General features: G+C 36.3%; 2 protein-coding genes and 1 pseudogene across 7 annotated transcripts; all 3 read right to left on the bottom strand.

Annotated features, from left to right (window-relative positions):
* Nucleotides 1-20,163: 20,163 nt before the first annotated feature.
* Nucleotides 20,164-21,643, bottom strand: LOC142544938 (non-specific lipid transfer protein-like 1). The gene is made up of 3 exons (XM_075651947.1): nt 21,219-21,643; nt 21,083-21,121; nt 20,164-20,534 (listed from the first exon to the last, which is right to left on the bottom strand). Exons 1-3 carry the CDS (start codon nt 21,565-21,567, stop codon nt 20,359-20,361), a joined length of 564 nt encoding a protein of 187 aa, XP_075508062.1. The 5' UTR covers nt 21,568-21,643; the 3' UTR covers nt 20,164-20,358.
* Nucleotides 21,644-22,902: 1,259 nt separating this feature from the next.
* LOC142547320 (putative helicase MAGATAMA 3) lies at nt 22,903-31,680 on the bottom strand. 6 transcript variants are annotated; one of them, XM_075655566.1, is made up of 9 exons: nt 31,528-31,680; nt 30,495-31,441; nt 28,643-30,145; nt 27,794-27,976; nt 27,254-27,355; nt 27,011-27,167; nt 26,175-26,304; nt 24,321-26,087; nt 22,903-24,229 (listed from the first exon to the last, which is right to left on the bottom strand). In XM_075655566.1, the coding sequence occupies exons 3-9, from the start codon at nt 29,979-29,981 to the stop codon at nt 23,804-23,806; spliced, it is 4,104 nt and encodes a 1,367-aa protein (XP_075511681.1). In that variant the 5' UTR covers nt 29,982-30,145; nt 30,495-31,441; nt 31,528-31,680; the 3' UTR covers nt 22,903-23,803. The 6 variants fall into 6 exon arrangements, with proteins under 6 accessions (XP_075511681.1, XP_075511682.1, XP_075511679.1 ...); XM_075655567.1 differs by having other exon boundaries at nt 30,495-31,425; XM_075655564.1 differs by lacking the exon at nt 30,495-31,441.
* Nucleotides 31,681-42,803: 11,123 nt separating this feature from the next.
* Nucleotides 42,804-89,255, bottom strand: LOC142544272 (putative beta-D-xylosidase 7; annotated as a pseudogene).
* Nucleotides 89,256-120,674: the final 31,419 nt, after the last annotated feature.

The raw sequence follows: 120,674 nt of genomic DNA, 5'->3' as shown, positions 1-120,674 counted from the left end.
AAATTGAAAGAGTTTGGTTGGTCATTTTATGTTTATCAAATATTTGCACATGTTCTTTCATCATATTATGATTATTAATTTTATCATTATATTTATTAAAATAATTAGTAAAATTTATAATATTTATTTATTTTTTTATAAATATCAATATTTTTTTAATACTAATTTATGATTAGTATTATTTGTTATATTTGTCATAGAATGGTGGAGGTCCAAAGATCCCAATTTTCTACATTTGCAAAATGTTGATGATATTATAAGATTTATGCGTTCAGATAATCGATCGAGTGAGATACTACATTTATATGAGTGTTTATAATTATAAGAGATTATTTTGATCGTATGAATAATGATGACACTTCTAAACTTATTAATTGAAATTTCTATTATTTTTAATTTTTAAAACTTTATATTTTTTTTACTTTTATGCAGTTTAATCGAATCGTTTATAACACAAATGATATTGATATAAAAACAACTATTAATTCATACGACAATAATATTCGACGATGTGTTTGCCCCCTGATTTTCTTTGAGATTCTGGTGATGTGACAGTTCAGAATGAGATAATATATTTCAACTTCTCTCGATAACGATAACCTACACAATATCACAATAAAAGGTCATCGCAATACAAATTGGGACTCATATCATAAAAATTCAATTCTTATATGAAATCGGAAGTCCAGGTATGTTGTGCAAGATGAACGACAAAGGAGATCAAGGCAAGTTGATAATGATTATATGCAGTGGTATAAACTAATAAGTGTATGCATTATATCGTCTACAGTGCATGGGTTTGGTTCCGTCCATGTTCACGTGATATGTTTGTTTCCGGACAACATCATCTTCAACAAATGTTAAGTACACATTGTCCTGATTCGCATCAGTCATCCGGTGGATTTGATATTGTAGGGTTAAGATATTGCAGGGTCATCTGATGGGTCCGATACTATAGGGCCATCTAGTAGATTCGATATTGTAAGGTCATCGGGTGGGTTTCGATATTGTAGGGTCATCCGATGGGTTTTATATAGTCGGAGCATCAACTGTACGACACATGTTTCTCATGATTCGTTTGTTGACCAGGATTACCAAACTCTATTTTTCTCGAATTTTCCAAGTTTTACGGAGCTTCTGAATTATGACCGCCAACAAGTGGTGCATGAAATGAACTCCAAGAGAAATGTTGTATCGCATGTCTCTTTTCTAGGATATTCAGATAACAATAATGATGATGATGATGATGATGTTTCCATAAGACAATGAAATAAACTTCGTAATATTGAATTGTGTATAGCGACAATCTTGACCACCTGATTGTGGAACTGAAGGCCATATATTTTAATAAATATTTTTTATGTAGTATCTATTTTATGAATAAGGATTTTTAATATATATTTTTATGTACTTTTGTGAAATTTTTAATTATTTTATTATACTCCATTTTACTATTACTTGCTATTATTAATATAATTACAATTATATAATAATAATAATAATAATAATAATAATAGTTATTGTTTATAGTTATTTTGTTAGGATCAGATATTGATCTAAATGGAGGTAAATAAACAATCTCAGCAAATTCACAAAATATTTCGATTAAGTTAGCAACACTGAAATTTAATTTTTATCGGTTGGGTAGCAATAAGCTAGCAGTTGAGGACTGTCGGAAGGAGGTTTACTGATAGGGGTTGAACACAAAATGGCTCGTGTATTAACAATTGGGCTATCAAGTATGAAGCTAATATTCATGTACCGTTTTCTTGCACCAAAGACGCAACGAAAGTTTAAAATTTTTGTTGACATTCAAAACGTTCTTGGGCGTCGTATGATTTAAAATCATTCATATGGCATTTCAGAAACTTTGTTCTTCTCCTAAATTGCACTAGGAAACTAGGAGAAATTTGCGTCAATATGATCGTCGGAATTTTTTTAAAAAAATGATGGCGGCGGTAATGTGGCTTCGCGATGGCTCAACAGTGGTGTAGGGGATGATCTCAGCCGAGCCTTGTCAAAAAAAGAGGCCCGATTTTTTCCTTCAAAGCGGAGAGAAAAAAATCTAGACTCGATTTTTTATTATGTTTATTGTGTGTGATCAATTATTTGATAACATATATTTAATAACTTAATATTTATTTCCTACAAAGATTCTAAGCTTATCAGAATTCTATATTTTCATTATTTAAATTCTCATATGGTATTTTCTATTCTTAAAAATATCATACATAGCCAACTCTTGATAATGCATGATACATATTTATATATACACACACACACATATATAGACATATATAAATTTAAATAAATATTATTTAATTTAATTTTAAACTCCTCTAAAATATTTTATGAGAATCTGATACTCAATACTCACTACTATTAATTTATTTTTCAATTAATATATTCTAAATTTACTAAATAAATAATCGTGAAATCAGTATAACATCGATCAACGAATAGACAGTGTCAATATATCAATGAAAAATGAAAAGTTCGAAAATTTTCACTTATCCATTTTTTGCAGCTGCCAGTTTTGTTAACTCTTTCACTAAAACAGACAGTTCCACTCTCTTCACTTAGTTAGCAGTTAAGCTAAATTTGAAATATACTCATAAACTCTGAAGGATTGTGTGCTGGTGTCTTTGAAGGCATTTCAAACAAGATATAATAGCACAATCAAGAATAAATCAAAATTTGAGAAATAAATTAACTAAAAACGGTTTCGAGGTAGGATCCCCTTAAATCTCAACAAATATGAAAGTTAGCTATTAGAATTCATGATAAAAATAAGTAAAACAATGTTTAAACAAGAAGTTTTAAGCTAAAAAGACTAGGCGTGACGAAAATGAGAAGAATGGTGCTCGGAAATCTTGAATTCTTCAACTCCAAGCCTTTTTCTCCTCTCCCCAAACTTTGTGGTTGCTGAAAAGTGTGTGTTTTTCGTGTCCCCTTCCTTCCCATATGCCAACATCCAGCCGACTTAGGTAAACCTCCAGCATAAGGAAAGAAATCACGCGCACAAATTTTTCCAAATTTGAGTCCCGCTCGGTGGTAAGATTCTACCGCCTGAGAGCCGACTCCTCTGTCTCGACTCTTCCTTTCTCGGGGCACTCGAACTCTTTGTCTTCCATTCTTCAAAGGACACAACTCGTGTCCGAGCTGTAAGATTCTACCGCTCGAGCGCCAGCCTTTCTGCCAAATTCTCTCCATTTTCTTGTGGCTTGTAACCTTCTCCCCCGATTTCAGTTTTCCAGCCATTACACTTGCAAATTCATCAAGTACGAGTGAGCTATGATCATATGCATATGCTAATTCTAAAACAAACAAAATGTGGACGAAATGCACAGACACACAATGCAAACACACACAAAATTAATGCAATAAAACACGTAAAAACGACACCTATCAGTATAACATCCCTACTAGAATGTATATTGAGAATGGGCTTATGATCATTGGATTTTCACATTATATCCTTAGTCATAAACTCCATTCCATACTCTAGACGTTTCCAAGGTTTATGTTCCTTGAGAAACTCTAGCCCAAGAACTAATTAATCTTGTTCTGTTCCTGGAATTCATTTGATATGAACTTCCAATTCTCCTATATGAATCCAGGACATTGTTCGTGCTACTTCTATCTTGAGTTTTCGTAATTCTTCCTTAATTTATTCGGAAGAAATTAACTGCGTATACATTCTACTTCCTGTAAGTTCCGTTGGAATTGTCATTTCCCTCCTAGAAACTTAATAGATTAGATGATGATTTTTATTTCTTATTCCAAGACTTTCTAAGAATTTCTCTACATGTCCTGCAGATAATCCTTGATCCCTCTGAAGACTAGGATTTCCCTTCAAGATCTTTTGGACCATGTTATGTGATATTGTTGTCTGACTAAAGAAACCAGACAAATCTTCATGTGTTTCGTGTCGAAACACCTCGTCTTCAGTCATATTCTGATTCTATTCCATCACATTCTTCCTGAATTAAAACTTCTTCTTCTTCTTCATATATACTTTCTTCTGACGCAATATCCTCAAACCGGTATAGTAATGTCCGGTTACTCGTACAAATGATTAATAAGGTGTTTATGTCATTTGTTATGTTGTTATTTGGTTCATTATGTTTCATGTGTTGATTGAGGTATCGATAGTAAGATTGAATATGATTTATATATTGTTCATGGTGTATTGAGAATGAATATATGTCAAAATAGTGATAGTAAGATGTGTAAGTAAAATAGTGTAATGAAAGTTGGTATGGAAATGTAGGAAATGAGATCAAAATATGACAGTTCTTACGGGTTTTAGTATAATGATTTAGATATTGATCCAAATTATGTGACGCCACAACCATTAGAAAGCTAAGATATAAAGTCACAACTTTCATGTTTTGGGTTTTGTCCAAATCATTGTGGAAGACAAGCCAAAAATTCCCTGAAGTGTGTCATGTGTATCGTTATTCCTACAATGACACATTTTGGTAGATTGAGCATAAAGTTTACTCAGACCTTTAAATGACATGAAACCAATTGGAATGCAAGCCAAGACATAGGGCTACAACTTTAATGTTTACCACTTTTTTCAGATTATGAAGGGAAGAGCCGTTTCTAGAGCGATCTTTGATAAAACTGTGCGCAGAGGCAGAATGGGTGGCGCCTGAGCGGTAAGATCTTACCGCCCAAGCGCCGATGCACCAAAAGTTCAGTATTTGGGCATAAATTTCCGCGCTCGAGCGGTAATATGTTACCACCCGAGCCCCCCCTTATAAGCGAAAAGATAAGTTTCGAAATCTTTAAGCTTCTTTACCACTCCTTCAACCTCAACTCAGCAAAACACTCGAAAGAAACCAAGAATCTTTCCTGCAAAATCTCTCTTCTTCTTTTCCTTCATCATTTTGAAGTTAGAATTTAGTTCTCCCTCACAAGAACTTCCTAAGGGTGTAAGTTTTCATCTCTCTTGGTTGTTATACATGTAGTTGAGTAAATTTCACCTAGTATTGATATATTTGACAGCATAAGAACGAGAAACATCGCCTCAAACATTATTCGTACACTTGGACAGTAAGTTGACATTTTCTTGAAATAATAAATGAGTGATATTATGTATTTCAAATGCTTCCCATTAATTATTGTTATATGTACATTGTTAGTATGTTTATTGATGAAAACATAGCACCATATTTCATTGTTATGTATTAAATATGAAAAACATTTATGAATATTGAAGATGGGTGCAATGTCATGAAAATGAACATGAAAAAAAAGGAAAATGACTGATTTTTAAATGATATATGAGCTTGTTGACATCATGGGTGGTTTTAAGTCCACCAAACCTATCGGCCAATATATGTTCATGGGACGTGGGGTTGTCAAAGGTGCTCCCTGACGTCCAACACAGTAGTAGCTATATAATAAAGCAAGTACAGTAGTACAGGTCAACTAATGAGGCTCAAGTACAAAAATGAACATGAATATATGTTATGGTATGACATGATTTAAAGATTCATTGTAACGTCTACTATTTTAAACAGTGAAGAATTTTTTTTTAAAGCTCGTATTTACAAAATAACAGTTAAACTAAACGTATTTATTTGACAATAAAAATAGCGCAGTTTGAAATAACCATCATCATCTAAGATCCTAAGATCAAACTAAACATAAACGAGTGAAAATAGTAATATCACCAACGTATAAAAATGTTTAACTCCTCTCAAAAACTCATGAATCAATATGCGGAAAATCGTGTGGTTCTCAGGTCGTGTCACTGCACCAGGGCTGCCTGCTCAGAGATCACCACCTCCAGTCTTCTCAGTAACCAGCTCACCTGCATCACACACGCCTAGTGAGTCTAAAGACTCAATACACATGTACCAAGAATAACAAGTACATATACATAGCACACAGCAGTGAAAAATAACATAATCAACATACATTTCATGTCTGCAGTAAAATCTCATTCATAAACGTGACCTGTCAAAACATGATAATAATCATAGCATGTATCATCGTATCAACATATACGTGCTAATTTTCTTAATTTGAATTTCGTTCATTACCTATGACTTTCGTATCATCATGTCAGTCGATGGATCCATCTACGTGTAACCGTGGTACCCGGCGGCAAGGACATCAGCGACAGCATTACCCGCCCACTGAGTCCGGGTCTTACATGTCATCGTGTCATCGTGTTAGTCACAATTAATTCACTTCCTTCAAAACGTATCATCATTTTCACCACGTAAATAAAAGCATGCATATACATAATTTTTCCTTTAAATCAAGCATGCAACGTATTTATCATAATTACGTACAAATCATGAACATGATGCATAAACATTTAAAATATCATAAATTTGTGCTCAGGGCACTGCCAGTACCAAAATCTCACTCCGGGTGCAAAATGACCATTTTGCCCCTTGGAAACCCAAAAATTACCGTTTTCTCCCTGGACCTCTAAAATTGACCCTGAAGCTTACCAAACTCCTTAAAATGTCCCAAAACATATTTACAAGCACTTCCTAGACATAAACTCGAGCCAATTTCAAAACTAAACCGATACGTTTTAAAACTTGGACCGGTCTCGGTTTTAATCCGAATCGACTCGAAACTCAACCGAATTTCTCCCAACTTTTTACCACACCTAATAAACATCTAAAAGACCCTGAAACCATCAAGACCAAACCAACACGCCCCTCGAATTAGCCATGCAAATTTCTGGAAAATAAACGACTACCACCCCTCGAAAACCCTAATTCGCCAAACCCCAAAGATTCGACCCTAGCTCCACACCGAAGGGACCAGCTTCTAACCCATCCCTATCTGACCACCATAGGACCCCTCGAGACTCCCTGGACTCACGGCCCTAGCCCCATGCAGCCTATACCACAAGCACGATCGCTAGAACCCCAAACACATAATACGCACCCAACCCTTTCCTCACGCTTGATCGACGTTGATGCTCGTTCCAGCAGCGGTCGAGCCTTTCCAGGCTGTGGCTCAGATCCACCAGGGTCTGGTCCATGGCTGGGATCGGCCCTTACACCGCTGGTTCATGCCTCTCCTTCGATCTACTCAATTACGAATCACACCGCAAGGAAACTCGCTCGGCTCTCTCCCCCAATGACACGGCTTCGACTTCCACTCTTCCCCCTTAATTACTCACGTGATAGAGACACCTAATGACAGCAGCCTGCAACACCTATACAGATAAACAAAACAACATAGAGTAGGAAGAAAAAGGGCGTACGAATTTGAACCAAAACTGAAGTTCTTCCATGATAAAGTCTGGATCGAGAATTCTATGCAAACAAACACACAAATCAGCAAATAACTAGCATGTATAATGCAGAAATAAAAATACATGTGTGCCTTAGATGTTTGATGAACAAAAACGAGACGAGGGAGACACTGAGAGGATTTTTCTCTTGAAGAAATGGGGTGGCCGAGGCTTAGCAGCTATGGGAGGTGCTGAAACCCACGAAAAGCTGAAGGAGGATGAGAGTGGGCAGCTGATGAAGATTATGAGTAGGTTAGGGGGTGTTTAGGGTTATATAAAATAGTTAATTAAAATGTTAATGGGCCCTAACCTTGTTTATTAGGGTTTAAAAAGATATTTAAGCCCAATAAGCTTAAAAGTAGGCCCATTAAATTCAAATACACTCCCGAAAATATTTCGTATTGGAAAGTTTTTGAAAATATTAGGCGAACCCTAAAAAAGTCATCCGATTCAATAAAATTTACGTACCGTTAAAATTATGCTCTGGATGGTAAAAATACTCAACAAAGCCCATTTCTTGAAAAAAAAAATACCTTTAAAATATCTTATAATAATTGATAAAATTAATCTTGTAGTAAAAATAATTTTCCTGAAAATTCTCCGGTCTCCGTTCCTCGTTCGAGCATGAGATGCACCTAGAAACCCTAATGCATGAACTTATAAAATTTCATGAATTAAATTCTATCATGCGTGAATTATGCATAAAATACATAAAGATAATTAAGCACATAATTTAAAATAAAACCCTAAATTGCATGCATTCAGGTTACGTGAATTAAATTCTTCGACCTTACATTCATTGTTGATCATGGTTTGATATGTATGTTCCTTCTACGCATATTGATACATATAAGTGCCAACTTATTGAGTTTTATAAACTCACGTAGCTCATGTATTACAGGATCAGGTAATGAAGATACATAGGATGCCGGTTCGTCAATGGATTCTTGTGACGTCCCATACCTCGACAAGAACCTGGACGTCTTATTGTATAGCTTCCGCATATGTATTATAGTGAACTTTACGTCAGGGTTTGAAACAAGTTTTACAATGTTTATGTCTATGTGTATACAAAGTATGTTTGTATATGAAAATATGTATATAATGATATTGTGGAGACCCGGACGCTAACTCATTTTCTTCAATCATTATTGGGATTAAATGGATCAATTAAATAAGCTAGGTCGAAATTTTTTAAAAAAATCGAGCACCTCATAAACAAGTGTCTAAAATACTACAACAAGTTATGCTCCATCTTATTCCATTTACAAGATCAAGTTCAATATCTACAACATGATCAAAGATACAAAACTTGTTCAAAATAAAGTCATAACAATACTAGTGTTTATCTACCACATGTCAAGTGTTGAACAACCAGTTTTACATCTAAGCCCGGATCACCACTATAATCTCGATCTTTCATGTTCTTCTCAACTCTGATCCTGTCACACCTGTTGTCATGCACACATACAAACACAACAACAGCCGGATAACTCCGGTGAGAAACATATTTCCCAGTATAAACAACGTATACATGCATTCCATATAAGCATATAGAAAAACATAAAACATTTGTCAAACAACATGTATCATAGTCTAAGAAAACATAAATCGATATAAAGCTTTAAATCTAACTCTTTAACTCTTAATCTTTGACTCAACTCTTATCTAGGGATCCGGGTTTGAATAAGAACGTAACAAGTCTCCCATCTACTCTCCCGTTCAAGATGGTGGTACGTCCTTATTTTCGGACTTCGGCACACTATATCGAGTGTCTACAATAGGAGTCGATCTTTCTCCTAAGCGCATCGATATAAACCAAACGTCCAGTGACTTGGCACCTCTACCAAAGACTCATAATACATACTTTTCTATAACTCAATAGACTAAGCATATTAATCTCAAGAATTTCAAAGACGTCAAAGCAATAACAATTTAGTATGTGATTTTGGGGAACTCAAGCCATATCTTAACCGAGTTATTTATCTCGGTTTAACATTGATTTATACCTTTCTTTTCTCGGTTTTTGGTTTGACGCAACCAATCTCAATCTTGTTTTGTTCGTTCTTCTACCGGTTTCAAAGTTGAATTCTCGAGTTCGAAGGCTTCAATACCAAATCTGGAATGACATTTTCGAGAGGCACAATATCAACATATACCTCAAAGCAAAACATGGTATGATCAATCTCAATCTAATTACTTTTCGACGGCATAACGGCGCAATTTTGAGATACCCGGCAACTCAAACAACAATAGATGAATATCAACCACTCATAACCATCAACAAATACAAATTACAATTCCAAAATCTGTACAACCCCATTCAAACATAAGCTGGAAAAATGATAACGATTGCATATACTGTCCGTTCTTCGATCCGGTTTCGATTACATGCTTACCATAATCTCAAGAACACATAATATCAATCAAATTATGATTTATCCAACATCAAATTTTCGAACCATGCAGGAAAATAAGAAAACTTACATCCCTTCGAAGATCTTGACGATAGAAGCACGGAACTATGCTCGGATTTGAAAATCGGATGGCCGGATCTTGCAGAATCAAATTTCTAAGATATGAAGAAGCTTGAGGATTTCTAAGCATGGAGTCTCGGTTCTTGCTGCTCAACTCTGAAGTGGATGGAGGGTGTTTACATGTTAATATGCATGACAAGACATGTGTCACATTTTTCATACAGCACTTCTCGCGCATATGCGCGAGAGTTACTGTCTCGGCGCTTAAGATTTCACCTGCTCGCGCATATGCGCGCCTCGTCTCGCGCATATGCGCGAGACTTTCTGTCTCGGCATTTGGCTGCTCGCGCATATGCGCGCCTCATCTCCGCGCATGTGCGCGAGGTCTTCTGGCCTCCACACGTATTCCTTGCTTTCCCAAGTCTTCCTCGGAGCTTGTCCTTCCATGATCACATCAATTCATCAATTAAATAATCTCGAATTAAAATGATATACTCTCGAGCCTTACAGATATTGTTGCTTGAGTTGTTGGTTTATACAAAAATGTAGGGGCATCATGCCAAAAATTTTATTAACCGTCAAATTGATGCCCCTTGTTTGAATTGCTTCATAATATAAGTATATCATTGAAACCCTATTTTGATTCAAGTATAAGTGTAACGCCCCGAAAATTTTAAGGGCCACGCAAACCACGTGCATGAGTTATTAAATTATTTTGTATTTTAATTAAATGTTTTAATTGCATGAATTAATTATGTTTTGCATACTTGCATATTTAAAATATATTTTTCTTCATGATTGCATAAAAGTTGTATTTTTTAAGGAATATTCAAGTGACGATCGAGGAACGGGGACCGAGGGCTGAAGAATAGAAAATATTTTTATTAAATAATTATTTTTAATTATTTAAAATATGGTTGATGGTTTTTAATATTTTTGAAAATAAGGGGTTTTGAGGTGATTTTATACGCCGGGACGTAAATTTTATCGGTGTTGGTTTTTCAACTAAAATACGAGCTTTTTGGCAACCCGGCTAATAAATTCACAAACTTATTTAAGCAAAATTATTTTTAAATCTTTTAAATATTTTAATTAAGCATTAATGGGCCTAATTAATCTCTTAATGGGCCAAAGCTTAATTAGTATTTAATTAACTATATATTATGTAATTAACCTACCCCAAACCCTTTAACTACACGCCCCACTTTCCCCCAACCAATAAAACTCTTCTTTCTTTCAAATTTACACGGCACACACAAGCAAAAAGCATGGGAAGAGTTTTGTTAGTTCAAGGGAAAAGCATCAAAGTTTGCTAGAGTTTTCAAGCGTCGTCCCTCGTCGTCGTTCTTCAATCGTCAACGTTTTTATCGTGCGTTAAATACGCAAAGGCACGCCATACATCTCTTTTTCTCATCCATCATATCATATTATTGTTTGAATTATTGTATGCATGAAGAACATGAAATATTTCTAATAATTTTCGGATTATTGCATGTATACATGAGGAAACTTGATTTTTGATCCAAAAACATGTTTATATGGTTGCTAAAGGGGCTGTCATGGCTATGATATAATTAAGGATGATTTACACAAGTTTTAAGAGTCAAACGCTGCACAAACATGAAAGTTAAAGGCTGGAATCCAAGGGAAATACGTACAGAGAGGGCCGATGGTTTTGGTTGGGTTGTCAAAGTGCAAGGTTTCGGTTGTCTTGCATGGGGTTTAGGGGTTCGACCAGGGCTTGAGGAGGGCTCGGTTGGGATGTGGCTAGGTCCTAGATAGGGTCCTATGGTGGCTAGGGTTCGAATTCTAGGCTGTGGAAGGAGTCCACCCGAAGTGGGACTCCTCCCATATTCACGAGCAGAGGCTGTTCGGGGTAGAAGAGGGGATCGCAGCTCGGTCTGGGGGCTAGCTAGGTGGTTCATTAGAGTCCTATGATGATGGTCAGGGGTCGGGCTAGGGCCTGGAGTGGTGGGCTCGCTGCTGGTTGAACCAAAACGTGAGGAAGCGCAAGGGAAGCAAAGCTCGCAGGTTCTGGTGTGGCCGAGAATTTCAGGGGGGTTGCTCGGTTAGGGGCTTGGCTAGGTGCTCTGGACGGTGGCCAAGGGTGATCCAGTGAGGGTTTGGAAGGGCTGGGCTCGGTGGTGGCATGGGTAGAAGCCTCCACATGAAGTTGACAGCAGCCGCGCAAGGAAGGGAAGGAGGGACGCGCAGGTGGTTTACTGGTTACAGAAGCTTTGTGCGTGGGTTAGGGGCTCGGGGCTGGTCTGGGTCGAGTCTGGGCTGTGGTCCAGGGTTGGTGAGGGTCCTAGGTGATCGTTGGTTAGGAGGCTAGAGGAGTCCTAGTTGGCTAGGAGTCTTGGTAAGGTGGTAAGAGTCACACTCAACACATACAGATTTTGGGTCGACTTTCAGCAAGTTTTGAGCGGGTTAGGGTCATGTTCTTTGGGGTGGGCTTGCACAGTAGGGTCCCTAGATGGGTTGGCTAAGTTTTGGCTCAAGGTGGCTCGGGCGTGGCTCGAGTAAATTGAGAGATGGCTCGGTATATTCGTAGGTGTGTCAATTTCGAAATTAAAGAACTAAAAATGAATCCAAGGGTCCACGGGGGTGGCTCATGACATGGAAGGGTAGAATAAATCATAAAAAGGTTATGTTAAAAATTTGGGGTCAAAATAACGAGTTTTGGAATTATTCGAAATTTAATCGTCGCACGAAACACTAATTAACGTATTAATTGAAACACCTAGTTTTAGGCTTTATAAAATTATGAAAAATTAGGTTTAAGCTTAAATAATTATTATAAATCTAAGTTTTTAATTTGAGAATTTTATATTAAGATTTGGTTTAATTCGAGATTAAAACGTGTTAATACGTCTTATTTAAAAATTAAATCAAAAGTCCCCGATTTAAGCTAAGTAAAAATATGAGAAAATTCATGTAGGCTTAAATAATTATTTGGGACATGTTAGAGTCAAAGAAGTTAAGAAAAAGTCAAAAACGGGAAATTATACGTCCAGGGGTAAAACGGTCATTTTACACCTAGAAATTAGTAAACGTCATGGCAGTGCCCTGAATGCTGTTTTATGTGCTAATATGATTATTTTCTATAGTGATGGATGTTTGAGGAATTTTTATGTTAAAATGATATTTTAAATGTTCATGAGATTTTATATGTAAAAATGATATTTTAAATTTTTAAGAAATTTTAGATGTTTATGATTTAATATGTAAAAATGTTATTTTACATGTTTTGAGGTTAAAATGTCATTTTAAATGTTTATGAAATGCTTATGATTAAATTATGATTTTAAAATGTCTATTTGATTTTTATGATTTAAGGAAGACATTTAAAGGACATGTTGCATGCTTGGTTTCAAAAACAAAATGTTATGTTATCCATGATTTTTATAAAGTGATGTGAATGAAAAATGTTGAAGGAAGTGAAGTGATTGTGACTAATTCGTTGATAATGGCGACGTCGTGAGGGTTATGGTCCCAGTGGGAGCCCGACGATCGTGTTTCCATTATTACGAATATGAGGTTATGAGGTTTGAGGTAAGAATGAGAATATCGTGAGGGGAGAAGGCCCCAGAGGGAGCCCATTCATGGGAGAAGGCCCCAGAGGGAGCCCCGACGATCGTATTCCTATTCGATCATGTTAGGCCAGGGCCCAGTTGACCGGTGAGAGTGTTGCTGGTGTCCCCCGCCGCCCAGTACTGTGGTTTTATGTAGATGGATCCATCGTCATGTCATGTCATGTCAGGAAAGTCACAATTAACGATCTGAATTCAATAAAGGAAAAAAAAAGGAAATGTTCATGATTATGTTTAAGGTTTTATGTCATGTCATGTTGAGGAAAAGTAAATTCATGTTTGCATGTCATGAAAATGTTTATGTTTAAAGTTTTATGCATCATGAAAATGTTTACGAAAATGTTTATGTTTATGCATCTTCATGAAAACGATATTTTAAGTACTAATATTTTTCACCGTTATATGTTGACTGTATTACGTATTACTCGTTATAAAGATTATGGTGTGTTGAGTCTTTAGACTCACTAGATGTGATGGATGTAGGTGGTATTGAGGGAGGACTTGATGAGTGATTTGACTGGACTGAAGGCGCACACAACCCGAGGACCAGCGCTTCTACTTTTTTCGCATTATGACTTTTGACTCATGCTTTATGATTAAAGATTTTTAAGATTATTTATTTATGCATTTGAGAAATTTTTGAGAGGTTTAGTATGGGCTATTCTTTTCAAATTATTGCTTTTTTAGGTTTGGTAAAAGAGTTGATGATTTTATGCTTTAAAATATTTTCCTTTGGATTTTTAAATAGCAGTTGGATGCTTATTTTTAAAATGATGTCAAAAATATTTTATGGTTCGGCCGATGCTAAGTGAGGTTTAAAAAAAAAAAATTCTAGTACTTTTAAAGCAATAAAAAGGACATGACGTTTCAATAAGTATCATTAATCATGTCAAGTATAAAAGAAGGGTGTTACAGGTATACTTGAATAAGATCCTAATAATAAATTTCTTCTTCAATATACGAGATTGGATCGAAGCATTTAATTCCTCTTTTTTTTATTTTCTGGACAATTTGTTGAGATATGACATCTTGCTCCATATGTCCATCAACTACCTCTTGCTCCATATGTCCAGTTATTACAATCCTTAAAACTTTCATTAGCTCGGGTGTGAGCTCTTCTGAAAATTTTCTTCGTAGGTGTTCTACCCGTACTTCGAAATGTACTCGATGCTTGAGATGATGTCCTACTTCTTGATGGTCCGCTCATTTGTCCAGATTTGTAAGATCTAACCTTTTTTCTGGACCATATTGTTCTTGGTTTCCAAAAACCTTTTCCAATTCTGGCATAAGGATGAGTTCTAAGACATTTCTTCTTATGCATTTGTGGTTTACTTCCAATAATTGTAGGAAGATCGTTTTCTTTACAACACAAATGAGTGTGTTTGTTAATACCCCTTAATCGTTTGTAATTCTTTTGTAATACTGTCATATGACATTATTTGGCCAATTTTCCTTTGAGAAAAGAGGCTTTTCATGCCAACTTATTTGGATTTCCAGGGACAAATTTCCTTATTAGCATTTTTCTCCAGGGACTTAGCATTTTGGCGAAGAAAAATTGCATTGCTATATTTTATTCGACCCCTGAATTCCATCTATATTTAGTTAATAACATAATATATTCATCCACTAAACATATATCATGTAATTCAAAACTATACAGAGCATGAGTGTATTTCATTTTTTCTATGTATCTTGACTATTAAAATAGTCTACCCCAATAAATTGTACTTTAAAAAAGATAGTCATTCTTCCGGCTATCTGGCTAAGAGATTCTCCTGCTAAGACAGACTCTTTGGTTTCTAACGAATTAATGTCCCAAGCAATTTTAACTGATCTCATAAGACTCATTTCTAAAATTTTAATGAATCATTCTTTGTTGAGATCAAGTGTGATTGCTGCGATTCTCATAGCGGATGTCCAATCATCTATGAGATCTTCTCTGTTTTTGAAGTCTAACACATATAAGTTAAGCATAACCCCATAAGGATGTATAGGTTCTGTAAAGTCCGAAAAACCAACTTACGTAAACCACATGCATGCAAAATTACTTGAATTTCTTAATTGTTTTATTTAATTGATTTTAAATGCTTGCATGATACATATTATATGATTAAAAGTATGATTGCATGATCAAATAATTGTAGGGCATGATTTCATGAAATTGAAGGATTTTACTCGAATATTCGATAATAGGCTGGGGAAAGGAGACCGGGGACGACCAAGACAAGAATAATTATTTTTTACTAAATATTTTCAAGATTCTTATTATAATTAAAAATGATTAAATTTTCTAAAAATTTTAGAGTTCAAATTATTTTACGAGACGAGCTCGATTTTACCCGTGAATCTGGTTTTGGGCAAACGAGGGGTTTTTAAAAGACAAAAAATATTATTTTTGGAAACTAAATTTTATAAACTTTTTTTTCAATTAAATAAGAGTTATTGGACCCAATTTAACTAAATTCAGTAGGCTCAATTGCTCTCATACTTGGAGGCCCAAAACCAAAGCTCATTAACATGCAAATTAAAATCTATAAATTTGTTACCTAGGCTTCTATGCAACATAAACCAGCCGAAATTCACACACAATAAATATTAGAATTTTCAAAAATAAGGAGAAGAGAAAACAAGGATTCTTCGTCATCCGTTCATCCTTCCTCGCCGACGATCACGTATTCGAGTGTTTTAAACGCAAAGGCACGTTTCCTAAACCCTTTGACGCAACATTCAAATCATATTATGCATGTTTTAATTGTTTGATCATGAAAAACATACGTGTTCGATTAATTGTACTGTCGAACGTTTACTTTCAAATATGTGATGATTTTACGATTTGTTTGAAAAACGTTATGAAACCTAAGGACATGATGCCATTAGGGATGTTTAAGGGACATAAAATATTCAGTAAAAGTGATAAAACGAGGTCTGGAAATCGAAGGGAAAGCAAGGAGAGGAGCCTCGGGTTTTCTAGATTCAAGCCTACATGCATGACTTGTGAGGGGTGTGGCTCGTGCATGGAGGCTAAGGGGCACGGTCAAGGCCTATGGGGGCTTGTCCAGGGTCTTAATCTAGGGCTAGGTTGGGTCCTAAGGTGGCTAGGGTTTGAAGGAGTGGCTAGGGAAGAGTCCTATTGAACTAGGACTCTCCCCCATGCACGCATAGGATTGGTATGGGAGAGCGGAAGGCTTGCGGCTGGCCTGGGGGTGAGCCAGGTTTGTCTAGTAGGGCCTAGGGAGGATGGTCAGGGTTCGGGTCAAGGGTTGGTGCAGGGTGGTTCGCTGATGGCTCGACCACATCATGAGGGATACGTGCGCGCTGCTGCTTTTCTCGGGCAAGTGTCTCGATGCGTGGTTCAGGGGCTTGGGCTGGGTTTGGTTGGGTCTGAGGCTGGTCTAGGGTCGGTGAGGGTCAGGTATGATCGATGGTTAAGTATCTAGAGGAGTCCTAGTCTGAATAAGAATCCTAGTAATGGAAACAAACTGCATGCAGCTCTTGTATCCTTGTGCAGAGTTCGTGCATGAGCTAGGGGCTGGTTCAAAGGGGTCGGGGCTGGTTAGTAGGGTCCCTAGGTGGGTTGGTCAGGGTTTGGCTTGAGGTGGCTCAGGCGTGGTTCGATAAAATTAGGAGTTGGCTTGATAGGTTAATGCAAGGGTCTAATTTCAAATTTAAGGGGATAAATTTAGAACCATGGGTCCATGGGGGTGGTTCATGTCTCACAAGGGTATTTAGATAATAAAAATTCTATGATTATAATCTGGGAAGAAAATAATAAAGTTTGAATTAATTCGGGAGATAAACGCCTCACAGATAATTAAATAGGAAATTAAATCGAAACCCATGAATTTAAGCTAAATAAAATTATGAAAAATTAAATTTAAGCTTAAATAATTATTTGGGATAAGCCATGTCAATAAAATTAAGAAAAAGTCAAAATTGAGAAATTATACATCTAGGGGCAAAACGGTCATTTTACACGTGGGTATTACGAAATAAGATGGCAGCGTCCCGAAGGGTCATAACGCATATTAAATGATATAAAATGATTATTTTTATGAAAATATGATATTTTATGATTTATGATAAACATGTGCAATTTTACTGTTAAAATGTTATTTTTGAAAGTCGTGATATTTTATGTTTTAAAAAGAAAATAAAAATTATTTTGAGGGATGTGAATTGACTGTGACAAAGGATAGATGATATGTGGGGGATCCGTTTTAAGAAAGAACGGTGAACTTATAATTTTATGGGAATGTCGTGAGGGAAAAAGGCCCCAGAAGGAGCCTGTTTACAAGACAAGGCCCCATAGGGAGCCAGATGATCGTATTTCAATGGCGGTGACTAGTGCCCGCCCCCATGGGCCATATGGAGCTGAAGACTTATCAGCCGACTAGAGGATAAAAGCTAGTCACTTTCAAGGATCAAACTTCACCCAAAATGATTAAGGATTGAGAGCTTTACGATTAAATGATTTTACGATTTACCATTTATTTATGCATAAAAGCTATTTTAAATAAAAGTATGATTTTTAATGCTTGTGATTGTATATGTATTATTTGCTACCATGCTTAGAACGTGCTGAGTCATTAGGCTCACTAGGTTTGAATGTTGCAGGATTTGATTATATGAGGAGGCGCTGACGCTTGAGTGGATCAAGTGCGACGGTACACATATGAGGGACATTTATTTTCCGTATTAGCTTGATGTATAAAAGATTATTGTTAATGATTTTATTAGAGACATTTTATACTTTATTTTATTATTATTTGATCTTTTTAAAGATCGACGTAGGATTTTTGGTTAGTTGACGATTTATGGATTTTATGCACTTGAGATTTCAAATGTTAAATTATTATGATTTATGGAAATGTTAAGTTATTTTAAATTAGTAAGTTTCAAATATTCCAAAGTTTTGAAATAAATCCTGCAAATAATCAATCTCGCCTAGGTTCAAATTCGTGTTATTTTAGAAAAATCTCCTCCTCAAATATTTGATTACATAATAATAATAAATTTGTATGTTTGAAATAATTTTAACTAGGCTCTGATACCATTTTCGGTCCAGTAAAATTAATCATTTTAGTTAACATATATAAGGGTATTTTTGTCTTTTTAATACTTTAGGGAGCGAAAATAAAGGTTTTTAGGTGCAAGGAGTTAGAATAAAGTTAGATTTGGATTTGTAGATTTATTTCCAATTTACCCTTAGAAAAATCACTCGATTATTTTAGCGAGTTGACTTTAATACCTTCCATTTTAATTTTAAACTCACTGCTGAAAACTAGTCACATAAGACGCGTCTGATGTTGTACTTGAATTGATAGATTTCAAATCCTTATGATTTAAGAAACAATTTCACTGATAATTATTTTGGATTTAAGATATACCCAAGCTATGTTCATTTGAAATTCATTCATAAAAAATTCATCCTCAAAACAAATCGATTTCTGTAAATCAAATTCATCAATCTAACCACAATATGAGATTCATATTAAATTAAATGGGGATGTCCAGAGCTAAGCATTATAAGTTGGCAGGTAATAGCTAACTTTAGGGTTAAACTAGCAAATCGGACATGTGCATGGTTCCACGTATCTTACCCTTGACTCGAGACATAGAGCTTGAATTATGTCTTTATTTTCATTAAATAATAATCATTAATACATATATGTCTCTTTCTTTGTTTGTTTGTTTTTCATTTATTAATTAATGGAATCTAATTAGTCTTCATGTTTTGGAATGAAATTTACACTCCTTTTTTTTATAAAAAAAAACTATATCTTTAATAACATTTAAAATAATAATAATATTAAATAGATATTTTTTATTTGTTTTTTCTCAGTATTATTAAATACATATTTTTTGTTTGTTTTTTCTCAGCTATTAATGGATTCGAATATATCTATTATCTATCTATCTATTATTATTATTATTATAAAAATATGACTTTGAATTGTGAATTTACAAGTATGTTCTTATTTTCATTAAATAATAAGTATTTATATATGTCTCTTTGTTTGTTTGTCTTTCATCTATTAATTAATGAAATATAATCTAAAATAAATTGAAGAAAAATGAAATTTAGCTTTCATTTTATATCTTTAATGAAATTTAAAGTAATAATAATATTAAATATATGTTTTTATTTGTTTTTTCTCGGCTATTATTGGATTTTAAAATAAATTGAAGGAAAATGAAATTTAACCACCTTTTTTGAAACGAAATTTACATTTTATTTTTTTTAAAAAAAACTATTTTTTAATGAAATTTAAAATAAATATAATGAAATTTACATTCTATTTTTTTAAAATGAACTATATCCTTATCCTTATTAATAAAAAGATGTCATCTTTATTGATCCAACTCAAGTGTACGTATTAGTGATGAAAGGGTGACTTAAAACTTGTACGGTGTGGAATTGAGTGGATTGGGAGGGTGTGGACCTAACTTTAGTCTAGGCCACATCTACTCACTTGTGTGATGAAAGGGTGACTAAAAACAATTGTAGTATATGAGTAAGTTTCTCGTAGGATTATATTCGTGAGACACGTCAATCGTGACCATATATACAATAAAAAGTAATATTATTAACAAAAAAAGCAATTTTACATGGGTAAGAATTTTTGTGGTAATCTATGTAGCATTAAGATTTCATTTGAGACGAGATTTTGATTTCAAGATTGAATTTTGACCAGGGTCTCTTCCCAATTCAAATAAATAAAAAAAATATTATATTTGAGAGGCTTGTAACTGATTGAAAATGCTGAAAAAAATAAATAAAAAGTAAACTTGAATAAAACTTGAAATCTCTAGGTCCAACCAAAGACAAAAATGGATTAAATTAAATATTGAATAAATAAACTAGAGCTCCATGGTAAGGCAAAAATAACAACCTTAGTAAGGGCCAAAAACTAAGAAAATCAAGAAACCTAGGACTAAATATTGGTGGACAAAAATATTAGATTTGACATCACTATTATTTTTGGGACCATGCATCAACTTCGATTCCTCAAGCCAACGCAATAAATATTGAGAAATAAATTAGTTGAGTAAAAGTGACTGAAAAGGTGGCAGAAACCGAGTGGGCGCCAGATTTCGGCTCGGAAGGTGTCGGAGAAGGGCCTGGACTGGCGGAGGGGACTTCTGCCGGTGGCTGAGCCGTGGGGGGGAGGTTCGGAGGATTAGCTGTGTTACATCAACGATAAGTAAAATGTTTGAAGAAGATCAAAGAGAGAATGGATCAAATAAATAAAAAAAAAATCTTCAATTTTTTTATTTTAAAATAATTAAATTTGTATTTTATATGTATATTTCTAGATCGTAGATTTCATAGATGGCCAAGAAATTAATCGCTCTTCATTTATGTTCAAGAAATCGTCTATTAGTATTTCTTGAAATATCAACAGAATAAAAATTGTGGTTTGAAAAATATCACAATTTTATGAGATGTAGCAGCTGGTTCCAGTCGTGGGTTGCCATTCTTTTGTATAACCTTTTTTAATATAATCATTTTAGAATAAATAAAAAAATTCTCCACAAATAACGACGTACATAAATGTATGGATGATTTTTCTTTTTACATGGAGCATATGCCACTGACATTTATTTATGGGAATTTTTTTAGAAAACAATAAATTTTATCAAATTTGTCAAATCGATTAATTTCTTATCATCACGAGGCACAATGAAAGAGATCAAGTTACATAAATCAGAGATTATAAATAAAGAAATACCTGGTGATAGCCCTGGAGTGGGAGTGGGAGTGGGAGTGGCTGTATGAAAATGAACCAATTAGACAAAATTATACACTTTTTATGAAAAAAAGATAATAATTCATACACTAAAAAGGTATCCATCCAAATAACACACCAGTGCAGTTGCTAACGGGAGGAGCATTGTCGATGCCACAATCAGAAGGCATCGCGGCCGCCCTGGTCATGTTAAGATCGAGTCCGAAACTGGGAGCATTGTTTATGGCATAACATAGACAGTCGGGATTTGCGCTCAGTACAGTCTTCAAACCCGAGCAACAGCTATCATCCGGCTTCGTTTCAGTCCCGGTTTTGCTGAGAAACTGCATGCAGCTTATCATGTTGTCCATGACCAAGTTGGAGCAATCTGTCGGCGGGGAGGGAGCCACCGCCATACTGGCGCTACTCGCATCGATCGCGGTCCATGTAGCCCACATGCATGAGAGGATCAAGAAAGTCAGTTTCATTTTCTTGAAATATGTGTGATTTAGAAGGGAATGGTTTTTGTTATTTTAGGAGTACTGGAGCTTTGTTTGCGATGATGTATGAAGATTTAACTAAAGGCTTATATTGTTAGGAATTTGTTAGGCGTATCCCTGTAATATCGATGAATCTGTTCTTGGGGTTTGATTATATGGATTTGGTCGTGCTTAATTATGGAACATTTTTTATTGTATTGATTCAAATCATGTTTGATGGGAAATTTTGAGCAATTATAACTAGAAAATAGGATCTTGGCACGTGAAGCAAGTACAGAATAATTCAATAGAAACTAGATAATTTTGTTTCATATTAAAGTGCAAGGATAATGGAATTGTTTTTCCTCTTAAAATTTAGACACCGTTTTTTATTCTATTTATAATACAATGAACGAGAGATGTTTGACACAATTGAGTCTGAAATCTAGATCTCGTCTCAAACTTGAACATTATTGTCACAATACAAACCATCGACAAGAGAGAGAGGTACTAGCTTAGCACGAAAGAGAGGTACTTTAGGAAAGTGTCTTACGTGATCTTATTGTGTTCAAGAGTAGATGTAAAACAATTTTCATTGTGCTATAAATCCAAAGAAATTCATCTACTCTAATTCGCAGTAGAGGTTGATCTATGGTTTTGTTTAAATGAATGGATTTTAAAATACTAGTTACTATTGTTTAACTTGATAATATAGACAAGTGAATTATAAATCTGCACAACGTAGATCTTTTATCTCTCTTCTAAAATGTCAATTTTCATCCCTTGCTGGACTAGTATCTCGATATTCCCCATGTAATTTGGTTGCAGTCCTCCATTTTGCTAAATACTATTCCATATATTCCACAGTTATATATCATACAGAGTTTAAAATCTTTATCGTGTCAGAAAATTAATTTCTTCATGATATATGTTTATTTCCTAAAATTATTTATTTTTTATGATAAAGTTATTTATAAGTTAAAACATAAGAACTTTATTAGCAAATTGGTTTAATAGTATTACCCATAGGAAAAACTAATACCCTTCACCAGATTCTGACCATCATTTTTTCCGCCTGGAAAGATTTAATACCTAATTTGTATGATTTTTGGGTAGGAGTCGTGATGTTCTATTGGAACTCCGGGTTTGAACTTTGAACACAGAGGGATGGGATTTACCAAGAGGTCTTTTCTCCGACTGGAAATTTGAGGATTACATATGTTGCATAGTGCAAGAACATAAGAAACACTACCCGAGACTTGTTTGCAATATTGTTTAAAATCGTAAGTTTCGTAAGTGATTCCGGGTGCCGAGTTGATCCGTAATCCGCCCTAGAAGAGAGAGTAGCAGAAAAAGCTTTGCCTTTGTTGATGTCTAAAATCAAAGTAAATTGCACTTCCTAGAATGATAGGAACAATCAGAACTAAACTACAGAGGTGTCTGTGCAAATTGTAAGAGCACAAAACTAAAATACATATCCACCAAGAATTCCTGTAGCACTAAGTTCTGTACATCTATCTAGACCAGAGTACTTTCATATATATGATATTAATTAAACATTCAAAATATGTAAATATAAACTATCAATCAACCACCAAGATGTCGGTCTTCTTTCCTGATTAAATGAATAATAGATAGCTATTCTTCCTCCTGCTTCGGGTATCATTTCACACAAAAAGGATCACAAATTTCCACATTTCAATTACCGTTTCCACCAGTTGATTACCATGGTAATGCATCGCCCCAGGAGAGAATGTTGTACCCTTATCTTCAGATCACCACAGCAAGCGATACAGAGTGCCAAAAATCATTGGACAAGGAAATTTTGACTTTCCAAACTGCAATCCACCTCAAGAAACTGATTCAGTTGAGAATCATTATGGTGTAGTTGAGATTCCAACTCATGAACCTACAGAGATACTTGCAAAGTTGACTAGATACCTAGCACTTGCAGAGTGAAAAATAAACCTTACCACCATCTCCCATGACAATATGGCACAACCGGCCCAAAAATGGCAACATCATGAGGCATTTAAAGTCTATCACCGCCTTACCACGATGCAATTGCTGGGGCCGAATTTGAGGCCATTGTTCAAAAAGGGGATTCCTTTCCTGGTGCTGTTGAACTCACCAGGACACCTTATGTGCTGTTTGAGTATCCTTGAAAACAAGGTGAATATTGAAGAGCTTCCATGATAATATCAGAGCCCTACAAAGCAAACAGCGCATTGCATCGTGCCAGTAACTACAAGTCTCGCCTTCCCAAGACACCAGCAGCATTTTGCTTCTTTAGTAATCCTTGTGCCCAAGCATCTTGAGTTTTATCGCTGGATTGATCGAAATCATCGAAGGAATTATCAGTTCCTGGCTTTAAGAGCCGATGATAACTCCCATTCCTGGTAATTGAAGAGGTATTTGACTTCTCATCATCTTCTGATGGCATGCCAGAAGTTGACTCCAGGTGTGAATCATGTGACCTATACCTCTGTCCAGACCTCAAGCCTCTAGCACTAGGTAATTTTGAAGGGAATGAGCCATAAGTACATGAGTCGGTTGGGAAGAAATTTTTTGGCAGAGAATCCATGTCTAAGTAACAATTTCTTTTTCTGGCATCAGCGATTAATGCAGCCCAATCTTCAGACTGCAACAGTGCATTAGCATTTCCCATGACCTGCCATAATTACAAGATAAACAATAAACCATTTTGCTTCAAAACAGTTAATTTGTGTAGTAGGTCAATAAAAATGGAGTTAAAATCATACCCAAAGAGCTCTTCTTGCCCGAGTAAGAGCAACATTCATTCTACGAATATCTGCAACAAACCCAACACCATGACTGGATGCACGAACACAAGAAATTATAATGACGTCGCGCTCTTGGCCTTGGAAAGCATCCACTGTATTTATATAAATGTCTTTTCCTTCCTCTGAATTCAATATATCCTTGAACTCCCGTTGAAGACATTTTAACTGCAGCTTGTACGGAGTAATTATGCCAACAGATACTTTACCAACCCCTGAGGTTTTTAGAGTTTTCTGAAGGTGCTCATATAGACGAACGCAGAACTGTGCTTCTTGTGAATTTTGATATGACACAGAACCCCCACGATGAGATTCACGGCCATGAGAGATATCATAAAAGACAAAAGGCCTCAATAACATATCCTTGTAATACAACTCCTCTGGAAGATTTACAACACTATCACTGTCTGTAAGACGCCCTTGATAGAAATACCTAGAAGGAAAATCCCTAATTTGTGGATGCATCCTATACTGCACAGATAACAACATTGTTGGGCAGCCAGCCAGCTGGAACCTCTCAAACAGGCTCCTACTGTATAACAAGGTTCCAGCAGCCTTACTGATGACAGTAGCAGGAAGCTGTTGGGGATCCCCCACAAGCACACAACGAGCTGCACCAAGAGATAGTGGAGGTAGAACTGCTACTTCACTAGCCTGTGCTGCTTCATCAATCACAACCATGTCAAAGCCATGAGTTAGACGAGAGAATAACTTGCGCCCACTGCTTGAAACAGTAGTAAAAACTATCTCTGCCTCATTTGCAAAACTTGCCTCCAGACTAGCACGAGCTTCCTCCAAGTTAAAGTTGTTACCAGGACGAAACCTTCCTTCCAAAATATGCAGCCGGGACATCTCGACCAATATTTTGTCTCTGTTCTCTACTACTGCAGCAAGGTTTTGAAGCAAAGAATCTCGATTCTGGTCTCGGGCCACAAGAACATCAGGGTCAACACCAACAGACCCTTGTGAGCGACCAGTGGCTGCAGCAGTATTAAGTTCTCTTTGGAGGCAGGTTATCTGCAGAGCTAATTGAGTTTCACGGACTTTCAAACTGTGCATCCATCCATAAACTTCATCACGGCTCTTCAGCAATAGTTGTTCAGTTCTGCGCTCCACAGAAACTGCCTGGGCAGCCCTAGTCTGGGAATCTACCCCAACTCGAGCCACATCAGGATGATAAATTTTCATTTCACCATCAATAAAACCACGATCAAGAACACGTGAGAGCAGTTCATCAGTTGCAGCATTTGAAGGTGCACACACAAGCATCCTAGGTTTCGGACATAGTTTTGGAAGAATTCGAAACAGATTCTGATCCATGCTTTGCAGAACTTCATCAATGGATCCAACAGCAACACTATCCGAGCTGTTCTCATTAACCTGCTTATAGCTTTCAGGTGACAGTTTCTTTAGCAATGCAGCATAGTAATGCTGATACTGAACAAGATGGATCACATTAAGCATGCCCCAGACTGTATGAGTCTTACCAGTCCCAGGAGGTCCCTGGACTAAAGTAAAAGGCCATGGATCCTGCCTCTTTGCCATACCATTGGATGTACCAGCAGCTGTATGCATCGCAGCCCACTGAATTGCTGCTAACTGGGGTCCATTAAAATTTTTGCGTAGGTAATCCACAAAATTCGGAGTAAAGCATTCAGGCATGGCAGGTGGTTGCTCTTCATACTTCGGAAACTGGTCAGGATTAGGCTGAAGAATTGCATTTTGCATCTGAAAGAACACATTAGTTGAGCTATCAATCTTGAAAACACCACCGCTAACGCGTATGATTAGCGTATAAAGGGAAAGGATAAAAACCTGCAGATTAAGACGGCGAAATGCATGAAGTGCAACATACTCTCTCTGTGTGGTTGCAAGAGAACCAAGCACAGTCAGGTACCAGACACCCCCTGGTTGGAGCTTCCCCAGAATATGATCGTCGTTTTTGCTATATTAATGTTAAATTAATAATCAGTCCATGAAAAAAACTGCAAAGTAGCCAATAGACGCATGAACACCATCCCCTATAAGGTCCTATCAGATCAAAGTTACTCAACGCATGAATACCATCCCCTATAAGGTCCTATCAGATCAAAGTTACTCAAGAGGCCAGTGATTAACAATTGCCCTTGACAAGTAACCAACCATAACACAGGTGAAATTTTAATCATAGTTATTAAGAGCGACAGATCATGCTGAGGAGCACAAGCTGGAAGACTAGGCTCAAGGCTTGCGGAGGTGTGCTCCTCATTGAAGTGAAGCACACAAAGTAATGTTATTTTAAAATTTAGATGTATAAAGAAAATTATTTCATATGAAATGATCATTGCATGTATTGACTTAAAAGTACATAATCCTTTCATTTGAGATGCTTTTAAAACGAGGCACCAAGAGGTGTACTTTATGCTCATGGCGTGCACCACATTAAAGGGCTGAGTCTTGACACGTCTCTTGGAGTCCACCTGGAGCCTAGACAAACACCTTGTGCACTTTTCATAACTATGAATGCACTTTTGATATGCTTAGTTGAATTCAATAAATGATGCATCACATTCATCATTTTCAAATCTAGTAGATCATCACAAACCAAGAAACAAACGGCAACAAAATGAATTGCGCCAAACTGTAAAGGGATGATTAAAAAACTGACTAACCCAGTGGCATCAAATGAGTCCCCAATATAAAAATGAAGGATTGCTCCAGTATGCTCACGGGGATCAATTGGCATATGTCGTCTAACAGTACCACAGACACGCCCGGTAACTGACTCCTCATCTTTGAGTATTGATGAGTTATTCTTCTTGTAATTGACTGCATTTCAGAAAACAAAGATAAAAAATGAATCTTTCCAATTAATAAAAAGAGTAAGATCTAAAAGAGACAACATAACATCATACACAAACCAGATGCAGGTTTAGGGGTGGAAAGAACTGCAACATCCCCTTCCTTGAATACCCATTTGTGTTCATGTGGTGGATGCAGTATTACATCAAACCATCCTGCAAAAAGTATAAAGATTGAAAATATTATTATGATAATGGTGTTATAAAGGATAAAGTTCTGTAAGGATATTTAAAGGAAAATTGACCATGAAACTAGCAAAAATGAATAAAAAATCACTTTTGTTAGAACATGTATGGACCGATGAAAAGGGGAACAACTGAAGAAGAATGTGAAGAGCAAAGCCCACTTTTCAGGACAGGAAACTCGAGAAGACAACAAGAAGAGGAAAATCAGCAACCTAGTATCACCATTTTCGGGATGCCAAAAGAGTAGCAGCTAACAGCAGACTGCTGACTGCTGTAACTTAAATAGCGTATCCATTAGTGTCAAGAACCAACACCTCGGACCAACTGGAATGCAAAACTTCTGCATTCTTATTGATTACTGAAATACTAAGTTAGTTAGGCAGAAAGTAAAGGGAAATAGGTCAATACCCCTTTCTTTCCTTTCTATGCGTTTCACGAGAACCCTAACATGACTTCCTGCTACTTCTGATGACTCCTCCCATGTACTGTAAAGTTGTGCCCGGCATTCTTCAAAGAGCAATGGTTCAAAAACTCTGATATATTCCTCAACAGATTCAAAACAACCAGGAACACACTGAAGCTCCTCGTCTTCTGTTTCAAAGAAACAATAGCCATGAGCAAACTAAAACACCAAAAATTCGGTTTTTAACACTATAAACTGAGTATCACTTAAGCACAATCATTCACGTAATAAGATAAGAGACTATCACCTTATCTCGATTGGTGGGTCTTCATTACATTTTAATTATTATATCTGGTTGCAAAATTGTGGAAAGAATATTTTATTTCCAGTCAGTATATGTCAAAGACATCATGACGAGTGACGACAAGTACAAGAAAAGAATTCACACTCATTGATTCTTGTTCCTGAAAATTCTGGATTCACAAAGCATTTTGGGAAGCTTTCATGATCCATAATGCTTTATGTTCTATGAAGCACTATGTCCCAAAAAGAAACATATGCCGGATTATCATTATAAAAATTAACATTGAATTTCGACCACATTATCCCCAACAAATTAAGCGCTCAATTATCTTAGTTATCCATACTAGTGCCTGTCCATTTGGGTTCAATACTGATAGTCCAGGAATCCACATGAACCACGCGACCGCAAATACCTGAACTATTATAATTGTAAAGACGTGTGTCATCAAGTTGAATAAGCATGTGTCATTAAGTTGAATAAACTAACAAGTAAATTAACACCTGAAATTTTTTATAGAATCTCTCTATTCGAGTGCAAAATGCTTTAGTACCTGGATGATTCCAAAACTTCTCATTTGTCACCTCGCGTAAAAGGCGTTCCACTGAAGTATCTTGATATGGGGCGTTCAATACAGGTACCTTCTTGGAAGGTACTTTTTTTGCTGCTAATTTAGAGCCAGTAAAACTCTGTCCGCTTATAGCTGGCTTCCTACCAGGGATTAATGAACTTTTAACAATCCTTGTATCAGTGGACAACTTCCATGCACCATGTCTAGAAACTGAAGCTACTTGTCCCTCGGAGATAAGATCTGTTGAACTATTCGAGCTCCTAGAACGTCCTAAAGGCATAGAATTATTTTCTCCATTAGCTTCATTTTTCAAGTCATTTGACTCGATCAGACTGTTTCCTCCATCGCTTGATACATCAGACTGTTTTGCGTCCCTGTTTATAGACTGAAATTGTTTATCCCCCTGTTCAGAAGATGGCATTGTGGCACGACCTTCTTTTAATGTCCGAATTATTATTGGTGCAGGAATATGCCTTCTAGGAGTTGAAGTTTTTAAAGCACCAGCTTGCTTAACATCTTCAAGATTGAGAAACATGGTTTGTCTGCTGCGCTTCTTTCCTAGCATTGCTTCCTTTTGTTGATCAAGCTTAGGACGCTTTCCAAGATTATTTGCATACCTCAAGGCTTGCTTTGCCTCAACTCCTCTAATTTCTTTTTGTTTTGTCTCTAGAGCAGATCCTTCCTGAGCATCCACAGTTACGTCGCTTCTTTTGTTATTTGTTTCATGATCCAATCCAACTGAAGAACTGATATTTTCATTCTTAGCATCATGAGAATTAAGAGAAATGTCTCCCTCACCCACCAGGTCATTACTTCCAGTTATCTCAGGCATACCCTTCTCCTGCAAATGCTTACAACTACCAATACTTGATTCCTCAGGGGTTAAAAAAAATTTGTCAGTACCAACAGCACCCTCCGCATCGGACCATTCCCCCTCTTCCTTTTCAGCTTGTGCTTCAGCAGAACTTGATTGCAGGTTTAGAATAGCATTTACATCCTGTCCATTATTTGGTTCGGGCAACGGCGCAAAATTGTGGGGTACATTCCCAGAACTCCTTTCTTCAACAGCGTGATTGCTGCCTTTCACAATCTGATGCCGGACAAAAGGTTGAAAACCAGATACAGAAGATGCATGGGAGAAGGCATGGTTATTTACTATTCCCTGGGGAGCAGTTGAGACAGAAAACAAGTCAGATGTAGCAGTACTTGAAGAAGGAATAGCCCTTTGTGGCTGGAAGCAGAAAATAGCATCATTATTCCCATCCTCATCATCGGTAGGGGGTTCATTGAGATCAAATAAAAGCCTTCCTTTGGAGCCCATTTCACATCAGGAGCACACAAGCAAGCAGATATTCCAACCAATTCTGGCGTTAATTATTGTGTGATAAGTTTTAGAAGAAAATGGATATGACATGCCAATCACAGAGACAATCGGCATAAATCTTCAGATCCCAGTAAAGTTGAAACTAGAAATACAGGAAAATTCTGCATTGAAATTGGAAAACACGTATAAGAACCAAAAATATAATCATAGAACATAAATGTCCCTCAAAGGGGTAACAACAACATCAGAAGATATAAAGGGCGTTGCTTGTTCAAAACACAAACAATCATAAAATGAAGGTTCTGCCCATAAAATAGAACAAGTGTATAGCACTGTGCATAAGAAGCAAAAATATATAAACTTTAAAGCATCGGTAATTAATTAAGAGAATGGCCAATTTACTTAAATAAATATTAAAATAAAATATGAAGCCCCAGTATTCGTCTTCTCAAATATTACAATCAATCAGACCAATGGTGGAAAGAACACAGATAAAAGGCTGCTCATCACCATGAAAAACGAGTAGCTGTCCTTGGTCATATGCTCACGCTCCAAAAAAGGAAAAAAGGACTCTATTAGAAACCACTCAATAACTCTGTAACAGTTTCATATATCAAAAAATTTAGTAATTTGAGGAAAATAAAATTTTAATTGCTACTTATGCCTTTGGATGTTTAAATTAAAATTTAAATTTAAGCTCCAGATATTAACAATGATATTGCCATAAGCACGCAGTGCCGGTGTAACTTGACAAGTGAATGTTATTCTGTCAATAAGGATAAAATCAGAATCCACAAAATTCCATGGAGGCATCTATTGGAAAGTGAAACATCAAACTGACTCACATGAGACAGCAACACAAGCGAATCCAAATACCTAAGTTGACACCTGCTCAAGATTGTACTTCTACACATCCAATTCAACAGTCATAGTCAACAACGCAGCCACAGACAATTAGCTCACTCAGGGTCGCAAAACCCATCTTTTTCATTCTCATTCATGGGACAAGCCAATAGCAACAAAAATAGAAAACTTATTATTCCTAGATTCTATTTCAACCCTACTCTAAAATAAATACTTTTAACCCCTAGTACAAAGGCCATGCTGGCAAACCCTAGTCCCCCGCCCCATAAACCAAACCCCTCCACGACCCATAATCAAATTAAATCACAAAATAACACAAACCATAAACAACCACCGACTTCCAAAATACACATCACCCACAAACACACAACTCACAGGAAAACACCCTCGGGTTTCAATAATTGAATTCACGTCTTAATCAACAACAGCATTAATAAACAATTAACTCCAAATCAGTCAACAACAGAACAACATTAGACGAAGACTCCAGAAATCTGAGTCGGGTCGAGAACAAGTCCCAGCAAAAGATCAGCCAATCTCAATAGTTAAATGCATCAGCCCGCGGATTATTTTCGATCTAATTCCACATGAAACTGTTTCCAATCAAAGCCCCCTAATCCAAACTGATTAATTATATAAAAATCTTTCGCCATGAGAGAAAAAGGAGAGAGTGTTTTACCTCAAAAGTGATACCAAATCTGGAGAGAGAAACAGTTTTTTAGCCAAAATAAATTGGAAATTAATATTAAAAAAATTACGATTTGGTATTTTTTTTGTATCTATATGCTGATCGATAGAGACAGCGTGGAGAGCAAATGAGGAGAGAGAGAGAGAGAGGGAGAACTCGCGCACACATCAGAAAGGGTTCGAGGGGTATTTATAGGCCATGGGGGGAGGAACTTGGGCATAGTCACCGGCTAACGGGATGTCTGGTTAACCCTGCTTAAATAGTTACCTAATGTTAACCGGAAGGGTGCTTTGGTAAATTCGAGTTTTGTGACCCCAAAATGCCCTTGGAGAGCAAGCAGGTCTGAGGGTGAATATGAAATTTCGCCTAGCGGGAATGGTGCCGATCTAGTTGGAGATCATTGGACATTGACTTTGATTAATCTTCCGATTTCGGATGGCATATTTAAGTATTCTTTTAATAATTATTTTTTATTAATTCTACATGTTTTTCATGTATAATTATATTATTATACGATATAGATAAATAATATATATTTGTTTGAGCTAAAATTGTGTAAGCTCAATTAATTAAGTCAAGCCCAAAAAGAAAGAGGTATATAAGTAACCCATCAAGAATTTAAATCATTTTAAATTAATTCAAGAAGCGTGAGGAGATCGCGGAGAATAAAGCAAAAGATCGTAGTTCATGGAGAGAGTGGAAAAACCATAAAGTGTAGAGAAGAAACTGATAGCATCGGTCAGAGAGGACACGCAGACATCTCTCGCACAAATGCTAAAAAACTCTTTGCATAAATTTCTTAGCTTTAGTCAAGTATTTTCATAGTTTTCATTCTAGATTTCGGTAGGTTCAAGTTATTTTCTTTCAGATTTTAGTAATATTATTTCATTATGTGTTAATATTTTTTAAATTCTTACATTTTATTGAAAATATAAATCATGTTATGAGTTTATATCTCAATTTTCAGTAGTTTTTCTATATATTTCTTTGTTTGTGGCGTTGAATTTGTTTAGGAGATCATAACGAAATGTCTACAATCATTGTAATTTTAGAAGTTAGATTTTTATCATTTTTACACAAATGACACGCTCACATCATAGAAATATTCTGCAAACAATATTACTTCAATATTATTCATCAATTATTTGAAAAATTACTTATAACTTAAGTTTGTTTGATGATATAATTATTGATAAGTTGATTTTATTCTAAAAAGTTGAGTTAAAGATTTTTTATTGATAGGTATACTTGGTCTTGTTTATCTTACTGACATTTAAACCAAATGTATAAAAAATTTAAACAATTTATTTTCTTAATTATATTTTTACAAGTAATAATCCATATATAACAGTTGGTTTGAAATGATAACAAGGAAATAACAGTTAATTTTTTTAAAAGAAAAAATTAATGTTTGTGTATATGCATATCCATATGTTTATTTTTAATACAGAATAACATATAAATGTACTCAAAAGATCATCAACTTGATGAAAAAATATTTTTTGATCTCGTAAATTGTATATTTTTATTTTTAATCATATTACGATCAAGTCATAGTTTTAGTATCATAACTTATATACTTTTTAAAAGTTTAGTTCTTTTCACCGGAAAGCTGTCATAGCGCCCAAAAATGCTGATAAGACACTAGACATTGATGACGTTCCAGGTGATACGTTAGCACACGAGTGAAAAAATACTGAAACTGAAAGTAAAAAGTGTACGTTACAGGACTAAAATCATGAACTGATTGATAATATGACTAAAAAATTATAAATTACAAAACTAAAAATATAATTTTCTCATCAATTTAAATGATAATAAACTCATAATATTTGTACTTTTGTTGTAATATTTCTCATTGTTGCGACGTTCTTAATTGATACAATTTTATGTTATTTTATTGTAGGAAGAAATTTTATGGTATTAAAGCAATTTTGAGCTAAAGAAATGATTTTTATCACATTTGAAGTTATCAGATAAAGACGTGAAAAAAGACAAAAACAAAAGAAGTCATATAGAAGAAGAGAAGGAGGCACACACAATTGAAAGAAGATATAATTATATCTTCTCTCTCTACCTCTTCAATGTGAAGAACAAGAAGAAGGCGCAAGAATTTTTCATCTTCTCTGCACAACTCTAAGCTAAGTTTATTTCTAATTCGAATGATATTTTTACTATTTCAATTTATCACTGTGAGGTTTTTTTGTACTTCAATTTAATATTCTTGTTTGTTCAAGTATTTGTTGATTTATTATTTATTTATATGAAATTTATATGTTGATTAATCTGATAATTTAATTCGATATATAATTTTCTATTGATATCCATTAATTCATTGATACGTAATTGTCATGAATAATTAGGTACCTAAGCACTAGATTACGTGTGTTGTGCTATTATAAAATATTTCGTCTAAATAAATCGACGAAACTAGATCTATAAATTAATACTATCTCGGTTGTTAGATTTTAGGATTAATTTTTTTTTTCACAAGACAAAAATGCTATTTTTAATTAATATAGAATGCTATCGTGTCCAGTTAGTTATTAATAAGTCTTGACTAGATGTTGTGTTTAGTCAATTAAATCATGAAAACACAAGGATTTGAGTGACTATCCATGTAATTCTAAGGTTAATTAATTGTAACTGCATGAATAAATAATATGTTAGCCGATTAACAGTTATACATTTGAATTGTGAAAACACCCTTGAATCAGAGCTTGGTAATATTAAATTTTATATTTCATTAGTTATTTCTTCTTGCATGTTGTTGGAATCGGGAAAGAGTTTAGAGGGGGGATGGTGAATGAACTCTTTCAAATTTTCTTATTTAAAATTAGTTTTTCAAACGTTTTTAGGCGGTTGAAAATTCTTTCTCAAACGGTTGGAAAGTTGAACCACTGATGAGTGCGGAAAACGGTTCACAATTTCCAGTGACGGTTCAAACACTTTGAGCAGACTTAACAAATTGCGGTTAAGAATGTAAGAGCTTGCGATAAGTAAATACACAAGATTTTTATGGATGTTTGGAGATTGAATACTCCTACGTCACCCCTTCTTCCTTTTCCAGGAAGGATTCCACTAAAAGACTTTGGCTTTACAATGTATTTGCAACAGCCCACTCCAATCAGGACTTATCACACTGTCTGTATTGGAACTCTTAGTGATCACTTTACACTTCTGGATATTAAGAACACTCAGTTCACCAGATAACAAGACTTGATCTAATAACCAACAGGTTACTGATGAGAATAAACGGTTTGGTGTGAGTAGCACGAAAATGATCCTAAGATGATCAAATGATTTTCTGTTGAAAGCGTGCTGATTTGAGCGAATAAGTATGTGAACTTCTAGGAGCGCTCGGAGATCTTTTCAAGTATGCAAGCAAGCTGTTATGATTCAATTGTGAGCTGAAAAGAACTGCTACTGCTTGGCACACTCTTCCGTTAATATATACGATGTTCTTAACGGTCGGGAAGGACATAGCAACGTTAACCTAAATCTCTGAACAGATGAGTCGTTGTCGTCTTTATGAGCATTAAATGTTCTTTAATGAACGCATTTAATCTTACTTTTGCTCAGCACCGTTCTGAAGTGCTTTTCCTGAGGAGTTCCTTTTATAGTAACTGTATTTAGCAACAGAACATGCAGTCTATACTTGGTCTCTCTTCTTTGGGTTAGGATCATAAATGCGGATCAATCTTGGAGCAGATGTATATACGTTGACTTCAAGATGGTGTAATACTTCGAATGTATTAAACCGGTCAGAGAATATCTTTGAGTAGTAAATGGTCCTTTAAGTGATCCGGTTCTGTTAAGCTGGTTGAGACTCCTTTTAGCTTTGGCCGGTTATAAAGATACATCATTATTTGATCTGGACGGTTGAACTGATATATTTCACATATATGAACCGCAGTGTTGTCTTGTTTTTGTCATACGCCAAAATTCTTGGGAATAATATTTTCTTCAACAATTTCTCCCTTTTTGGTGATGACAAAACCCAGCTGGAAGATTATTCAGCATAAGATTTAAATGAGCAAAAGAATTGTATTTCATTAAGTGAAAGAAATTACAATGTTCAAAGTATTTCACAATTGTTCGAGATGACTATTTTCCCTTCTTTGATCCTGAGCTTTGTTCCCCAGTTTAGTTTTGTCTTCCTTTTCTCTTGACTCACGTAATTCCTTCAGTACAGATAGTTCTGCTTCTTGAATTGCCTTTTGCCGATCTCCTTCCCTCTTTTTGACATCACCGTGTACGAGGAAAGTCATAATTTCCGCAAGCTGAGCAACTTGGGCATCGAGGCGTTGTTCTAGATTTTCTTGCAGGCGAGTCATTTGCTCCGAAAGACCAAGGCACATGTTGAGATGTTTAGAGTTGTGTTTGGCTTGCTTGATAGAGAAACTTGTTTCTATGGAGGAAATATCAGCGCGAACAACCGAATTTACTGATTGAAAGGCCTCTTGTAGATCAGATTATCTGTGATTGAGCGCCTCGAATTGATTGATCCATAGTGATCAATCTTGCCAGGATTCGCTGTTGATAGCTTTCTTCTAGAGCTTCTTCTTGATATACATGTTCTTCAAGTTTGTCTTCTCCAGATAGTAAGCTGTGCTCGAGAGAGACCAATTGAGAGGAGGGCAGCTTTTCAGCAATTTGCAACGGTTCTGGCTCATGTAGTTCAGCTGTAATATTCTCAATGATCTGATCAATATCCTCAATGGAGGCAGAGCTTTTAAAGCCGGTTTCAGTTGGTGCCTCAGGCTGAGCTGGCGTTGTAAACAATTCCTTGGGGGATGTCAACAGCTGTTCTGAAGGAGCTGTTGAATCATCCTTGGTGGGATGGACTGGTGAGAAGACTGTTTGATCTTGAAAAGTAACAGCCTGATCAAAGTCAGATAAAAATTTCTCTGCCTCATCAACATAAACAATTTTAGCAGCCGAAGGATCAAGTATAAGCAGTTGGGTAGACTGATCCATTTCAGATATTGTTTGAGAGTCAGATGGAATATCGGTGGTAAGCTGATGACTCTGTGTTTCAGCACTGGAAGGTCTTCAGCCGTGATTTTGGTAGAAAGAGGTATAGTGGTTTCTTCATCATCCGGTAGAGCTATCATGGTAAGTGCTGGTGAAGAAGTTTTAGTGATTGTACCAGGAGAGATGGATGAGGAAACCTTTGCAGTAGAGATGACTTGACACTGTTCGGAACTCAGATCTTCATGAATGTCCATCAGAGAGTCTAACTTTGTTTGATCTGTAACAGCTGGGAGATTAAGATCTTGTCGCATTTGAGCGACTCTCATAGCCAGTGACAATGCGTCCATCTCAAGCTGAGAGATGACTGCCAAATCATCCTTGGCAGTAGGACAAAAAGGGTCAAAATTATCTCTTTTCAACCGGATGATGATTCGGAGAGTGCTTTCCTTCATTTCAAATTCCAGAAAGTCTCATCGTTGAAGAGCGGTTTGAATATCAGCCGTTTCTGCCCATTCCAAAATGGACCGCTCCAGCTTAGCTGCTGCTTTAATTTTACCGGTTTCAAGTAGCGAATCAAACGTTACAGCAGTTCGATATTTAACCAATCTGTCAAACATTTTTATCTTTTTCTGGACAACCTCATTTACACGCTCGCTTGCAAGCACTATGGCCATATGAAATGCATTTTTTAGAGGTGGATTTTCGATCATCACCTGTTTGCCCTTATCTGAAGAGAGAATGATGGGGACTCCAGAGTAAGATGATTCAATCTCTTTTTCAGCAATACGAATCCCCTTTTGTTTTGTGATTGAGATCGCATGGATAGGGGCAGGAACAAGTGGAGCCGAAAGATGTTTGACCAATCTTATCTTGGTTGGCTGTGCAGTTCTCTTTTTCTTAAAAACTTGAGCAACTGGAATGTCATCTTTGGACTCATTATCGGAGCTTGTCTTTAGAACCAGCTTTCTCTTGGTTTCCTTGGCGGTTGAAACGGTTGTGGATGATTTCTTTTGTTTGACAAACTCTTCCCCGGTTTCAGTCTTTATGGAGATTATCTCCTCAGCCGATCGATTCTTTTGGATAAATTTTTCAACCGATATCCAGTTGAAGAGCTTAGTTTTGCCAATATCTATCATATCAACCGGTTGAACCCCGGCGTCGATCAGCATGTGGCAGATTGGAACCGCAAACCCTTGTGATTGCTTTTCTTTGTTGATCATGGCCACCAATATTCTGAAGAGAACGTCATACCAATTAGTTTGTAGTTTGGATGAGATAGTGGCCATAACCAGAAATTTCTCCAAAGTGATTTTATCATAAGCACCGGCTTTGGCAAGCAGTCCTTTGGCGACGATATCTGCTAGCAGTCTGTATTCAATCTATAAGTCACGTTTCTGACAAGTGGGATGTGAAATTGGAGATTTTGTGTCTGAGAAATCACTATGCCAGATATCAATATTTCCATGAGATAGTGTAGAGAAATCAGTTACTCCTTCAGTTGGTAAGCTGAACAATTCAGCAAACATCTTCTGTGTGAACAGAAGTTTTTTGTTTTGGACGACACAAATGATTTCACCGTTCTTCATGTGTGCAGACTCGAAGAATTCCTTCAGTAGTGTGTCTGAGTATTTGTAGCTGCAGCTTAGAAAGGAGCGAAGCCCGGAATTTTCTAGTGTACGAAACATGGCTTTCATTGATTTGGTGGGCATGGCGAATATCGACGCGAAGTTAACAGCTATTGTGTTCTGAGCAATGGAAGCCGCCATTTTCTTGATATATCGAGAGGGTTTGAATTCAGCACCTGCAAGTTCGATGAGAATGCGATGGGGTTGTAATAGCAAGGTAAGCTCAGCGAGTGCAAATGTAGAGTAAGTATGTGCGGTTCAGATATTCACCAGTCACTCCACGTGAAGGCCTGGTAGTGGAGAGAATTTTGTAATATTTGAAAAATTTTGGGCGGCGGTAAAATAATTAATTTTGAAATTTCAAAAATAAATACTGTCATGTCATTCAGAAGCAGTTGAAAAGTTGAGTAATTTTTACGCAATGACGTGGAAGTATCTCGCCCAAATAAACTGAACCGTATGCGTAATGTAGTTAAGAGGAAACAGTTGAGAAGTCTATTTAATTAATGACTTAACCATTTTTCCCCCTAAACACGTGGATTGAAGACTAATCCTGGATAATGAACTGTCGATGGCTTAGATAGAAAGCCTCTTTAAATTCTAGTGTCTGTCAACAAGAGAGAGAGAGAGAGACCCTTCAATCACTTTATCTATACAAACAGGTGGAGAGGTTAGTTTTACACACAACAAATATCAAAATGGCGAAAGCAGGCAGTTCAAGTGAGTCCAGATCTAGTGAAAGAATTTATGGAGTCAATGATAGCTTCCCGCAAGGCTGCTTATGAAGATAGCGTTTTTGAGAAGACGCTGGCAGTCTGGTCAAAGGTCGAAGAGCTTCGGTCCTCCATTGATGGAGGATGAGGCGTTACTGCTCAGGAGATGTCTCTCCCAAAGAAATATCAGCGACTCTTTTATGTCGTTGATGCATCATACGCCTTCTCTGATGATGGCGTTTACCTCCTCATGCTCTTAAAAGAGCAGAGGACTCTGAGGAAGATTGCTTCCTCAATGACTTTTTACGTACCTCCACCGGTAAGCTGACCTCTTGGTTGCGCAACTGGTTGAGGGCAGTAGAAAATGAAGTTAGGGATGTACGATGCCGTCTATTTGTTCAATAAAATTTTTATTTTGTATTACCGACTAGTCTCTTTATATTTCCATTTATTTCCTGCAATACAAACTAAACACATACAAGAACTAAATATATCAAGATAAATCAATTAATCCAAGCATATTGCGAAAATGAGAGAACTTAGCATCTGATAATGGTTTTGTGAAAATATCGGCAGTTTGTTGATCCGTATGAACATATTCAAGCCGTATTTCTTTCTTCATGACGTGTTCTCGAATGAAATGATGTCTGATATCAATATGTTTTGTCTGAGAGTGCATAACTGGGTTGTATGTGATTGCTATTGCGCTGGTGTTATCATAGAAAATGGGTGATTCAGTAGCTTGAATGACATAATCTTTCAATTGTTGTTGTATCCAAAGCATCTGAGCACAACAACTTCCAGCTGCAAGGTATTCCGCTTCAGCAATTGATGTAGCAATTGACGTTTGTTTCTTACTGAGCCATGATAACAACCGTTCGCCTAGAAATTGACGTGAACCGCTCGTACTTTTTCTGTCGACCTTGAACCCAGCGTAATCTGCGTCTGTCTGAGTACCCTACAAGATTAAGACTTGAATCTTTGGGATACCAAAGACCCACATTAGCAGTTCCTTTAAGGTATTTAAGGATATGTTTAGAGGCAATAAAATGAGATTGCATAGGTTTAGCTTGAAACTGTGCGCATAAACAAACCGCAAACTTAATGTCAGGTCGACTAGCAGTCAAGTATAGCAAAGAAGCTATTAACCCTCTGTACATTTTTGTGTCCACAGAGACTCTCCCTTCATCTTTATCCAGTTTAATTGATGAGCTCATTGGGGTGGAAGCTTGAGAGAAATTTTCCATGCCGAATTTCTTTAGCATATCTCGAGTGTATTTGGCTTGATTGATAAAAATTTCATTTTCGGAAATGCAGATTTAACATCCATTTGATATACTTTGAAATACTTAAATACTGCAAATGCCAGAAATATTCTTATAGCTTCTAACCTGGCGACATGGGCAAAGGATTCATCAAAGTCTATACCATCTTCTTGTCTATAGCCTTGAGCTACAAGTATAGCCTTGTTTTTTATAATCAAACCGTTTTCATCCATTTTGTTTCTGAATATCCATCTAGTTCCAATCACATGAGTGTTATTAGGCCGAGGGACTAGATGCCAAACTTTACTTCTTTCAAACTGATTAAGTTCTTCGTGCATGGCCTCTATCCAAATTGAGTCAAGTAATGCATCATCAATTTTCTTAGGTTCTATCTGAGAAACAAATGCAGCATGCATAACTTCATTTATCGTTTGATTTCTAGTTCTAATAGGAGCAGTAGGGTTACCGATGACCAGCTCAAGTGGATGATCCTTTTTCCACTGGAGACATGGTCCATATGGATTTAGCTCGGTAGGTTGAATAATTTCTTTTTCTTGCTCCAGTGCTACTTCCATCTGCGTTTGTTGGATGTCCTCCGATTCGTTCACCTGTTGAGTTTGTTCTTGAGCGGTTGATTTTTCTTTTGATGTGATTCACCCTATTTTTCTCTGATCTACCTCATCATCACTGCTTGCTTCAAGGTTAGTTGCATCAAGATTATTTATTAAATCATGTATATTGTTACTATTGTTGTCATGACATATAGATGATTCATCAAATAAGATGTGTATAGATTCTTCAACAGTGAGAGTTTTTTGGTTATAAACTCTGTATGCTTTGCTCACTGCTGAATATCCTAAAAAAGTGCCATTATCAGCTTTAACATCAAAAGCGGTGAGATGTGTTTTGCCATTAATGTGAATGAAACACTTACAACCAAAGATGCGAAAGTATCCAACTTCTGGCTGTTTGCCGGTCCAAATTTCATATGGAGTTTTCTCATGATTCTTATTGATCATAGACCGGTTTTGAGTATAACAGGCTGTGTTGATGGCTTCAGCCCAAAACCTTTGTGAGATACCAGATTCGGCTAACATGGTTCTAGCTGCTTCCTTCAATGTGCGGTTTCTTCTTTCAGCTACTCCGTTTTGTTGAGGTGATCTCGCTGCTGATAATTCATGTTTTATGCCATGATCTTCAAGATAGGACAACATGAATCGGTTTAGAAATTCAATTCCTCTATCACTCCTGATTATGTCAACTGCTTCACTTTTCTCGTTTTGAAGTCTTTTGAGCAGCTTGATTAGTTGATCAGCGGTTTGGTCTTTGGAGTTTAGAAATGTTATCCATGTAAATCTGGAGATATCATCAATTACTACGAGAGTGTATTTCTTTCCGCCTAAGCTTGTTATGGGTATTGGTCCGAACACGTCCATATGAAGAAGTTCTAGGCATCTTGCTGATGAGTTTCTTACTTTGCTCTTGAATGTTGACCGGACTTGTTCACCTAACTGACAAGCATTGCAAATTCTATCTTTGGCAAAATCAATGTTAGGCAATCCAGATACTAATTTAAGTTTGCTGATAGTGGCAATAGATTTGAAATTAAGATGATTGAGCCGTTTATGCCAAAGCCAATTTTTATTTCCATTTAAGGCGACAAAACAGGTAGGTGCGCTAAGATGGTCATCATTCCATTTAACTTTGTATGTATTTTTCTCTATGACCAGTTAACATGATATTACATGCCGCTGTGTTGACAGTACAAATGAGTTTTTGAAATTCTACGGTGTAACCACTGTCACATAGTTGGCTTATGCTTATCAGATTATAACATAGATTCTCTACAAGAAGTACATCTTTAATAATAATTTTGCCGTGGATAATCTTACCCTTACCAACAGCTTTACCTTTAGAATTGTCACCGAAGGTGATTGTTGGACCTTTGTAGTTGATTACTTCTGATAGGAGATCTTTGCTTCCAGTCATGTGTCTAGAACAGTCACTATCCAATAACCAGATTGATTCCTCCAAGTTCCTTTTCTTTGACACCTATCATTATTGAAAAGAGATATTGGTATCCTTTCCTATTTGGGTCCTGAGCTTATTAGACCCTTAGGAATCCACACTTGAATTATCCTGAAGGATTTTTCATGATGTGTCATAAGGAAAGAGCTGTTATGTGCATAATCAGGTGGTGTATGCAGTGTCTTTTTCTTTCCAGTATGTTGTTTAGACCATCTGTCATTTTCACTCAACCGGAATCTCTTTTGAACAGGTCGGCTATTGTAGTAATGGTTCAGTCTAGTTTTTGAATGATTTCCGGTTGATCCTGACTTTGTGCTGGCCCAACCTGAACCGTTGTGAACGGTTGTATTAGTCCTGCGTCTGAGCCATGATCGGTTGGTTTTAGCATTCTCAATTTCGACGTATCCTAAACCACATCGCCTTCTGTTATTTTCAAGATTTACATTCTGAGTGCCTTGATCTTCAGGTTTATCATGTTCATATACCATACTAGATCTGACAAATTTAATTGGTTTTAAATTACCTTTTCTAGTAGCGGTTGAGTTTGTGCTCCTAAGGTGCTGCATTCATTAATGCTATAACCTAGCCCGGTTCTATCTCCGGCTGGCTTCTGCATTTCCCGCATCCTATTCAGAGAAATAGAGGACTTGTTCCAAGTGTTAACAGTATTTATCAACCGTTTGTTTTCTTTCAAAGTAGCATGAAACAATCTTCGCAGATCTCTCAGCCGTTAGCAAACTTAACTTTACTTTCAAACTGTTAACCTCTTTTTGCTGCGAACAGCTAGAGAGAGTTAACTTTTTTTCCAAGTTTTGTTTTTCTGTTTTGGCTTCATTGAACTGCTGTGATAGCCTCTTAAACTCATCTACCATGTCGTTAAGTGCTGTGACAAGATCTACTCGTGTGAATTCATCAGAGTTAAGGTCAAATACCATTTCATCAGTAGATTCTTGATCTTCTTTGGTCATGAGACACTCTACTTTCTCATCTTCGTTTCACTTGAAGATTCTTCAGAAATAGATTTTTCAGATTCTGATTCAGCCCATTTGCCTTTGTCTTCTTCTGCAACTAGGACTCGCTGACTCTTATTCTGGATGAATCTTTTGTTGTCTTTAACTCATCTTCTGTCACCTGATTTATTTTCATCTTTTCTTGGCCTGTTGCATTCTGCAATAAAGTGTCCTCTCTTTCCACAGTTAAAACAAGCTTGACCATCATCAGTATGGTCCTTGTTGAAGTGAGGTTTATTCATCTGTGATTGATTCTTATGCATAAATTTACTGAATTTTTTAACGAATAAAGACATGGCTTCATTGCTTAGTTGTTCGGCCGATTTCTTACTTGAGGACTCTTCGACCGGAAGAGTCACTATGGCAGCTGGCAGTGCCTTTGTTTGTTGCGATGTTGATGGATCCTCTTCAGTTCATATTCCTAGCACGAACTCATACGCTTTAAGGTCGGCAAAGAGATCATGAAGTTCCAGTTTGTTCAGATCTTTTGATTCTCGCATTGCTATAGTCTTTACATCCCATTCTCTGGGAAGAGCTCGCATAACCTTTAAAGCAATTTCTCTGTTGGAATATTCTTTCCCGAGTGAGGTGAGTTCAATGATGATACTGCTGAACCGTTCGTCAAATTTTGCAAGAGTTTCTCCTGGCTTCATCTTTGCGTTGTCAAACTTTTTGGATAGCCACAGTCAGCTTGTTTTCTTTAGTCTGATCATTGCCTTCGCATAGTTGAGTAAGTTTTTCCCATATTTCCTTCGAAGTAGTGCAGGTCTTGATCTTGGCGAACATATTCTTGTCCAGAGTTTTATAGAGCTGCCAAGCATTTTCGTATTTTCTTAAGTGTAAAAAGACTGTTTTGCCCCTAGACGTAAAAATTCTCGAATTTATCTTTTTCTCACTTTTAATGACATGAGATTATTCTAAATAATTATTTAAGCTTAAATATATTTTTTCATAATTTTATGAAGCATAAAACTAGGCTTTTCAATTAATTCTTTAATTAGCATTTTGTGACGCGAATTAAATCCTGGATAAAAGCAAGACTGATTATATTGATCCCAAATTTTAAACATAATATTTTTAGTATTTATTCTACCCTTCCAAGTCATGAGCCACACCCGTGGACCCATGGATTCAATTTTTATCTTTTAATTTTTGAAATTGACACATAATCGAACCACTCGAGCCATCTCCCAATTTACTCGAGCCACGCCCAAGCCACCTCAAGCCATACCCTAGCCAACCCACCTAAGCACCCTCCTGATCAAGCCCAGCCCAAAGAACCAGCCCTGGCCCGCTCAAAAACCTACTGAACCTTGCCTCCAAAACCTGCGCACAAGCTGCTAATTCTGTCGAGACTCCCAGCTAGCATGGGCTCTTCCAGCTGAGCCATCACCGAGCCCAGCACACCCTAACCCTCCCTCGCCCACGCCCAGATCCTACCCAGACCAGCCCAGGCCCTAGACCCCGCGCACGAAGCACCTGCATCAGAAAACAGCATGCGCACTCCCCCTGCGCCCCCAAGTTTTGCTCGGCCCTCGCTGGTCCAAGCCACACCCCTGGACCCAAACTTTCCTATCCCTCACTGTACCATCCTAAGCCATCATCTAGACCACCTAGCCCAGCCCCAAACCAAGCCGTAGCCCCTGTACAGCAGCCTAACGTGAGAAGAGCTTGGGGGAGAGTCCTAGCCTTCGTGGACTCTTCCCCAGCATGAACCACGAGTCCCATCCATGCTAGGACTCTTCCTAGGACCTAGAAACATTCCAAAAAAACCCTCCTCAAGACCTGGTCGAGCCCCTAAGCCCTTGCATAGTGATCGAGCCATTTTAACCACAACAAGCACAACCTCAAAAAAAAAAAATCTCGGCCATTTTTTTGTTGGCTAAAAATCCTACGGTTCCAGCATGGTTTTTCTTTAAAAATTTTCACATTTTTACTATAATTCATTTATATAACAACCTATGTTGGAAGCGTACTCGTTGGATTCAAAATCGTTTTCAAAACAAGCGCGAATTCGACGTATTTTTTGAAAATAAACATTTTACCGTAAAAATTATCGAATCTCTTTTATTCAAGTATAAACAATTAAAACACACATATTATGATTTGTATGATGTTTGAAAGGGTTTAGAAAATGTACCTTTGCGTTTACAACGCTCGAATTTTCAATCGTCGACGAGGAAGGACCGACGTGCGACAAAGAACATCAAAAAGATGAGGCATCTAGTCTTGATATAATCATAAGTCGACTGAATGATACTGAAAAAAAGCATGTGGCATTGAATGAGCCATCTATTGAGCCTCAGTTTGAAAAAGATTTGAAATAAATACGAAAATGAGCCACCAATAAATTTGTGATATGAACAAGCTCCTGAGACCATCGATTTGAGCTCATCGATAGGATTATCATATACACATCTATGAGATCCTTGTCTTTTTCTATCAGCGATATTAATAGATTTTGTTCTTCAAGAGCCAATGCTGATACTCTCATCTCATGCCTATTATTCAAAGTCACATTTTGTTGAGGAGACGAGCTTACATTGTATACATCAAGCCAAACTTGAGGGCACATGGAATCAAGACCCATATGTGGTGTCATATGACACCTACTTTGGGCGTCAGCCACTCTTTGATAAATGCTTCCAAGGGTCAAGCTGATGACTAAAAAAAAGGCGCTGCTCGAGAGGCAACCCAAGGGAGTTAGTTTCCTTTCTTTTATTTTTATCTCTTTTACATTTTGGCTTACATTGAGGACAATGTATGATTTTTAGGTGTGAGATGGGGTATATAGCTTTATTTCTATAAGATAATAAAAAAATTGGCTCTGAACGCAGTAGATGTCTTTTAAAAAGGCGTGATCAAAAAACATCTTCTGATATTGTAACAAGGAGATACAAAAAAAAAAGAGTAAGGCAAAATAAAGTTGTTTGATCCATAAACATCTAATGTTTATTCGTCGTCTCTCTAATTTGAATCACGAATGCTTCTACTACGAGTCTATAAAAAAACTGATTTTTCTTTGCTTGCAACTGACTTTACATTCTTACTACTACATTTATGGGTAATTGCTCTTGGTGATGGGTCGAAATGACATGTGTATGAGGTACAACCCACATACCATTTTTCCTTGGTGAGCTTTGAGCCTATGAGCAATCGTTATATATCGCTCTGTTTATTTGATTATGTGTTGGTCATGCATTGTTGATTTTTCTAGAACTTGCATTGTTACATATGTCTTTGTTAACATCTTGTGGTGGATTAAAGGCATAAACAAATAATAAGGGCATTAGGTTCAAACCATTTTTTTCGCATCATCGGTACCGTTTATTGAGCCTACTTGGATTCATAGAACCATAGTGAGCCAAGTTCGAGCATGAGCCTTTTCCTTGGAAAATAGCCACATTACAAGCCATTATAAATCTTTTTTGTTGGTTATTCCTCTTTTTGAATTGGAGAATCATATAAAATTTTCGCAGTTAGCATTACTTTGAGCCAAGCATGTGCAAATTGTTGAGATTGATTGATTAAAGCTCAAAGTCATTACCTCAAAAACATCATATGCATCGAAAAAAAGAGAAAAAGAAGAAAGAAAAAAATGGTATTACTGCATTCTATGATGTTATAATAAGCTTGAAGAGGCCGTTGTTACCTGGATGCAATTGTTTTTGTGAAAAGTGTGTATGATTTCTTCAATTCCATAAACTCGTTGTTACCATTTTCCTACCTCACCTCTAGTCACGCTACAACCCATTTGCAGCCCTTGTTTGTGTATTTTAATATATTCATTTAATGGAATGATGTGATATATTTGTAAGCTTGTGGTAAAAATCTTCAGTGTTTTGACATGAGAGTTTCTTTGATACATATCAAGACGCTTATGAGTGAAACGAGCGAAGCTTGTGAAGAGTGTTGGACCGCATGCATTTTAATTTTTATACATTCTGATGGAAGCAATTGTTCATGATGTTGGTATGTTAGATGATAAAAAAATTAAATTGTTTTGATGCATGAAAAATTTTATGGATAAGTAGAGGAAGCGGAAGGAGGATAAAGAGTTGAGATAATGAATTGAACTCTTTTATGCTAGAGGACAAGCAAGGTTTAGTTATGAAATTTTTTGATAAGATCGTAATAGTTTGTATTTTTGTTGTCATATTTCTCATTGTTTTCACTTCCGACGTTTTTAATTGATACAATTTTTTGTTTTTTTGTTGTAGGAAGAAATTTTATGGTATTGGAGCAAATTTGAGATAAAGAAATGATTTTTATCATATTTGAAGTTGTCGAGATAAAGCTGTGGAAAAAGACAAAAACAGAAGAAGTCTTGGAACAAGGCGTGATCATTCCTTGTGACTGTTCTTCTGCTGTATGCGAAACTGAAGGTGGCAGAATTTCAAGGAGTGGATTTCGAAATTTTTGTAGATTATATCAAAATTTAGAGTCATAATTATGGTATTTGACTTAAAAATAATTATTGGAGAGTGAAATAGTTTTTGGGAGAGAGAATATTAGATAGAGTTTTATTTCATAAAAACTCTATATTTCCTTTTTGAGATATTTTATGCATTAGGTTTTCCTTAATTTTAGTGGGCTTTTCTCCTTGACCTAATAAACACTACACGTATAGAAGAAGAGAAGGAGGCGCACACAATTGAAAGAGGATATAATTCTCTTTTTTTTCTCTACCTCTTCAACGTGAAGAACAAGAAGAAGGCTCGAGGATTTTTAATATTCTCCGCACAACTCTATGCTAAGTTTTATTTCTGATTCAAGAGATATTTTTACTATTTCAATTTATCACAGTGAGGTTTTTTGCACTTCAATTTAATATTCTTGTTCGCTCAAGTATTTGTTGATTTATGATTTATTTATATGAAAGTTGTATGTTGAGTAATATGATAATTTAATTCGATATATAATTTTCTACAGGTCTCCATGAATTCAGTGATCCGTAATTATTATAAATAATTGGTACCTAAGTAGCACTAGATTAGCCGTGTTGTGCTATTATAACATATTTAGTCTAAATAAATTGGCGAAATTAAATCTATCAATTGCAACTATCTCGGTTGTTAAATTTTAGGATTAACTGTTTTCACAAAACGAAAATGCTATTTTTAATTAATATGAAACACTATCGTGTCTAGATATTTATTAATAAGTCTTGACTTGATGCTGGGTTTAGTCATTTAAATCAGAAAAACACAAGGATTTCTGCGGCTATCCCTATAATTCTAAGGTTAATTTCTTATAACTGCATCAATAAATAATATGTTAGATGAACAGTTATACAATTAAATAGTTAAAACCCCCTTGAATCAGAGCTTGATAATCTTAAATTTTACATTTCATTAGTTATTCCTTTTGAGTATTTATTTATTCTTGCATGTTAAATTAATTCTAGTATTTTATTTAGTTTTATCAAACAAATCCCTCTTTTAATTCTCTTTCCTTGAAAAAAATAAATATCTCGTTCTATGTGGATTTGACCCTACTCACCGCTACACTCATTTTGCTTAGTTCAACGACAACACAACAAATGATCACAAGGAAAGATATCCACATATGTTTTTATTTTTTCTTATTTCATGTTTTTCAAGCATTAATCATCTTTAGATCAATTTCTTATGGAGTAATAAATGATTAATTTGAAAGTAAGATTTTTCAAAGGCTTTGTTGTCTCTCTATAATTACTTGGTCTTAAATCTTGATTATTTCTCTTAACTAATTTTAATTCGAATAATTTAGACTGTGTTTTTTTTACGAATAACACTCATTGTCATGGTTATGCAACCTTGGACTTATATCGAGTTCTCCAATATTTTCGAAAGTATTAATAGTTCCAAGGTTTATCAGTAAGCATCGAAAAGTAGCGGCTACGAGTTCTCACGTTATAGAAATTTTTATAAATTGTTATTGCAACAAATCATTGTAATGCTCCAATTAATGCAGCTACCTCAATCTGGTTTGATATATTCTATGATAATTTGCAATTGGATCTCGGCTTACCATAAGATCTTTCAATGTCTATTAGATGGTACTATAAAAGAAACCATCAAAAAATATTAAGGTCTTCTTTATTTAATCTTCCAAATTCTTGTACACTTAAAAGACCTTACAATATGTTTTTATAGAAGATTCTAAATGAGCCTGTGGTAGAATTTGTCATAATTTGGAAAACTAGCTATGTAGGTCTAAGAGAGTTTTTGGAAACTTCTGCTTATTTTTTTAAGTAATTCTTCTAGAGATTATTTTGAAGTGAGTGAGAAAAAAAAGTAGATAATGTTTAGAAATAAAAGTATAAAGCTAGTAAGCTAAAATTTGAGTGTTTGGAGAGAAAGTACTCTCAAACTTAATTTTAGTTAAATGACAATAATATCATTAATGTATACACTATTTATCTTTTTAATAATCTAAATTTGGGTACTCTCATCATTGACAATGTATTTATATTATTATTGCATTTTGAATATTTTGTATCAAAATTAGTTTATCTTTTTATAATATTAATGCTTGAAAATTTATATAAAATTAATAAAAACACATTAAATTTTTTGTATAAATGCATAAAAAAATTTCTGGAAAAGCAAATTATAAAAAAAGCAAAATATTTTTTAAAATTAAATTCTTGTATTAAAATATTGTTGGAATTTTATGAATTTCACTTGAATCTCTTACAAACATACATATAAATAAAATTTATCATTTTACAAAATCTCCAAAAATATTTATAAAAATTAAGAGCAATTGTTGGATATGATAAATTTTTTAAATGTATAAATTAAAAATTTTAATTTAAACTATTAAAAAAATAGAAACAAAAAAAAGCATGCAAATCTTGCTTCTAGATTTTTGTTAAAAATCATTGAAGTTGAGGCAGAAGTTGACATTCACAAACATCTCCCTAGTTTTCAACTCCAACAAGGGCTCAGAACTTCAGTTTCTCGCATATGTTGTTAGATATGTTGGAAACCGACAGGCAGCGATTCGTGTTTGAGGTTTCATGGTTTGCTTGAGTAGTTGATATCAACCAATGATTCAAATGGATGGTGTTTGGAGTAGCATGCATGAAGTTATAGGAGCAGGCTGTGTAGCTGAGAGACTGTACCTGAACTCAAAAAATTTTGGTCTCTGATAGAAACGATACGTCCGTCCTGGATATCCTGAGGATAGATCAGACCACCCTTTCTCATGTCTATCATTGGTACGTTGATGAAATCCTTTGGTTACCATGTCATAGGTAATTTCCCTCCTGCATCACATGAATAGGGCATTATAAACAAAAAAATCAACTTCTATTTAAATTTGCTTCAGATCATTCCAACTTACCTGGATTGTGGCCACCAAATATGGTTTCTGCCACAGCAACTCCTCCAGTTTTTCCAAGATACCCAGCCCACAATATACTTCGATCTTCGGGGATTTTTCACGAAAGAAACATCGACAGGAACTCTACATAGTAGCACCAGAACCACGTGCATCAGCAAAACCACAAGTCACAGCATCAGAAGCCTTGTGGTACACGGTATTTGGGACATATTCATGAAGTACCTTGTGAATTTCCAAGGTTTTACATGGAGGGCCATCATAATTTCCATGAAGCGCATAGCCTGCATTAGCATTGGGGCCAATCACAACGAGGGACAATGCTTTGGAAGTGGGAGGAGCTTGGTGTTGTTCTTTAAGAGGACGATGTCGTTTCTTACGGCTTCAAGGACCGGTAGATGGTGCTCTTGGGTGCAAACTGTTGTGTACCGTTTTCTTGCACCCAAGGCGCAAGAGAAGTTTTAAATTTTGTTTAAACGTTCGAAACTGTCTTTGGGCATCGTATATTTATTTAACATCCATATCGTGTTTTATTTTTTATACCTGTTCATATAATATGCTGGACTCCAAACGAATCCGGGATTATCGGAGATGACCCTTCTTGTATTTCCCTTTGAACGGATCTCCGCCTTTTGATCGTCAAATTATGTCCACGATCAGAGCCTGTTTTTCTTGTTTGGATTGAACTAGTAATCACAAACAAATTTACGTTGAGACTGTTACGTCCGAATTTCCAAAATCCAGAGTCGGTGAAACAGTGCGGGGCACGGTCGTAGAAGAAAGCCGATGGCCGAATTTTTCCACCAATTTCTTGGAGATGGCCGAGAGGTATTATGGAAGTGGGGAGGGATTTGGTGAACTTTTGTGCTTGTATGTGCAAAAATTCTCATATGTTTTATGCCCCATCATGGTATATTTATAAAATGTGATTCCCAATCTCATTTGGAATCCCTCTCCCATCAGGATTCTTAATCCTTGTCTCACCATGACTGTTAATTTTCACTAAATAAAATTCTCATATTATTATTATATCATGTATTTTTATCAACTTTTAATAATGCATTATATATTAATATATAGCAATGAATACCGACTACAATTCATTTGCTCTTACGTATTTCAAAACTACACCCAACCTCACCACATGATGATCCTCAATGGAGTCGGTAAAAGGATCAAAGTGCATATTACTATGCAGAGCCTCTTCATTGTCCTGGGTCAAATGACTAATGGTGTACAACCATCTTCATAGACTATTCCACTCGATAGTTGAGAACCACTTGGACAGTCTGAGGGAGAGTTGTTTAGTGTATCATCATATAATCACTCATCTGTATAAATGGAGATCTTCATGTCTTTACCATTGAAACATGATGTTTATATCATAGATGCTAGTCTCAAACTCAAACGATCTTTATCCTTATTGATACCATATGAATCGGCCCATCAAGATCAGACCCAAACTAGACTTTGGACTACCCCATGAATGGGTCCATCAAGATTAGGCCCAAACTAGACTTTAGACCCTCAGCCCATTCTTAACCAAGGTAGGTGGCTCATGATGGATCCCATGTACTCCCATAGAAATACCAGGTTTGAGAGCCTAACTTATTCATTCATTATATTGGTTTGAGAGCCTTATTCATTCATTATATTGACTTTCAGCAGTATCCTTATCTGTTCTCTCGTTTTTGTCCTCATTACCTGACTTGAGCGTCAAAGGGGCAATGGCGGGACACCCTCCCGGCTCCTTCTAACGGTCTCCATTGTGATTTCAGGTCAAGAGTAGGTCTGATGTCTGAATTTGTTCTAGTCTCACCTACTGGAATCGAACCCTATATTTCTAGTGTGTATCACTTGGCGTCGTTCGTGGGAACATTTGAGACAAGACGTAGAGATGGTAGGCCAGATAGGGAGCAGAAGAACTAACTCAGTGTCATCACATTCTGAAACGAGACCTGAACAACCTCATCCCAATGAGAACATGAGGAACTTGACCTTGGAATAATTAGGCCAATTCATTTCCAAAACAGTAGAGGAAGACATGAAAAAAACCAAGAATCCATGTTTGCCGAGAGGATAATGCAAAGGGACATCAGAGCAAGGTTGAAGGCACGCATCCCCTCCTAAATGGGGAAAATATTGAGATGGAGAAGATGTGGAAGGAGAACCTACCAAAAGTCGAGCCCTAGTTTCCCTAAACTCCATAATTCGTGTTGCCCTCTCTAGCTTGTGTCCAGCCCTTGCAACGCCCATCTAGGACCATCCTCTAGCCCCTTTAAGTCTCCTAGACATGCTCTAACAGTAGCTAGAAACCGTAGCCAACAAGGACTCCTAACCGAAGACCCTTAGACACTAGGACTCTTATTTTCGTGCAACTCCTTACCCCTCACGTCCAGCCTTTATGAAGCCTCACTTAAGCCTTTTAAGCCCTCATAAATTCATCCCCTTTGGTTTCCCTACCATGGCAGCCCCTTCATGCATCAATAGCAAGAGTTTTAAATCATAAAAACTCGAGCTTTTGGCATAATATGGCTTAAAAACGAAAATAATAGAAGGGTTCAAAGGGTTCATATATTTTTTTTCATTCAAACATGCATAAAAAATATAATATGATGTGATGGATGAGAAAAAAGAATATTAAGACATGCCTTTGCGTATATTACGCTCGAAAACAATTTAGCGATGCGAGGAACGTTGGCGGAGAGACGACCCTTGCTGAATTTGTTCTTCAAAATTCGTGACTTTCCTTCTCAAATTCTCGTGTGTGCGTGTGTCTTGGGGGAGGGGAGAGTCCTAGTAATTATTTAGGTGAGGGGGCGTGTGGATTATGGGGTTCGGGGTAGGGTTTCAGGCTTCATTTATTAATTAAAACTCATAGTATAAGCTTAGGCCCATTAACCTAGTATAATAGGCTCATTAAGCCCATTAGTTATTATTTAAAAACATTTTGTTTCGGAAAATTTGTGAAAATATTGGCCGAGTTCTCGAAAAGTTTATATTTCCGTCCAAAATCGAATACCGCTTAAAAATACGAGTCGACGTATAAAAACACCTCAAAACTCCTAATTTTCAAAAATTCCATTTTAAACACACCACACATTAAACAATTAAAAATAATTATTAAATAAAATATTTTCTCTCATATGGTCCTTGGTCTCCGTTCCTCGATCGCGTCTCGAATAACCTTAAAAACACAACGTTATGCATTCTAACAATTAACCCTATTTTTAAACGTGCAATCATGCATATCATAATTAATCCATGCTATTAAAATCATTTAATTAGTCATTTTCAATTTTTCCTAAATTTGCATGTAGTTGGATTACGTCATCATATTTTGGACCTAACAGTATGGGCTGCAACAAGATGGACCAGAGCCTTATGTGGTGTCTAAGGGTGGAGTCTAAGGCTTGGTTTGGGTTTGGTTCGAGCTAGAATCGATAAGAAGTCGTACGGAACGCATAAGTGCCATAGCGTTACTCTTTGGGCAGCTTGTGTCTAGATTGTTTGTTGTGCATGGTATGGGGTTCGAGCATGGTTTGGGACTATTCTAGGGCCTTAGGCAGTATGTTAGGATGTGTTTTATGTATGGGTCGAGTCCCGAGTCGATTGGTACGTCCTAAGTGGTTCTATTTAAACCGGGAGTCATATGTGTCAAAATGCACCTTAGGGGATCTTTTGGGTATAAATTTTAGTATGTTAGGGCAGCAAGTCCAAGGATGATCTAACGAGGTTCATGATGTTCGTAAGTATATATGACGTGCAAAATAATTATTTTTGAGATATGCGATTTGTCTTGTGGTCAAATTATGTTACGGGTTTGGAATCTGTAGAACATGCCTGGGGATTTCTCCAACCTCTTCGGAGGAATTATGTTATGTTAGAGAGCGGACATCCAGTCCAAGGGTTATGTTGATCTCTGCCGGCCTAGTACTGTGATTTAGTTGATCGAACGATTTATGTTATGGGCCACTTACATTGAACAGAATTCTACGCAAAATGATTTACGATACGATGATGAACACAAAAATATGATTTTATGAAATGTTTTATCCAGGAAAGTCGCGTTATACAAGTTTGTGTTTATATTATGTTATGTATGAGTTGTGTTTAAATTTCATGAATTTTTATTATGCATTACTTGTTATTTATGGTTTATGAATAGTGAGTCATTAGGCTCACTAGACTTGATCAATGTAGATGATGTAGTTGAGAAAACGGGAGGCGGTGGACAGTGAGCAGGCTCGGGCCAGTGACATTTCAAACCCGAGGACCTTGTAGTTTACGAGATGTTATTAAGCACATTTTAAAACTATTTACTCTGATTTTATTGCACTGATTTTTGGTGACTATTATGCTGAACTTTTTATATTATGTCAGATTTCTCAAAGTATGGTGAATGTTTTTAACTTGGATTTTCGGTTGTGGTTTCAAATGATGGAGGTTTAATATTAGTTTTATTTTAGTACGAGTGGTGGCCGTGGTTTATTTTACGAGTTATATTTATAACAAATTATTTAATAAGAAAAATTCAATTTTTTCCGCAAATATTAAAGTAGTAGTATTTTAAGACAATTGGTCACAAGTCAACTCCCAAGTATTATGCATGATGAAATATATTTCTTTTTTATTGCTTCTTTCCAAAAAAAGGGCTTCTAGATTGGATAGAGTTTCTTGAATAGTTTTTGCTTTATTATCTAGCATATATGTTAGAAAATCAAGACCAAATGACTTATAAACTCTTGCTCTTTTACTACATCTTATTTCCTCTTTATTTTGAGTGAAATCAATTGTAGTCTCATGAGGTCTTTTGTTTAAATTTATTTCCTTCCTTTCTTTACAAGGAAAATTGTTTTCGAAGATTAAATCATTCATCGATTCAATGATTGTGACTTCATTTATTTCAAGAATTGTTGACTTGTGTACCAAAAATCGATATGCACTACTATTATATGCATATCTAATAAAAATGTAGTCAAATGTTTTAGGTCAAATTTTAATTTATTTTGGTTTAGGTACTTCTACTTTAGACAAACACCCGCACAGTTTGAGATATCTATGAGATGGTTTACGACCTTTCTATAGTTCATATGGAGTTTCATCTTTTCCTTTGTCTGGTATCTTATTAAGAATGTGATTTGCAGATAAAATAGCTTCCCCTCCCCCCACAGGTTTTGAGGTAAGCCAGAATTTATTAACAACGAGTTCATCATTTCCTTAAGAGTATGATTTTTGCCTTATGCAACTCCATTGGATTGAGGTGAGTATATGGCTGTAGTTTGATGAATTATGCCAGAATTTGAGCAAAATTTTTCAAATGGAGCGATATATTATCCACCTCGATCACTTTGAACCATTTTGACCTTTGAATTGAGCTAATTCTTGACCTCATTCTTACACTTTTTTAGAGCTTCTAAGGCTTCGTCTTTGCTTTTCAATAAATAGACATAACAGAACCTAGTGCAGTCTTCAATAAATGTTATGAAATATTTTTTCTCACCTCAAGTTTGCGCAAGTTTAAAGTCACATACATAAGTTTGGATTAATTCAAGTGGCGTAGTACTTTTTGTTACAGAATGGAATGGAGCTTTTGCCATTTTTGTTTAAACACAAATCTCACACTTATCTTGTGGATTTATTTTAAATGTAGGTATTATATTGCAAGTCTTTGCAAGGTGTTGAGGTTAACATGTCCTAATATTTCATGTCATAAATTATAAATTTCAATCAAGTAAACATAATTAATCACTTTATTCTTTGCCTCTTGGTGGACAACATTAATTACGCTCATTTTAAAGAGATCATTGTCTTGATACCCTTGTCCTATAAATACGCCACTTTTTGTTAAGACAAACTTGTTTGATTCAAACACAAGCCTAAAACTGGTCTTACTCAATAGGGATCTAGAAACTAATTCTTACGACTGTCTGGCACGTGCAATATATTCTTGAACGTTACTTCTTTGCCAAAAGTCATCTTTAGTACCACTTTTCCGAGTCCTACGGCTTAAGAAGTAGTGGAGTTTCCCATAAAGAGTTTCCTTTCACCGAGGAGTATAGGATGAAAACATTTTCTTTTCGGCACAGATGTGGCTAGTCGAGCCTGTATCTATCCACCATTCTCTTTGATTATCTACCAAGTTGGTTTCAGATACAACAACGGATAGATCAAGATCCAAAATTTCTATTGTTACATACTTTTCTTCGACGACGTTGGCTTGCTTTTGACTCTGTTTTTTATTGGCTCTTTTTGGAAGACGACAGTCCTTGGCCGTGTGGTTTGGTTTGCCACAATTGTAGCAATTTCCTTTGGATTTCTTGGCTTTTCCTTGTTTCTTATCGTTGTAGGGGCGCTTTCTCTTGTGACTAGTACTTGATTATGCTAGATTGGCTTTGAATTCGGCTTCAGTTATCCTTTTGTATGTCTTGGCTTCGGTGTTTCGGTTGTCTTCCTCAATTTAAAGTCTCAAGATCAGATCCTCGAGTTTTAATTCCTTACATTTATGTTACAGATATTTCTTGAAATCTTTTCACAGAGATGACAATTTTTCAATGATTGTTGCTACCTGGAAAGGTTCATTCACTTCTATTCCTTCAGCCAGTAAGTCGTGAAAATGTCTGAATTTCCACAGAGATGACAATTGTTTTTTTAAAAGCAGTTTCCTAGCAAAACATGAGTGTGATTCTATCCTCCACCGTATGTGCTTAATTCACCCGGTGGATCTTCACCATACATAAATACGTGGTCGCATACCAAACGAATTATGGATGCTACTCTCTATTATGAAACACATCCGGTGTAATATAGAATCCATTTTCTATATATCTACCTTATTATCATTTATTTTTTAAAATCATATATAAAGCATAATCCAGTATCAAGATCGGGCCTCATAATTTGGCGTGGGAGTATAAAAACGATGATATTTTATAATTTTACTGAATTGGATTCTAAATTCAATTATTTATTGTTTTGTTATATATCTTTAAAGTTTATGATTTCATAGAGTAATGGTATTATTTCAGTGGGTTCAATTAACGTATGCATCTCAACTTCCTCAACAATTTGAATAAATGCTACAAGAAAACATAGGACTATCTGATATGGACTTGAGGGATGGGGATTTCTTACTCAAATATATAAAATTAAATATACAGAAATCATAAAATTCCAAGATAAAATACAATAATTTTCATATTTCTGAATCGATAAAAATTTTGATCTTTAAAAAGTGAGCTCAGGTTCTCGAGCCATTAGGGTCAAAATATCGAAGCACGAGTTCTAACTGGCTCACGTGCTCAGATTGAGTCGACAATTCATCCATTAGTCGTATAGTGACATCTGGTTCATAACCTACAAACTTTTAAGTCCAGAGTGTATTTTTAAAAAGATTTTCTTAAATCATAATATCAATTCATTTTTTTTTAGACTCGTAACAATATTTTTGAATTATATCATTATATTATTATAAAAACTAAACAGTGCATATTTTTAGACTCGTAACAATATTTTTGAATTATATCATTATATTATTATAAAAACTAAACAGTGCATAATAGTCAATATATATTATAATAGAATAATAATATCAAACATGTACACAATGATCATTAAAAACACTATGTCTTAGAGTTTTAAAAGTAAAAAAAATAATCAGATTGTTCATTAATTTCTTTCTGAATTGACAGAATAACCAATTCATTCAATATTTTCTTGTAATATGATTGAATGAGAAGAAAAATTTTGAACTTAACTTTGAGAGATTTTTTTTTGCAATTACAACTGTAACCAAAAGACCAAAGATAACCAACGAATACTCATAACCAACGTGAACATTTGGAAAATATCAGTGTTTTAAATACCATTTCAGGCAACCCCGTTTAAGTGTTAGGTGCCGGTCGATCGCTCTATAAAGGAGCTAGTCGGCCGACCGCACCGAAAAGACATGGCGTCGGACGAAAATCTTGATCATTGAAGAACATGATTAATTAATTTGTGGGCAATCATTCATAAAAGCATTGAATTTTCTTGGATCGTTTCAAACTCACACATGTGACATTTGAAATCCGGTAATTCAAATTTTTTTAAAGAAAAAAGAATGAGAAAAAATTATATATCTTTTTCAATTAAAAAAAACCAAAGTAATTTACTTTTTTTTTTACCCATATTAATTATCGATTATAAAAAAATAAAATAAAAAATGTTAGCTACAATAAGCGTCTAATCCCCTTCCAGTTATCAAGATCTTAGAGTGAAGTTCTTGCAGCAGGCGGAGGGCCCGGAGGCGGTTGTTTGGGAGCTTCCTTGTAGTACCTAAAAATCAATACACGTAAATCGTATGCATAATTATATATATTAATTAATTTAATTGATTTAAAAAATTAAATGATGAATTCAACATGTTTACTTTATTTTAAATATTTATAAGTTTATTTTAATGAGATTTAAATGCATTTCTTGAGTTTGAGTTTTTCAGGCGAATATTCGATGTTTGGCCGGGGATAGGAGACGGGAGACGATTAAGGCGATAAAATTAAATTTTATATTTTTATTTTAATTTTAAGCCAAGAAAATTAGTTATTTTAAATGATATATGACTTTTAGCATTTTAAAGTTCAATTTAAATTATTAGACGATTCATAAGATTTTAAGCGCTTTAAACGTAAATTTGGAATTTAGGATTTAATCCATGAATTGGATGTAAAATATTTTTATAAAAATTTAATCTTAATTAAATAATTTAATTAGTATTTAAGTTAAATTAGGTTTTTATTACTCCATTTAGCTATTTCGAAATGTGGAGATTTTAATCTAAAAATTTGGTACTTGAATATTTTATTAAATTTTTGAGTGTGTGTAAATAATTAAATTATTATGAGTTTAGCCTATTAATTTATTTCATTAGACTTTTCTTAACCCTAATTACTTATACTAATCACACACACCTACACCTAAACACACACACCAACGCCACACAAATACACATTATTTTTGAAGGAAAAAACTAGGGTTGTGCCTCCCTTGAGCAGCAGCCTCTTGAGCACTTATCCTAGCAATATTCTGGAGATTCTTGCGAGTTTTTGTCAAGAAAAACGTCAAAGAATCGTGCTCCGTTCATCCTCCACGTACCATCACGCCGGTATTTGTTTATTCGAGCATTTAGACACAAAGGCATGTATAAAATTTTCTTTTACGCATCAATCTCGTCATATTATGTATTTTGATGTATATTGTGAATGAAAATTCGTTCTTTATGTGCAAAGTTTGATGGGTTATGATTTAAACAATTTCTGAAAATTCTGAGTCACAAAACCCGCCATTTCCTGTCATTTCGATTCTTGTGGTTTATAGGTCCGTTTTCTGAAAACGTCTTCAACATATTATTTCTAGTACTCTATAATATCTTCGATTCGATATTAAAATTCGTAATTTTCTGACAAGAAACGAGGGAAATATGATTTTTATTGTAAAACCGCACAAACTGTGAAATTTCTGTGTCACAAAACTTGTCACCCACTGTTATTTTGAATTATGCGACTTATAAGTTGGTTAATAGGAAATGTTTTCAACATATGATTTGTAGCACTCTGTGTTATCTTTAGATAGTAAATTCGTAATTTTCTGATAAGAAACAAGGGATATATGATTTTTATCGTAAAACCGCACAAGTTGTGAAATTTCTATTTCACAAAACCCGTCACCCTCTGTTATTTCGAATTCTATGACTTATAGGTTGGTTTTATGGAAATGTTTTCAACATATGATTGTATCACTTTGTGTTATCTTCGATTCTTTAGTAAATTTGTAATTTTTTTGATAAGAAACGAGGGAGATATGATTTTTATCGTAAAATCGCACAAGTTGTGAAATTTCAAAGTCACAAAACCCGTCACCCTTTGTTATTTCCAATTCTGCTACTTATAATTTGGCTTTATGGAAATGTTTTCAACATATGATTTGTAGTACTATGTGTTATCTTCGATTCGATAGCAAATTCGTAATTTTCTAAAAATAAATGAGAGAAATATGATTTTTATCGTAACACCGCTCAAGTTATGAAAATTTGTGCATGTTCTTCACGTTTTCTCAAGTTTTGGTTGTAGGATTCGTTGGGATCTGCTAGATCTTTGCAGGTGTGGTTGGGGCAGCATGTACAGAGCGTTCCAATGAAGCCGGGGATGTATGATTATGGGATTGAAAATGTTAGAGTAGGTGCCCGTCGAGCCAAGTGTTGGCCGAGTGTTCACAATGAAACTCTATGTATAAACAATCTTTATTTTAATAATATTTGAAATTATTATTGGCACATCTTTATCTGAATACCCATGCTAGTTGCATAGATAAAGCCCTTGAATATACAAATAGTAGAAAGAATATGAGATGCTCATATGATGAGTATCATGAAACTCATATTTGGAATACTGTATATTCTAAACAGTTCCTAGTTGATTCAGCCGCCGCTAAGAAGGATATAGGCCGCTCGAGCTCGAGACTAGAATCTGCGATGTGAGTACCATGTTTCATTGGTAGGGGACATTGTGATGTCCGAGCATACAGATAGATGCTCCTGGTAGAGTGCACTGAACAACCCTCCATAAAGGACTTTCCAAGTGGTTCTCACTTATCGAATGGAAACGTCCTAGTTTATGGTTGTACACCATTAGTCCTTATGACCTGGGACAACATTGAGACTCTATGTGCTAGAATTAAACTTTGACTTGTTTACCGACTCTCATGGGGTCATCAGGTGGCAAGGTTGGGTGTTCTGTCGAAACATATAGGAGTCGATGCATTGTAGTCGGGGATTCACCGCTTACCTTCGGGTATGGATATCGTATGTGTTCTCATGTGTATGTAGGTTCAAATCTCTGATCAGAATATGGTGGTAATTATGAAAGGGGTTTCATAGATTACACCATCGATGCAACTACGACATGACACATAGTATCTATTCATTGACAACTCTCGATAAACCAATGGTTGTCGAATCGGTCGGGATATATGAGTTGAAGGGACCGTACTGTATGCTAACCATAATTGAATGGTTCTTGCAGGCACTATCATTTGATACCTAGGGAATCATGTAAGCGATGCTGCTAGGCGTTTAACATGATTGGTTGGGTACTATGAGATTTGAGTTCTGACATTCTTGTTATCAAGGAGTTGATAAGTAAGAATGGAGCAATTGGGATATGCTCGTATAAGGACATGTTTAGTCCGAATCACATGGAGATGTGAACCCACGGCTAGTTGTATCAATGAACCATTGAGGGCCCCACAAGTACTAGCTTTCTAGATCCCGTTGAGAAGTAAAATAGTTCAATGTGTTGAACGGCTTATAAATGAGTTTATAAGCGTAAGGAAAAATAGAAGTATGAATTCTATGAGGGAAATGTAACTTTTAATTTATGAAATTGTTCCTAAATTAAAAGTTGGTCAAATAGATAATGTATTTGAAAATTGTGATTTTCATAAACATTATATGGACTAAATTAAATTAATTCAAGTGTTGAATTAATTAAACACTAGTGGGCCTAGTAGAGTCCAAATAATTAAATTAATTCAAGTCTTGAATTAATTAAATAACATTGGGCCTTGTAGAGCCCAATTAGAAATAATTATTAAACTAGTGGGCTTGAGTAAAATCAAGTAAACTTTAAATGGACTCAAATATGTTTGGGACATTTAAATAAAGTCCATGGGCCTTGTAATTGTTACAAGCCCAAGTCAAATTGCATGCATGGGAGATGAAGAGTTGGGAGACATCTTTTTCAACAATCAAGGCTTGGCATGCTAAAAGTGATTTTAGCTTTTTACACTACCAAGACTAGTCTCCCTCCCCTTCATTCTTGCATGATATGGCCGAAATTTAGGAGGAATTCACCTTGCAATTTTTCTCTCATTTTGTTCTTCAATTGTTGAAGAATTCATATACTTCTCAAAGAAAAATCATCATATTTTTCTAGTGCAAAATATGAGGGGATCTACCTAGTTGATGGTGGGCTTTATTTTAGAGCAAGGAGTGCTCTTTGGAAGCTTGTAGAAGTTATTGCCATACAAGAGCTAAGGTGTTTACACCTTAGTTGGAGCCATCATCAACCTCAAGAGGTTGATAGGTATGATTTCTTTACACCCTATGAATGTCATAGTTGTGTTTTTGTATATGCTAGAACACTAGTACATAGGTGGCCGAAATTTTCTTGTTAAAAATCAATATTTTGAACTTCTGTTGCATTTTCGGTCATCTAAAATCGATCCCTTTCAAGTGGTATCATGAGCTAAGGGTACTAGTTTTTGTGTAGCATATACATAATATTATATTGAGGGCAATTTCTAACCGATTGAGATGAAAATTTGCAACAAAAATCAAGGCAATGCAAGGGATTTTTTGGGCAGCAACTTGCTGCCCGAGGGGCTGCCCGAATCCCTCCTTTTAAAAATAATAAAAAAAAATTTTGTTTTGTTGGCCGGAATCCGGCGACGGAGCTCCGGCGATGGCGATGACGGCTAGGGTTTTCAAAAGGTGTTTTGAAATATCAAAGTTTCATGGGCCTTGAGTTGTTGGGCCATTAGATGGCTAACATATTTGTGAATTTAAATGGGCCAAAATGTTTTTGGTGAAAATGAATTTTTTGGGCCCTTAATTTTAAAATTACAAAAGTTGCAAATATTTTTTCATAAAATAAATAATTGAAGTTGGACTTTAATTATTTATAGTAAATTGTGATTTACAAGAAATTCGGTTATAAATAAATTAATTGGAAAGTAGACAAAGGTGTTTGTATACTTTGTTAATTTAGTTTATGATCGTGGCGGTTAGTTATTGGATTAAGATATATAATATTGGATCAATTAATTATTGTGATAATTAATTGATGATGTATGATATGTGATATTATGCATGAAGGATGATCAAAAGCCCAAGACCAATTTACTAGGTGTATGCTAGGATATTTTGTGTTGAATGATTGTAATAATTATCAATTTATAAAGTGGGCTTGGTTTATGGCCCGTTCCCACCCCCATGAGATGTATCCCTATTTGCCATGGATATTTATTTGTAAATATTAGTATAGTCGATGATCAAGATTGGAATATGGTGGCCATGATGATTATGAAGATCGAAGACATGTAAATATTGGAAGCTAATGTAATAGTTGCATTTGCATCCCATGCATTTCCCTAGGATTGGACCTAGGCCCGTGTTTAGCTCACACGGACCATTAGTATTGGGGCGATTGATCATCCTTGTTTTGTTTACTGTTTATAATATATGCATGATATGTTATAAATAATGAGTATGTGCGTTATTATTATGATAATAAAAAAGTTGCATGAATCCGGCAAACATACGATCAAACATGGCGAGCTTTTAAATAAAATTAATGATGAGACCTTTCAAAATTAAAAACCCTCATTTTGAATAAGATTCAAAATTAATATCAAGCCCGAAAAGGGGAATTATAAATTTTTTTATAATTTCCATGTCTTCCATTGACAATGGGTGCATGATGAACGCTACCCGTGCTCGGGGCTCGGCTCATATTATTGGGGGGCCCTGGGTGCCGGAAAGCTGTGACATCCATTGACATGGTGATGTGAACTACGTGGAACTCCCATGATTTCGGCTCATATTATTGGGGGAACTCATGGCTACCATCCATTAAGGTTCAACATCGATGGGTAAGGCTTGACACGTGAAGATGAACGACGTCATATTATTGGGTCCTAATCAAACGTGAGACAAAATTTTACGTAGAGGGTTGCATTGTGATGCAATTGGAAACTACCTTTTAGGGATTATGATTGGCTGATATTATTCGGGATCATAATTCGCTAATTGGACCTAGTGTACCTACTGATGAAAGGAGTTTCCCGTTTTCACTAGAGGGTAGTGAAAGATGTCAAAACAGTGGGAGTAAACATTTATAAAGTAAAAGTCCATACTTTATATCTTATTAAATATTTTAAAATAGTCATTAACATTTATCTGTTATACTTTTCAGTACAATTTTTGACAATGTCTTCGATTCGCAATCCGCTATCTACAATACTCGACAAACACGTATTAACCGGACCTAATTACCTCACTTGGCTAAGAAACCTAAAAATTGTCTTGAATTCGGAAATGATAGCATATACAGTGACTGAGTCGCCCCCTGTTGAGGCTCCGACTGACTGCACTCCTGAGGAATTGCAGACTTACAAGGAATGGTGTGACCATGACTTGAAAGCCAGGTGTTATATGCAGGCTTTTATGAATGATGAGCTGCAGAGGCGTTTTGAGGATGCAAAGAGTGCTGCTGACATTCATTTGCATCTCAAGGAGCTCTTTGGAGAGCAAACACGTCCTCTTAGGCATGCTACCGTCAAGGAGCTGATCACTTTGCGCATGCGAGATGGGGCCTCGGTCCATGAGCATGGCCTAAAGATGATTGGGCTCGTGGACAAGCTCGTTGGCATGGATTTGATATTGTCTTCGGAGCTGACCACCGACGTGTTGCTCTTATCGCTGCCTAGCTCATTTGATCTTTTTGTGGTGAATTTCAACATGAACAAGCTAGAGCCGACCCTTGAGGAGTTGGTTAACATGCTTGTTACGTTTGAATCCACCATCAAGAAAGAGAAGTTGGTTCTTTATATGGGTTCTTCATCTGGTACGAAGATTGATCCACATGGGAAGGGAAAGAAGCGTTCTTTCCAACGTCCCAAGAAGAATGTGCCCTTGATGAGGCAATCTTCGAATCCCGTTGAGGCAGCCACACCAGTTAAGGCTGACAAGATTGCTGATGAATGTCATCACTGCAAGAAGCCTGGACATTGGAGGCGTAACTGCAGGGAATATCTTGCCCAAAAGAGTTCTGGAAACGGTATGTTCTAAATTGAAGTAAACATTTCAATTAACTCTACTTCTTGGGTATTAGATACCGGTTGTGGCTCACATCTCTGTAATGAGTTACAGGTGATGGGAAGAAGTAGGAAGCTTAAGGAAGGTGTGACCTTCTTGAGGATGGGCAATGGAGCAAGAGTTGCTGCCAAGGCTATTGAAGATGTTTACTTATTTTAGAACAATAGTTTTAAGTTAATTTTATGAGATGTTTTGTTTGTACCTAATTTTGTGAAAAACATTGTTTCCATTTCTATGCTGATAAAAATGGATATTCTTGTTTATTTAGCAAAGGTGTTTGCAACATTTACATGAATGAATGTTTGATTGATACTTGTGAACTTGAAAACGATCTCTATAACTTAAAATTGAAAGATATTCCACTAAATGTCCATTCAAAGGCAGACACCATATGAGATATGGATGGGTAAGCCTCCCAAATATTCTTATCTTAGAATATGGGGGTGCCCTGCTCATGTGAAGCAGACAGTGGGAGATAAATTGGATAGTCGATCCATTTTATGCTACTTTGTGGGATATCCAAGGAATTCAGTTGGATATTATTTCTATCATCCCTAAGAAACAAAGGTGTTTGTTTCTAGGAATGCAACTTTTTTGGAAAAGGAATTTCTATTGGATAGAAAAGGCGAGATGATAGAACTCGAAGAGGTTCGAGAGACACCCACAATTATAGAACCCACACCCGAAGAGCCAAGAGAGGAGATACAAGCTCCTAGAAGATCCGAGAGAGTCTCGAGACCACCTATGAGGTATGGTCTGCTTCTTGAAGAGGGCCATGATGAGCCCATCCATATGATGTGATCCAAGGACCTTCAAGGAAGCGTTATCTGATGCCGATTCATCCAAGTGGCTTGAAGCGATGGAATCTGAGATGAATTCCATGCATTCGAACCAAGTGTTGAATCTCGTGGATCCACCTGAGGGAATTGTTCCCATAGGGTGTAAATGGATTTACAAGAGGAAACTTGGGGAGGATGAGAAGGTATTGACCTTCAAGGCGCGATTGGTGGCAAAAGGATATACTCAAAGACAAGGAGTTGACTTTGAGGAAATCTTTTCTCCAGTTGCAATGTTCAAGTCCATAAGGATATTGCTAGCCATAGCTGCATGGTATGACTATGAGATATGGCAGATGGATGTCAAGACAGTCTTTCTTAATGGGGATATTAAGGAAGAGATTTACATGTCTCAACCTGAAGGGTTTACATCTGTCGAAAGTGAGCATATGGTATGCAAACTTCATAGATCTATTTATGGTCTAAAGCAGACATCTAGGAGTTGGAACCTTAGATTCGACAGTACAATCAAAGAGTTTGGTTTTACTAAGAATCCCGAGGAACCCTGTGTGTATGAGAAGGTCAGTGGGAATGTTGTGACATTCCTGGTGTTGTATGTTGATGACATTCTACTCATTGGGAATGATGTAGGAACGTTGCAATCAACTAAGATATGGTTAGCGAGTAAGTTCTCGATGCAGGAATTGGGTGAAGAATCTTTTGTATTGGGAATACAGATCTATAGAGATAGATCAAAAAGATTGCTTGGTCTCACCCAATCCACATACATTGATACCATCGTGAAGCGGTTCTCGATGGATGAGTCCAAGAGAGGACATCTACCAATGTGTCATGGCGTGTCCCTATCCAAGTCTATGTCTCCCAAGACTGATGCAGAGATAGCGGCGATGACACGCATTCCTTATGCATCTGCGATTGGTAGCATCATGTATGGGATGATATCTACACGTCCTGACGTGGCTTTTGCACTAAGTGTAGTGAGTAGATATCAATCGAACCCTGGTCTTCCACACTGGAAAGCTGTGAAAGACATCCTCAAGTATTTGAGAAGGACCAATAAGTTGTTCTTGGTCTATGGGGGTGGAGAACTGAAATTGGAAGGCTATACCGACTCTAGCTTCCAAAGCGATATCGATGACTCGATGTCAACCTCTGGGTTCGTATTCATGCTCAATGGTGCTGCTGTCTCTTGGAAGTGTTCCAAGCAAGACAGTAGTGCGGATTCCACCACTGAGGCCGAATACATTGCTGCATCATGTGCAGCAAAGGAGGCTGTTTGGATAAGAAATTTCGTCCAAGAGTTGGACGTCATTCCTAATAGAGTTGCTCTTGTCTCGGTGTTGTGTGACAACACGGGAGCTATAGCTCAAGCAAAGGAGCCAAGGTCTCATCAGAAATCCAAACACGTATTGAGAAAGTACCACATCCTCTGAGAAATTGTGGAAAGAGGAGATGTCTCGATTGACAAAGTCGGCTCCGCAGATAATGTTTCTGATCCACTAACTAAGCCTTTACCTGGACCATTATTCGAGAAGCATCGCGAATCGATGGGTTTGAAGCATATGGGTAGTTGGCTCTAATGCAAGTGGGAGATTGTTAGAGTAGGTGCCCGTCGAGCCAAGTGTTGGTTGAGTGTTCACAATGAAACTCTATGTATAAACAATCTTTATTTAATAATATTTGAAATTATTATTGGCACATCTTTATCTGAATACCCATGCTAGTTGCATAGATAAAGCCCTTGAATATACAAATAGTAGAAAGAATATGAGATGCTCATATGATGAGTATCATGAAACTCATATTTGGAATACTGTATATTCTAAACAGTTCCTAGTCGATTCAGCCGCCGCTAAGAAGGATATAGGCCGCTCGAGTTCGAGACTAGTATCTGCGATGGGAGTACCATGTTTCATTGGTAGGGGACATTGTGATGTCCGAGCATGCAGATAGGTACTCCTGGTAGAGTGCACTGAACAACCCTCCATAAAGGACTTTCCAAGTGGTTCTCCCTAATGGAGTGGAAACGTCCTAGTTTATGGTTGTACACCATTAGTCCTTATGACCCGGGACAACATTGAGACTCTATGTGCTAGAATTATACTTTGACTTGTTAACCGACTCTCATGGGGTCATCAGGTGGCAAGGTTGGGTGTTCTGTCGAAACATATAGGAGTCGATGCATTGTAGTCGAGGATTCACCGCTTACCTTCGGGTATGGATATCCTATGTGTTCTCATGTTTATGTAGGTTGAAATCTCTGATCAGAGTATGATGGTAATTATGAAAGGGGTTTCATAGATTACACCATCGATGCAACTACGACATGACACATAGTATCGATTCATTGACAACTCTCGATAAACCAATGGTTGTCGAATCGGTCGGGATATATGAGTTGAAGGGACCGTACTGTACGCTAACCATAATTGAATGGTTCTTCCAGGCACTATCATTTGATACCTAGGGAATCATGTAAGCGATGCTGCTAGGCGTTTAACATGATTGGTTGGGTACTATGAGATTTGAGTTCTGACATTCTTGTTATCAAGGAGTTGATAAGTAAGAATGGAGCAATTGGGGTATGCTCGTATAAGGACATATTTAGTCCGAATCACATGGAGATGTGAACCCACGGCTAGTTGTATCAATGAACCATTGAGGGCCCCACAAGTACTAGCTTTCTAGATCCCGTTGAGAAGTAAAATAGTTCAATGTGTTGAATGGCTTATAAATGAGTTTATAAGATTAAGGAAAAATAGAAGTATGACTTCTATGAGAGAAATGTAACTTTTAATTTATGGAATTGTTCCTAAATTAAAAGTTGGCCAAATAGATAATGTTGAATTAATTAAACACTAATGGGCCTAGTAGAGTCCAAATAATTAAATTAATTCAAGTGTTGAATTAATTAAATAATATTGTGCCTTGTAGAGCCTAATTAGAAATAATTATTAAACTAATGGGCTTGAGTAAAATCAAGTAAACTTTAAATGGACTCAAATATGTTTGGGACATTTAAATAAAGTCCATGGGCCTTGTAATTGTTACAAGCCCAAGTCAAATTGCATGCATGGGAGATGAAGAGTTGGGAGACATCTTTTTCAACAATCAAGGCTTGGCATGCTAAAAGTGGTTTTAGCTTTTTACACTACCAAGACTAGTCTCCCTCTCCTTCATTCTTGCATGATATGGCCGAAATTTAGGAGGAATTCACCTTGCAATTTTTCTCTCCTTTTGTTCTTCAATTGTTGAGGAATTAATATACTTCTCAAAGAAAAATCCTCATATTTTTCTAGTGCAAAATATGAGGGGATCTACCTAGTTGCTGGTGGGCTTTATTTTAGAGCAAGGAGTGCTCTTTGGAAGCTTGTAGAAGTTCTTGCCATATAAGAGCTAAGGTGTTTACACCTAGTTGGAGCCATCATCAACCTCAAGAGGTTGATAGGTATGATTTCTTTACACCCTATGAATGTCATAGTTGTGTTTTTGTATATGCTACAACACTAGTACATAGGTGGCCGAAATTTTCTTGTTAAAAATCAATATTTTTAACTTCCGTTGCGCTTTCGGTCACCTAAAATCGATCCCTTTCAGAAAAGTGGTAAAGCATGACCGGAGACCTCTCCACCCGGCAAAGTATGACCGGAGATTTATGTATGTGGGAGTGGACATTCGGTTGAAAGTCTGTGGTGATACTTGCCAACCAAGTACTATGGTTTAGTCTGATCAGGCGATTTATGTTATGGGCCACTTGCTTTGAACATATTTTTACGCAAAATTAAGTTTGATTATGTATGTTATGATGGAAGCACTTTTATGAAAATGTTTATGCAGTTATGACACGTCTATGTTTATGTATGTTCAGCTATTATTTCGTACACGTTACTTTCAAATGCATGTGATGTTAAGAATTTATATTCCCAAGAATTTTGGTAAATGACAAAAAGAAGACAACACAAAAACAGCTGCGGTTTATATATGAGATATGCATCAGTTCAACCGCCCAGCTCATCAGATGGAATATCTTTCTAACTGGCTAAAGCTCAAAGAATTCTCAACCGCTTATTTCAGACCGCTAGCAGATTCAGCTTGGACTTAAATGATCCTCAGAACCGGATCATTAAAAAGAACCATTTATTGCTCAAAGACATTCTTTGACCGGCTTAATACATTTAAAGTATTACACCGCCTTGAAGTCGACGAATACATACATCAGTTCCAAGAATGATCTGCATTTATGTCTCTATCCCAGAAAAGGTAGACCAAGTATAGAATTCAAGTTCTGATGCTAAAAGACAGTTACCATAAAAGGAACTCCTCAGGAAAAGCGCTTCAGAACTATGCTGAGCAAAAGGAACATTAAATGCTTTTATTGAAGTTCAATTAATGCTCATAAAGACGACAGCAACACATCTGTTCAGTGGATCAGGTTAACGTTGCTACATCCTTCTCGACCGTTAAGAAGATCGTGTATATTAACGGAGGAGTGTGCTAGCTAAGACCACGTCTCGATTCACATCTAAAAATCTCGTTGCTAGCTTATACAAAGATCTCAGAGCGTTATCAAAAGTCTACACACTTCAACGCTCTTTCAGCACGCTTTAAACAAGAATTACATTTGATCATCTAAGGATCAATTTTGTGCTACTCAAACCGAAACTGATTATTCATATCAGTAACCCTTTGGTTATTTGATTTAGTGTCTGGTGAACTGAGAGTTCTTAAATATCCAGTAGTGTAAAGTGATCACTAAGAGTTCCAAAACAGGCAGTGTGATAAGTCCTGATTGGAGTGGGCTGTTGCAAAAAGTTTGTAAAGCCAAAGTATTTCAGTGAAAACCTTCCTAAGAAGGAAGAAGGGGTGACGTAGGAGTATTCATTCTCCGAACATCCATAAAAATCTTAAGTCATTTTACTTATCGCAAGCATTTTCTTTGTCTCTAATTGTTGATTAAGCCTGTTAACGTGTTTAAGTTTCTATTGGAGATTGTGAACCGTCTTCCGCACTTAATAGTGATTCACATTTTCAACCGTTTGAGAAGAATTTTCAACCGCCTAACAAACGGTTGAAATAAACATTTTAAAACTAAAGAAAGTTTGAAAGAGTTCATTCACCCCCCTCTAAACTCTTTTCCGATCTCATCAAGTGGTATCAGAGCGGGGTTCTCTCAAACACTGATATCTCTTAAACACGTATGGCATCTTTCAACAAGATTTCGATGTTTTCTAAAGAAGATTATAATGAATGGAAAATTCGTATGCAGGCAAACTTAGCAGCCCAAGATGACGATATGTGGTATATTATCACTGATGGGCCGATGAGAATCTTGAAGGTAAATACAGCTGCTGCCACAACCAAAGGTGCTCCTCAGATGGTAGAAAAGCACAGATCAGAATGGATAGCTGAGGACAAAAAGAAGGCAAATCTAGACAATGTTGCAAAAGAAATCCTCTACAAAACTTTGGACAAAAATATGTATTCCAAAATCAAGACCTGCACTACTGCTAAGGAAATACGGGAAAAGCTCACTCAATTATGTGAAGGCAACTATCAGACAAAAGAAAACAAGTTAACTGCCGCCGTCCAAAAGTTCGACAACACAAAAATGAAGCCAGGAGAAACTTTAGCAGAATTTGACGAACGATTCAGCGGTATTATTATCGAACTCATTTCATTAGGAAAAAAATATTCTAACCGAGAAATTGCTTTGAAGGTTATGCGAGCTCTTCCCAGAGAATGGGACGTAAAGACTATAGCAATGCGAGAATCTAAAGATCTGAACAAACATGAACTTCATGATCACTTCGCTGACCTTAAAGCGTATGAGTTCGAGCTTGGAATACGAACTGAAGAAGATCCATCCACCTCCCAAAAAACAAAGGCCTTGGCAGCTACTATAGTGACTCTTCCGGTCGAAGAGTCCACAAGTAAGAAATTGGCCGAGCAATTAAGTAATGAAGCCATGTCTTTATTTGTTAAAAAATTCAGCAAATTCATGCGCAAGAATCAATCACAGATGAATAAACCTCACTTCAACAAGGACCATACTGATGATGGTCAAGCTTGTTTTAACTGTGGAAAGAAATGACACTTTATTGCAGAATGCAACATGCCAAGAAAAGATGAAAAGAGATCAAGTGACAAAAGACGTGTTAAAGAAAACAAGAGATTTATCAAAAAGAAGAATCAGCGAGTCTTAGTTGCAGAAGAAGATCAAGGACAAATGGGCTGAATCAGAATCAGAAAAATCCATCTCCAAAGAATCTTCAAGTGAAAGCAAAGATGAGAAAGTAGAATGTCTCATGGCCAAAGAAGATCAAGAATCTACCGATGAAATGGTATTTGACTTTAACTCTGATGAATTTACACGAGAAGATCTTGTCAGCGCACTTCACGACATGATAAATGAGTTTAAGAGGCTATCACAGCAGTTCAATGAAGCCAAAACAGAAAAACAAAACTTGGAAAACAAGTTAACTCTCTCTAGCTGTTCGCAGCAAAAAAAGGTTGACAATTTGAGAGTAAAGTTAAGTCTATTAACGGCTGAGAACGATGACCTGCGAAGATTGTTCCATGCCACGTTAAAAGAAAATAAACGGTTGATAAATACAGTCAACACTTGAAACAAGTCCTCTGTTTCTCTTAACAAGATGCATGAAATGCAGAAACCAGCCGGAGACAGAACCGGACTAGGTTATAGCATTAATGAATGCAGCACTTCTGGAGCATCAACTCAACCGCTACTAGAGAAAGACAGTTTAAAACCAATTAAATTTGTCATATCTAATATGGTATATGAACATGATAAGACTGAAGTTCAAGGCACTCAGAATGTAAATCTTGAAAATAACAGAAGGCGAGGTGGTTTAGGATATGTCGAAATTGAGAATGCTAAAACCAACCGATCATGGCTCAGACGCAGGCCAAATACAACCGTTCACAACGGTTCAGGTTGGGCCAGCAGAAAGTCAGGTTCAACCGGAAATCATTCAAAAACTAGACCTAACCATTACCACAACAGCCAACCTGTTCAAAAGAGGTACCGATCGAGTGACAATGACAGATGGTCGAAACAACATACTTGAAAAGAAAAGGCACTGCATACTCCACTTGATTATGCACACAACAGCACTTACTTTAGGACACATCATGAAAAATCCTTCAGGATAATTCAAGTGTGGATTCCTAAAGGACTAATAAACTCAGGACCCAAATAGAAAAGGGTACCAATCTCTTATTTCAATAATGAAAGGCAACAAAAAAAGGAGCTGGAAGAATCCATCTGGTTCCGGGATAGTGGCTGCTCTAGACACATGACTGGAAACAAAGATCTGTTATCAGAAATAGTCAACTACAAAGGTCCAACAATCACCTTTGGTGATAATTCTAAAGGTAGAGCTGTGGGTAAAGGTAAGATTATCCACGGCAAAGTTATCATTAAAGATGAGTTCTTGTAGAAAATCTATGTTATAACTTGATAAGCATAAGCCAACTATGTGACAAGGGTTACACCGTTGTGTTTCAAAAACTCATATGCACTGTTAAAACCACAGCTGGTAATATCATGTTGACTGGTCATAGAGAGCAAAATACATATAAAGCAAAATGGAATGATGATTATCTTAATGCACCTACCTGCTTTATTGCCTTAAATGGAAATAAAAATTGGCTTTGGCATAAAGGACTCAACCATCTCAACTTTAAATCCATTGCTACTATTAGCAGACTTAAACTTGTATCTGGTTTGCCTAACATTGACTTTGCCAAAGATAGAATTTGCAATGCTTGTCAATTAGGAAAACAAGTCCGTTCAACATTCAAAAGCAGAGGAAGAAACTCATCAGCGAGATGTCTAGAACTTCTTCATATGGATTTGTTTGGACCAATACCCGTAACGAGCTTAGGGGGAAAGAAATATACTCTCGTAGTAATCGATGATTTCTCCAGATTTACATGAGTAACATTTCTAAACTCCAAAGATCAAACAACCGATCATTTAATCAAGCTGCTAAAAAAGACTTCAAAATGAGAAAAGCGAAGCAATTGACAGAATCAGGAGTGACAGAGGAACTGAATTTTTGAACAAATACTTGTCATCATATCTTGAAAATCATGGCATAAAACATGAATTGTCAGCGGCTAGATTACCTCAACAGAACGGAGTAGCTGAAAGGAGAAACCACACATTGAAGGAAGCAGCTATAACCATGCTAGCCGAATTTAGTATTTCACAAAGATTTTGGGCAGAAGCTATTAACACAGCCTGTTACACTCAAAACCGGTCCATGATCAATAAAAATCATGAAAAGACTCCATATGAAATCTGGACCGGCAAGCAACCAGAAGTTGGATACTTTCGCATTTTTGGTTGTAAGTGTTTTATTCATATTAATGGAAAAACACATCTCACTGCATTTGATGTAAAAGCTGATAACGGTATCTTTTTAGGATATTCAGTAGTGAGCAAAGCATACAGAGTTTATAATCAAAGAAGTCTCACTGTTGAAGAATCCATACACATTGTATTTGATGAATCTTCTATATGTCATGACAATAGTAGTAACAGTATACATGATTTAATAAATAATCTTGATGCTACTAACCTTGAAGCAAGCAGTGATGATGAGGCAGATCTGAGAAAAACAAGGGGAAACATATCAAAAGAAAATCCAACCGCACAAGAACAAACTCAACAGTTGCACGAACCAAAGGACAACCAACAGACACAAAATACACAAATAGAAGAAGCACTGGAGCAAGAAGAGGAAATCATTCAACCAACAGAGCTAAATCCATATGGACCATGTCTCCAGTGGAAAAAGGATCATCCACTCGAGCTGGTTATCGGTAACCCGACTGCTCCTCTTAGAACTAGAAATCAAATGATAAATGAATTTATGCGTGCTGCGTTTGTATCTCAGATAGAACCTAAGAAAATCGATGATGCTTGACACAAATTGGATAGAGGCCATGCAAGAGGAACTTAATCAGTTTGAAAGAACTAAGGTTTGGCATCTAGTCCCTCGGCCTAATAATACTCATGTGATTGGAACAAGATGGGTGTTTAGGAATAAAATGGATGAAAATGGTTTAATTATAAGAAACAAGGCTAGACTAGTAGCTCAAGGCTATAGACAAGAGAAAATTATAGACTTTGATGAATCATTTGCCTCAGTAGACAGGTTAGAAGCCATTAGAATATTTCTGGCATTTGCAGCATTTAAGGACTTCAAAGTATATCAAATGGATGCTAAATCTGCATTTTTGAATGAGTTATTAAATGAGGTAGTTCATGTAGAACAACCACCCGGCTTTGTTAATCACACTCTCCCTGATTATGTTTACAAACTTGACAAAGCTCTATATGGACTAAAACAGGCCCCGAGAGCATGGTATGACACTTTAACCAAATTCTTGCTTGAGCATGGTTTCACAATCGGAATGGTTGATAAAACGCTGTTTAGATTCTCAAAAAATGATCATTCACTGTTTGTACAAATATATGTGGACGATATTATTTTCGGATCAACTAACCCTAAGCTATGTGAGAGATTTTCTAAGATGATGCAGGAGCAATTTGAGATGAGCATGATGAGCGAATTAAATTACTTTTTAGGACTACAAGTTAAGTAGTCCGAAAATGGTATATTTATCAATCAAGCCAAATACACTCGAGACATGCTAAAGAAATTCGGCATGGAAAATTGCTCTCAAGCTACCACCCCAATGAGTTCATCAATCAAACTGGATAAAGATGAAGGGGGAATGTGAGACTCCGAAAATAAAATAGTATTGATGGTATTTTTGTAAATAAGTTGAAAAATATTCAATTTATTTTGATGGCATTTTCGTAAATAAGTTGAAAAATAATGAATTAATTTTAAGGGTAAAATGGTAATTAGTGACATATCTTGGTCATATGAAGTCCAAATGATTTGAGATTTGGATATAACGTAGAAAACTCAAAGATATAGAAGTTTCATGTTTTGACTTTTGAAAAATTTGATCTTTTGACTCGTCCAAAGAGATATACCGGCGTTAAAATTTTAAATATTATATATTATATTATATTATTAATATAATAAATAAAATTGATTTGAGTCGGTATAATTCAAAATTCCACCAAGTCAAATGCATTTGAGCAGACGATAGAAACAAACGAGATAATAGAGAAGATTCGATTTTTGATTTTCTTTTCGGTCTTGCGACTTATCGGTTTATCCAATCGTCGAACCGGCTTCAGTTCTGGGATCGTTGACATGAGGTCTTCGATTTGAGGTATAAATTTTATATTTTTGGTGATGTTTGAAATTCGTCGATTTTTGGAATAAATCCGATAAATTGTTAAATTATACAGAAATTGAAAATTGTTGAATAGTGTATGATTTTAACAAAGAAGAGATGATTATAGTGATGTTATTTTGAATTATTCCCAATTTATTATAATTAGGGAATTTTAATCGTTGGATTCATATTGAAGAATTATTTGTCAGTTCTTATTATTCTGATTATATATGTGGAAGAATAGCCGACAAGAAACTAAGTTTTGAAGTCGGAATTGAATTATGTTATGATTTCAATTTGATATGAATTTTCAAAGTTTCAAAAGATATTTGAAACTTATATTATTGATTTTGAATGATGTTATTGATTTAAAAGGATATGTTATTGATGTAGATAGATTATTATACTGATATCTTCAAGCTACATCGATTGGAACGAAGAATTGAGGTATGTTGCGACCGAGTAACATATGACAGGTATCTGTACCATATGATATATGTTTGATTGATTTGATTGAGAATATATGTACTATATGCCTTATTTGTTGAGTTGATGTGGCATACGTGACATACACGTTGAGCTATGATCCTTGGATACCTTGATATAATTGGATTTGATTCTGGGGTTTGTGAACACGATGCTATGTTTGGCATTATGCGCCCCTTAAAGCATAGTCATTTGTGGCCGGCTATCATACGAGTATCCCTGATTGAGGCCGGTGTGCCAGCTCGAGCATTGATTTGATAGCGATTCGATTGATTCTGATATATGCTCAGTGGATGGGCATTTGACCTTGATACCTCCACGACATACATGCATTGCATACCATATATTATTGTTTAGAGATATGTGGTATATATTGTGGTTACTTCAGATTGAGCTTTGCTCACCCCAGAGGGGGCTGTTGTTGTCTTTGTATGTTGACAATGACATGTACGACAGGTTATCAGGAGACCGGAGATGGTACTTCTGGAGGGAGTCATGATTGATTTGAGGTTTAGTGTTTATCCCAGTATATATGTATATGTATATATATATACCGGGGCATGTCCCGAAGATATGAGTTGTTTGTATGTTGTTGGCTTTGATTACGTGTGTGCATGTTTTATGATAGGAGATGAAATACTATTTTTAGTATTCAAATAATGTATTTTGGGCTCATTGTAAAGAAAATTTAAACTCGTTTTCCGCTGTAAGTAATTAACCCTAATCAGATTGCATTGTAATAACGATTAGGAGTTAAGGCCCCACACAGAGTGGTGATATTTGAAACTTATATTGTTGATTTTGAATTATTTTATTGATTGAAATGATATGTTATTGATGTAGATAGATTTTATACTAATATCTTCGAGCTACATCGACGGGAACGAAGAACTGATGTATGTTGCGACCGAGTAACATACGACATGTATTTGTATCATATGATATATGTTGGATTGATTTGATGGATTTGATTGAGAATATATGTCTATATGCCTTATTTGTTGAGTTGATGTGGCATACATGACATACACGTTGAGCTATGATCCTTGGATGCCTTGATATGATTAGATTTGATTCTGGTGTTTGTGAACACGATGCTATGTTTGGCATTATGTGGCCCTTAAAGCATAGTCATTAGTGGCCCCACTGATTGATTGAGATTTGAGATTTGATGGCGCTTTGTCGACGCTATCATACGAGTATCCCTGATTGAGGCCGGTGTGCCAGCTCGAGCATTGATTTGATAGCGATTCGATTGATTCTGACATGTGCTCAGTGGATGGGCATTTGACCTGATACCTCCACGACATACATGCATTGCATACCATATATCATTGTTTAGATACTTGTGATATATATTGTGGTTGTTTCAGACTGACCTTTGCTCACCCCAGAGGGGGCTGTTGTTGTCTTTGTATGTGGACAATGACAGGTACTTCAGGATATCAGGAGACCGGGGAGGGTGCTTCTGGAGGGAGTCACAGTTTGAACTGAGGTTTTATGTTTTGCTTCCCAGTATATATATATATATATATATGTATGTATGTATCTATATACCGAGGCATGTCACGACGATATGAGTTGTTTGTATGTTGTTGGTTTTAATTAGGTGTGAGCATGTTTTATGATAAGAGATAAAATACTATTTTTAGTATTCAAACAAGATATTTTGGGCTCATTGTAAAGAAAATTTAAACTCGTTTTTCACTGTAATTAATTAACCATAATCAAATTACATTGTAAGAACGATTGGTTCTCTACTTTATTTGACTGCAAGTAGACCGGATATTATGTTTGCTGTATGTTTATTTGAACGGTTTCAAGATAAACCTATGCAATCTCATTTTATTGCTTCTAAATGCATACTTAAATATCTTAAAGGTACTACTAATGTGGGTCTTTGGTATTCCAAAGATTCAAGTCTTAATCTTGTAGGGTATTCAGACGCAGATTATGCTGGATGCAAAATCGACAGAAAAATAGGAGCGGTTAATGTCAGTTCTTAGGCGAAAGACTAATATCATGGCTTAGTAAGAAACAGACGTCAATTGCAACATCAATCGCTGAAGCAGAATACCTTGCGGCTGGAAGTTGCTGTGCTCAGATGCTATGGATACAACAACAATTAAAAGATTATGGCATCCAAGCTACTGAGTCACCCATTTTTTGCGACAATACCAGCGCAATAGCCATCACATACAACCCTGTTATACACTCTCGGACAAAACATATTGACGTTAGACACCATTTCATCCGAGAACACGTCATGAAGAAAGAAATACGGCTTGAATATGTTCATACGGATCAAAAAACGGTCGATATTTTCACAAAACCATTACCAGAGGCTAAGTTTTCACATTTATGAAATATGCTTGGATTAATCGATTTATCTTGATATAATTATTTCTTGCGTATGTTCAGTTTGTAATGAAGGAAATAAACGGAAATATAAAGAGACAGTCAGTAATACAATATAGAAAATTTTATTAGAACAAGCGGGCACGTACAACCATAATTTCATTATCAACCGCCCTCGTCCAGCTATCCAACCAGGCGGTCAGCCCACGGGTAGAGGTAAGTAAAAAATTATCTGAGAAGGCAATCCTTCTCAGAGTCCTCTGCTCTTTTAGGAGCATGAGGAGGTAGATGTCATCATCAGAAAAGACGTCTGCCTTATCAGTGACGTAAAGACGTCGCCAATATTTCTTCAGAGTTGCCACCTCCTTGGGGGTAGCAACTAGTCCTCCCTCAAGGGAGGACTGAAGCTCCTGGACCTCTGTCCAGGTTGCCAGCGTCTTCTCAAAGACGCTGTCCTCAAGAGCAGTCTTGCGGGAAGCCACCACCGATTCCATAAATGCTTTAGCCAAGTCTGGCTCACTTGAACGGCCTGTCTTCGCCATCCTGATATCTGCTTTTTATCTCTAGTACTAGTATTAGTAAAACTAACCCCTCTACCTGTATTTATAGATGAGTACCATATGAAGGGTCTCTCTCTCTCTCATGATGACAAACACTAGAGTTTGAAGAGGCTTTCTGTCAAAGCTACCGCCGGTTCATCTTCCAGGATTAGCTTTAATCCACATGCTTAGGGAGAACAATGGTTAAGTCATTAATTAAATAGACTTCTCAACCGTTTCCTCCTAATTACATTACTTATACGGTTCATTTTCCTTGGGCATGATACTTCCACGTCATTTCGTAAAAACTACTCAAACTTTTCGACTGCCTCTGATTGACGTTACGATTTTTATTTTTGAAATTTGAAATTAATGATTTTACTGCCGCCCAAAATTTTTTTAAAAAACTTTTAACACCTCCACTAACAGTCCTCCACGTGGACTGACTTGTGATTATCCTAACCGTATATACATACTCTAAATTTGAAGCTTTGATAGTGTTATCTTACTATTATACTCGATCGCGTTTAAGCTTAACTTGCAGGTGATAAATTCAAACCTTCTCGGTAAATCAAGGAAATGGCTGCCTCCATTGCTCAAAACACAGTTGCTGTTAACTTTGCGTCAATATTTGCCATGCCCAACAAGTCTATGCAAGCCATGTTTCGCACGATAGAATATTCTGTGCTTCGCTCTTTTCTGGGTTGCCGCTGCAGTTACTCCGACAAACTATTGAAGGAATTCTTTGATTCCGCGTACATGAAGAACGGAGAAATTGTATGTGCTTTTCAAAACAAAAACCTCCAGTTCACCCAAAAGATGTTTGCTGATTTATTCAGCTTACCCACGGAAGGAATTATTGATTTCTCCACACTGCCGGTCAGAAATATTGACATTTGGCGCAGTGCCTTTTCAAACTCAAATTCTCCAATTTCTCATCCAACATGTCAAAAACGCGACTTAAAGATTGAATTCAGACTGTTGGCTGATATCGTGGCAAAAGGAATACTTGCCAAGGCTGGTGCCTATGATAAAATAACCTTAGAGAAATTTCTTGTTATGGCCACCATCTCATCCAAATTGCGGATAAACTGGTCTGATATTTATTCAAGATATTGGTGGCCATGATCAATAAAGAAAACCAATCGCAAGGTTTTGCGGTTCAAATCTGCCATATGCTGATTGATGTTGGGGTTCAACCGGTTGATATGGTAGAAGTTGGAAAAACCAAGTTTTTTAACTAGGTAACGGTTGAAAAATTTTTCAAGAAGAATCGACCGGCAGATGAGGAGATAGTCTCCATCAAAACCAAAACCGGGGAAGAATTTGTGAAACAGAAGAAGACATCAAAGACTGTTTCAACACCCAAAGAAACCAAAAGGAAGCTGGTTCTAAAATCCAGTTCCGATGATGAGTCCAAGGATGACATTCCCGTCTCTCAAGTTTTTAAGAAGAAAAGAACTGCAACATCAAAAACAGCAAAGATCAGACTGGTTAAACATCTTTCTGCACCACTCATTCATGCCCCAATCCCAGCAATCTCAGCCACAAAGCTAAAAGGGATTCAAATTACTGAAACATAGATTGAGTCCTCTTATTCGGGAGTTCCTATTATTCTCTCCACAGATAAGGGCAAAGTACTGATTGAAAATCTGCCAAAAAGCAATTCAGTACATATGACCATAGTCCTCACCAGCGAACGTGTCAATGAGGCCGTACAGAAGAAGATGGAGATGTTTGATCAATGGGTTAAATATCGGACCACTGTAACTTTTGACTCATTGATTCAAACCGGCAAAATAAAAGAATCCGCTAAGCTTGAACGGTCCATTTTGGAATGGACAGAAACATTTGATATTCAAACCGCTCTACGTCGTCGAGACTTTTTGGAACTTCAGATGAAAGAAAGTACTCTCCGAGTCATCATTCAATTAAAAAAGAAAAATTTTGATCCTTTTTGTCCTACGGTCAAGGATGATTCAGCTGTTATCTCTCAACTTGAGATGGATGCATTATCGCTTGCTACGCATGTTGCTCTAATGCGACATGATCTTAATCTTCCAGCAGGTACAGAACAGGGTAAGTTCGACTCTATGATGGAAATACATGACGATCCCTGCTCTAAACAGCTTCAAGTCATCTCCACACTTAAGGATCATTCATCTACGTCACTCAGTACAAGCACTAAGCCTTCATCACCAGTACTTACCGTAACCACTCAACTGGATGATGAGGACAACACTCTGCCTCCCTTTGAAAAGATCACGCCGGAGGACATTCCAAGTGCTGAAACCGAGTCTACGCAACTGCCTCCACTTCATCTTTCAGAAGCTCAAACTCTTTCTGCAGATGAGGCAGTGCAGTTTTTATCTGATTTTGATCAAGTTGCTACATTTCAAGAAAACTTGGGTTCTCCATCAGGCCCTCCCACTAACGATGATCCAACCGCTCTTCCAGAACAGCTGTTGACCTCTCCCAATAAAATTGCAGGAAACCGAGCTGATTACTTCTTCAATACCTACACACTCTCATCTAGTTAGTCCTCCATCAACAAAACCAGAGGAACCAAATGTCACCGGCTCTAAAACCTCTGCTTCTCCTGAGGATATTGATCAAATCATTGAGAGCATTACACTTGAACTCCACAAGCCAGAATCGTCAAAATTTGCTTCCTCTCAACTAGTCTTTCTCAAGAACAGCTTACTATCTGAAGAAGGCAATCCTGAAGAACAAGATTTTCAAGAAGAGAGTTGCCAACAGCAGATTCTGACTAAACTTACCACTATGGACCAATACATTTTGGCTCTAAATCAAAACCAATTTGATCTCAAGGAGGCCCTTCGATCAATGAAGTTTGCTCTCCGAAATGATCTTTCCACCATGGAAACAAGTATCTCCCTCCAGCAAGCAAAACACAATTCTGCCCATGTTAACCTCTGCCTTGGCCTATAGGAACAAATGACTCGTCTTCAAACAAATCTAGAACAACGCATAAATGCTCAAGGTGCTCAACTTGCAGAAATTATGACTTTCCTTGTTCATGGTGATGTCAAAAAGGGGGAAAGAGAGAGACAAAGGGTAATTCAAGAAGCAGAATTATCTGTTAAGAAGGAATTGCATGAGTTGAAAGAAAAGAAAGACAATGCCAAAACAGCGGAACAGAGTAAAGGTCCAAAGAAACACTAAGTTGATTATTTTTACAACAATTGACTACTTTGAATATTGTAATTTCATTTACTTAATGAAATACAATATTTTCGCTCTTATATATTTTTTTCGAAATTATTGTGTTACATAGCCTTACACCTTGGTTTTGTCATTACCAAAAAGGGGAAAATTGTTAAGAATTTATATTCCCAAGAATTTTGGTAAATGACAAAAACAAGACAGCACAAAAACAACTGCGATTTATATATGAGATATGCATCAGTTCAACCGCCCAGCTCATCAGATGTAATATCTTTCTAACCGGCTAAAGCTCAAAGAAGTCTCAACCGCTTATTTCAGACCGCTAGCAGAATCAGCTTGGACTTAAATGATCCTCAAAACCGGATCATTAAACAGAACCATTTATTGCTCAAAGACATTCTCTGACCGGCTTAATACATTCAAAGTATTACACCGCCTTGAAGTCAACGAATACATACATCAGTTCCAATAATGATCTGCATTTATTTCTCTATCCCAGAAAAGGTAGACCAAGTATAGATTTCAAGTTCTGATGCTAAAAGACAGTTACCATAAAAGGAACTCCTCGGGAAAAGCGCTTCAGAACTATGCTGAGCCAAAAGAACATTAAAATGCTTTTATTGAAGATCAATTAATGCTCATAAAGACGACAACAACACATCTGTTCAGTGGATCATATTAACGTTGCTACATCCTTCCCGATCGTTAAGAAGATCGTGTATATTAACAAAGTAGTGTGCTAGCTAAGACCACCTCTCGATTCACAGATAAAAATCTCGTTGCTAGCTTGTACAAAGATCTCTGAGCGCTATCAAAAGTCTACACACTTCAACGCTCTTTTAGCACGCTTTAAACAAGAATTACATTTGATCATCTAAGGATCAAATTTGTGCTACTCAAACCAAAACTGATTGTTCATATCAGGAACCCTTTGGTTATTTGATTTAGTTTCTGGTGAACTGAGAGTTCTTAAATATCCAGTAGTGTAAAGTGATCACTAAGAGCTCCAAAACAGGCAGTGTGATAAGTCCTGATTGGAGTGGGCTGTTGCAAAAAGTTTGTAAAGCCAGTTTTTTTATTGGAAACCTTCCTAAGAAAGAAGAGGGGGTGACGTAGGAGTATTCATTCTCCGAACATCCATAAAAAATCTTGTGTCACTTTACTTATCGCAAGCATTTTCTTTGTCTCTAATTGTTGATTAAGCATGTTAACGTGTTTAAGTTTCTATTGGAGATTGTGAACCGTCTTCCGCACTTAATAGTGGTTCACATTTTCAACCGTTTGAGAAGAATTTTCAACCGCCTAACAAACGGTTGAAATAAACATTTTAAAACTAAAGAAAGTTTGAAAGAGTTCATTCACCCCCCCCTCTAAACTCTTTCTCGATCCCAACATGTGATTTTATTAAGTACAATTTGTTATTCATGGTTTATGCGTGTTGAGTCTTTAGGCTCATTAAACTTGATCGATGCAGATATTGATGCTTTTGAGGAGACAGAAGGTGCTGACCAGTGAGCTTGCTCAGACTGTGTGCAGTGCAAACCCGAGGACCGCTATTGTTATGAAAAGATTTTATGCACGTTAAACTTTTTACTCTAATTTTCATTTATTCAAGATTTTATTGGCAAACAAGTATTTTCAAATGCTCATTTTGGATAAAGTTTTTACAGTTGTGATTAATGATATTTTTTTATGCCATGAAAATTTTTCTACTTAGATTATTTTCAAAAATTTACTCGATCATTTTATTTAAGTTCAGAAGGCGAGAGATTACTATTTAAATAAAAAAAATTATTTTTTGTAAATTTTAAAATAATATTAATTATTTTATTAAGGGATGTGACATGATCGATTAGGGGGATCATCGTTGAGCTACAATAGCTTGGTTGAAATATTGAATACCGATGAATTAAATCGAGTTTGATTTTCAAACCAAGCGGAAGATACTCGAAATAATCTTTCGTAGACACTGATTAAACATTTTTTAAAACATTTAAAATATATGCAAGTTGAATGAGTAAAAATATTTTGGTTGAATGCAAGTTGAATGAGTAAAAATATTTTGGTTGAAGCATTTTATCAAACACTTGGTATGCAATATTTTGGTATTTGAAGAACACATGAAATGCTTCAACAATGCTTCATTAAAAATAGTGGAAATGAACAGTAATGCAATAAAGAAATAGACTCGAATTTGTTTATGGATGTTCGGAGACTTTAAATGCTCCTACATCACCACTTCTTCCCCTTGGAAAGGATTCACTAGAAGACTTTGATTTATACAACTCTTTGTACAAACCCACTCCGGAAGGGCAGCACCCAACTAGAAATCCTAGCACTCAAAATTGCAGGTAGCACCTCAAAATCAGCATATTGTTTAATGTCTAATATGCAAAGACTACAAACACAATGTTTTAAGTCTTTGTGTAAAGATTCACTCAACTAATATTTGAAGTTCAAATCTCTTGTATATGTGTGATTGATTGTGTGTGAGGAATTTATCCTTTATAGTGTACATCTCAAATGTATCCTCACACAAGGGCATGTGCTCTCAACTAGCTGATTTATTCATGCTAACTTCTCATGCTTTGAATCCCCTTCAAAAGCTCTTGTTTTATCTTCAAGATGTTGTATTTATAGGCCCCAACAATGATATATACGTTAGACACAAGAATATGACCATTTGAAAAGTTTCTGTACTGTTTCTGAAATTGCAACGGTCAAATTCGTCTTGCTGGGCTTAAACTGGTCAACTCTGGTCAACTCAACTGGTCGTTCACTGGTCGTTCAGTTCAACTGGTCAGCAGCTGGTTAAGTTCAGTTTAGTTGGTCAGCTGCTGGTTCAGTTCAGTTCAGGTCTGGTTCAGTTCAACTGGTCTAGTTCAGTTCAACTGGTTTGGTTCAGTTTCAGCTGGTCTGGTTCAGTTCAACTAGTTTGGTTCAATTCAACTATTCTTCAGTTGTTCTGGTTCAGTTTCAGTTCAGTTGGTCAACTGAAATCAGCTTTTGCAGAACCAGTAGCTTCATCGTCATTTATCAGCATCTTAAGCCTCGATTCAGACTTTGACGTCTGAATATGATTTGTAGATCATCATCTTATCTTTTTAAAGCATACTGAATCACTTGATTCTAATAGCCGAGCTGAGAGATATGACCAAAATACTGCAACTGCTCATTCCTAACTGATTGCTGTTTTCGTGCAATCAGTTCGGTAATTGAGCGATCAGTTAGATCTTGATAACATTCGAATTTGTCGAACTGACGTGAAATATGACTTGTTTCAAATTGAGTTTTCTGATCATTAAGGTTGGCGGATTGTCATTGGAATCATCCAGTTGAAAGATATAATAAAAATACCAAAGCTTGCCAGAAATTCAGTTTGTGCAGAATTCAGTTTCGGTTTGCTTCTTGTTTTAATAACTTCACACTTGAGTAAATATGTTACAAACATAATAACAAGTTTTGTTAACATCAAAATAAATATTGCGAACATGAAATGTTCCAACAGGATGTTACATGTCCACCTTGGAAAGTGTCGCCATAAATCCTCCGGACATAGGAAACTGCATACTCCGCCGCCACCTATGGGTCTTCCCCAGGCGTCTCCTGTCCTCTCCCCCACCTCGGATCCCTGAATATGTTCATGTTTGGCGCCCAAAATGTCATCCCTTTTGCCTGCCCTTCGTTGTAAATTGCTCGATCCTCTTTTCCCACCACGTGACCAATGCGGTACAAAAGACGAGAATCAAACGTGGCGGCGGAGAGGATTTGACCAGCGGGAAGCTGATGGCGGAGCTGATTCTGCCATTGAACATTATACCATACCCGTAGACGGAAACGCCTCCGACCACAACCCCTTAGCCGGAATTCCGAGCCTGAGAATGGCGGGAGCCGAGTTAACCAGCTGGGCTATCTTCTCGTCCAGAGTCAGCTGCGACACCAGGTCCCGAACTCTTTGATAGGTGGGGAGTGTCGTCTGGCAATGACTCTCTTTGTGGATTTGAGCTTCCGCACGACAATGGCGGCTGAGAGGATTTTTTGAGCGTTGCCTCGAGGCAGATGATGGTGAAGATTGTTGCTGCAACTCCATGCAAGAGTTAACTGCATTTTTTGGAAGTGGGGGAAGTATAGATTAATTGGCGGGTGAGTCATAGTATATTTATATATTTATATCATAAATAATTTAAATTGAGATATTTTTAACGATAAATTGCGGTAAAATTTCTCCGCTAATGTTTAGATTAGAATTTAGTATTTATGTAATATAATTTATGGATTGATATCTGATAACACATTAAAAATAAATTTAACTTTTCATCAAGCTAACTTTACAAATTTACTTCTTTATTACTTACATATTTATTAAATATAAATCTTCCACCCATTTACTCGAGCAATTCCAACGGCCTCTTCCCCAAGCTTGTCCATCATCTCATCCATCGTATTCTTTTTTGGCATCAAAAGATACAATTCAATGTCAAACTCAGCAGTGTAAGATGGTTGACATCCTCTTTTTTTCTTGATTTCAAAAGACACGACTCAAAAATCAAATATATTTGGACGATTTTGGATGTGAAATTGTTGAAATATGAAGTTTCTATTTTAAATTTATACTTGTAGTCTGAGTGTGTTCTTCATGGATTGTGTATTTTATATGTTTGATTATTTTGAATTTATGCTTCAAGTTTAACTATGTTTTTAAAATGACATATCTTACAAATGTTTTATAATTTTCTTTAGTTGTCATAAGCAAATCTTACTATATAACTTTTATGTTTTTTATCATTTTTTTGGCTTCTCAACTGATTCAAGTTCTTCACAATTTTTTTGGTGGCTTCTGTCATTGTGGGACTTGGGATAGTAATTCATGGAGGGATTATATGGTAGCCGCAAATGATATTTTTGTTCATGTTCTCGTCTTTTGAATTTGAGAAACTTGGTTCTTCAAGTGCCTCTACTTTTCTTGCCAAAATGCAAATCTGGCTTAGAGATCATGCTCATCTTTTAGTGTGTACATACCTCCACCAGATGTGGGAGATTGAATCTTGTTTGATGGTTCAATCGTGCCTATAGTGTCTCAATTTTGAGCATTTTCAGCAAGTAAGTCAAGATACTCAATTGTCTCAGTTGGATATTTATCTTCAAATGTTCCATTATACATAAATTCAACCATTTGTATATTTTTATGTGTCAAACTTTTATAAAACTGATAAATAACTCTCCCAGTTTCAAAATCATGATATAGACAAATATTAAATAATTATTTATATCTATATAAATAATAATAAATAGTTTCCTCTTGTTTTTTTAGTGAAAGTGATGATTTGCTTTTTGAAAAAATTTATTCTATGAGATGAAAAAACTTTTTCAAAACCTGTTGTTGCAATTCATCCCAAGTTCTAATGGATTCTGATATAAGATTTTGTAGTCAAGTTTTAGCTTTATATTTTTTTTAAAAAAAGAAAGAAAAAAACTTAAGTCGAATGATGTTAATGCTACAATTTAGATCATTATACGAGTTGAACACTTCTTCAAACTCTTGCAAATGCATATATGGATTTTCAGAATCTTACTATGAAATTTGGTAAAAGTTGAATGATGTCAGACTTACAATTAAAATGAGATGAATAAGAGGGAAAAAATAGACATGAAAGTGCACTAGTTCGTGTAAGATTCATGTGATCTCTAAGTGTTCTTCATCTATCAAGATCATGTTGAGATTAAATATCATCATTATTTTCTTGATGTTCCAATTGGTCGGTTTGTTCCTTCATGTTTTGTAATAATAGATGGTTGTTTCTAATGAGTTTACCACTAGGTGAACGTGACAAAATGCCCATGTAAATACAAAAGAAAAAACACACAGAAATAATAAAAATTCAAATAAAGAAAAATAAAAATTAAAACAAAATTAAATAGGTTTGAAATTAAAATATTGTGAGCCAAATAACTCATTTGAGCCCAACCCATTTCATTTTATTATTTAACCAAATTCTTGTAATGTATTTTGTGTACAATAACTGAAAGAAAAGTTTCTCCCTGCCTTGCACCTCGTTGCTTTTCTCTCCTCTTTCTGCAGCAGTAGCACAGCACCACCAGTTGCTGGAGAAGTGGGGCAGCAGCTAATAATCTTCTTCCTCCAGTCTATTAGCCTCTTTCCTGCCATGAATCGGAAGGTTACGAGCTTGATCGGCTTGTTTTCCATCACTTGTGCGTGTGAGCTTTGATCTAGTTTCTGGTAAGGTTTTGGCTTCGATTCTTGGTTGTTCTTGGTGGATTAGTTTATATAAGTGAAGTATTAAGCTTTTCCCTATTATCCAGCTTGTTTTCTGCCGTGAACAGTATTTCCGGCGACTTTTCCGACGAGCCACCTCTACGAGATAACAGTTGTGCATTTAAGACTTTATTCTTGAGGTATTAAGCTTGAAATTCCAGTTACTGAATGGGTTTATAGGCTGCCAAGAATTTGATTTTTAACCGATCTGATTTGAATTTTTTTAGTCAATTGAAATGCAGTATATTGAAGTACATAGTGAATTTATATTGTTGGTTATATCGTTGGACGAGTTCATCAGAAAGTCCTTAAGAATTATTGTGGTATTGTAAGTTGTTGTTGAGGTACGCTCAAACCTATATTATTATGACGCTTATATTGGCGTGTAAGAATATTCAGTTGATGTTGTTTGCTATTATGTGCCTTGAATGTTTATTCTGATGCATTAATGAATTAATTGTATTGCATAACATATTGAGCATTGACTCCTTTGACGGCTATTTATGTTGATTCTGTTGAGATATATACTTACTCATCAGAGGGAAGAGTGGTTAAGATTAGCCACATTCCCAGATGACAGCTAAGGACGAGCGACTTAGCTACTCGCATTCCCGATGCTACGTGCATGGACGAGCAGTAATTTGATGCTGCATTCCTGGCACGGGTGGCTACTGTTACTATTTATGATGCTATTCGTTTAGACTCAGTTTGGCATCTGTTATTCCATTGTTACCATTCATGCTTATATTTCTGTAGGCCCAAATGAACATGTTAAACTCGTTTTCGCTGTTTACACTAACTATTCTTTGATTTTTGGTAATTAAGTGTTAATTAAGAGCACGAGCCCTCACAAATATACTTCCCGACAACAACGCAAAAAACTTGCCACAACTTTGATTGTTGCACTCCCAATAACAGGGTATCTACAAGTAGTAGAATTCAATAAGTCTGAATGTCATATACACAGATAAATTAAGGTAATTACAAATCCACTATGATATTTTTTCTTTTACTTATTTTAACCTTAGATGATAATTTTTATATGTTTAAAAATTTTAAATTAAATAGTCGAAATTAGAAGTTTCACTCTTCATATTTAAATAAAGCTAGAATAAATAAACATAATTGAGATCCACTTGATAAAATGGTTCCAACATATTAAATAATCATTATTTATATTATTATATAATATGCGCTTATTCGTATTATATACAAAAAAAATTATAAATGTTGTCAAGTATTTATGGAACTATATATTTGTAAACATCAAATGAATATAACTACTTTAAAAGGTTGGTAATATCAAACTAACAAATGGTATTAAGAATTCAATATTATGATAATATTCATATATAATAAATCAAGATAATCATTTTAAATTGTTGGTAATATCAAACTAATTTTTAAGTGGTACCAAGAATTTGGTGTAACATATAACATCAATAAAGCAAAACTCCCACTTATAAGCAGTATATAAAAATGTGTAATAAAAGAAAATATATAACATAAATAATAAATAAAGATTAAGTAAATTAACTGAATATTATTACCTTATTATTATATCAAGAGCTTCACATTTTCATCTCGACTTTGGAAGATTAGTTATTCATGATGGAAACAAAACTTTGAAATATATACTTGGCATGATAATTTTATTAAGTAAAAAAATAAAAAGGTAAAATTATGAAATCAAAGTTTATTTCATAGAATGAGGGATGATTTCCTTCATCATAATACACTCCTATTTATTGGTCAATTTAAGGAGATAAGAGAAAATAAAATATTATTGTGTACATATAATTGGTGTAATTTTTTTTCATGAATGACCCAAACATTTATTGCATTTTGCACTCTATTTTGACAATCTTTCCAATGAATTTGATTCTTCCATTTAAAACAAATATTGTCAATAATTGAATTTTCTGAACTTTGGTAAATTTTCATATTAGTTTACCAAGTATTTTGACACATACTCAAGCTTGATAAAACTCTAATTTCATTGACATCACTTTTATTTGTTGCTCAATTTGACCTTAATCGTGAGAAGAATTTTATCTTATTCTTTTCTTAAATATTGTGGACATTGATATCAACTTTATACATGTTTAAGAATCATCTCATTCTCATTTTTCTAGCCAACGTTATTCTTGTTGCCGAACCAATAAAAATAACAAAAATAATACAATTATACAATACATATTTTTTTATAAAAATTATTATAAAATTTAAATATTTAATTCAATTTAAACTATAAAATATTATACAAAACATTTAATAAATATATATTTTTTATATTAATCAAGATGCAATAGGAATTTGATGACAAAAGGCCAGGAAAGTCTGATACATCGGGCTGCGATTCTGACTCTGACGTTGACTATTCAGACCATACTGTAGAAAGTGATGATGATGACGTAAGTGAAGACTTGGAGGATGATAATGATGAAAATGCTAATGAGGATAGCAACGGTGTTGAAGATGATGATGGCATCACTCAGACAACATTGACACTGAAGAGATTGACTTGAGCAAGTCATTCTATAATAAATTTTACTTTGAATTCAATGTTTCCCTTTGGCCTCTCTATATCAATCGTGGGATGATTGACAAGAAGAATGTAGATATTGATGTCTATGGTAGGCAAAAATTGTCTAGTTTCTTCGAATTCGAGGCCTTTTTGCGATTGTTATTGTTGTCACAATTTTCTGTCCCAAACCCAATCTCGATTTTTTTTTGTTAACTTGACTACTAGTGTTGGAGATGAGAGGTCAGCAAAATACGGCAGGGTGTTTGTTTGTGATCGGATGTATACATTTTGTTAGGATCACGAAAGAGTTTAGAGGGGGGGTGAATGAACTCTTTCAAATTTTTTGCTTTTAAAATTGGTTTTCAACCGTTTTGAGGCGGTTGAAATTCTTCTCAAACTTGTTAGAAATGTGAACCACTGTAAAGTATGAAAAACGGTTCAAGATTTCCAGTGATAGCTTAAGACCATTGGCGAACTTATCAACAAAATGTAGTGTGAAAAGTAAGTGTTTGCAAGAAGTTAAGACACAGGGTTTTTTATGGATGTTCAAAGATGAAAACTCCTACGTCACCCATTCTTCCTCTTCAGGAAGGATTCACTAAAAGACTTTGGCTTTACAAAAACTCTTTGCAACATCCCACTCCAATCAGGACTTGTACACTTTCTGTTTTGTAACTCTTAATGATCACTTTACAATTCTGGATTTTAAGAAACACTCAGTTCACCAGACACCACAACTTAATCAAATAACCAAAATGTTACTGATGTAAATAAACAATTTGATTTTGGTAGCACGAAAATGATCCTTGGATGATCAGTATCTTTTAGTTCAGTGCGTTGATGAGCGATGAAGTATGTAATCTTTTGAGTGCACTCTGAATCTTTAAGGTGTGCAAGCTTGTGATGATTTCAATGCTGTGAATTTGATAATGTATAGCATTATGTATGTAGCTTGCATACTACCTTCTCTGTTAATATAGGCAATCATTCAACCTGTCGGAAGGAATGAGTAACGTTAACTTGTAACAGAGGGATGTTGTGTCACTATCAGCTGCAACTGCATTGAATGATCTACAAATATGCATTAAATGTTCTCTTTGCTGGCATGGCCTTGAGTCCCGTTCTTTGAAGAGTTGCTTCAGAGTTACCGTTTATGGACAATTGATTTTATCCTCAAACCCTTGTAAGATATAAATGATCTTTCCTTTCTGAGATAGTGATATAAATGAAGATAATTCTCGGGACTAATGTAGGAATTAGTTGACTTTGAAGCGGTACAAATCATTGAATGTCCTGAACCGGTCAGAGAATGTCTTTCATTAAGTAAGCAATAAATATCCATTTTTAATGACATCTTTGAATCAGCCAGTTTGGGAAGTTCATCAAAGTTCGAGCTTCTTTTACTTCAAACGGTTGAATTATCAGCGGTCTGTAATTCAAGCGGTCATGCTTCTTTAGTATTACCCGGTTTATCCTGTGTTTAAGCGGTTAAACTCTTTTTGCTTTAGCCGGTTGAGAAGCAGTCAGATTGCTAAGCTGGGGGGCGGTTGAGCTGATACCTGTTACACAGAAAATATGCAACTGTTTCTTGAAACAATGAAGCGCTGTCTTCATTTTGTCGATCACCAAAACTCTTGGTTAATAATAATTTTTTAACAATTTCCCCATTTTTGGTGATGACAAAACCCAGTTGCAAGGCTATACAATAATTTACATCTAATTACAGCAGGTTTAAGATAAGTGGTAAGAAATTAGTGTATTTCATTGAGTAAATGAAATTACAATCTTTAAGGTAAAACAAACAACTAAAAAACTGCACTATGTTAACATTTCTTTTGACTTGGGATCTGTTTAGATTGTTCGGATTTGGCCCTTTTTTCCATCTCTTCCATAACCGATATTTTTGCTTGTTGAATTACCATTTGTTGCTCTCTTTCCCCCTTTTTGACATCACCATGAACAAGAAATTCCATAATTTCTGCAAGCTGGGCTCCTTGGGCATCCATGCGTTGGTCAACATGTGCTTGAAGACGAGTGATTTGTCCTGAGAGCTCAAAGCACATGTTGAGAAGTGAAGAATTATGATTGTCTTGCTGGAGGGAGATAATTGTATTCATGGCAGAAAAGTCCTTGTAGAGATCTTACTACATTGATTGAGAAGCCTATTTTAGATCAACATGCTTGCAGGTCAAGAGCAAGAATTGAGTGATCAATGGTGACAAGTCTAGTCAGAATCTCTTTCTGACAATGGTGACATGTAGTTCAGCAGTTATATCCTCAATAATTTTGTCAATATTAGCAGTGGAGGCAAAGGGTACATTGCTTGTGCCTTCCTTTGCGTCCGGAGCATAAGATGTAGGAGAATCTGCAATGGTTACCTCGTCTTTCTGTAGATATTTGGGAGATGATATGAATGGTTCTTGGAGAGCGTCTTGATGAGGATCGACAACAGAAAGAGATTTTGGAGAAGAGGATTTCTCTTTGTAGGGTTGCAGTTTTATCAAAGTCAGATAAAAATTGCACAGCCTCATCAACAGAAAGAGGTTGAACTTCAGAAAGGCCGATATGATTCGATTGAGTAGGTGTATCAATTTCAGAGATCGTGTGAGAAGCATGGCAGAATGAAACGACCTCGATTTTTTTTCTAATCTTAAATCATAAATTTTAAATTACTAAATAAAATAATTTAACATAATCATGAATCATATTAATTTAACAATTTAAAATCTCAAGTGAATAAAATAAAATCCTAAATCGTCGACTAAACAAAGCTCCTAAATCGACCTTCACAAAAATCCACTAACAATAAAATAAAGCATAAAAATATCTCTAATAAAAATTATTAACATAATCTTTAAATCATTTATCTATCTAGCTAGTGCGGAAACATAAAGGTCATCGGGTGTGTACTGCTACACTCGATCCACTCAAGCGTCAGCACCTCCCATAAATCATCCAAACCGCATCATACAAACCTAGTGAGTCTAAAGACTCATCACGTTCTAAACATGGATAGCTAATAATACATATACAATCACATGCATTAAAATCATATTTTTATTTAAAATATCCTTTGAACATAAATGAATCATTTAAAATCATTTTAGCATAATTAAATCATAAATCGTAAAATCATTTTAAAATACTTTAAGCATAAATAAATCCTTCCAAAAATCATTTAAAATAAGCTTTGAACATAGATAAATCATTTTAAAAATCATTTAAAAATAACTTTAATCATCATCATGAATCATATATCATAAAAATCATTTTAAGTCATTAGCTTTCAATCATATATCATTTTTAGGTGAAGTTTGATCCTTGAAAGTGACTAGCTTTTATCCTTTGGTCGACTGCAGTCTTAGCTCCACATGGTCCATGGGGGTGTGCACTAGGCTCCACCGTGGAAATACGATCGTCGGGGTCCTCTGGGGCCATTTCCCATACATAGGGTCCCTCTGGGGCCTTGGCCCGTATATGGATTCCCTCTTACGTCATCCCCACAAAATCATGTATCATATATCATATCTTTTGTCACAGTCAATTCACATCCCTCAAAAATATTTTTCTTTTTCTTTAAAAATCATAAAATAAGACAGCTTTCCAAAAATAGTATTTTAAACAGTATAAATTGCACAATTTTACCATAAATCGTAAAAATACATATTATCATCAAAATCATCATTTTAAATCATATAATATCAATTAATTCTTTAATTAACGTTTCGTGCGTCGATAAAATCCCGGATAATTTCAAAACTGTATATTTAGATCCCAAATTTTAAAAATAGAGTTTTTATTATTTATTCTACCATTGTGAGCCATGAACCACACCCGTGGACCCATGGTTCTCATTTTCCTTCTTTAATTCTCGTTTTTGACACATAACCGAACCCCCCGAGCCAACTCCTAATTTACTCGAGCCATGCCCGAGCCACCTCGAGCCAAACCTGAGCCAACCCATCTATGAACCCTACTGACCAAGCCCAGCCCATTAACCAGCCCCTTAGAACCACTTAAATGCTGAAGCCCGTGAGCCATACACCTTCGGCCCCTATTCTAAGGTTTGTTGGAGTCCTACCTAGACTATGACTCTCCTATTTCCTTAACAAATGATCGCACACCCTCATGGACAACACTGGACCCTCGCCTACCTAGCCTAGACCAGCACCGAGCCCTTAACTTGAACCACAAGCCACGCAACAGCCCCCCAAAGCGAGCTGCAGACCTGCACGCAAGGCTTCAACAGCTGAGGCCACCCTCCTCACGAGCCACCGCTGCACCAACCCAAGCTCCACCCCTTAGCCACCTTCCTTGGACCCTGCCCAGACCCGATCAAACCCAGCCGCAACCCTGCACAGAAACAAGAGTTGCGCACGCCCCTTCCTTCAGCGTATGAACTCCTTCTTGCGTGGGGGTTCCTACTCGAGCCACCACCGAGCCCAAGCCCTCCTGACCCTCACTGGACCATCCTAAGGCATCGTCTAGACACCTAGCCCAGCCCCATACTGAGCCACCCTCTGAAATCTCTCGGCCCCTCTTCATCAAGCGTGGGAAGAGTCCTTTCACGCAAGGACTCTCCTCCAGCCACCTAGCGCGAGTCTTAGCCCTCCTAGGACCCTTCTTAGGAACTAACCATGACCCTTAGAACCCAACCTCTAGACCTGGTCGAGCCACCCGTGCCCATGCATAAGAACCAAGTTCTTTGAATTGTACAATCCAACCAAGACCCACGACCCCTTTTCTGAAATTCATCCTACGGTTCCAGCTTGTTTTCTCAATTATATTGTCATTTTTTGGCTATAAATCATTCATATTTTATCACGTTTTGGCAGCGTACTCGTTGGATTCAAAAATATTTTTCATAAAAGCGTAAAAACATCGTATTTTTGAAAATAAACGTTCTACCGTAAAAATATTCAAACACCTATTTTTTTCATGCATAAACAATTAAATCATGCCTAATATAATTTGTATGATGTTTGAAAGGGTTTAGAAAATGTGTCTTTGCGTTTATAACGCTCGAATATACGATCTTCGACGAGAGTGCGATGTTGGACGACCGGTCGACGAAGAACACAAGCTTTTCTTTCTCTCCTAAATTTCAAAAATTCTGACTTGTATGAGGTGTGTGTTTCACGGCTGATGGGTGTGATTTTTGTGAGGGTTTGAAGACTAATACCCTTATTTATAAATAATTAATATACTAATGGGCTTTGGTTTTGGGCTTGCATGCTTAAGGGTAATTGGGCCTAATTAAATTAATAAAATTGGTCCCAATAACACTTAATTAATTAAATAATAAAATTTTATAAAATAAGTTTCCCAAAATAATATTTTTGATCTTTTAAAACTCCTTGTTTGCCCAAAACCGGCTTCCCCAGAAAAATCGAGCTCGACTCGTAAAATAAATTCGAACTCCAACATTTTTAGAAAAATTAAATCATTTTTAATCATATTAGGAAGCCTTGCCATTATTTAACGAAAAATAAATATTCTTGTCTTGGTCGTCCCCGGTCTCTTTTTCCCTGCCTATTACCGAATATTCGGGTAAAATCCTTAATTTCATGTAATCATGTCATATAATCATTTAAGCATATAATAAATATCATGCAAGCATTTAAAAACAATTAACTAAAACAATTAAGCACTTAAAATAATTTTGTATGCATGTGGTTTACATAGGTTGGTTTTTCGGACGTTACATAGAAGGTCTGAAACATCCTGGTGGCAGAGTTGTTCAGTAATGGGAGCATCCTCTGGCATGAGTATTTCATTTGGTGGGAGGGTGTTGTCCTCGTGACTTATTAAGGCAGTTTCACTCGGTCCTTCTCATGATGTAGATTTAGTAAGCTCATCATATGATGAAGATAGTTGATTCTGAGCTGTGGATTGGGCTTTGAACGTCTCAGAGCTCAGTTATTCATGTAATTTCAGTTTTGAGTCAAGCTTACTATGTTCTTCAACCGTTGGAAGGTGAAGATCATGCCTCATCTGAGCAATAATCATAGAAAGCGAGAGAGCATCCATTTCAAGTTGGGAGATAACAGCTGAGTCATCTTTTGCTAGTAGGGCAAGTAGGAAGAAAATTGTTCCATCTCAATTGAATCAGTGCTCGGAGAGCATTCTCTTTCATCTGAATTTCCAAAAAGTCTCGACGACGCAGAGCAGTTGGAATATCAGATGTTTCTGTCCATTACAAGATGGATCGGTCAAGCTTGGCAGCAGCCTTGATCTTACCGGTTTGAATCAATGAGTCAAATGTTATGACAGTTCGAAATTGAACCCATTGATCAAACATCTTCATTTTCTTCTTAACGGTCGCATTGACTCGTTCGCTGGTTAGAACAATGGTGGTATGAATTGAGTTAGTTTTTGGTGGCTCTTCGATTAGGATTTGCTTTCCTTGTCTGTTGAGTGAATAATAGGAACTCTTCAGAAAGAAGACTCAATTTCTGGTTCAACAATTTGAATTCCTTTGAGCTTTGTTGCAGGGATTGCAGGGATTGACCAATGGCACAGAAAGATGTTTAATCAACTTGATCTTCGTTGTTTTGGGCTTTTCAGACTGTTTCTTATTGAGAACTTGAGAGACAGGTACATCGTCCCTTGATTCATCATCAGAGCTGGATTTTAGGACCAGCTTTCTCTTTGTTCATTTTGAGTTGAATCGGTTTTCTTTTGCTTCACAAATTCAACCCCAGTCTCTGTTTTGATAGAGACTATTTGTGACATCTACTAATTTAAAATGCTGCTATATTTTTATTTTATTTTTTATAAAGCTCACATTTTGAAAATAAACACTTAAATATTTTGCATGCATGCAACTCTACTAAAGAAAAATACCATAAAAAAATAATCGTAACATTTGACAATTAAAAGAAATACTATAGTTTAAAATGATCGATCTCAATCGAAGCATGAATAATTAAAAATACTAGTAATCATCAGTATATCGAAACCATTGTATAAAATATCCATGCCCTCTCATCTCTCCTAAAATTGTGATGTGCGAAAAAGTGTGGTCCTCAGGGTCGTGCGCACATCCAGGCCTGTCTACTCAGAGTTCGGCACCTCCAGTCCCCTCAATAACATGCTCACCTGTACTATTCACACCTAGTGAGTCTAAAGACTCAACATACATGTACCGTAATAAAAAATACATATAATAACAAGCAGCAGTGAAAAATATCGTAATCAACATACATTCATGTATGCGGTAAAATCGTATGCATAATCGTGACCTGTCAAAGCATGTTAATATTCATAGCACATATCATCATAAAAACATATACATGTTCATTTTTTTTATTTGAATTCCGTTCGTCAGCTGTGACTTTCGTATTATCATGTCATTCGATGAATTCATTTACGTGTAACCGAGATACCCGACGGCGGAGGCATCAACGACGACATTACCCATCCACCGAGCCCCAACCTTTCGTGTCATCATGTCATCGTATCACCGTGTCATCGTTTTAGTCACAACCAACTCTCATCCTTCAAAAACGTGTCATCATATTCACAACTTAAATAAAAGCATGCATATACATAATTTTTTCTTCAAACCAAGCATGCAACGTATTTATCATATTTTCGTAAAAATCATAAAAATGATGCATAAATAGTTAAAAACATGATAATATTGTGCTCAGGACGCTGCCAGGACTAAAACTGGTGCAAAATACCATTTTACCCCTGGAAACCCAAAATGACCATTTTACCCCCGAACCTCAAAATTTCAACCCGAAGCTTACCAAACTCCTTAGAACATCCCAAAACATATTTAAAAGTATTTCTTAGACATAAAATCGAGCCCGTTTCGAAACTTAATCGATTCGTTTTAAAACTTGGACCGGAGCCCCGGTTTTAACCCGAATCGAACCAAAACTTAACCAACTTTTTCCCAAGCCTTTACCACACTTTAACCACAATCTAACAGCCCCTCAAACTCACATAGAAACCCAGTAAGACACACGAACAGCCCCACGAAGTTGCTGGGAAATAATTCTGCACTTGTACCCTCAAACCCTAGTCGCCTTAATTCGTAGTTTGCCGACCCTAGACCTAATGCTCTTTTACCAGCCTAATACCAGCCTCACCTAGACCACCCTAGGACCCCTCTGGACCTGCTAAACCCACGGGCCCAGCCCCATGCTCACCGAGAAGCGCCCACACTTACTAGCCACCCAACAAAACACACCCACGGCCAACCCCCGTTTCCCCCGACCCCAAGCGGTTCCAAGGGCAAGACCAGCAGGTGGTGGACCTACCCTAGCTTTGGTTGGACCCTCTTGGATTGAGCCTCGGCGTGGTCCAGCTCCTGCCCGACCAAACTCACCCCAACCCTACACCAAAGTCACCCAAAACCCTAGCCACACGCATGACCCCATCGGCTTCACCAAGATCTGAGTGTTCCCTAGACTCCCTTCATCATATCGCCTTAAACACAGCATGTTCCCCCCTAGAAAACCAAAAATTGGCAGCCCCGTAGCAACCTTTCAGCAAAAACGTGAGTTGTACACCAAATATATGCAAGTTCATGTCAAAACTTTTGTAATATGATGCTATATACAAGACCACCAAAATTTGCATGCAAAAACAGAAAATGACAGCATATATCATGATGTAAATGATGAGAAAAGGTGTACATAGCGTGCATTGGTGATAAGATACTTGAAAACTAGAAGAACCACGCGAAGGGAAAGCACCGGAGGAGCGGAGGACGACCAATCTTGAACGAAAAGGAAAGGGAGTGTTGGCTGCTGGTTTTTGCACGAAAATGTGCTGCTGAAGGAGGAGTGGGTGGCTGGTTTGAGAGGAATTAGGTTTAGGGTTATTAGTGTGTTAATTAAGTAGTAAACAAAATGCTAATGGGCCTTAATTATATTTTAAAATTTTTAAAAAGGGTCTTCAGCCCACTAAGCTTAAAAATAAGCCCATCGAGTCCAAACACACTCCCGAAAAATATATCGTTTAGGCGAGTTTTTGAAAATGTTGCCCGAACCCTCAAAAAGTCCCCCGATTCGATAAAATTTGCGTACTGGATAAAAATGAAATCATGCGGGTAAAAATACCCAATAAAGTACATTTTTGAAAAATAGACTTAAAAACACTCCATATTGATTAATAAAAATTAATCCCTTCATAAAATAATTTTTCTGATAAATCTCTGGTCTCCGTTCGAGCGCGAGATGCATCGAGAAATCCTAATGTATGAACTTTTAAAAATATCATGAAATAGGTCCTATCATGCAATAATTATGCATTAAATGCATAAAAAATAATTAAACATATATTCAAATAAAACCCTAGATTGCATGCGTCTAGGTTACATTAATTAAATTTCCTGGACCTTACACTATTTCCTCATCAGTTGGTTGATTCTTCTTGATAAATTTTTCAACAGTTGGCCTTGTTGAACAGCTTGGTCTTTCCAACTTCAGTCATTCCTACCGGTTCAACTCCTGCATCAATTAGCATATAGCAGATTTGAACCGCAAATTCTTGAGTCTAGTTTTCTTCATTTATCATTGCCACCAGTGTTTTGAACATAATATCAAACCAGTTGACCTGCAGATTTGATGAAATGGTGGCCATGACAAGAAATTTTTCCAAGGTTATCTTGACATACGCACCAGCTTTAGCAAGAACTCCCTTTGCCACAATATCAGCCAGTAGTTTGAATTCGATATTCGGATTGCGTTTTTGACAGGTTGGAAAAGAAATCGGAGATTCAGTGATGGAAAAAGTACTTCTCCAAAGCTCACTATTGCCCTTTGGAAGTGTAGAAAAGTCGGTGATTCCAGCTGCCGGTAGTTTAAACAAATCAACAAACCTCTTCCGGGTGAAATGAAGATTTCTCCCTTGAACATCACATATAATTTCATCGTTTTCCATGTATGCTGAGTCGACAAATTCCTTCAATAGATTCTCAGAGTATTTATCACTGCACCCCAAAAATGAACGAAGCCCAGAAGATTCAAGCAGACGAAACATGGCTTGCATTGGTTTGTTAGTCATGGCAAGTACTGATGCGAAATTGAATGGCAATTGTGTTTTGAGCAATTGATGCGACCATTTGTGTGTTTGAAGAAGAAAGATTGAAATAAACACCTGTAAGAAAATCTCAGACACAATTTCTTAGAATAATTTCGTATGTTTGTAGCAAGGTAAAGATAATAAGAATGCAGAGATCGATTATGTATGTTCGGTTTGAAGAAGCACAAATCAGTCCACGTGGAGGACTGTTAGTGGAGGGATTTTAAAATATTTGAAAAATTTTAGATGGCGGTAAAATGATTGATTTCATATTTTAAGAAGATGACTGTCACGTCAAATAAGGCAGACTCTAAGTTGAGTAATTTTTACGAAATGGCGTGGAGAAATCATGCCCTTTATAAAAATGAACCGGTTTGTATAATATGATAAGAGAGGAAACGGTTGAGTTATGAAATAACCATGGGTTAAGCATTGGTCAGTCTATGCGGTTGAACTCCCATTAATTTATTGACTAAACCGATATTCCCCCTAAGTAAATGCATTAATTAATCTTATCCTCGGGAAATGAATCGGCGGTAATTTGACAGAGAACTCTTCATATCCTCCTATCAGTGATTATGATGGTGACTCTTCGTATTGTTCTTATCTATAAATACAAATAGAAGGGTTAGTCACAAAATCACTTGAAACACAAAGCAGATAAAACAAGAGAATATGGATAATGGAAGCAGTTCAAACGAGCCTGATATAGCCGAGGAGCACATGCGGTCCATCGTTGCAGCTAGGAAGGATACTCTAGATGACAGCGTCTTGGAAAAGACGTTGTCGACTAGGATGAAAATCCAGGAACTTCAGTCCTCCCTCGGGGGAGGACTTGTTGCCACTCCCAAAGGGGTGGCAACACTGAAAAAGTATCAGCGGCACCTCCGCATCGCTGATACCTCAGACATATTCACTGATGAAGGTGTCTACCTCCTCATGCTCCTGAAGGAGCAGAGGACTCTGAGAAGGATTGCCTTCTCAGAGGACTTTATGAGCACCTCCATCATAGGGCTGACCACTTGGTTGGCCTTCTGGAGGGGTGCGGTGAAAAAAGAAATTTCTATTGTACGATCCCGCCTGCATTAATAAAATTTATTTTGATTTACTACTTGTTATCTGACTATCTCTTTTATTTCTTGCATTACAAACTTAGTAATAAATCAATCATATAAAGATGTTAAAAATAACTAAGATAAATCGATTAAAACAAGCGTATTTCAGAAAAATAAAACTTATCCTCTGGTAGCGGTTTCGTGAATATATCAGTTGCTTTTTGATCTGTATGTACGTATTCAAGCCGAATCTCTTTCTTCATGACATGTTCTCGGATAAAATGGTGTCTGATGTTAATGTGCTTTGTCCGAGAGTGCATAACATGATTGTATGTGATTGCGATTGCACTTGTGTTGTCACAGAAGATGGGAGATTCAGTGGCTTGAATTCCATAATCTTTGAGTTGTTGTTGTATCCACAACATCTGTGCGCAGCAGCTTCCAGCTGCAAGGTATTCCGCTTCAGCGGTTGATGTGACAATAGACGTCTGTTTCTTGCTAAACCACGATATTATTCTATCGCCCAAAAACTGAAATGAACCGCTAGTACTTTTCATGTCAATTTTGCAACCAACATAGTCTGCATATGAATATCCTACAAGATGAAGACTTGAATCTTTGGGGTACCAAAGACCCACATTAATAGTACCCTTAAGATATTTAAGGATACGTTTAACGGCAGTAAAATGAGATTGCATAGGATTAAATTGAAATTGTGCGCATAAACAAACAACAAACATAATATCTGGACGAGTAGCGGTTAAATATAATAGTGAACCAATTAATCCTCTGTACTTTTTTGTGTACACCGAGATTCCCCTTCATCTTTGTCCAGTTTGATGAGCTCATAGGGGTAGTAGTTTGGGTGCATTTCTCCATTCCAAACCTTTTCATTATATCTTTTGTGTATTTAGCTTGGTTAATGAAGATGTTATTCTTTGACTACTTGACTTGCAGCCCTAGAAAGAAGTTCAATTTTCCATCATGCTCATTTCAAACTGCTCATGCATCATCTTAGAGAATCTCTCCCACAGTTTAGGATTAGTTGATCTGAATATAATATCGTCCGTATATATTTGTGCAATATTTGTACAAATAGCGAGTTACCATCTTTTGAAATTTTGAAAAAATGTCATACCATTCTCTTGGGGCTTGTTTTAGTCCATACAATGCTTTATCTAGTTTGTAAACATAATCAGGATGAATGTGATTAACAAAGTCAGGTGGTTGTTCTCCATATACTTCCTCATTTAGCAAACCATTTAAGAATGCAGATTTAACACCATTTGATATACCTTAAATCCTTAAATGTTGCAAAGGCCAGAAATATTCTAATTGCTTCTAGTCTAGCGACAGGGGCACAAGATTCATCAAAGTCTATTCCTTCCTCATGCCTATAGCCTTGAGCCACTAATCTAGAATTGTTTCTGATTATCGAACAGTTTTCATCCATTTTGTTTCTAAGCACCCATCTAGTGCCAATAACATGTATATTATTAGGACGAGGAACTAGATGCCAAACTTTGCTTCTTTCAAATTGATTAAGTTCCTCATGCATAGCTTCTATCCAGTTGGTATCATGCTGAGCATCATCAATCATCTTAGGTTCTAACTGGGAGACAAAAGCAGCATGCATAAATTCATTAATAATTTGTTTTCTAGTTCTAATAGGAGCAGTAGGTTACTGATGACCAGCTCGAGTGGATGGTCTTTCTTCCACCGGAGACATGGTCCACATGGATTTGGCTCGGTTGGTTGTGTGATATCATTTTCTTGTTCCAGCGACTCTTCTTCTATCTGAATAATCTCTGGTTGATGATTGTTTTCTGGTGCATTTATCTGGTGAGTTTGTTCTTGAGTTGTTGGACTTTGTTCCGAGATGTGTTCACCTGTTTCTCTCAAATCTATTTCGTCATCAAACCGAAAATGCGGAAGTATCCAACTTCTGGCTGCTTGCCGGTCCAGATCTCATATGGAGTCTTTTCATGATTTTTATTGATCATGGACCGGTTCTGAGTATAACAGGCTGTATTTGTAACTCCCCGAAAATTTAAAGGTCAACGCGAACCACATGCATGCAATTATTAAATTCTTTGTGTATTTTAATTAAATATTTTAATTGCATAAATTAATTATGTGATGCATATTTGCATTTTTAAAATATATTTTTCTACATGGTTGCATTAAAATGTATTTGTAAGGATTATTCGAGTTGCGATCGAGGAACGGAGACCGAGGGCTGAAAAATAGAAAATGTTTTATTAAATAATTGTTTTAGATTATTTAAAATATGGGTGATGCTTTTTCTTATTTTTGAAAATAAGGGGTTTTGAGGTTATTTTATATGCCGGGACTGAAATTTTTATCGGTGTTGGATTTTTAACAAAAACGCGAACGTTTTGGCAACCCGGCTAATAAATTCACAAATTTATTTAAGCAAAATAATTTTTAATATTTTAATTAAGTACTAATGGGCCTAATTATCTTCTTAATGGACCTAAGCCTTATTAGTGGCTTAATTAAGTATTTAATATACAAACCTGACCCCAAACCCTTGTATTATTTTCGTTTTTATTCATCTACTTGCCTAAACTCATGGATTAATGCATCAAAACATGATTTATATGTTCATGAAGGGGCTGCCATGATTAGGGGATGTCTAAGGGTTGTTTTTACACGCCTGAGGGGTCTTAGAACATACGGAAACATGCTGCAAACAAAATTGAAATGAGCTGGAAACCGTAGGCATCAAAAGAGAGAGGAAAGCATGTGGGTGGGCTTGTAAGTATCTTGTAGGCTCGGTTCTATGCATGAGCTGGTGGAGGCTCGGCCAGGGCTGGGTCAGGGTCAGGGTGGTCTCGGTCTAGAGCTGGGCTGGGTCCTAGGGTGGCTAGAGGTCAAGGGAGTGGCTAGGGAAGAGTCCTAGTGAACTAGGACTCTCTCCCCCACTGCACGGTTCTGAGGGCAGCGGGAAAGAAGGGCTTGGGGATGGCCTGAGCGCGAGCCAGGCTGGTCCATCATGGTCAAGGGAGGTTGGTCAAGGGTTGGGTCATGGTTTGGTGCAGGGTGGCTCTACGTGGCTAGAAGCCAAACGCAGGAGAACATGGGAGCGTGAGAGGAAAGCACGCGGCTGCTGTCATGGAGTTCAGTAGTTCACAGCTCTGGTCCTAGCGGCTGGGATGGTCTGGGCCTGGTCTGGGCATGGTCCAGGGAAGGTTAGGGTCATGAGGGGTCAAGTGGTTAAGGGCTGGAAGGGTCCTAGACTAGGTGGGAGTCTTATTGCTCAACGGTAACACACGAACAACACTTGCAGATTATTGGGTCAAGTTCCGGGAGGTTATTGTGCGGGCTAGGGCTGTGTTTTGGGCTGGCTTGGTCAGTAGGGTCCCTAGGTGGGTTGGCTCAGGGTTTGGCTTGAGGTGGCTTGGCCGTGGCTCGAGTAAATTGGAAGATGGCTCGGGAGGTTCGGTAAGGTGTTTATTTCAAAAATTAAAAGGCTAAAAATGAATCCATGGGTCCAGGGGTGTGACTCATTACTTGAAAGGGTAGAAAAAATAATAAAAATGCTATGTTTAAAATTTGGGATCAAAATAACGAGCTTTGGATTTATCCGGGATTTAATCGCCGCACAAAACGTTAATTAAAGAATTAATCGAAACACCTAGTTTTATGCTTTATAAAATCATGAAAAATTACGTTTAAGCTTAAATAATTATTATAAGTCTAATTTTTGAATTTGGGAATTTTATATTAAGTTTTGGTTAACACGTTAATATGTCTTATTTAAAGATTATTTTAAAAGTCATCGATTTAAGCTAAATAAAAATATGAGAAAATTCATGTAAACTTAAATAATTATTTGGGACATGTTAGAGTCAATGAAATTAAGAAAATATCAAAAATGTGAAATTTTACGTCCAGGGGTAAAACTGTTATTTTACACCCAGAAATTAGTAAACATCATGGCGGTGCCCTGAATGCTGTTTTATGTGCTAATATGATTATTCCAAATGTTTATGAATTTTTATGACATTGATTTCAAATGTTTATGATTTATTATGTCAAATTTTTACTCTAAATGTTTACGACTTATTCTGTCAAAATGTTATTTTAAAATGTTATGATTCAATATGTTAAAATGTTTATTTTAAATGTTTATGATTTAAATGCATAATTTAAATATTTATGATGTTGAAATGTTTATTTAAAAGATTTATGGATTTTTAAGGTTTCTTTTAAAATGTTTATGGATTTTTATGAGGAAACGATAACGTTAAAATATATGTTGCATGCTTGTTTTTAAAAGAAAAATGTTATATGCATGTTTAAATTTTATAAAGTGATGAGAATATGAAACGTTGAAGTAAGTGAAATAATTGTGACTAATACGATGATATGTTGGAGATTTCTTGAGGGTTATGGTCCCAGTGGGAGCCCGACGATCGTATTTCCTTGGATACGAATATGTAGATGTATACGATGATATGTTAATATGTAAACCAAGGCCCAGTTGACCGGTGAGAGTGTTGCTGGTGTCCCCGTCGCCCAGTACTGTGGTTACATGTAGATGGATCCATCGCCCAACACGTAGACGTAGACGTAGATGAACACGAAAGTTACAATTAACTATCTGAATTCAACGAAAGAAAAAAGGAATACGTATATGTTGATGATAATATGAATATGAATATGTTCAGGATGATATGAATATGTTTACGAAAAAGGATCATGAAAATATTTTTAAAGTTTATGCATCATGAAAATGTTTACAAAAATGTTCATGTTTGAAGTTTATGCATATTCATGAAACGATATTTTAAGTACAAGTATTTTCACTGTTGTATGTGATTTTTATACGTATTATTTGGTATCAAGAATATGATGTGTTGAGTCTTTAGACTCACTAGGTGTGATTGATGTAGATGATTATGATAATGGAGGTCTTGATGGTTGATCTGACTGGACTGAAGATGCACATAACCCAGGACCGAGGCTAGTTTTTCGCATTAGTTTATGATTTATGATTTTAAGTTATGTTAAAGATATTTTATGACTTTTATTTATGTTTATGAGGGATTTTTAAGAGGTTATAGTATGGGCTATACTTTTCAAATAAGACTTTTATGTTTGGTAAAAGTTTGACGATTTTATGATTTAAACTATTTTTCTTTGGATTTTTAAATAGTAGTTGATTGTTTATTTTTAAAATGATGTCAAAAATATTTTAAGTAATTTTGTACGTGGTTCGGCCGAATGCTATGTGAGGTTTGGAAAAAAAATAAAATAAAAATTTCTAGTACGTTTTAAGAAAACGAAGAGCAGACATTTCAGAATTGATAGCCTCCGCCCAAAATCGTTGTGAGATACCGGATTCTTCCAGCATGGTCCTAGCTGTTTCCTTTAGTGTGTGGTTCCTTCTTTCAGCTACTACATTCTATTGAGGTGATCTTGCAGCTGACAGCTCATGTTTTATGCCATGATCTTCAAGATAAGATGATAGGAATTGGTTCAGAAATTCAGTTTCTTTGTCACTTCTGATTCTGTCTACTGCTTTAGTTTTCTCATTTTGAAGTCTTTTGAGGAGCTTGATCAGTTGAGCCGCGGTTTGATCTTTGGAGCTTAAGAATATTACCCATGTGAATCTGGAGAAGTCATAAATTACCACAAGTGTATATTTCTTTCCCCCTAAGCTCATTACCGGTATAGGTCCAAATAAGTCCACGTGGAAAAGTTCCAGGTATGTACCTGATGAGTTTATTCCTTTGTTCTTGAAGGTTGAGCGAACTTGTTTACCTAGCTGACAAGCATTGCAGATTCTATCTTTGGCAAAATCAATGTTAGGCAAACTAGATACCAGCTTAAGCTTGCTAATAGTAGCAATGGATTTGAAATTAAGATGACTAAGTCGTTTATGTCATAGCCAATTTTATTACCATTTAAGGCGATGAAGCAAGTAGGCGCATTTAGACAATCATCATTCCATTTTACCTTATATGCATTTTGCTCTATATGACCAGTTAGCACAATGTTACCTGCAGCAGATTTAACAGTGCATATGTGTGTGAAATTCAACGGTGTAACTGTTGTCACATAGTTAGCTTATCCTAATCAGGTTATAACACAGGTTTTCTACTAGAAGTACATCTTTAATAATAATATTTTCATGGATAATCTTACATTTACCCACAGCTTTACCTTTAGAGTTATCACCAAAGGCGATTGTTGGTCCTCTATAGTTGACAACTTCTGATAAAAGACTTTTGTTCCTTGTCATGTGTCTAGAACAACCGCTATCCAGGAACCAGATGGATTCTTCCAAGTTCTTTTTATTCCATGCTTGAAATTATTGAGATGAGAAATTGGTACCCTTTTCAATTTGGGTCCTGGGCTGATTAGACTCTTAGGGATCCACACTTGAATTATCCTAAAGGATTTTCCATTGTGTTTCCCAAGGTGAATGTGGTTAAGTGCATAATTAGGTGGTGTATGCAGTGTTCTTTCTTTTTCAGTATGTTGTCTTGCCCGTCTGTCATTGTCAATCGCTATGTACCTCTTTTGAACAGGTCTGTTATTGTAGTAACGGTTAGGTCTTGTTTTTGAGTGAAATCCGATTGAACTTGGATTTCTGCAGGTCCAATCTGAACCACTGTGAACGGTTGGATTCTGTCTGCGTCTGAGCCATGATCTGTTGGATTTAGTACTCTCAAGTTCGACATATCCTAAACCACGTCGCCTTCCATTGTTCTCAAGATTTACATTATGAATTCCTTGGACTTCAGGCTTGTCATGTTCATATACCGTACTAGATCTGACAGTCTTTCTCTAGTAACGGTTGAGTTTACGCTTCTGAAGTACTGCATTCATTGATGCTATAACCTAGCCCGGTTCTGTCTCCGGCTGATTTGTGTATCTCATGCATCCTATTAAGAGAGGCTGAGGACTTGTTCCATGTGTTGACTACATTCATCAACCATTTGTTCTCCTTTAATGTAGCATGGAACAACCTACGAAGATCATCATTCTCAGCCGCTAGCATACTTAACTTCACTTTTAAACCGTCAACCTCCTTTTGCTGCGAGCAGCTAGAGAGATTGAACATGTTTTTTAAGTCCTGTTTTTCTGCTTTGACTTCGTTGAATTTCTGTGATAGTCATTTGAACCCATTTACCATGTCGTGTACTGCCGTGACCAAGTCTTCTCGTGTAAATTCAATAGAGTCAAAGTCAAATACCATTTCATCTGTGGATTCTGAATCTTCATTAGCCATGAGACATTTTACCGTCTCATCTTCACATTCACTCGTAGATTCCTCAGAGATGGATTTTTCTGAATCTGAGTCAGCCCTTTTGCTTTTATCTTCTTCTGCGACCAGAACTCGTTGACTCTTTTTTTGGTGAACTTTTTGTCTTCTTTAGATCGTCTCCTATCAACCGGTCTCTTTTCATCTTTTCTTGGCCTGTTGCATTCTACAATAAAATGTCCCTTCTTTCCACATGTAAAGCAAGCTTGACAATAATCAGTATGGTCCTTTTTGAAGTAGGGTTTATTCATCTGAGATTGTTTCTTACGCATGAATTTACCAAACTTTTTAACAAATAGGGATATGGCTTCATTGCTTAGTTGCTCAGCCGATTTCTTACTTGTTGACTCTTCGACTGGAAGAGTACCCGTGGTAGCTGCCAAAGCCTTCGTTTGTTCGGAGGTGGATGGTTCTTCTTCAGTTCGTATTACAAGCTCGAACTCATACACTTTACGATCAGCGAAGAGATCATGGAGTTCCAACTTGTTCAGATCCTTGGACTCTCGCATTGCTATAGTTTTTACGTCTCATTCTCTAGGAAGAGCTCTCATAACCTTCAAGGCAATTTCGCGATTAGAATATTCTTTTCCTAAAGAAATAAGTTCGATGATAATACCGCTAAACCGTTCGTCAGATTCTGCAAGAGTTTCTCCAGGCTTCATCTTTGCATTGTCAAACTTTTGGATAGCAACAGTCAACTTGTTTTCTTTGGTCTGATCGTTGCCCTCACACAATTATGTGAGTCTTTCCCATATTTCCTTTTATGTGGTGCAAGTCTTGATCTTGGCAAATATATTTTTGTCCAGAGTCTTATAAAGAATGTCTTTTGCGACGTTATCGAGATTTTCCTTCTTTTTATCCTCAACTGTCCATTCAGATCGGTGTTTTTCCACCATTTGGGGAGCACCTTCAGTTGTAATCGCAGCTGTATTTATTTTCACAATCTTCATAGGCCCGTTAGTTATGACCCTGCATACGAATTTTTCAATCGTCATAATCTTCTTTAGAAAACATAGGAATTTAGTTGAAAGATTCCATGAGTAATTTTTTAGATATCGATGTTAGAGAAGACCCCGCTCTGATACCACTTGTTCTGATCGCGAAAGATTTTAGAGGGTGTGAATGAACTCTCTCAAAAATTTTGCTTTTAAAATTGGTTTTCAACCGTTTTGAGGCGGTTGAAAATTCTTCTCAAACTTGTTAGAAAGGTGAACCACTGTAAAGTGCGAAAAACAGTTCAATATTTCTAATGATAGCTTAAGACCGTTGGTGAACTTATCAACAAAATGTAGTGTGAAAAGTAAGTGTTTGCAAGAAGTAAAGACACATGGTTTTTTTTGGATGTTCGGAGATGAAAACTCCTATGTCACCTCTTCTTCCTCTTCAGGAAGGATTCCACTAAAAGACTTAGCTTTACAAAAACTCATTGCAACGTCCCACTCCAATCAGGACTTATCATACTGCATGTTTTGGAACTCTTAGTGATCACTTTACATTTATGGATTTTAAGACACCAGTTCACCAGACATCACAACTTAATCAAATAACCAAAATGTTACTGATGTAAATAAACAATTTGATTTTGGTAGCACGAAGATGATCCTTGGATGCTCAGGTATCTTTCTGTTCAGTGTGTGCTGATGAGCGATGAAGTATGTAATCTTTTGAGTGCGCTCTGAATCTTTAAGGTATGTAAGCTTGTGATGATTTCACTGCTGTGAATTTGATAATGTATCGCGTTATGTATGTTGCTTGCATACTACCTTCTCTGTTAATATAGGCGATCATTCCAATGGTCGGAAGGAATGAGTAATGTTAACTTGTAACAGAGGGATGTTGTGTTACTATCAGCTGCAACCGCATTAAATGTTCTTCATATATGCATTAAATTTTCTCTTTGCTGGCATGGCCTTTAGTCCCGTTCTTTTAAGAGTTGCTTCAGAGTTACCGTTTATGGCAACTGCTTTTCTCCTTATACCCTTGTAAGATATAAATGATCTTTCCTTTCTGGGATAGTGGTATAAATGTAAATAATTCTCGGGACTGATGTAGGAATTAGTTGACTTTGAAGCAGTGCAAACCATTGAATGTCCTGAGCCGGTCAGAGAATGTCTTTCACTAAGTAAGCAATAAATAGCCCTTTTTAATGACATCTTTGAATCAGCTGGATTGGGAAGTTCATCAAAGTTCGAGCTTCTTTTACTTTAAACGATTGAATTATCGGAGGTCTATAATTCAAGCGGTCATGCTTCTTTAGTATTACTCGGTTGATTTGTTTAAGCGGTTAAATCTTTTTGCTTTAGCTGGTTGAGAAGCAGTCCGCTTGCTAAGCTGGGCTGTTGAGCTTATACCTGTTACACAGAAAATATGCAGCTGTTTCCTGAAACAGTGAAGTGTTGTCTTGATTTTGTCGATCATCAAAACTCTTGGGTAATAATAATTTCTTAACACTTTTACCCCTACTGTGATTAATGAGTTGTACCACAACCCTAGTACTGATGAAAAAGGACTGCCACTAGACATTCATGAGATCACTACCACTCTTACTGGAGGTTGGATTCATACTTTTCCCGATAATCCTAAGAGATTATCTGCAACAAACTTGACCTCTTTCCACTATATTCTGCACAAGACTGTCACCCGAAATTGGACTCCTTCAACGAATACAACAGTGTTTTACAAGACCACATGCCTATGTTTTGTTCTCCAATGGTACCGAAAGTACCTTTAATTTTGGGAAGTTAGTTCTCAAGACTGTGACAAAGTTCGCAGATGGTGGATTGAAATTATAAATTCCTCGCATTGTATTAGCATTAAATGTATTTTGATTCTCTCTAATTCATGATATTTGTCATATTATTGAGTGTGTGAAGTATATAACTGACAATGAAGTGATAATTATATTACGATGATAAAAGATTGTATTAGTAATTGATTTATGTTTTAAAACTATGCTGAACTGCAATAGAGAAGTGACAAATGTTACGGTTTCTAGCATAATAATCTGAGTATTATTTTAAATGAAATGAAACCAATTTCATTACAAATCTAATACATAGCGCTAAAACATTTATGTTTTGAGTTTGTCTATATCCATTTGGAAAAAGGGTAAAATCACCCTGAAGTGTGTCGTGTGCATTGAAGGAGAATGGGCATAACTTTCACATCTAGTGTTTAAATTTAGTCCGCTTAACAAAAAAAACCAAGACATAGATCTACAACTTTCATGTTGATGACTTTTGCTAATTCGAAGAGCAAAATAGAGTTTCGGACAGAAAAATGCGTGTGTGTACGCCAAACTATGGCAAACTCCTTCTAGATAGGAACAGGCATGCGACCGCGCTCTTTTTTTCTCGAACTACAAAGAAAAACAAGGAATTCATGTTACATTGTCTGAATCTACCTCGAAACATTGTTAAAACTCAAAACAAATTATATATTCGGAATCCTCGTGTTGAGAACGTTCTTTTGAGGTATTTTTCTATTGGATTCAACACCTTTATTTATTGAATTGCTGGAATAAAATGTATTTGAATTAGAAATCAATATATGCGATAGAATAACCAACGAGAAACTAACTTTCAAAGTTGGAATTGAATTTTATTACGATTTCAATTTTATATGAATTTTCAATGTTTCAAAACAATTCTGAAACTTGAAATTTTGATTGTAAATGATTAGATGTATATTACTAATGGTAAAAAAAACAAGTTATTAGGATTATTAATGCGATATAATTATCCTAATAATTTAAATATTAAACTGTATACCGTAGAACAAATTGATACATTCAAATACAACATGTATATGTGTTATATAATATATTATTGATTGATTTGACTGAAAGTACACGTGTCTATATTCTTTATTTGTTGAGTTGATGTGACATATATAATATTTATGTTTGGTAGATCGATGTATAAAATAAATATTTTGTTAACACACATCATTTTATACATACATCGATACAAGACATGCACGTTGAGCTATGATCCTTGGGTACCTTGATATAATTGGATTTTGATTATGGGGTTTTGAGCACGATACTATGTTTGGCATTTTGTGGCCTAGTGTATGTTGGGACATCGTATTCTCGCAACCAAGACGCAGCGGAAGTTTAAAAATTTTGTTCTTGGGCATCGTGTGTTCAAAAACATTCATAGGTCGTTTAGAATTATACCTTTTCGTTCTTAACGCTGGACTCCAAAATATTCCGATGTTTAGGCGGATATAGCCCTTCTTGTAAATCCCTACGAACGGCTCTTCTCCTTTGATCGCTTAATTAGGTCCACGATTGGAGACTGATTTTCTCGTTTGATTTGCACTAGAAAATCCAAACGATTTGTACGTTGAGACTGTAGTCTCCGAATTTCCAAAATCCAGAGTCGGTGCAGCGTCTAAAGGACACGGTGATAGAAGAAACAAGTGGCCGAAAATTTCCTTCACTTTTCTTCAAGGTGGCCGAGAATTCCATGATTCTAAATCATGGATTTGGTGTTAATTGATTATTAAACAATCATTAACAAATAATTATTGATTCTCAATCAACAATTAAGCAAATCCAATTTGCTTTGTGGGCCAAAATTTCTTCACTAGTATTTTATGGTGGCCGTGAGTTTTTTTTCAAAGAAGGGAAGGATTCTTGAGTGTTATGTGTACAAAAGTTTTCATCCACCAACAATGAGCTCTAATGTTGCATTTATAGAGTGACAAGGACTCTTATAATTTCATTATATTTAAATTCTCATATAATTAATATATAATGTATTTATTAACATTTAATAATACATGATATAATAATATCATATACACATATTTTATATCACCATATAAAATATATACATGTGTAATAAATTAAATAACCATTATTTAATTTATAAACTAACTCATTGGTTAATTTAATTCTAACTCCTCTAGAATATATATGGTAATTTGTGCATGTTAGTGGTCACTACTACTAGCTCAATCATTTAATTAGTAAATTCCAAATTCACTAAAAAAAATGATTCTGAACTCATTATAACCCCGATCGACGATCCGAGAGCGCCGATGTACCAAAGATACAAATCTTGTTCATATAATGAAAATTGCATATTTCGAAGATCAAAATTTTCATTGACTAAATTTGGAACTTTCCATATATGGCAGTTACCATATTTGGCAGCTGCCAGTTTTAGTGAACTCCTTCACAAAACAGGCAATTCCACTCTCCTTCCTTATTTAGCGATCATGCTAACTTCTATTTCTTCCATCCTATGGAATCAGCTCATAAACTTCTTTATAAGCTTATTGTTTTATCTCCATCAAACTATAGTCGTCAAATTCCAACTCCTTGAAATTTGACTATCTCAACGGGAACACAGAATCCGATACTTGTGTGACCCTCAATGGTTCAGAGATACAGCTAGCCGTGGGTTCACATCTCCATGTGATTCAGAATAACATTTATTCTTATTCGGGTTTACCCTAGTTAACCCCATTCTTTTCATCAACTCCTTGATCAAGAATGTCAGAACTCATTTCCGATTGCACCCATCGGACCATGGTAAGAGCATCTAGTAGCATCGCCCATGATCCCCTAGGTATCACAGATAGTGCCTGCAAGAACCTTTAGTCATGGTTAGCGTACAGTACGGTCCCTTCAACACATATATCCCGATCGAATCTGCAATCATTGGTATATCGAGAGTTGCTTATGAATTCGATAACGATGCGATTTATCTTTGAGTACTAATAGTGGCATGGTATGTGCAACTAGGAAAACACCTTTCCCTAAATCATATTTCTTGCTCTGGCCAAAGACTCCTTGAACTATTAACTCATCAGATCACATAGGATATCTTCACCCATAGGCGAACGGTGAATCCCCGACTACAATGCATTTGCTCCTACGTATTTCGAAACTACACCCAACATCGCCACCCGATGACCCTCGATGGAGTCGGTAAACGGATCAAAGTGCATGATAGTACGTATAGCCTCTACATTGTCCCGGGTCAAAGGACTAATGGTGTACAACCATAACTGCGGACTATTCCACTCGATAAGTGAGAACCACTTGGACAGTCCGAGGGAGGGTTGTTTAGTACATTTTCATATGATCACTCATCTGTGTGAATGGATATCTCCATGCCCTTACCAATGAAACATGGTGTTTACTCCACATATGCTAGTCTCAAGCTCGAGCGACCTTTATCTTTTTTTTAGGCGGCTGATTTGACTAGGAACCTGTTTAGAATATACGGTACACTTCCTAATGAGTTTCATGATCTTACGTTGCGACGCAGACCTCATGGTACCTATTGTATATTCAAGGACTTTATCTATACAGCTTGCATGGGTATACAAATAAAGTATAATGCCATAACCGAATAAAATCGTTAAATATTATTAAAATAAATATTGTTTTACATTAGAGTCAATAAAAACCCTAGCCACAAGTTGGCTTGCCGGGCCCCTACTCTAACAGCGTATACTAGAGAGAGTATTTCTGGAGGGAGTCACATCTGAGTTGAGGTTGAGTAATCTATCCAAGTGTATGTATATATATATATATCGTGCATGTCCCGGGGGTATGACTTGTTTGTATGTAGTTGATTTTAGTCATGTGTGGGCTTATCTTATGATGTGATGTGTTTAGATGAGACTTTATTAAATATTACTTTTAGTATTATAATCATAATTGACATATTTTGGACTCATTGTAAAGTAACTTTTTACTTGTTTTTTGTTGTAATTAATTATTTCTAATCAAACTGCAAATAATGATTAGTAGTTAAGAATCTCAAACTATATGATATTAGAGCATAACTGAGAAAGCTCGATTTTTTCTTGTGTACACTTAAATAGACACAAATTAATTGTGTGTTTGTGCTTGACTTATTTGTATTACTTGATTTAGTTTGAGTAAATTTTTGATGAGATTAATAATCTGATATGATGAGTATGTATAGTTGATACCTATTTGTGATATTCATTTTATACTTTTGTAGATGGATCCCACAAATCTTGGAACTACTATGAGTATTGGTACGGAGAGGATGGTCGGAAAATTCGAAAGAATTTCCATGGATATGATTATGGTTAGATTTCAGGATCTGAAGCCACCAAGGTTCTTTGGTACTGAGAGTGCAAAAAGAGCATAGGCATGGCTAAAGGATATCAAACAATTGTTTAATATTGTGGAATATTCAAAGCCTCGGAGAACGAAACTTGTCATTTATTAATTAAAGGACCGTGCAAAATCTTTGTGGAAACCCGCTGAGATTGGACAGAATGAGGCCGGTGTTGAAGTCATGTGGGATGTCTTTAAGGCCAAGTTTATTGAGCAAGACTCTCCTTCATCTTATTATACTGCCTAGAAAAATGAATTCAATAGTCTGCAGTAGTGGACAATGATTGTTGCAGAATATGCTTCTAAATTTTCTTCCTTGTTAAAATATTCGCCTCATGTAGCTGCAAACCCAAAAGCGAAATATGACATGTTTATGAATGGTTTACATCATGCTATATATAATTTTGTTACTTCTGGTTTTCATAATATATATACAGAGGCGGTTGAACGAGCCAAAGTAGCTGAAGCTGTATTAAGGCGAGGAGGTCCTCGTTACTTTTCTCCACCTCAAGTGCCAGCTCAGCAGCCTACTTTGCATCCGAAAGGTAAAAAGATTAAAAAGGCTGGTTCTACTACTTCTTCATCTTCTTCTAGTTCTAGTGGATCCCAGAGAGGGAGTCCGCTATTGCTCTCTATTGTGGCTACTGTGGAGGGAATCATCCTATCGAGCAATGTCGGGGTATGTTTGGTGCATGTTATCGAGGTGGGCAAGAAGGTCGTTTTTCACGTGTATGTCCGAACATGGGTATGACTTCTTTCCAACCCCAGCTAGGATTTCGAGGTGACCTTAGTACGATGAGACCTGCTACTCCTATTCCCTCTTTCCAGCAATCGAACTTTCCACAATATCAAAGAGCCAGTGGTCAGACTGTCCAAGGCCCTCCCCAAGCTAGAGTGTATGCCATGGCTGAGGATCAGGAAAGAGAAGTTCCTGGTGGTGTTATTACAGGTATCTGCATGCTTTGCGATATCTTGCACATGTTTTATTTGATACAAGAGCATATCACTCATTAATATCTCATGCATTTGTTGCATCCCATGATATTGCGTACTCCACTGTATGTTACTTTATCAATAGCTACGCCAGCAGGATTTTTTTTTTTATCTAAACAAGTTGTGCACAATTGTATATTGATCTATGAGGATAATATGATATTTCTAAATCTGATTGTCCATCCTTGTATTGTTGGAATGGACATCCTGACGACCAATCGAGCTATTGTTGATTGTTTTCATGCGGTGGTTCGATTTCGACCTGTTCATGGACCCAAGTAGAATTTTTATGACAAGTTTTCCCAAGCTAAAATTTCTTTGGTATCTTATCTAGAATTGTCCCGATTTTATTTAGCGAGGATAATGGTTTTCTTATTTATGTTGTTGATATTTATTAAAAAAAAGAGTCATCTTTATCTGATATCCATGTTGCTAAAGAGTTCCTGGAGGTATTTCCCGAGGAGATTCCTGATTTTCCTCCTCATTGAGAAGTCGAATTTAGTATTGATCTTTTACCGGGGACTGCGCCTATTAATAAAGCTCCTTCTCTCATGGTACCTTTGGAATTGAAAGAAGAAGAATTGCAAGATCTTCTCGATAAGGGATTTATTCTACCCAGTATATCACCTTGGGGAGCTCCGGTTTTATTTCGATAGAAATATTGTACTATGAGAATGAGTATTGATTATATGTAACTGAATCAGGCTACCGTGAAAAATAAGTGTCAACTTCCTCATATTGATGACTTATTTCATCAGCTTCAGGGCACTTATGTCTACTTTAAGATCGATATTTGTTCTGGTTATCATCAAGTACTAATTCGAGAAGAATATGTGCCTAAAACTACTTTTCGTACGATGTTTGGCCACTATGAGTTTTTGGCTATTTCGATCTCACTAATGATCCCTTGTCTTAATGAACCTAATGAATAGTGTATATCCCGCTGTCTTGACCTTCATTGCCGTCTTTATTGATGATATTATTGTATATTCGAAATCGAAAAAGGAGCATGCTGAACATTTAAGACTGATACTTCAAACTCTTCGCATTGATCATTTATATGCCAAATTGTTCAAATGTGAATTTTGGATGAAAAAAGTAGTATTTTTGGGCCACATCATTTCGAGACATGGCATATCCTTTGAACCTGTTAAGGTTGAAGTTGTATTGAATTGGCCAAGACCTATGAGTAGCTTTATGGGTTTAGTTGGTTATTATTGTCATTTTATTGAAGGGTTTCTGAAAATAGCTAAATCTATTACTCAACTAGTACAGAAGAATCAGAAATTCGTTTGGTCAGATGAATGTGAAACTAGTTGTAACACCCGAAAAACCAACTTACGTAAACCACATGCATGCAAACTAATTAAATTGCTTACGTAAATTGCATAATTGATTTTAAATGCTTATATGATGCATATTTTATGATATGGTCACATGGTTAAATTATTATATGGCATGCTTACATGAGAATTGTAGATTTTATCCGAATATTCGATAATAGGCTGGGGAAAAGAGACCGGAGACGACGAAGATAAAAATGAATATTTTCAATAAATAATTTTAAGGTTTCCTAATATGATTAAAAATGATTAAATTTTTCTAAAGAAGATAGAATTTAAATTGTTTTACGAGACGAGCATGATTTTACTCAGGAAGCCGGTTTTGAGCAAACAAGGGACTTTTAAAATATCAAAGGGATTATTTTTGAAAAGTAATTTTTATAAATTTTATTTTACAATTAAATAAGTATTATTTGGCCTAATTTAATTATTTTAAGTAGGCACAATTACTCCTACACTTGAAGACCAAAACCTGAGCTCATTAACATGTTAATTAAAAATTATAAATAAGTAAACCTAGGCTTCTAAACACCATTCACCAGCCAAAATTTCACTCACTTTACACACAATAAATTCAAAAATAAGGAGGATAAGAAAAGCTAGGGTTCTTCGTTGCCCGTTCGTCCATCTTCGCACCCTCGACGACGATTGAATATTCGAGCATTTTAAACGTAAAGGCACGTTTTCTAAACCTTTTTTATGAAACATTCAAATCATAATACGCATGTTTTAATTTTTTTGCATGAAAAATATTTATGTTCGATGGTTTAACGCTTTGTCGATTATTTTCAAAAGTTTTCAACGTTTTTACGTATATATATCGTATTATGATTTCCAACGAGTACGCTGCCAACACAGGATGAAATATGAGTAGAACATGAATTAATTAAAGGGAAAACACATGCTGGAATCATGCATAATCAAGGGAAGAGGTACCTAGGGTTTTCGCATGGAACCATGGATTGTAAGGGACAGCT

This window comes from Primulina tabacum, chromosome 5 (genome assembly GCF_025594145.1).
Source record: "Primulina tabacum isolate GXHZ01 chromosome 5, ASM2559414v2, whole genome shotgun sequence".
In the NCBI taxonomy this organism is placed as follows: Eukaryota; Viridiplantae; Streptophyta; class Magnoliopsida; order Lamiales; family Gesneriaceae; genus Primulina; species Primulina tabacum.
Note: the sequence above shows the minus strand (reverse complement) of the source record. Positions and strands in the feature narration are given on the sequence as shown.

Coding starts and splice junctions, on each gene's coding strand:
- LOC142544938 (XM_075651947.1), bottom strand. CDS start 21,567: ATGAAACTGACTTTCTTGATCCTCTCATGCATGTGGGCTACATGGACC. Junction 21,122..21,218: donor TCCCGTTAGCAACTGCACTG/GTGTGTTATTTG, acceptor ATTTTCATACAG/CCACTCCCACTCCCACTCCC. Junction 20,535..21,082: donor CACTCCAGGGCTATCACCAG/GTATTTCTTTAT, acceptor GATGTAACACAG/CTAATCCTCCGAACCTCCCC.
- LOC142547320 (XM_075655566.1), bottom strand. CDS start 29,981: ATGGGCTCCAAAGGAAGGCTTTTATTTGATCTCAATGAACCCCCTACC. Junction 27,168..27,253: donor TAAACCTGCATCTGGTTTGT/GTATGATGTTAT, acceptor TCTGAAATGCAG/TCAATTACAAGAAGAATAAC. Junction 26,088..26,174: donor TTCGCCGTCTTAATCTGCAG/GTTTTTATCCTT, acceptor GTGTTCTTTCAG/ATGCAAAATGCAATTCTTCA.